This window comes from Electrona antarctica, assembly GCF_951216825.1.
Source record: "Electrona antarctica genome assembly, chromosome: 19".
NCBI classification, from domain to species: Eukaryota; Metazoa; Chordata; class Actinopteri; order Myctophiformes; family Myctophidae; genus Electrona; species Electrona antarctica.
Genome location: NC_136800.1, coordinates 16,049,816 through 16,156,149, shown reverse-complemented (window position 1 = coordinate 16,156,149; position 106,334 = coordinate 16,049,816). Strand labels below are relative to the sequence as shown.

At 41.7% G+C, this 106,334-nt stretch overlaps 5 protein-coding genes and 1 long non-coding RNA gene across 13 annotated transcripts; 2 read left to right on the top strand and 4 right to left on the bottom strand.

Moving 5' to 3' along the window:
- The first annotated feature begins 205 nt into the window (after window positions 1–205).
- mier1b (mesoderm induction early response 1b, transcriptional regulator) lies at window positions 206–13,648 on the top strand. Of its 5 annotated transcripts, none has more exons than XM_079488880.1 (13): window positions 206–270; window positions 1,261–1,285; window positions 2,220–2,368; window positions 4,924–5,118; window positions 5,762–5,891; window positions 6,213–6,280; window positions 7,067–7,139; window positions 7,670–7,821; window positions 9,035–9,116; window positions 10,701–10,795; window positions 11,613–11,659; window positions 12,378–12,505; window positions 12,814–13,648. In XM_079488880.1, exons 1-13 carry the CDS (start codon window positions 262–264, stop codon window positions 13,137–13,139), a joined length of 1,479 nt encoding a protein of 492 aa, XP_079345006.1. In that variant the 5' UTR covers window positions 206–261; the 3' UTR covers window positions 13,140–13,648. The 5 variants fall into 5 exon arrangements, with proteins under 5 accessions (XP_079345006.1, XP_079345002.1, XP_079345003.1 ...); XM_079488876.1 differs by having other exon boundaries at window positions 11,532–11,659; XM_079488877.1 differs by lacking the exon at window positions 206–270 and adding an exon at window positions 293–435 and having other exon boundaries at window positions 11,532–11,659.
- A 3,797-nt stretch (window positions 13,649–17,445) lies between these two features.
- LOC306942969 (nucleotide sugar transporter SLC35D2-like) lies at window positions 17,446–29,283 on the bottom strand. 3 transcript variants are annotated; one of them, XM_079529170.1, is made up of 13 exons: window positions 29,057–29,283; window positions 27,528–27,561; window positions 25,558–25,644; window positions 25,377–25,444; window positions 25,048–25,119; window positions 24,812–24,880; window positions 23,787–23,889; window positions 21,936–22,028; window positions 21,724–21,791; window positions 21,555–21,633; window positions 19,790–19,872; window positions 19,534–19,586; window positions 19,101–19,238 (listed from the first exon to the last, which is right to left on the bottom strand). In XM_079529170.1, the coding sequence occupies exons 1-13, from the start codon at window positions 29,245–29,247 to the stop codon at window positions 19,228–19,230; spliced, it is 1,011 nt and encodes a 336-aa protein (XP_079385296.1). In that variant the 5' UTR covers window positions 29,248–29,283; the 3' UTR covers window positions 19,101–19,227. The 3 variants fall into 3 exon arrangements, with proteins under 3 accessions (XP_079385295.1, XP_079385297.1, XP_079385296.1); XM_079529169.1 differs by lacking the exon at window positions 19,790–19,872 and having other exon boundaries at window positions 17,446–19,238; XM_079529171.1 differs by lacking the exons at window positions 19,790–19,872; window positions 21,936–22,028 and having other exon boundaries at window positions 17,446–19,238.
- On the top strand, window positions 22,582–54,024 carry LOC306942970. Of its 2 annotated transcripts, none has more exons than XR_013792357.1 (3): window positions 22,582–22,656; window positions 26,312–26,718; window positions 53,411–54,024. It is a non-coding gene; the product is annotated as an uncharacterized lncRNA (long non-coding RNA). The 2 variants fall into 2 exon arrangements; XR_013792358.1 differs by having other exon boundaries at window positions 53,408–54,024.
- On the bottom strand, window positions 29,484–47,238 carry serbp1b (SERPINE1 mRNA binding protein 1b). The gene is made up of 9 exons (XM_079529168.1): window positions 46,877–47,238; window positions 45,336–45,513; window positions 40,449–40,592; window positions 39,650–39,718; window positions 37,048–37,122; window positions 35,304–35,481; window positions 34,823–34,885; window positions 34,311–34,550; window positions 29,484–32,321 (listed from the first exon to the last, which is right to left on the bottom strand). Exons 1-9 carry the CDS (start codon window positions 47,130–47,132, stop codon window positions 32,262–32,264), a joined length of 1,263 nt encoding a protein of 420 aa, XP_079385294.1. The 5' UTR covers window positions 47,133–47,238; the 3' UTR covers window positions 29,484–32,261.
- Window positions 54,025–55,449: 1,425 nt separating the features above from the next.
- Window positions 55,450–63,860, bottom strand: LOC306943296 (3-keto-steroid reductase/17-beta-hydroxysteroid dehydrogenase 7-like). The gene is made up of 9 exons (XM_079529533.1): window positions 63,692–63,860; window positions 62,561–62,764; window positions 61,606–61,698; window positions 61,134–61,248; window positions 58,871–59,065; window positions 58,207–58,311; window positions 57,980–58,036; window positions 57,531–57,629; window positions 55,450–57,020 (listed from the first exon to the last, which is right to left on the bottom strand). The coding sequence occupies exons 1-9, from the start codon at window positions 63,724–63,726 to the stop codon at window positions 56,910–56,912; spliced, it is 1,014 nt and encodes a 337-aa protein (XP_079385659.1). The 5' UTR covers window positions 63,727–63,860; the 3' UTR covers window positions 55,450–56,909.
- A 901-nt stretch (window positions 63,861–64,761) lies between these two features.
- Window positions 64,762–84,768, bottom strand: LOC306943557 (discoidin domain-containing receptor 2-like; the record flags this gene model as incomplete). Its single annotated transcript, XM_079529959.1, has 15 exons — window positions 64,762–65,727; window positions 66,159–66,308; window positions 66,830–67,064; window positions 69,412–69,654; window positions 71,911–72,038; window positions 72,274–72,503; window positions 72,943–73,153; window positions 73,837–73,973; window positions 74,735–74,800; window positions 80,142–80,382; window positions 81,463–81,646; window positions 81,911–82,013; window positions 82,856–83,003; window positions 83,628–83,865; window positions 84,668–84,768. The coding sequence occupies 15 exons, from the start codon at window positions 84,766–84,768 to the stop codon at window positions 65,593–65,595; spliced, it is 2,550 nt and encodes an 849-aa protein (XP_079386085.1). The 3' UTR covers window positions 64,762–65,592.
- Window positions 84,769–106,334: the final 21,566 nt, after the last annotated feature.

Genomic DNA, 106,334 nt, shown 5'->3' with positions numbered 1-106,334 from the left:
CAGCAGTCAGAAGTACTGTGTCAAGTAAAAATTGACATTTCTGGCCTGGGTGATAATCTCTTTCTCTTATCACCAGTCAGTCACCTGACCCAGAGCCTTAGACCAGACCTGACCTAGATAGCGTTGACCCGGCCTTCCTCCGGGCTATGGGATCTTTATGTTTCATTTTTATTCCTTCCTGGTGCTGCGGGCGCGGTGGGCGGGGCCAGTCTCAGCCGGGGACTCGCTGACCCGCCGCATGACCCCCGCAGGATTGCAAACATGGCGGAGGTAGGAAAGTGTAATAAATATTCTGGGGGGGAAAAAAATAAATAAAACATATTTCGTACTGTAACGCCGTTCAGCTGAATGTATTAATTCAGGGATTCGGGTTTTTATTTTCTCTCCAGGCGAGCTGGAGAGATTTTTAAGTGTTGTGCGATTGCATTTTCTGACGTGAGACACTTATATAATTTCGTAAGCGCAATTGTTTTGTAAACTTCGGGTTTAGCAAAGCAACGCTAGCCTGCTAGCATGCGCGCGAGTGATTTGTCACGTATTATTATTGGTAGATATTAGTAACAATAATTAATACACGTGTCGTGTGTGTGTGTGGCGTCGATTTGTACGTACGAACATTTTATATATATTTTCCCTCCGCAGTTTGATAAATATTTACAGCTGCGTTTAAGTAGCTAGCCTAGCTTTAACGCATTAGCTCATAATCGATGTTGCTGACCAGAAATAACAGACCTACAAGCTCACAGCGCGTCACGATGTGACGGCGTTGTGAGCTTGTAGATCTGCTCCTTTTTGCCAGCGACACCGTTGTACGAGGGAGTGTAAATGTCCTGGGAAACTAACATCAGCCCTGCGGCCACAAGTTCAGGCGCGCTTTTCTTTTCTGTGAAAATAAATACCCACAAATGTATTTATAAGAATATTATACACCTTCACTTTAACAAACAGGAACGGTGTCAAGTCAACTCAGCAGTCACTATAAAAATGTATTATCTTAGATTTGTTAATATAAATTGTACACTACATATAGCCTATATCAATTGATATTTATATATATAATATACATTATGTGTGAACTCAGTCAGACCAAGTGCAGATGGCTTCAAACTTTATTTATTGAATATAATTATTTATTGGTATCTTTCTTAGTTGTTCCTGCTGTACCTATCCTGGATTTCATGCTTAATGCTGTTGCCGCTACAACACCTGAATTTCCTCATTGGAAACAGTTTATCTAATCTATTTTATCTTTTGTTCCAGCCCTCCTTTGGGAGTTCGAGCCCAGGTAAGTTACACTATATATATATATATATATATATATATATATATATATTTGTTTTTCTATTGAAATGCAATAATGCATCCTTCAGGATTACATAGCCGCAATTTGCAACTCTATATTTTTTTTACAATGGGATGAATCTAGAGTTGCAATACCCTCCATTGACTCCCCACTCATCATATTGCGTTTGCGATCTGCTGGTCTTAAACGACGTTAAACTCACCAACATTGCAGCTGTAGTCCAAGCTTGAATTATCCTCTTTCAATCTGCCGAGCTTGTTTTTCATAAAAATCCACCGTAGACATGTTATGAGCTACTTTCTGTCCAAAATATTCCACAAGTGATATTCCTGCCGTAATATTCAACCTGCCGTAAAACAAGACGTGTGGGAGAGCGCTTGTTTAATAGAAGGCCGTGCGTGACGGGGCGTCGCGCTGCGTCGGCCTCTTCTTTGGGTGTCTTACCTGCGCAGGTAAGATTCTATTAAACAAGCGCTCTCCCACACGTCTTGTTTTACGGCAGGTTGAATATTACGGCAGGAATATCACTTGTGGAATATTTTGGACAGAAAGTAGCTCATAACATGTCTACGGTGGATTTTTATGAAAAACAAGCTCGGCAGATTGAAAGAGGATAATTCAAGCTTGGACTACAGCTGCAATGTTGGTGCAGATCGCAGATCGCAAACGCAATATGATGAGTGGGGAGTCAATGGAGGGTATTGCAACTCTAGATTCATCCCATTGTAAAAAAATGTAGAGTTGCAAATTGCGGCTAAGGATTACAGTGATCGGTGCGAGCCTTGATGCCTAATAATTGTTTTTATTTAACATTTTCTTTGTCAATGATGCTCACGTTCAAAAAATATTTTCTGTTGTAATGCCTTGTAACATTATTCTGTCCTAATGAATGTACTTGTTCTGTTTTATTTTCCAGGGGGTTCAGCAGCTTCCGTTGACCACGAGTTCGACCCGTCGGCAGAGATGCTCGTCCATGACTTCGATGACGAACGCACTCTAGAGGAAGAGGAACAAATGGAGGCGGCTGATGACACCAATGTCAACGAGATCGAAGACCTGGCGAGGGTAAGTTCCAGGACTAATCTGTTGTTGTCTTTAATATAAACTTTAGTTTTTGTTTCTTACATTGTTAACCACATCAGCCCTGCTGTCCCTATTTTGAGCATGTCAAAAAAAAGGTGAATAAAAGAAAGAAAAGGCAAACATTTTGTTTATAAATAGTGAAAATAGCCGATCTATAAGCTTGACTGTTTTCATGCAACACTGTTGGGCTGCAAAGTGTATCTAGTTTTTTATTAATTCTCTCTTTTATAATAACCACCATATTCTTCTCACTAATCCTGAATTCAAGATTCAAAGCATGTGGCCATAGTATTTATTTAGTTTTATATCGAACTTCCAGGTAAAGTGCTCTCCAAATAAAGTAGTATATATACTATATATACATAATATTTGCATAATGTTAAATTGAAAGCACCTTGACCTACATTATGTGATGTAAAAGTACAATGTATTAAATAAAGTAACTATTACTGCTAGTTAGGGATGTAAATACTGACACAAATACAAAATGTGTTTTAACCCAAACCGTAATGAGTCCTGAATTGATCTAAATGTATCATAAAATGTACCAGTTCACTGAAGCTTTGCAGTTAATACATTCTACTTGGGATGCACACGCAGATTAGACACACCAACGGACTGACATGCGGAAACAACGGTCGGACATGCTGTCGGACATGCGCTGCTCCGTGCTTGCGGTTAGGTTAGGGTTTGTGGTAGGTTGTCGGTCTAATGACTGTCGGACCAATATTTAATTTATAATATCTAATGTCTAATTTATATTTGGTTGCGTTCTGGATGTGTCACACACTGAAAATAGCATTTTTTTGGAAGAGGCTTTTTGTGTGTGTTTCTTTTTTTTTACGATAGCACAGTGAAGAGTGGCAGGAAACGGGAGAGAGCTGGGAAGAGATACACAGCCAATTAGTGGTGGATATTGCTTGCAATCTCACGATAGATATGTATCACAATACAGAGGCCACGATACGATATATATATAGATATTTTGATATATATCGATTATACGTTTATTCAAAATAATGACCATGTTGCACAAATACAATATAACACTTTTAGGCCCACAGAGATCATTAAATTAAAATAAAATGTCCAAACATCCTAACAAGGGGTCTGGGAAGGGAGTGCATTGAAACTTGCAGGGGGGCTTTGATAACGTTAAACAGAGGTATGTTTGTCAACACTGCGTCACCCGATAATTCATGACGTTTATTGCTATATCGATACAGCAGCCTCTCGATCGATTCACCTATCGTCCGGATTTTCGATCGTTATATTGCCATATCGATTAATTGAATCGAACCTGGGACACGCTGTCAAGGCATTAGAGCCTATGTGGTGTGCACTTTAACCACTAGGCTATTGGCGCCACCCCAAAAATAGCAGATTTAATGTGTTGTGAGATTGAGCTGCTATTTCTGCCAGATCACATTTCTGATGCTATTTTTGGTGAGTAACGCCTGCAAAGATCAGACCAGAGTTGTATATCATCACTGTCAGGTGGAAACCTCATATGTACAAAATCGTTGACATGACACTGTTTGAGAGGAGGTGTTTGCTGTAAGGTAACCCGTCCCCAGCAAACATTCACTCAACACAACATAAATTATACAGTGCATTGCAGCCTAATATCTATATGCTATACGCTAGGGATGCTCCGATCAGGTTTTATGGGACCGGTCCCGATCACCGATTGTTTTTATCATGATCCGCCAATACCGATCTTGTGCATAAGGGGAAAATTTGAATATTTCCAAAATTATTATATGTCAAAACTGTTCCTGTGTGTGTGGGGAGGAAGGGGAGAATGTTTAGGCCTGTCACAAAGATGCAAAATGATATCATACTTTATATCTGACTTTTATACCACTTAAATGGTATAAAAGATCGGTTTCTCCAGATAGGGTAAATTGCCAATCACTGATCGAGTCAGTTGGAGTGAATATCGGCCGATCGGTGGCAGATTGATCAGAGCATCTCTACTATACGCAGCATTTTGCTACTCGTCATAAGCACCCGCGTAATTAATTTATAGGACGATTATAACTGTGATTAGCACCAAATGTGTTAACTGTTCTACTGCATAACCCGCGTTCCCCGCTATTTAATCCAATATTCTACGCTGCCGAGATTGTTTTATTACCTTTAGAGCATACGCCGAAGTATTTGCAGCTTTCAACCACGAAAAATAGTCCAATGGTTTGTTGTTGATCAGACGAGCCAGCGGCCATGACAATGCACAGCATGTTGTAGTCTAAACAAACGCCCCGTTCACATGCATTGGGCTCAGTTTCCCAGAAGCCCTAGCAGCCCAGAGGATGACTTGATTTCCGGTTTCGTCATCATAACGCGACGGCCTCATCACCAGGTCCGGGACAAATCCGCTGTTTCTTTTTAATTATTTTAAAACGGCGAATTAAACGCATTAAACAAATAGCGGGTTTAGCGTATTACGCGTGGTGGAACCCTGGATTAAACAATTAGCCGCCGTCAAAGTGTTAAACTAATGTTAATAATGTCCATTTGTGTTTGTTGGATAGGAGGGAGAGATGCCCATTCATGAGTTGTTGAGCCTGTACGGCTACGGGGGTGGTTCACCTGCGGAGGAGGACGAAGAGGAAGAGGAGGAGCCTGAGGAGGAGGAAGAGGATGAGGAGGAAGAAGAGGAGGAGGATGACATGGACAATGACATTGACGACAGCAGCAGGAGCACAGGCGAGCTGAAACGAAACAAGGTCTGCATCCCACACAGATTCTAAAAAGAGACTGAATTTGGGCACTTGTGTGACACAAGGGCAAAGTTCCTGCCCACCACTTGAAAAAATCTTTTCAGAATTTCAATTTAAAAAAAGGAAAAAATTATTTAGGATTCCAACAAAAAAGCAAAAGCAAAAATAGCACATCTACAAGCTCAAAACACATCGCACTGCGACACATTTTGAGATTGTAGATCTGTTATTTGTGCTACTTTTTGTTTTGTTGAGGTTTCTTCCCAGCAGAATATGCAGTGTGGCCCTCTGGAGTGAGTGTGGAAATATAGTGGCCCTCTCTATCATCAAAGTTGCCCACTCCTGTGTTACATCCTCCAGGTGAAACTCCTTGCTGGAACTGGAACGTGAAAAGAGGCATCCTTGATGTCATGCATATCAGAGGATATGTTGTTGCCCGTGTTATTTATAGGAGTTGGCAGTGATTGGACTAGAATACCAAGGAAACGGCATAATTACTAAATTGAAGGAAAAGGGGACAGAGTGATGGTTGCTTATCAATGTCATGAGAATAATTTGTGTTAAGTTATTGTTTTTACCACTTGTGAATGACTATACGCCATTAGTTTAAGGAGTTTGGTTAATTGATCATGTGTGTTTGTGTGCTCAGGCTGAAGGAGTGACTATATCTTCGGGACAAGGGGACGAAGCCCAGACAACCAGTGAAGTTCGCACACGCTCAGTCCGGTCCCTTGGAACAGTAGACTTGATTCGTCCTCATAAACTCAGATACTTTGAAAGTATGAACCAGGGTCTTTTTTTTACAATGAATTATTTTTCTTGATGTCTTCACAAGCAGCTAGCCAAGTAAATCATCTGTAGTGATTTGGGAAACTGCACATCACATGTTGACAGTGGAGGACATTTATGGGAATATGCCCCATTTAATGAAATATATGGCCAATGTGTGTAATGGGGGGAGGCTGTGGTTTAAGGATAAGATATTACCCTCGGCTAATAAGGTTAAATACATTTAAGCAGAACATAATTGGGCGCCATTCTTCCTCCCATCCCTTTGATTTAGTGGCATTTTTCTCCATTATAACCGATGCCGTTTTCAGGTAACAATGATGCAGAGGAAGAGTCAGAAGAGGATGAAGACTATGTCCCATCTGAAGACTGGAAAAAGGTATGTGAAACTACCCATAAGCCTCATCTTTTCACGATTGTGAAGTTCACAGGAATGGGTTTTGGGCTCCCTTCTCACTGACACGTACAACAAATCTCGGGTTGCTGGGTTGTTTGTTGTTGATTCTTTATTTCCACTTTGAAAATGCACTGTAAATTAAGTGGCGTGGCCAAAGAATTTCCCCCATAAAATTGGGTTGTGGTGTAAAAAGAGAATCCCTGATCTATACTTTAGAATTCAATGTATGGGAGCAGACTTTGTGTGATCTCACTGGTCCTAATTGCCTGCTTTATGATCTTTGTAGAAAATGTTTAAGACACCCTTCCTCTTCTCATGGTCGAAGTCCAAAGCTGTTTTGTTTTTGTTCCCCTCAGCAATATTGTAAATACTTTCGTTTCTTGGTTGTTGGTTTTTTTTGTCTTTGTCTTTTTCTTTTTCTGCCCACTCGTTCTTCTTTTTCTCCTTCTGAAATGTACACTCTGAAGTGATATTGCCCTTTGCCCCTGTTAAGTGTTGACTTGATGCCATATGTAGTCCTTCTGAAGAAAGCAATGATTTTGCAGAGACATTGGAGATGGAGTCACTTGGAGGGGGAGGGAGGGAAGAGGGGTGAAATAAAATTCCTGGGAATTGCACTTGTGTCCTATGTATACATAGAAATGCTCTCTATACTGTACTGCCTTTTCCAAATAGTATGTATGCCCATTGTGGTGTTTTAGAATATATGTTTCTCATATCATGTCCCAGTTTCTACACAGACTAACCTGTGTGTTCAAATCTCTACAGGAGATCATGGTTGGGTCCATGTATCAGGCAGAAACCCCCGTGGGCTTGAGTAAATATAAGGACAATGAAAAAGGTACGTTGATTCTGATCTCACTGTAATGCTGCTGTACAAAGTAGAGGTGAAATCCAACTGCAATCCATGGTCACTCTAAACTAAGCATAAAGGACAATTTATGCCTTGCGTGACAAGTGTAGTCCGATCACTTAATCACTTAATGTGATTTGTTGGAAAGATGAAGTATGCTAATTTTACAACAGAGATGCATGAGACCATATTCACTTCCTTCTTAAAGTTTTCTGACAATGTTATTTGTTCTGATTGCTCAGAACCAAAACAAAAGTATAAAGTCACCTCAGTAGTCCGTCATATGACTGTGTTGCGTTATTGCCAATGAGTGATACTGTTGTGTGACAGAATATATATCAGGCTTAAATACTTCTTATTCCCTAATCCCTATATACTTACAATGAACTTGTACAATGAACCAAGATAGGGACGCCAGGTGGAAAGTAGTGAATTAAAACCCAGCAACACTGGAATGATGCATAGTTGGTATGATGAGCAAAAGGGCTGAGGTCTGTCCTTTGTATTTCTTCAACTAGTCTATGAAAATGATGACCAGTTGTTATGGGACCCTGAGTGTCTGCCTGAGGGCAAGGTGGTGGAGTTCTTGACGGAGGCATCGAGGCGGACCGGAGAGGAGAAGGGTGTGGATGCGATCCCAGAGGGATCGCACATCAAAGACAATGAACAGGTGAGACGTTCAGACTAGGGTGGCATTTTCGAATAATCCCTACTTGCTTCTAGTCAAGAGATCTACCAAGCATCCATTCCCACTCAAATATTTTTTACGTCGATCAGCTGCTCATAATGCACCACGCGCTACTGAATGTAACCCAACACAGTTGGTGTGCCGGTGTCGTGCGCACTGCTGCGCAGACCGCAAATAGCAGATCTGCAAGCTCACAGTGTGTCACGAATGCTACGCGCTGTGAGCTTGTATATCTGATATTTACTGCACGCAACACCAGTGCGCAACTAAGTCTGTTGTGATGATTAGATTTCCCCCTGCTATTCTGATTTAAAAGTAGCACAGATTTAATTTACCACTGAAGTTATGGAAGTTTCTCTATGGATCATGGCAGCGTCCAAAAGATGAAATCACAGGAATAATGGAAGTCACTGGAGCTCTAAATCGAAAGTTGATTACACCACGCAACAGGTATAGGATGGAATTATTTTTTTGACAGGGAAGGCAGCCTTAATTGACAATAAAAGTGCTTACGTTTGATTCTCTTGCATTAAATTAGACAGTGGAACACCTATGTTTGTCAATCAGAGATTTGAGAGGATTTATTTGTCTCTCACAAAAGTTACCCATACAGGCGTGCCGATGCAAACACTTCGGGGCGGTGTTTCATCTCAACTTTTCTGGACTGTGCTGTCAAAGGAAGTCGCGTCCGAGCCTCCTTTAAGTTTCACTACCAATGATTATTGCTCAATTGGACCGGCTGCTACCACACAGGAATTCACACCACAGCAATTCACACCACAGTGGAAAAACTCACTCGTTTTCAAGGCAGTCAAAGTGAAAGAACAGGCTCAGACGTCAGGTTCTCTACAACACACTACAGTGCTACCGAGTGTTTCAATAACAAGCAAGGATGCACGCGAATCAATGGCCCATCGTGTGTGCAAACTGCAATCATAACTTAAGGGAAATTTTACCAATACCACCACCAAAAACTCACGCACGGATATTTGTGCCATTAATGTATGGAAAAACCGACGTTGGAAAAACATGCCGTGTTGGGGGTTTCACGCATCAGGTCATGGTCTGAAATTCATTTTCCGTCTTGGTTTTTGTTTTTGCTTTAACCCCTGTGAGTGTAAATGTATTGTACAAATGCCGCGTTTGTATTATATTTGGTGCGTCCTAATGTCAGCCGTCATGTCCATCTCTGCAGGCGTTGTACGAGCTGGTGAAATGTGACTTTGATACAGAGGAAGCTTTAAGAAGATTGAAGTTTAATGTAAAAGCAGCGAGAGGTAAGCAGATGTGTGGCACTGGTCACCGTTTTCCTTCTGCTGTCAGGTGTAGAAAGCTTTGAAAAACAAATCCAAAGAATCTTAGTGTCTTGAAAACGTATTACACGTACACCACCATCAGTGGCATATATTCATATTGAACACTGACCAACATATTTAAGCCAGTCAAGGAATTAAGATATGGTTAAAACATCCAAATGGTAAAATATGTGGTACCTGTTTGTCTGAAACTTATTTTTTCACATTTTGCACATCATTTTAACTTTTTCGCTGCTATCTACGTTTATAAACGCGTAGATAGTACCTACTGGTGCTATCTACACATATGTCCGTAGACAACCGTATACTCCATAATATGAAAGCAGTGACCGTCAATTTACCTTTTAGCATTGCTCCGGTTAGTATGGAGCCTCCGTCCCCACCAGCTATGGGATTTTTAAATCCAGCTCCATTGAGCCTCCATTATAAAAGGATTTTCAAAGCGCTGTATCTCGTACACTAGAGTTAGAGCGGACGGGTGGCATTTTCCTTTTCAAATCGTACACATGCCAATTCAAAAAGGAAAATGCAATGTGATTTGCTTTTGCGTCATCTCCAAGTGTGCTCATTCTATGACTGAATGAAAAAGCAAATCGCATTGCATTTTCATTTTCAAGTCGTACACACGCCAATTTGAAAATGCAATGTAAATTGCTTTTGCTTTTTCATTCTGTCATAGAATGAGCACACCTGGAGATGAAATGTAAATGCTATTGCATTATATTTTCACTTAAATGCGTTCAATATCTGAAGGTTAAAAAGCATTTCTCTTATTTCATTTGAATATTCTAAACTGTATTTTCATTGTAATATTGCCCACTAATTTGCGGGGCATTTTTTGAAAATTGAAAATCAAATGATCTTTTATTTTATATTTTAATTGTGTCATAGAATGAGCGCATCTGTAGATTAAATGGAACTGCTATTGCATTTTAGATTATTTTTGTCTCATGAAATGCGTTAATGACCTGAAAATGAAAAAGCATTTCTCCTATTTCAATTGACTTTTCGTATTTGCCTTTTCATTTGAATTTTGGCAGCTTTATGCTTCCATAGTGGATAGCTCTGGGCTTGAAAATCAAAATTTCAAAATATAAGCGCTAGAGTGCCAGCAGATATGGGATATTTTACTCTGAAAAGCCCCGCCTTCCGTTCCCCCCCAAAACCGGGAGACATAATCTTCCATTCTTACCTCGCGCTGGTCACACTAAAGTCTCTCTAGAAGCGTTAATATTCCAAACAAGAGGCATGCTGAAGTCAGAAATGAAGACAGAAGTATGCCCATCTGGTCAAAACCATGGAGTTCCCTAAATTAGGAGATATGAGCCATTCTTTCTGAGCCGTAAACAAGGAAGTGAGCAGTGTATAATGCAGAAGGAGAAAAAAAAACAGATTTTTTTGTTTTATTTCAATATAAAAGCCCTAAAGACGTGTATACAAGTCCAAGGCCACCTGCAGTTTGATTAAAAAAGACGTGTATACACGTCCAAGGCCTTAATTGTGTTAACATTGTGTAAACAATAACACTCATCATTTATGCCACAGAAGAACTGTCTGTATGGACTGAAGAAGAATGTAGAAACTTTGAACAAGGACTGAAAGCTTATGGGAAAGACTTCCATTTAATACAGGCCAACAAGGTAAGAGCACTGCCTGCAATCACCTTATTGTCCATAAATTATTGTCATTATTTGATTTCACGCCATTTACATATTTTATATTATCTCAAGATAATTGATCGTAGTATTCACTATATATTGATGTATTGTAATACATACTGTAAATTACATTGAGATCTATTTGATGTTTTTGTGTGGGAGGAGTCTGTTCCATTTCAACCCCTTGGCTTGGCAAGAGAGATATTTTACTTAAAGGGCTACTTCACCCCTTTTGCAACCAGATCTTATTTGAATGATGTTTGGGAGACAAGAAACACTTTCCTGGGGATTTTATGTGGGTAATTTGTGTTTTTAGATATTTTTGTATTTCAAAGTGTCTGTGATATCATGGACACTGGTCTCACTGCTGGATTACTACAATGACCATAATGCTTTGCAGCACTCACCCCACATTGTGGAGAGGGAGACGGCTGTCTTACTGAGACAACATGTAGTCCAGGAAGGAAGTGAGACCAGTATCCATGACATCACTGGCACTTTGAAATACGAAAATATCTAAAAACACATATTACACACATAAAAACCCCAGGAAAGTGTTTCTTGTCTCCCAAACATCATTAAAATAAGATCTGGATGCAAAAGATTCTCAGTCTGTAATTTGAGTTTGTTTGTCTTCCAAGTTGAAATTGAACAGATTCCCTCCCTGCAGGCGATGGTAATAATGGCTGTCTCGTGTCTGCTGAATTAAATTTTCCAGGTGAGAACTAGGTGTGTAGGAGAATGTGTGGCCTTTTATTACATGTGGAAGAAGTCTGAGCGTTATGATTTCTTTGCACAGCAAACCAGACTTGGGAAAAGGAAATACAACCTTCACCCCGGTGTCACGTAAGTTGTCTCATGTTTAATTGTTTTATCTTTTTATACTCAGTCTCATCAAAGTATAAATCAGGCTTGAGTGATGTCGCATTTAGAGGTCGTATTTGTATGGCAGTGCCATTAGTTTGTTAGATTACTATTTATAGTACATTTCACTCAAAACATTTTCCAATCATAATCGGCCTTCATTGAGACATAATGTTCATAATGTGATAATTTATTGAGAAATCCAAGTATGGTGTATGTTTGGCTATTATAATTGTTTTGGTAACACTTTCTTTGGATAGTCCCCTATAGATGTTCAACAGACTGTCAGTTAATGAGTTGTATTTGATAAAGCTACAATACGTAAGATTCCGGCTGGCCGCCTACTAAAAATCATACTGTGGTGGCTGGTCATGATTGTGTGGTGGCTCGCCACACAATAATGCATATAGGTGAAACACTGATGTTCTATGCAGGATTTAAACCTGTGTCTCCTGCTCGTGTGTAAAACAGAAAGTCTGTTGGAGCACATACTCTATAGATTGGTTAAAATAACGTTTTAGTCACACAATGTGTTTAATTGCAGCTTTAAGTTATATGTCAACAACTAGTCGGTCAAATGTTTTTTATTATATGTCAACATTTGTGTTAGTATTGAACTCCTGGCTCGTGTACAGTATTAGTAAACTATACTTCCAAGTGTCCATGTTGTGACGGGCTGTGGGCCGCTGTGTGTCACCAGAGACTACATGGACAGACTGTTGGACGAGACGGAGAGCGCTGCGTCCAGCCGGGCGGCGTCGCCGCCACCTACCACGTCCAACAGCAGCACCAGTCACTCAGAGAAAGAGGACAGCAGCAGCCAGAATGGTGAGCGCAGCCATGCAGTCCATGCTGCATGCATTGATGTGCCTGATGACGTTTATTGGACTGTTAGTTAGACTGTTGAATAGCAACGCTGAACCTTCATTTCAGAAGATGAAAAAAAAGTAGGCGTTGTCATCTTGTAGATCTTTGTTTTTTTTGGGTAAGCGACGCTTATCCACAGTTCATGTTAGTTCCTTCATCTGTTTACCCATTTATGACACGTCAAAAAGATCCACATAGGGTAAAAGTGACCGAATGTGTTTTTGCTGCGTTTCCGCAGCTGCTCATTTTGTGCCTTGTGTGTTCAACAGGTATAGCGAGCCATAGCTCCAGCTCAGCAGAGGGCTCCCAGTTGCCACTAAACAATGAAGTCAAACCAGAATCACTCCAGTCCAACGGTCCCTCCCATCCCCTGTCAGACGCTCCCCTCCCTCCACTCCAAACCTCAGACAGCGACTCCAACGCCTGCGGTCATCCCAGTGCCACCAGCCACGACCGCAACGGAACTCTGGAACCCCACCATGACCACACAGACAACACTCTGGTGGCGTACGAAAGGTCGGCCAAGAGATGCCGGACAGAAGCCGAGCCACTGGGCCAAGGCGAACTAGAAGTCTCCAGGACGCAGGAGAACTGAACGCTTCAGGGTGGGGCTTTGATTAAGTTGCCTGTTGACGTGCTAGTCACACGCGCCTCAGTTTTGCTTCTTGAGGTAAACGTTTAGGAGAGCAGGGGTGGGTCGAGGACTCGAGGCAGATGATTCCTAGTCGAGCTCTTCGGGGCCGAGTGACCTCGGAGTGACGACTCCCAGAAGAAACCCAACGAAGCAAACCCCCGGCTGGATCACCAGCATCAAAGGGGAGCGGAGGGGGCCAGCATCAGCCTGATTGTATAGGAGCACATCTGACCAAACCCCACCCGCCCCCCACCCAGCAGAACCTCTGCTCCAGCACACATCCAAAGTACCGCAGTGTCCTCCCTGAGCCCCTCAACACTCCGACCCATCATGTACCTCCTTCATTCACACTTTCTTCAACCACATTTATTTTCTTTTGTCGTTTTTGGAGAGTGATCTCGAGAATTTTACAAAGATAATGCTTTTTTCCCTATTTGTATTAGAAGAATAAAAATCGCCTGTGATATTTTTTTACGTGAGAGATATTTATATTTTTTGAAACAAAAACAAACTAAAAAAAGTTCTATGATGATGGGTATTTGCTGTCCAAGCCATCAGAACCTGTTCGGAGACTTGGTGTGTTTGTGTTAAGTATATGAGTATATATACAACACACAAACACTTAGCCTGAGTTAAACTTAATTGTGTGGGTGCATGACATCCGCATATAGGTCAGGCTTACAGTGTCACCCAAGAGGCAAGGTAGGCAAAGCGAGGTAGACAGGTTGGTGGCGCTGCCGCCAGCATACTTTAGTTGCACTTTCATCCTGTTTCTCTTCTCTTCTTTATTAATACAGAGTGGTGAAGCAACCCAGCAGCATTACATTGCAGCTCCTTCAATCCTAACCCCCCCCCCCCCCCTCCCCTTTATTTGGAAAATACCACGGTTGTGTATGTTTGATTTATATTTAAAAACTAAAGAAACGTAAAAAAAACAAAATGAATCAATGGGTGCTTTGCCCCTCCCACAGGTTCGTTTGTGTAAAGCAGCTGACATCAGTGATGTCCTTCCTGTATTATAAACCTGTCTGTTTAGAGGATGGCTGTATTTTTGGATTTTCATAGTTGACGCTTTTTCTTACACCGCTTCTCGTTTGTCTCCTGGTTTTTGCTAGACAGAATATTTGTGAAAATACTTTTTTTTGGTCGGTCTCCATGTAAAGTTTGTATAGATTTCTTAACCTTGTGCAGTTGGTACATTTTTGATATGTCTTTTTTCATCCATCTGTATTTAACTGCCGTCCCTAATCTGGGCATTTTGTTATAGGTGAAAATTCTGAAAAATCACCTCTGCCTGTATGTATGTGCTTAATTTATAGTTTGTTGTACGCTGGTGTCGAGTATCTACAACAGATTGTCTTATTTTCACCTCACGACACCATTGAACGACTGTATAATTCAGGCTTACGTGGTTAACTGTCTTCCTCATATGCTTTCATCAACACATCTCCAGCCTCATCGCCAGGATATAATGAATGTTAGTCATTCCTTTTTATTTCTCTTTTCACCGGCAACCTTTTCCCATTCCTGTGTATCAACTTGCTTGTTCTGAAATGTAGTCGCTGCAAAAAAAGAAAAAGCCCGCCTGACAAACTTGTGTGTAAAAGGCTGACATAGTGTATTGTTATGCGTTGCTTGTCTTCTGTTATCAAAGCACTGTTGAAATGAACAGAGTTCACTGTTTGAACTTCAGGGTGGGAGTCACTCCCATCCATTACAATGGAGACTACTTTAATGTAGGGGTGTGAGTTTGAAAGACCTCATATTTTATTTGTTTGGTACTGTAGCTGTTCTGTTCGATCTTTGTACTCCACAGCTTTGAACCTACATTCACAAATTGTTACAGTTGGTCTTTAACGCCTCAAATGATTGTTAATTCATGTAGTCCCCCCTTTTTTTTGACAAATTATGTGTTGTACATTTTTATTACTTCAAAAATGGCAACATGAATAAACTGAAGTGTATACCAAGAACGGCTGTGAATGTAATCATGTTGGGTTATATTTAATAGATGTATTAGAAATGCTGTCTTTATTAGTGCGTGTCCCTATTTTGGGAATTCTTTAAATTCGCAAAGTTAATATTTTCATCAGCCATTTCATCAGAGTTCCAGACCCCCAGGAACGCGCCCAGGGGGCCGGGCCGGTTCCGGTGTGGCGCCCCGTGTCCGAAACGGTTGAGAAATTACAGAGTTACCGTGTGCCGGTCCCTCTACTGTACTGTACTGGCACACCCAAAATCATCATATATACAGTTATTATGTGCGTGTGTGTTTGTGTGTGTTAGGTTGCGCACAGGTGGTGAAAAATAACCATGCTGTTTTCATGCTCATACCCAGCCAGCCAGGCAGGCAGGCACCCACACACATAAGGGAGTGAAAAAAGTCAAAAAAGAATGGATCAAGTTATTTTAAAAATAGCAGATCTACTGTACAATATGTTCTTGTGATGTGAGCTTGTAGATATAGGCTCTTTTTGAATAGCCAAATTCATTGATTGGTGGTTCAGGCATCTAGTAAGGATGCCTCAGGAGCGTCTCTCTAGAGAGGTCCTTGTTGCACATCCCACTGGAAGGAGACCCCCAGGCAGACCAAGGATCAGATGGGAGGATTTTATCCAAACTGGCCCAGGATGAAGTTACTAATGTTGCTCTGGAGAGGGAAGTATGGAGCACTGCTGGAGCTGTCCCGACTCCAGATAAGCGGTTGAAGATAGATGGATGTTTTGTAGACTAGTAATTAAGAGTTAAAGTACAGTATTTGCCTCCGAGATGTAGTGGAATAGAAATATAAATGATTGAAAAATGCAAATACAGTAAAAGTACCTAAGATTTATATTCAAGTACACTAGTAAATGTACTTAGTTATTTTACAGTACAGTACTTGAGTAACTATGGATTTTGAGATTAGAAAGAGGGAAAGGAAGCAACATGGCTGTGAATTTATTCATCAGTAGTATTCTCAACAAAACATTCATACAGTACATATCTTTCAAGTAGATTTAATACTTTGCCTCTCATACATTCACAATTATCTCAGACAAAATGATTCATACAGTGATAGGGATGAATGAATGTAGAAACTCCACTCTGTACATGTGTTCATTCATACACAGTACATGACAAATTAAATTGTTTAATCATCCATATCAGCGATTCACAACGTGTGGACCACGGCCCATTGCTGGGACATGAGGATATTGCCCCAAATAATTGCCAAAATACTACGATTTTAATTATAACTAGAAAAGGTGCCCTTCTGGGCACAGGTCTCCACCAGGAGGATAGGACTGTGTGAGATGTTTGGCAAAATGTTTAGGAGTAATATAAATAAGTAATATGTTTGCCTTTGATGGCAATTGGATGATTTGAGGCATTTTGTTCCAAAAATGTGTTTTGCAAAAATCAAGCTGTTGGTGGCGCTATAACAGGCCAATGTGAAAAGGGTGGGATATATTCCTCAGCCTAGTAAGAAAATGTGTGAAAGATTTCACGTAAATTGCATGCTGCGTTCATGATTTGAGGCTTTTGTTCAAAACGGGGCAATCTTGCAAACTGTGAAAGCCAATTATAGCCAATTAATTAAATTCGGCCTCCTGGTGGCGCTATAAAAGGCAGATGTGGAAAATGCAGGTCAAAGGTTTGTCCTTGGCCTCTAGGGAGTGTGCATGCAACGTTTCACGCAGATCGGTGCAGTTTTAGGTAAACAATGTGAAAAGCTGCCTCATGGTGGCGCTATAACAGGCCGTTTTGGAAAATGCGGGGCAGAGGTTCATCGTTGGCATCTAGGGAGTGTGTGTGCAAAGTTTGGCATCGACCGGGTTAACCCGGCCTGTTATAGCGCCACCATGATGCAGCTTTTCACATTTGTTACCTAAAACTGCACCGATCTGCGTGAAACGTTGCATGCACACTCCCTAGAGGCCAAGGACAAACCTTTGACCTGCATTTTCCGCATCTGCCTTTTATAGCGCCACCAGGAGGCCGACTTTTGTAAAACACATTTTTGGATATTACTCCTCCAGATTCTGTCCAAAAATCTCACAAATCGTTACACAGTATCTCTATGGTCATGTGCTCAAGTCGGATCTGTCCGATATTTCATATTCCACCCTAATTGGCTATAATTGCCTTTCACAGTTTGCAAGATTGCCCCGTTTTGAACAAAAGCCTCAAATCATGAACACAGCATGCAATTTACGTGAAATCTTTCACACATTTTCTTACTAGGCTGAGGAATATATCCCACCCTTTTCACATTGGCCTGTTATAGCGCCACCAACAGGTTGATTTTTGCAAAACAGGTTGATTGGAACAAAATGCCTCAAATCATCCAATTGCCATACAAGGCAAACATGTTTATATTACTACTAAACATTTTGCCAAACATCTCACACAGTCCTATCCTCCTGGTGGAGACCTGTGCCCAGAAGGGCACTTTTTCTAGTTTTCTTTCTTTCTTTAAAATGAGATTTCATTGTGATACCCACTAAATAGGAACTTCAATTTAATATGTTAGTTCCATTGATCCAAGCCAGAATAAAATTGATTGATCATTTAAGCCAGAGACCCAAAAGATAAATTTGGTTCTTCGCAGGACCCAAACTTACAAAAATAAAATACATTATGAATTTACCACTTAAGCCCTATTTAACCCATTAAAAGCAACTGGGAAAGCAGCTATATATAGCAACACAGGTTTTTCAAGAAACACGAAAAAGTTTGAGAACTATTTAGAAGGCATTCGTAGAAGTTCTCAATGTTTGTAGATTTTCTATTTTCACTATTTCTTAATTTTTCTTTAGATTTATGGAATGTTTTTTCTTTCTTCCAGAAATGATTGTGGTGCAGTAGTAGCTGCCCACCACCATGGAGCAGAGACGAAGAGTTCTTATAATAGTCACACAATTGGCCTATGTTCGAGGGAGGGAAGGTGATAATAGGGACTTTAAGCAACCGGAAATGGATCAGTGCGGTACATAAACCTGCTTGCCGTCGCTACGGCAGAACCTACACTTACATAGTGTCTACAACGCCATGTCATAACCATGTTTATTGAAATTATAGCTGTCATACATTTACACCGATTGCTCCATCACCTCTCTTATGCTGTGTAATGTGTTGGCATGCTCTGAATGAAGAAATAACACTAATACCATATATTAACCATGTTTATATTAAAACGGTTTTAGAATAACACAGATTGCTCCAGCACCTTCCTCTTTCCACTGCTGTCCAGCGCATGTAAGAATTAAGCAATATCGGTAAGTTAGCTGACGCGCGACGGGGTGTTTTAAAAAAAAGATGATGTGGTTATGTTTGACACATGCTGCATAGACGCGTCACCATGGGAACAAAAGATGGATGGGAACCTGACGCCGACGGCTGTTTGCTTAACGATTTTGACAGCTACAGTGATTGCGTCATAGCCGCCCTACTTCCGCGTAGCGGAGCCGTCCTGAAAACCCTCGTTGCTTAAAGTCCCTACTATTGGCACTGCAGTGCACATAATTCTATGGGCTGGGGCAGCAGGGAGTGTTGAGCGGGAGGAGTAGGACGACCGCTCTATGTCCTCCCAGTGGGGTCTCCTCACTGGTAGTTGAGTCAGTAGGACACGACAACCCAGGAATGTGTGTGGGGAGGAATCAATTGGCATAACTAAATTGGGGAGAAAAATGGGTAATAAAAATAAAATAAATGTTTCAATAAAATAATTTTTGAAATGTAGTTTTTGAAAATATTTAGAAATATATATATACACACCGGTGTGTGTCTGTGTCTGTTTGTATTTATGTATGTGTGTGTATATATATATATATATATATATATATATATATATATATATATATATATACACACACAGAAACACACACACACACACACACACACACACACTTTTCTTTTGTTTAAAAAAAAATGAAATACTCGCGACCCATAGCAATGACTCCATGACCCCAAAAGGGGTCCCAACCCATTTTCCTCTGGTCTGATGGGTCGTCATAAGTCTGTGCTCCAGGAAGAATAATGCTGGCCTTGGCAGGAATCCCAGCACTTATGCCTTTTCTGTCAAATGAGATATAAATATTTCAGAACTTGTAGTCTTGTTGTAGTCACTTGTACTAAACACTTTATGCATTCACCACCACTTAATAGTAGTTTAACCACTTAAGACACTTAAACCTCTACAAGCTCATAACACGGCGAGATGCGTTGTGAGCTTGTAGATCATCTATCTTCACTCATTCATTCACAGAAAATCTCTGAAAATGGTGTCCCAGAATAGAGATGCCAGGCTGTGGTTAAGATACCATTATCTGTATGTAACATTGAATATAATTAGCATTTTCGTCATTCTTACTGGTCTGTTCTTCTGTGAATGTAAGATAGGAGTACACCAAACTGCCAGCAATACTGGTGGAAAAATAGAAGAATTATATTAGCAGTGCAGTAAGTGATTCAGTGCAGTCAATTCTGATAGACTCTGATTCTGCTATCTGAGAGTTTGTTCAGTAATAGGAGTCATGCTTGCTTCCCATGGTGCTTCTCTGTCTTCTATGGTGCTTCCCTGTAGTAGGTATGATCTATCTAAAATCAAGTATAAAAATATATATAACCTGATATGTAGGCCGACAAAGTTTGTCCATGTGAATATGTAGTCGCCACCCAGCACCATGCCAAAGTACGTGACGAGAATATTCTTTGTGAGGAAACAGAATTCAGAAAGTCAGCATTTAGCAAACAACTGTTGAAAACATAGATCTGTATTGGTCCCAATTCATGGCACATAGTTGTCTAGCACACTGCAGTAAGAAACAAATGTACAATTAACTTAAGCGTAGAGAACAGGTACAGAAGAAGTACAGTAGTAAAACTAGGGTAAAATATTAAATAAAAGACAGAATAGAGATGACTTAAAGTTAAACATCAGAGCAGTTTTGACAAAGAACCAGTCCATAATAAATATCCATAATGTATAAATTATGGATGAGGGGTCAGGACAGATACGACTTTTCTGGGAGGGGTCAGAATAAATTATGGACTTAGATGGTTCTTCGTTTCAACTGATCAGTGCATAGTATATAAATCATAGACCTAAATACCTAGACAACGCATTGGCCACTGGCGCTGTGTACATCAACATGCCTGCCTCTGTATTAAACAGTGCAGCTTGCCATAATTCCACTGCAAGAAATAGGCCCAAGTCGTATATAAACTAAAACTTTATTATTTAATAATAATTACTGTTATTATCTATGTAAGATAAGGTGTTGGTATGAAGACCCATTTTATTTATTTAACCAAGTATCCTAGTCTCGTGTAGACAGACAACTATTCCACAATCTCCGAATGCTACATAGAGTCTGGAGCTGAGTAACGGAAGCTGTCTCTGCTGTTCAGACCGGAAAGATATTCGACCAAACACAACGAGGTGCTCACGGAACTGTAGTGCCATTGGAAACACAACCAAGAGCATAGAGTCATACGAGTGGGAGATTCATATTATTTGTGTGCGGATAGTTTAACACATAAAGGTATCATGGAATTAACACAGACAACACTAGTGAAAGAAGAAATAACGCTGAAACTAATTATCCATCTTAGCTTCAACAATCGACACACTGTTTTGCTTCGAGTAGCACTTGTTTTTGCCGCTGCACCAAGTGAGGGGATGCGTCACATCCGCTTTATCACTTACTCATGGAAAGAGCTTCCGTTCTCCAGACTGTATGACGGAACCATTTGAAAATTGCGAGAGGCAACAGTATGGCCACGTAAGACACTAGTCAAATCGCTTCGAATCTGTTGAAAATTCGTACCTCCTGCCTCCATAGACATAGTGAATACATGCATTAGGACAGTAGTTACCAAACTTGGACCCCCAAATTGACACTCATTAGCCCGCGGACCCCCTTTTGAAGGGATATTTGAACATGGTGGACCCTATTGGAAACAAGTGTAATGCTTAATTGGGTCGTCCACTCACAGTTAACAGCCTTTGTATTGAGTTTGTGCTTGAAATGTACTGTAATTCTGCAAACTGTTAATAAATTCTTCAATCAATCAATCAATCAATATGTCAGGGGCCCCGATAAGAGAAGATTTTTACGGCTCTAGCAAAAATGTGGCGCAAATCTTTGAATATATATTCTTTCGGAATGTTTTTCACTTTTAACCTTTGCTTTTGGGGGGTCCCTGGAAAAACATATTTTCAGATGGGGGTCTGTGGCCAAATACAGATAATTCTGGGGGTGCTTGACATGAAAAAGGTTGAGCACCACTAGCGTAACGAGCAGCAGCAGCCAATGCGGTAGCTAGGTATATATATCTAAGGGTGGAAATGGAGTTGCCATGCTGACAGACTAACTTGAACTGACTTACTTTAATACAACCCACAATGGTGGTGGTCAGAGCCGAGTTGTGGTGCGTGCAAAGCACGATGGAGTACATTAAGATGAATCTGTCGAAGATGAATATGCAAAATTAATACACTTGAACAATTGCATAATGGATTAGTAACATAGAGACAGCAAGGAGGTGTAGAGCTCACCCCATCACACACGAAAGCACAAACTGTACGGTAAACAGCATGTCAGACCATCCATCAAACTCCAACGCCTTGAACAAAGAATGAGTGGACATACATGCGCGCGCACACACACACACACACACACACACACACACACACACACACACAATGAGGAAACCTGGCCACTTCACAGCTTAAAACTGAAGGATATCAGTTGTCATAAAACCTCTTACCGCATGTAAGTCGCCTGTGAAGTATGCATACGCCATGGTAGGGAAAATCATCATTAACGCGTTATAATAGAGTAGTCCGTATTTCCCCAGCTCCTGTGTGTCCAACAGTAAATAGATGGATTGTAGTATTGTGGTTGAATATAAGAAAGTAGAACAGAATAGAACTTCAGTCAAGTATTAGTTTTTTCTTTGTCTTATGAGGTACTCCCTGATTTATTGTGTGTCAGAAATAGCAGATCTATAAGCTCACAACGCATTGGCATAGGACGGTGGACTATGAGAAAACGGGTCCCTGGGCACCGACGCAAAATCCCCCTGCGTGCCTCAGAAGCGGAGCTGTCCATTGCAGCACATACGCTTAATTATGACATAGGCCTGCCGTGCATTTCAGCAGGATTTACAGCAAGGGCTTCCCGTGACATTTTTAAATAATAAATTATTCATCTCATTATACTTTATCTATTATAAATAGGGCAGGCCTTGGTTTCTTGCAAGAGTTGGGTCCATATAAATTTGTTAAACTAGGGTTTTTTATGTTTATGTAAGGAATCTCACTTGTCCCAGCCAGGTAAGGCCTAACACTAGTGTAGCACTGCCTCTTTAATGGTAGTGCATAAAAGGGGTGACCAGGTTTGAGGCCTGTTTGGCCAGAAGCCTGATTTGAGTGTTTGTTGGGGACCTGGAGGCATGAGGTGTACACTGTACAGCCTACTAGTTCTTGGTAAGGAAACTATAGGTTACGAAACCTCAAACAAAATGTTGATTATTAATTTAGATTATATGAGGATATATTTTAATTAGTGACATTTTATATTCCAATTACAGAGTTACGCTGCCGGAGTCAGTAAAGGATAGGGGAATAGGTTTTAAGAGGGTTTTTGACATGGGGACAATGTTAGTCAACTGTTAATAGCCTGATCTATCGTCTGTACTTCCAGAGCCTCCAGGTCCTTTCCTTGTTTAACCACATCCACAGCCACTCCTGTGACTGTGGGTATTCATTGGGGCATTGAGTTATTTATTTTATACTTTTGCCTAAAAATGAAATTAAAGGCAGTGCAACAGATCATTTTAAATGCTGGATATTTAAATGTTGGAAAACGGTGTTGAACAATTAAATATGGCCCGCCCCAACATTCATTAATTGTTAGATATGGACTGGTATGTAAATATTAAAAGTTGTCCCTTATCTGTTGCCCTACCTTTAAGAACATAACAACTTAAACCCTCTATAGACTTGGAAGAAAACTGGACCTGGGTTGGCTCTGTACTTGGATTGCTATTTTCAGTCTACACCAAATCTCTTCGATCTACAAACACACCACCTGTTGTGAGCTTGTAGATCTGCTATTTTTGGCTATTGTTCCCCCCAGAATATGGTTGCTGTGATTCAAGTCGTTCACTTCACCCTTTTTGTGTGTAATATGTGGTTTTAGATATTTTTGTGTGTGCAGTAAGCCCAGTGTCTCTGATGTCATTGACACTGGGCTCACTTACTTCCTGGACTACATCAAGGACTATCTAAAGAGGACGAGAAGCAAAGACCGTACGGTGGATGCCATGTTGCTCCCTGGAAGGAAAGAAACATGCACAGTTGAGACCTGGAAGTTGTACATGCACAAACTTGGTCCTCTTTAGATAGTCCTTGGATTACATGTTGTCTCAGTAAGACAGCCCTCCCCCTATCCACAAGGAGGAGCAGTGCACCAAAGCATTATGGGAATTGTAGTCCAGGAGGTAAGTGAGCCCAGTGTCGATGACATCAGAGACACTGGGCTCACTGTTAAAATCTAAAATATCTAAAACCACATATTACACACACAAAGAGGGTGAAGTGTCCCTTTAACTTACCTTGGAATCCAGTTTCTGTTTGACGTACACGCCGTTGGCTGCAGTCAGAATATTGTTCAACATGACGAAGACATAGCCTTGAAGGTCAAAGGCTAAGTCGGTACTACAACAGAAAGCATTGAAATAGTGCGAAACATGGACTGTGTAAATAATTTCTCTCAGGCTCCTGAATAGCCAGTAAGAGTGGATTGTTGTGTTGGATTAAATTTTATCATAGCATATTACTCAATGATTAAAATGAATTCCCTAGGGGACACGGGGAGAACATGCAAACTCCACACAGAATGGCCCTTTTGCCAACCCCACCTAGGGTATGGGCACTGATGCAAAGAAGAAAACACGCCCACAGCGTCCCCAGCGGGTATCGAACCGGTGGACAACGCCAAATTGCTGGGCATCGTCCTTGACAGTCAACTATCGTGGACTGAGCATATAAATACAATAGTCAAAAAAATGGGCAGAGGTATTGCAGTCACAAGAATTTGTCTATCTTATGTACATTCTGACATCCTGGGTCATGTTTGTAAATCACTTGGATTATTGTTCAACTGTATGGTCATCTAGTCTAAAACTAATCTAGCTAAATTACAGGTTGTACAGAATAGGGCAGCCAGACTTGTTCTGGGATGTTCTATAAGAACTAGTATTGTAAATACTAAGCACTCCAGCCTCTCATTTGAGCAAAGGATTTCCTCAAGCTTGGCCACATTCTTCTTTTGCGTTATTAACTCAAAGATGCCCTTGTTTTTGTTTGACCTAATAGATTATTGTCAAGATATACATACTCACAAACAATACAAGACTTTCTGTTACTGGTCATATTGTTGTACCTAGTTCAAAGACAGACTCAATAAGAACATTTATAGAGCTATAGATTATTGGAATAATTTAGAACTTGACATCCGTCTAACAAAAAATAAATAAGCCTTTAAGAAAAACCTCAAATATAGGCTACAGCTAGAAATGAATAATTCTATATGTGAGGCTATATAATTAATGCTATTGTGTCCAAATGTATGACTCACCTTGCAGCTACAAAAGCTCCAAAGATCATGGCAAACACTGTTGATTTGATGGAACCTGAGAATGTCTTTCTGGGGTGGGGTGGGGTGGGGTGGGGCAGTACAGTATGAAATAGAATGAGCAAGAGACGATACAAAAGAATACAAATAACACTCAACACACACAACATTGTTGACAGAGCAATCAAAATGCTAGTTTGAGGAATGTTATTCATATACTGTATGAACCACAAACTTACTTCAGTAAGATTCCCTCGAACACCATAGTGAGCAAAATGGAGAACCTCCTTAAAACTGTAAACATGGGCAAGCTGTGGGAAAAAGAACGTTATGAAGAATAGTTCCTAACTACGTACTGCATGTAGTAGGCCCGAAGTGAAACCCTACTCTTTAGTAGATCAACAGTATGCTGAAAATAGCATACGGTGTAGTATGCAGTGCGTTAGTATGTGATTTCAGACAAAACTTATGACTATAGTATCTTAATAACAGAAATATGTGGACAAGTAACCACCATATCTGCATAGTATAACTAGCATCTATCAAAAAGTGAACACGAAGCTCTCACTTGAGTCGTTGTGTCCCAAACAGCCCTGATATCTGATTCCCAACATACAGCAGAGGCAGAGGGAACATCTGGAAGACGGCACACACACAAAAAAGATAATTTACAGTACTTGTCTTTTAATTCAATGTTTTCTTTGAAAGCATATGTAATGGTTTGAAGGCAAACATATATTTTCTCTCACCTTGCTGGGTATACTTGAATCCAAGCCTGGAAATGTGATAACGCCTAATGCCTTTGCAGTCCTTAGAACCACGATAGTAGCAATCATCTGGAAGTTGGAACATGATTGAGCCAGTTATGTTCTACATAATGATGATGTTGTATAGTATGTTCTATAATGTATGTTAGCCTAGGTTGTGTTATCGTTGTGGTGCGACTTGGACAACTTCTGTAACTTGCAATTAAAACATTTGTATTTCCTGAACAATGTTGCCAAGTCAAGGTGAATATTTGTATTTATTTTGAATTGTATTGGAGGATAAGTCGGCACCTTGATGTAAAATTGGATATTTTGATCCCAAATAAAATATTTGGAAAACTGTCTTAAATAATGACAAGTATACGATACTGTAGTGGACTAATTCTCAAACTCAGGTTTCCATTTTCAAGTCCCAGACCTACAGTAGTTGAATGCAAAAGTGCTGTGAATTCTTCAATGTTAACATATAAACAAACTCTTAAAAAGTAGTAGTCATTGGCTGAGTATTGGTGAAGTAAAATAAAAACTCAAAAGCACTACAAGTCAAATCCGGGGAAGAACAGTAATGTTATGAGTATTATATATGTACACCTACATACAGTATACTAGACTGCTGTTGCTAGTGAGTTGGGACAGGGTACAGTGTACAGTATGTTGCTCTTGGTCAGCTCACTTTCTTTCTACTTTACTTACCTATACTCAAAGCTTATGGTGTCTCTTTCAACCTGCTCCACAGGAACACGGACCAGGGTGATGACCCCAGAGTAGACCCACAAGCTCAGCTTCTTCTCAGCCCTGAGTCCATTCTCCTTTGGCATGCTTTGAATGCTGGACCCTAGAGCCAGCCCTAAATCCCTGACCACTGCACTACACCAGAATGCTATGTGCAGTACTAAACATCCAAGGCTGAGTGAGAAGATGGCAGCCAGGAGAATGAGTCTGGTTGGTGCCATTGATACTGGGAGGAAAGTACTGGCCAGCTACAGTATCCAGATGTATGGAGGATGGAGATGACTGGAGTCACCGCTGGAGGGCTCATCATGAACTAGAGAGAGAGCTGGAAGCTCTATCTCTCTATCCATGCGTTCCAAAGTTTGACCCTGGTCACTTACACAACTGAAGTCAAGTAGAAGACGGCTCAAGGTAGGAACTTTGCTTCTTTGCTGCTGCTTGTTGTATGCTGTGTGTATAATGTAATTCAAGCTTGTGTACTGTCTATTACTGTCATTTCTGGACCCAATGACTGGGTCTGGGTGGCAAGGACAAATGTTCAGTAACTGTCTGTGGCTCTGGAATTGAATGCTGATGTGAATCTACAGTTTGTATGTTGTGTTGTATCTGCCGTTGAAGGTATGCGAGTCTGCTATTTCCTTTTGGTTCGAGCTAGAGGTTTGGGCTTTCACATATAACACAACAATTCTAAATTCCAAAGGAAATTGAAGACTGATAAACAGTAGGTTATGTGTGTTGTAGTTGCTGAGGTTTGTTGTGAGTTATTGTGATAGGGTGGCTGGTATTGGTTCATGACTGGCATGGTGGCAAAGAATGTCTCCATGTAGGCCTATTCTTCCTCCTATATTCAGCATATTCCCCACAAAATGTCCGCAACACAAATATTAAATGCCATTCTCAATGCAGCGAAAATGTACGTCATCTTGTCCCCACACGTCTCATATTTGCCATCAACAATGAACTTTAAAGTACTTAAGCCTTTGGTTACAGACTGAGGGCTTGTACAGCAACTATTTTCACTATTTTAAAATGTTTTTTTAAAAATATTTAACATTTTGGACAAAATAGCAAATTTTACATCGAGGTCTTGTATCCCTAGGATGACCCTTTTTTGTCTGAGGATGACACCCCCCCACACACACACACAGTCAAAGTGGCCTAATGCATAGCTTCATGTTGTGTTCTGTATGTACAGATTAAATTGTGAAATTGAGGCTTACTTGGCCAAGTCCAACGCATGTTGACGAAGGAAATCTGCAAAGTACATACACAGTACATTTTAGCAGTTGTACAGTAAGGTTGTACAGTCCAACTATTTCAGTGTTATATTTGAGGTCCCGTTTGTTACAAAGTTTTGCTTAATGCACTCAAACTCAACGAGGTCATTCCCCCGTTTTGATTGATTGATTGAAGAATTTATTAACAGTTTGCAGAATTACAGTACATTTCAAGCACAAACTCAATACAAAGGCTGTTAACTGTGAGTGGACGACCCAATTAAGCATTACACTTGTTTCCAACAGGGTCCACCATGTTCAAATCATCAAAACATTTAGAGACGTACAAATAGACACTTCTATAGACAGAACAGGAATTCATCAAAAAAGAATTCATCAAAAAGGAGGTAAAAAGGGAAAAGAAATATATACAGTGAGGGGAAAAAGGGGGGGGGCGGGGGGGGGGATTCAGATTTTACGGGGGCCAGTTTCGAATTGCAGCCATCCGTAGGTGCCCTTTGAGAGCGGTTTTGAAGGAGTCAAGGGATTCGCATGTCTTAATGACAGTTGGTAGGGCGTTCCACATTTTGGTGGCATAGGAGCGAAAAGAATTTAGTCCCTTGTTTGTGCCGAATCTGGGTTGTACATGGTTCGTTGCACTCCCTCTGGTGTTGTGGGTGTGGACTTCGTTAACATTAAGGAAGTATCTAGACAGGTACATGGGTATCTTGGTGGTGTATCGAATCTTGTGGACCAGACCCATTGCAAGATGCTGTACTCTGTCGTCGACCCTAAGCCATTCCAGCCTGTCGAAGTGGGCAGGGGTGAGGTGGGTTCGGGGGGCTAGATCAAGTAGGAGCCTGACCAGTTTGTTTTGGGAAGTCTGGAGCCTGGTTTTAAGGGCCTTTGAGGTGCTGTGGTACCAGGAGGTGCATGCATAGTCAAAGAAACCCTGTACAAGGGCTCCTGTTAAGGTCTTCAAGGTGTTTTTGTTGACCAGTGAGGAGATCCTGTAGAGGAATCTTGTTCTATGGTTGACTTTTTTGATTACGTTGGTGGCCATTTTATCACCGGAAAGATTAGCCTCCAGGATGGAACCTAGGTAGGTAATTTCATCTTTACGTGTGATAACATTGTCACCCACTCTAACCAAGAAGCCATTTGCCTTGCTGAGATTACTAATAGAGCCAAAGAGAATGGATTCAGTTTTTCCCAGGTGTAAAGATAGTTTGTTATCAGCGAGCCAGGTGCAGATTCTACCGAGTTCAGAGCTGAGGGCATTTTCAACCTGCAGTTTGTCCCTGTCCGAGACCAGCAGTGCTGAGTAATATCCCTTAACAAAATGGTTGTGCAAATATAATACTTTATTTACACTTCATCAAAAGTGCTTTACATGAAACTGAAGACAAACATAAAAACATGACAATAACTGTCACTGACTCTCCCCACCCTTGTATAATCAATAAACAATATTGATCCAGCATAACAGGATGCAGTCCAAAGATCACCCGTGTGTTCCATTCCATCCATACCTGTAGCTGGTCAGGACGCTTTTGTTGACCACAACAATAAGAAAAGAACTCAGCCCATAAAAGCCAGCGGCGAGAAGCTTCACATGAGCTGTGGAACCATCACCCGATGCTCTCTTCTTTTCGGTCGACATACTATCATTAGATGCTTTAAAGTCTGACACTCGTTTACGTTTCTCAAGTTCCGCCATCATTTACTTTTATTGACGTCGACGCCCAGGGGGCGGCGCAACTAGTCAACTTTTGGCGAGAGCTGCATAATGTCGCCATCTTGTGGCCTAAATCGTAACACACATTTCTAAACAAGTCAGTTAAGCAAGTATCATGTGGTTTACTCAACACTAGTTTAAACTAGATTCATTTGGCAAATGTCTGCCACATATATACATAGATTTGTGTAATAATAATAAGACAATAAAGAGGCCACAAGTCATTTGTTTACACCTTTAAAATCACAGTAATGATTTCACACAACCCAACAGCTGTGGGTAGAATACATGTAACACCTCTAAAGCAATTCATCAGAACAGGGATGTTTGCAGATAAGTTCTGCAGTCAAGTGGCTCAAACAGTCTACAAGAAGTCTGCACACAGCCAACTGCCATGGTGCATTACCAGCGAGTCTCTCCAGAGCACAGAATATAAAGCTTTTGATTCACTTACACCTGTCAGTTTTTACATGACCCACACCCTCCCGCCCATCATCACACCCACATAATTTAAAATAAAATGCTCGCTGGAAATGCAGAAGCAGGTGGCTTGAAACCCAGTTTAGCTTACATTACATTCTGTAGCCTTCGAATTCTCCACAATGACATTTATTTCAGACAAATTATGCAGTGGTGCCGCTTTACTGAAAAAAAGAAAAAAAAAAGAAAAACGCATCATAGCAAATATGATTACAAGAGGGAAAAACAATCTTCAGAGTACTGGTGTTGATAGAAACCATGTGCTTCCAAGCTCTATAAAGACATTACTGATACTCTAAGTGCAAGATATGTCCACAGTCCTACCTATCGTTCTCACCTAGATAGAAACGACCACTTCTCAAAAATACAATATCTACTTCAGGCAAAAGCCATGCTGCATATAACCTGCAGCGCCTTATCATTTGAGATAATGGCCAAGTTCATAGCAGAGGAATACTTAAACTCTAAGTAACTTTCTCACACACACACACACACACACACACACACACACACACACACACACACACACACACACACACACACACACACACACACACACACACACACACACACACACACACACACACACACACACACACACACACACACACACACACACAAATATGTCCTTAAAAAATGAAAAAACATTTGTTTAGTGGTCCTAAAACGACTAGCAGTATAGTCTGTATGACCTAAAAGGACCAGCCTAGAGATACACATCATTGGGCCCCGGATGCCCTGAAAACACCGGATAACATGTGCATCGGGGAAGAAATGGCCAACTAAACCACTGGTCCACGGAGAAAGAGCCAAGCTAGCAACAGAAGATGGGGAGAGAGAGAGAGGCATCACTTTCACTGCACAACAAGCAGAAAAATACCAAGCTTTAGAAGGAAGTCACTTTGCCTTTGATCCATCCTGGATGTGTGCTTACTAGCAAAAAGGGATGGACAGTCAAGACAAGAGCAAATACACTTTAGATAAGCACATTTTGAATGGTACGAGTTTCCTAACTGTAGTGTAGTTTCACTTTCACGTCGGCATGTATTACCTGGGGGGGGAAAGTATGTACCCAGTTCAAAAGGCTTGTCTGCTCTTTCTAGCCGACGCCTGAGAATATACATTTTAAAAAAACAACTTTGCTAAGACTGGTAAGACCAGCAGCAGCACTACTGCTGTCAAATAAAAAATAAACCATTTATGTTGTTCTTCAAATGACTGAATTATTAATTAATCATCTGAACAGTTTTACACTTATATTTACATAATGCATGTTACACCATGCCCAATTGCACAGACATGGATAGATGTGTACAAGAATGTAGATGTCATCTACCCATTTTCTCATTAAACCTTTCATTGCATTAAACAATTCCATGCCACACTATTAAACTTGAGGTCCCTCAGCAAGGCAAACTGTCTGCATACAACTCTAGTCTGTAGGGCAATTGCCTCTGTTACTGACCAATGTGGCGGGGCAGATGCTATTAGCCAGGCTAGGGCAGATGGGCTACATCCTGGGAGGCGAGGAGCTGGAGTTCTACATGAGGAAGAATAAACGGATGTGAAAAGGTCTGTTCTCATAGAAAATACAGGCCACGAAGAGGTGAAATAATTGAGTGCAGGTTGTGGACTTATTCCTGTCACTTTCCTCTCTTCGCTGATGCCCGCATTACCTCTAGACCTGGCCTGTGTGGTCACTGGTCAGGCTAATGGATATTTGGGTATTCCATCCATATTTATACACAGATATTGCACCAATGGGCAATTGGGCATGGTATACTATCAATATGTAAATATTATTTGTGGCCCAAGAAAACCGTTCAGGTGATGGACACAACCAAATGGTTTCTTTGACATCAGTAATGTTGTTCCTAAGCTCCGTCGCTCCTTGATTACAAAATATTATTTGAGTTTAAATAACCCAAAATTAAGAAGAAAAGACTCGTCTACGATGGCTCATAATACTGACGTTGAAGCCATGAGAAAAAGTGAGCAGGGAAGTTCCAGGGGGTGATGACAGCACACGTCAACCTAAAGCCTGATCTATACCTCGTCATATGGTGGTGGCGCATGCAGATTTCTCTTTTTTTATGCTGGACACCATCATACAGTACGACGGAGCATAGATTAGGCATTTTGCAGAAATGCATATATTCAAGCAGCACAACAAAAATAAAATGTATGCATAATCTCTGGAAAAACAATATATAACCAAACACTGTATGAAAACATCCCTGCTATCATGTCTCTAAATACAAAACTACCAATAATTTGCTTCAGTGTAACAAGAGAAGTCCTTTTCCTTTTTTTTTGTACTTTTAAAACAGGTAAAATTTCAGTCCTGGCGGTGTGGGTGGGTGGGTAGTATGGGATTGGGATGACAGTCTTTCATTGTTAAAATCTTTTTTTCCTCCTCTGTTTTCTTATATACTTGAAGATGTGGAAAGCATGCAAGCCTCGTAGAGGGAGGGGCCCGGAAGGGCTGATGGGGTGGTGGGCCTGTGGCATCAGTAACCTCAGGCCAGGGCCGGGAAGGCCTCTGGGTCATCCACATTGGGGACAGACACTCCAGTTGGCTGGTGAGAGCACACAAGAGAGAGACACAAAAGGAGACGGACAGAGACAGTACATGAGACAGGTAGATTTCCAAAAGCATATGCCCTTTCCTGTGTGCCAATCCATGCCACCGACATTGTAATCACTAATGCAATTGTTATTTGTGTATGGTTTTCCTTAGGGGTGGGCGATATCGTGATAAATATCGTTGAGACGATACAATGTCTCCACGATATGCTGTTTCAGAGATATCGTACATATTGCAGTTTTGTACATCTGTAAAACGATGGTTTCGTTCGCCAAAAATAAGTATTTTGGTCTAAATGGTCCGTTATTACTTTTAGTTTTTGTTACCTTGTAGGTGGTTGTACTGTTAAGTAACTTGAAAAAATAACCATAAAAATCGCATGAAGAAAATATTGTGATAATATTGTGTATCTTGATACTGCTTGAAAAATATTAATAAATACCCCTAGTTTCTCTCCATAATCACCGCCGGCAATAGCATTTTAACTCCAAAATTAATACAGAAACAGACTTTATTCACTTAATAGTACACAAGGCATTTAGCAGGACTTATCCGGAGCTACTTAGAAAATTATCTACAAGACTAGGAATGCTAATTTAAAAATGTCTTCATGACTGATAACTGACCCTCATTAACAGTTAATTAACCTTTAACCGACAAGATTAAAACAGTTTAGAATGGACAAATGTCTGTGACTCACTCAGGGTCCCAAATTAACACCCGGCCAAGACTGCATCTGAACAGAGCTTACGTTCTTCACCTCATCTGTCATTTTCCAATTATCATGAAACGGTCGTGCATTATAGCTTACAACTCACCTTTGCATTATGGTTCATTCAAAAGGCTCAATAGGTGACAGAGGCCTGACTAAAAATACTGATCAATCAATCACAAATCACAATTCATCAACCAAAACCGAAGCAACTACAAGGAATCATTTAGAAACAGGTAAGCATCAGGCTGCACACAGTTCAGTGTTTTTTTTAATATAGTCCCAAAATGTAGGTATAGGTTTAGGCTACTCTTGCGTACCTTTGACAATCACCCGGTTAGTTTCACAAACTAAAAGCAGTGATGGACAGCACCACACAAAGTGAAACGGATGCTCAGCACAATCACCCGAGAAACATTTCAACTGCATTCTACTATACTCACAATACTAGTAAAAACGTGTGTATAAATCTTGGCCAATATCCGATAACCCACTTATTGCACGGTTAAATCCACCTAACTGACTGATTTATTTTTACTCAACTTGTTTGACAATAATAATTTGGTCTGTATTCCTTTGCAGTAAGAGTCACTGTAAATTTGCATATACAGTGAAAGGTGTCATCTGCATTTAACCCATCCTAAGTATCAGAAGCAGTGGGCAGCTACAGTGCCTCTGGGAGCAGTTAGGGGTTAAAGGAGAATTCCGGACTAACCGTTTTCTTACCGTAATCTGATATTATATCCTAGAACAAGTGGTAAAGGTAAACAATTACTGTACATAACTCCATCCCCAGCCCACTGCAGCTCTGAGCATCTTGGATATAATAATAACATTAGAGTAAGGTAAGAAAACAGTTAATCCGGAATTCTCCTTTCAGTGTCTTTGCTCAGGGACACTTCGACACAGGTGAACCGGGGAATTTCCGTTTCCCAGACGGCCTCTCTATCCACTCGGCTACGGCCGCCCTGGTAAACCCTTTTGAAACTTCCCCAGAAAACACTAATCTTCAACACTACAAAAGGCTTTTTCAGCCCAAGTAAAGGCTTTTTCAGCAAGTAAAATGGGCTAAAACCTGCATAGTATTTTGATACCAATATGACAGATTATTCATGCATCACTATCACAGAACGTCCACAACCTCTCACATCGTCACTAACTAAACACATGAACTCAACTAAGCAGGTGGGTTTTCTTCTAGCCAACATCTTTTGTGATTATTGAAACTACTGTATGTTCATAGATTGCATGCGTGGCTGCCGTCACTACCTTTTCGGAGCGTCGTCCTCCCTCTCCTCCTCCTCCTCCTCCTCTTTCTCCTCTTTCTCCACCTCCTCCTCCCCCACGCGGCGGCCTGTTGCCTCCCCCGCCGCGGCCTCCTCTGCCCCCGCGGGCTCCCCCACGACCACGCCCGGGGCGGCCAAGGTCTCCGAAGTTGATCTCCAGCTGAGATGTGATGTCGTTGGCCGGCTTGCGGAAATGGTGCTCTGCGGCTTCATCGGGGGTACCCTAAAGAGATAAAACGTTGAGAAGTATTAACAAGAATTTGTGACTAAATAACTACATTGGATCGATTGGAACACCCCGAGGTCCCTTTTTAAAATTTCCTGAAAAGTAATAGTTCTAAACATGCAAGGTTGGTTCCTGTACAACAATATGTTAAGTATTTTAGGTTTAAAGGAGTGGCCTCCTTTACCACCACATTATCTAAAGCTTTCAACACAGATCCCAAAAGTGGGGTTTTGTGTGGTTAGAAGATAAACCTGAGAATGTACACACACCTTGTGGTAGAGAGAGTGCGATTCTTCTGTCTCTGACGAGTCAATCAACGCACCAACAGGTCTCTGAAATTTACAAAAGGACAAGACTGAAATGAGGTACCCTCCCTCTTTCAGTTTTGTGATGCACACGCACGCACTCTTCTAGCAGCATGCATCATAGTAGGAGCCATGCAGTGAAAAAAGTACTCAGCCAGACATTCAACCTAGCTTTTTCACAGTCTTGCAAAACACATCCAGTGTTAAAACTACAAATGTGGGGCGCCCGCTGGCAAAGTGGTCCAGGCGCATGCCACATATAGGCTTTGGCTTGACAGTGCGTCGCGTGTTCGAGTCCCATTCATGACGACCTTTGTCTCTCCCCTTCTCTCTCTCTCTCCCTCCCTCTTTCCTGTCTATCTTCACTTGATACTATCAATAAAGGCAGAAAAAACAAAAACAAATCTTTACAAAAATTAAAAATACAAATGTTAAATTTCCTTACATCTTCGCTCTTGGACTTGTGCAACACGTAGCCCTTCTTCCACTGGCTGTCAGCTCCTTCATTAGGCTTGCGAATGTTGAACTCCACCTTGGCACGCTCCTTGTCCTGCACAGCCTTCCACTCATCCAGAGTCATCTCTTTGGGGCCTTCCTCCTTAACTTCTTCAACCTCATTCTCCCTGGAGAAAGGACGTCAGACACATGACTGATGGCCAAATGCTCAACTTCACGTTCAGAGGACTATTGGTTCATCTTGTGAAGATATTGTCGGTTCGGAGAGGAGCCCTTGTCTGTGACTAGGGATGGGTATCATAATAGTTTGGATTTTTGCGAATCCGGTACCGATTCCGGTTCTGCTTATCGATTCCGTTTCTTAATGGTTCCCTATTTTGGTTCCAAAATGGTATAAAATAACTTAAGAGGTCAAATGTTTATTTAACAAAAAAGCTCAATGTCAATTTAAGACATGTATAATGAATAGTATAACATCCTCTCCTTTATTGAGCCATTTGTGGATAATATAGTGATTATTTTAAATATAATATCTATATAATATCTATTCTGTATTTACCCAGGGCAATAGTGTTGTAGGCTACTTATCCTATTACCAATAACAAATAAAAGCATGTCTGAGATCTGAGAGCAACACACACACACGATTGACTGGGCAAATTAGCATCGCTAATGAAAGGGGGGGGGGGGGGCAGCGCATCTCCGGCCGATAGGTGAGAACGGGTTTCCGATCGACATGCTAATGGGGGGATCATTGAAAACAATGCTGTGGTTTGCTACTAACAGAAATGTGCATGCACACGGGCTGCCCAAAGTAGGTTATCTTTTGTTGTTTTTTCGCCACCTCTCTTCGAAGTTAGACTGGCAAGCTCTAAACTGTCTGGGCATCTGGACCCTACGCCGTGATCTCACACACACACACACACGCGAAGTGAGTGCACCAACGCTTTCTCTCTCCTCTCATGTTGATTCAATGCTGCGCAGCCAGCGTGTGTGCTGCGCACGTATGCAGTGAAGACTCAGGCAAGGCGCAACATTCCTGTCCCCTCTCTTAAAAGTTTCCTCCCATAAACTTCACTTGAAAATTACGTTTAAGAAACTTGAATTATTGTAATGGGTACCCGGTACCCAGGCACGTTCGGTTCGGTACATACTTGGTCCCGAGGTTCGGGACCCACCCTTATCTGTGACTAGGTCAGGAAGTGTCCTGATGATGGTTGCCATCCTCTCGATATACACTTTTTTGCGCCTGCAAAGCTTCTTGAAGAGCCAGCAAAGCTACTTGGTAAACTTTTGAAGACAAAACATAAAGAATATATTGACCACTTAAGTGCTTGTTACCATGTTACTCATCATGGGTTTGGATCTGTTAATCTGTAATTTTGATTCTCTCTGATTTTGAGAAATTGAGGCCATATTAATTATTCCTTTTTGCATTTCTCCATGTACTTTTGTTTGTGCATGCTGAGATATCTTTCATATATTTATGTGCAATAGTTTGTTTATTGTCCTTGTGATAGGAAATTTGATACACGTACATGTACGGTACATATACACCCAAGAATACATTCCAAAAACATATACGAGTTGGACAGGCATTCGAACAGTTCAGTATGTATGACACAGGGAGATAAAAGGCTTTCTGAAGTGAGTCCTAAGGTACGGAATTACCATACATTTCAGTTTGACCGATTATCCCAACACACTAATTAGAGGTAACATGGTTTACTTACTTGTTCTCAGAGTCAGCAGGTGGGCGTTCCTCTCCTTCTGGAGTGGCTTCAGGAGCAGCAGTCTGTTCAGCCTCACTGTCAACACAAGAACCCAGCAACACTCAATAAGACTGCATCTTTCAATTAAAACATTGTCATAGCGCGGGAACCTGCCAAGCATCTGGCAATACAGTACAATAAGTAAGTACTCACTACACAATAGTGATGTGCGGGTCAGGTTTTTTTCATAACCCACCTACGCACCCCGCAAAATGAAAACAATATATAAATCAACAACCCGGACTAGAGGTGGGCGATATGGGAAAAAATATCACAATTCTTTCAAGCCGCATCACGATAAACAGTACAACGTAACAAAAAACCAAACCATTTAGTAGACCCTCCAGAAAACGCGGGGCAAAAATCCTTGATTATGCGATGGAATATGCAGGGTTTTATGTGTATTTATGCGGCAAAATTGTGGGAATTTGCTAAGGTTGCGAGAGAATGCAAAATATCATATATAATATAATCACTTTTAAAAAAGTGATTAACCTACACCCTATGTTATTGGTTCTCAAAGTGGGGTCCAGGGACCCCCAGCAGTCCTTGAGGGGGTTCCAGGGGGTCCCCAGCTAAATTTATGAATATCAAATATCTATTTAACCACTTTAATCATACACATTGGCTATTTTTCAGATGGGCAGCATTTCATTCATAATGTTTCATTGTCACCTACTCACGTTTAACAGACTATCTTTTTAAACATTCCGACCATCACACAGCACAGAATTTCTAGTAAAGCAATACAGAGCTCTCCACACCTTTTGAATTCTGCGTTCATGTTTATTCTGTTTTTACAGTGAGATCTATCCAAACTCTTTTGGCATTAGGCCACCATCACGATCATTCGTCTGCCACTGGTGAAACATGTCTCACCAGAGGCATGTGCCATGGTCAATGTCACTGTTGATTTGACTGAACATCTCAACCCCTAGCTACATATGAATGGTCCAATCACAGTATTGGACTCCTGCCCCTTGGGGTCATGATTAAATAGGTTTTTTTTCTTTCCTTTATTTACCCAGGGTAGTAGCTGAGCACAAGTGCTCATTTTCAGCAACACCCTGCACATAGAAACACACACACACATACATTAAAACCTGGGAGCTGACCAGTACAACCTCAGTCTTATACTGTTGGCCACTAATACGTTGGGGGATCAGTGCCTTGCTCGAGGGCACTTCAGCGGTGTTGGGTGAGTGATGACCAATCACTTCCCAACCCAGATTTTTCCTGCCCTTCCGGGGAATCGAACCGGCAACCTTTCGGCAACAAGGGCGCTCCTCTAACCCTTAGGCCACTGCTGCCCCACACACTGTAAAATGGTGGTCAACATGGTCACGCATCTGGATTATGGGATCTAAGCAGCCAAAGCAACGGTCTACTCTCGTTGGGTTATGGGATCTAAACAATGTAAACAATAGTGGGTAGTGCTGCAAATGTACGTGTTTGAGGGCAGCAATGCAAAACACTAAGCTGATGTGGAGTTGTGCTGAATGTTCGACCCAGAATAGGCACGCTGGGGTTCATGTTTTACAGTTTTTTTCTTAGACCCACATTGTATCAATGACAACATTTTTCCCATAGACAATAGATGCTTGGAGGGCTAGGGCTGCAAATGAATATTCCATATTCGAAGGAATATTCAAAAAAATAAAAGAATGATCGACTATAACAAATTAAGGTTCGAATTTAAAAAAGAAAAAAAAAGTGCAAGTTCTCGCAAGACTCTGGGCCATGTAACGTTAAATGGTGGCTGGCCTTGTGAGATCACAGAACCGTCAGTCATAGGCAGAAGGCAGGAGAAGTCTCCCATAGGGTGCAGGAAAAATGTTTTTTTGCCAACGGCAAAAAGTCCACAATGTGTCATTGATGCAACGTGTTGTGAGCTTGTAGATTAGTTATGTTTGCCGCATGACACCGGCATATAACGAAGAATGAATCAGCTGCCTTGCTGCTACGTGTTAACACACAGACTTCACACTGACCACAGACACGGTGCACCAACACACAGTTGCCTTTGAGCATAGTTATAAGCCTCTGAATCGGTAGGCTTTTGACTTTAAGTTGCTCTGCATTAGAAAGCTCACACGTTTAAACACACAATGTTACTTTAATAAATTAAAAAATGATAACAGGTCAAGCTGAAACGGTGATTCATTTGGTAGTGAAAGCAGACAGTTCACAGTCAGATCGAAAACGAGATTCTTGTCTCTCGCGTTAAAGCTCCCTCTGTGACATTTTTCAGCACCAACCGCGAGCGGCGCATATAGATATATGCGCGTATATAGGCGCATATATAAGTTTTACTGCATATTAGACTACAATATTTAAAATTAAAAACATTCGATTCGAATGAGTCGAACCTATTAAAGGGAATATTCGACTGTCATTTTTGGCCAATTCTTGCAGCACTATGGAGGGACTCCATCCTTGGACAACAAGGATAAAAGTGTGTTTTGCTAGACCAGCTGGGGCAGCCACTTAACATCATCTTGGCATACAGTAGTCTCCAAATATCATGTAGATGAGGTCTGTGACTTGCTGTTTGAGGACTCACCTCGTTTCATCCTTTGCGTTGCCCCAATTGTGAGAGCCACTTCCAGCCCGCTTCTCATCATTTTTCTGACTGAGGGGACAAATAGAGAGACTGCTGAGAAACGGGCAAGAGGACCATTAATCCTACACTATGCACAATGATCTTCAAACAAAGACCCTCTGATGTACAGTAAGCCATATCCCACAACATAGCACAATTTAGAACTCAGTCTAAGCTTCTCAGAAAACGTATGACTGGGTGAGGTCATTCAGGGGTCAACTTATAGGGCTGCGCCACAGACTATTAATAACTGTCTTTATAAAACATGGCAGTAGACAGTAACAACTTTATTTGACTGTAGCTCTACTTTCTGGTTCAGAAACATGAGCCAGTGTAAAATACCAAGTTAATTTTGGTTTTAAAACCAACTAAACATCCTATTCATTTTATAGTTTCCAAATGTAGAAACTACATTTTTCTACATTAAATTTCCCCTGACAAGACTTTAAACATTGTGAATTGAACATGGCAGAATGCCTGCCAGACCATGCTCGGGCAGACAATGATACGTTTTGATGGAATCACAAATAAATCTCACTAAGCCCTATACTACTTTGTTGTACAACGAACAGCAAACATAGCCATTCAACAAGCTCAAAAGTAGTACAAATCATAAAATAAAAAAAAACAAGCTCAAAAGTGTTGCTATAATGACATGCCCATCAGTGTGAAAGCTTTGGGAAGTAGGCGGTCACAAGTCAAACATCTGGCAGATTTTCCCATGTATGAATAGTACTCATTTATTTCAGGGAAGACTCACGTTTTGTCATTGCCACTGTGTCTGTCAAAGTCTCGTTTGCCACGGGAGTCGAAGCCGCCCTCTCCTCGGCCCATGCCACGCCCCCTTCCACCGCGCCCACCCCTGCCACCACCACGCCCTCTTGGGGGCCTGTCTCCAGAAGGCCTGAAGGAAACAAAACACATGTAAATATGAGCGGATCAGGGAAGTGATGAGAGGTACAGTTACAGTCAATGTTCCAGCATACTGTGTACAGGGAGTGCAGTGCCCGGCCTTGAGTCGGTGGCATACACCGTTGTCCAGAAACACCACAAAACGCTCTGGTCAGGCACTGCCAGTGGACCTAATGAGCCCAAGTCTCCCCACCTGTGCAATTTCCAGCCTCAGCCAATTGATTGCCATATACAGTATGGGCACAAAAGGGACACAAAGTTAAAACAGATGCTATGACAAGTTGACAACCAGTATTATTAGGTTCCCAAGTTGCATCGTTCTAAAGTAGGCCGGTGGCCAACAGGCACGTACAGGTCTAGTGTATATAATGTGTGCATCTGGTTTATTATTTTGTACACTCTCAGAGTTAATTAACACTGAGGATTTCACCATGTTAACAGTTTAAGGGCCCCAGACGGAGTTCTCCGTCCGGGTACTTACGGTCTGATGCCCGAAACTGAGATTGATTAAAACGACAGAGATTAACGATATCAAAACCGGTCGCATCACTCCACAGCCTAGGAGCGCTTGTTGCGCAATCCTCGATGTTGCGCAACAGTGAGATGTCATCGAAAATGTTCCCCCCCTGTTTAGCCGACGACAACGAAAATCTTAAAACGTTAATAACTTGCGATCTAAATCATCCCAGGACCCTCCAGGGGTCCTGGGATGCAATACTGTACTCTGTACTGTTAGTACTCTAATGTCGTTGAAGTAGGACTTATAAAATGTAATTGGGACCCATCTAAGAGACCACCCCTGGGTCCCTTGACCCATTACATTGAAAACCTATTTAAATCACTGGTATCCCTGTGTTAAACTGTAGAATACTAGAAATTCGCGGGCCTTCGGCCCGCTCATCCTAGCGCCATGCGATACGCAAATGGGAAGAAGGCAATGGCAACCCATGATGTTTTCATTTATGCATTTGCTTGGAAAGCGCAAAGTTGCCAAGCTGGCTGAGTGGCCTTGTTTGTTTTTGTGTATTTGCGTATGAAAGCGAGCATGGCAAGGCGCAGGACAGTGTTGTGTTCTTATTGTTTATTATTATTATTATTACATGGATTAATATTCTGATGTACTGTACTCTGTACTGTTGATATTATAGTTATTAGTGTTGTGTTCTTATTTTTTATTATTATTATTATTACATGGATTCATATTCTGATGTACTGTACTGTACTCTGTACTGTTGATATTATAGTTATTAGTGTTGTTCTTATTAGTGTGGTTGCCTATGGGCCATTTTGAATTTTCTTCAAAACACACTTTTGGATTCTCCAGCTACAGATTTTGGCCAAATCTCACAAGAATCGGTACACATGATCTCCGGACCTATCCGATTATAACAGCAGAGTCAGAATTTTGATAGTCCATATCGTTCGTCCGTAATCAGCTTCCAAAGTTAGTGGGAGGGGCCTATTTTACAAAAAACGGCACAAATCACAAACGGAATGTCCGATCCATCCCAAATTTTAATCAAATGTCGAGGGTGGCTTAATAAACACAGAGCCAAAAGCAATTCTTTTTTCATCTATAGGGGGCGCCACAATTGCAAAAACACTTACCCGTTTGTTGCAAAAACATGATTTCCGGGGGGGGGGGGGGGACACATGATCACAAGGGTGACTTTACATTGTAATTGGCTAGCAAAATTACCGGGAGGGGCCTATATTAGCGAGTGAGGCAACCACACTTTGCAATTTCCCAGAATTGCTTCTTTCTAGTTTATTATTATTATTATTACATGGATTAATATTCTGATGTACTGTACTGTACTGTTGATATTATAGTTGTTATTAATGTTGTGTTCTTATTTTGTATTATTATTATTATCGTTTTGTGGCGTGTGTGTGTGTGCGTGCGTGCGTGCCATTTCAGCTGCATCGCGAGGCGATCCAAAATCCCATAGCGCACGCACACACACCCACACGTGCGTTGTACGCAGCTGTTTTGTGTTGCAGCGCGTTGTTGGCGAGCGTGTGTGTGTGTGTGTGTGTGCGTCCGTGTGTGTGTGTGTGTCTTGGTGTGTGTGTGTGTGGCTGGCAAGCGTTCGTCTTGTTCATATTGTAATGTGTGTGTGTGTAGTGTGTAACGTCCGGTGGTGCAATCGGAAGTGAGAAAGGTATCATAAAAACTGTCGTGGGTCACGTGGTGGGCTTTGAGCAAATGGGAGAGGGAATGTAGTGTTGCCAGGTCCTTTGCCAGGTCCGCGTATTGTAAGCGAGTGGTAGTGTGTGTAAGTAGCGTGTTGAATGGCATTTTTTCTGTGCTTGTTTTCATAGACGTGGCAACAAATTAGCAACAGTAGCCAATGGGAAAAAAGGATGCAGTGTTGCCAGGTCCGCAAGTTATAAGCGTGTTGTAGTGTGTGTGAGGAGCGTGTTGTTTTCTGGGCTTGTTTGCATAGACCTGGCAACAGTGTTCCGTGGCCCGTGTGTGAGTGTGTGCGTGCGGGGGTGTCGGTGCTTGTGGCGTGTTTGTGTTTATTATTGATATTGATATTGTTTGTGAGTCTGGACGGGAGCCGGCTTTAGTGTCAGTGCAATGACAATTTTTACGCGGGTGGTGTTGAGTGTGGGCGTGCGGCGCGACATGAGGAGATAGGCATGGATCGACGCGGAGGGTAAGTCTGTGACGTCTTAGTGTGTTGTTGCAGTGTGTGTTGCAGTGTGTCAGTGACGTAGTAGCTGGTGACTTTGGGTCCCCTTTCCTGGGTTGGGTACAACTTTTTGGGTACACCTTTTCAAATGTATAATAGATACTCAATTAAGACAACTAATATAAAGAATAATACAATTACATGGTGTTAACATTAACTGTGCAAAGTCTATATTTTTAGATAAAATAATATAATTTATAACATCTAAATGTGAACATTGAACTTTAACACTAGAGGAATTGGGAGGGCAGACCATAGACATAAAGGTAGACTCCCTTTCCGGCTCTGGAGCGTATGTGCTCAAGGGAGGACAAAACTTTCCTGAGATTCCTTGCGAAGCACCGCGGAAGCATGAGCGTGCGTCACAGAGCGCATGTTCGGGAAATGATGCGCTGTGATTGGCCAGTAATCACTTGAGTGGCAGCATGACGTAACGTGCCTTCCACACTTCCGACGTACTTCCTCCCCCAGTGTAAATTCTTCCGCCTCTCCTTCAACACACATCGCTCCAACGAACAGCAGCGGCCAATGAGGCATCTATTTTTTTTAATATCTATGGGGCAGACGATGAAGATAGACATGCTTTGGTTACAGTGAACTAAAATATTAATTTAATTTAATGTGTTATTTTTTGTTCCTGCCTGGAGTCTAGTAATTTAAACCGATCTTTCCCAGCTGTGCTCAGGATAGGGTAATCATGTCTTTCATTGTAATGTAAGAAAACTATGTTCCTCCGTCTTTTTCAGTCACTTAGCATTTGCGGCGCAAAGATTGAAGTCAGTGTTTGTTTTCGTACAGCCTCACTGGTGCACGTTGGACAAAACATGGACTAACGTTAAAGTAGAACCGCACTTTCAACCTGCCAGTGCAGTCGCTGATATAGTACATTTTCCAGGTGATGGAAAACATTTGTGATTCTCGTTTTGCAGCGACTGATGGTCGGATACACAGTAGCAGCATGGTCTCTACTGTTTACTATGGATGTGTGTGTAATGCGTAGGAGAATGCAAAGCGGGGGTAGGTTCTGGCGGTGTAGCCACTAGCCAGAGAGTAGCGACTTTAAGCAACGACGGATACGGCGTAGATATTCTGGGCATGTGCGCGTCCAAGCACGCTACAGGGAACATTGGTACAGTATATACAAAAATCTATATTCTGTAATCTGTAGTAGCAGTTTTCTATTATGGTACTGGCTCAACTTGACCTGGTACTTTTTTGCTATCACCTGTCGAGGTTCCAACTTCCAAGCCAACTGAGGTGACACCGAACATTTCTGAAAACGGTCATCAACATAATTGCATCCAACGGACCGACCTATACTGCATGGAAGTTCACAAATAATTTTAAAATATTAAACTAGCCTTTGTATATGTGAAATGAATCAATCATTAAACAACTGCATGACCTATTTCTCACCTAAAATGTTATCAAAAAGCGTTTTTGTTGGACTGTACAGGTGAAATAATTTCAGGGGTAGGTTGCCATTTTTATGCAGAGGTCAATCTAAGCTAAAAAGGTGTGTATGTTATAATATAAAAAAATATATATGTTATTTGGATGACCCTAAGGATCATACAAAACCTTGAACGATTACTATTGCAATTTATTTTGGTTCAAACCTTAGATTGACTGGCCTAAGGCATTGCTTTGTCAACAAGGTACACTGAAGGGATACTATCTGCAGTGGAAAACCAACTAAGTGGTACCAAAAACGAGTAGAGTGGAGCCAGTACCATGCAGTGGAAAAGTGCAATTAATGCAGCTTTCCTTGCGGTCTCTAAATTGGCTGCATTTACACTCTTTATGCCAAGGAGAGCTATTAAGTTTCCAGCAGCTGCAGGTTGCGGTGGCTATGCTAATGTTAAATACTGGGGCAAATAGACAAAGATCATGGAGGTAGGAATCAATACCCCCCAAAAACATTAAGCTCTGCCTGCACCTCTGCATTGATCTTAGGATCACAGCAGACTGCCTGAGGATTTCGATTTCAGGACGCTGAAATCCCCATCTCATCATTAAACACAGCAACTCACTTGTCTGCAGAGAATTCTCCTCCCTCAGGCTTGTCCTCGGAGGGCTTGTCGAATCGCCGCTCGCGAGGGGGTCTCCGATCAGGCCTCCTGTCTCCAGTTCGCCCCTCTCCCTGTCCTCCCTGGTACTGGGAGCCAGGCTGGCCCTGCTGGTCCGGTCTCCGGCCGACTCGCCGGATACCTACCGCAAAAAAGGTCATCATGAATGAACCATTTACACTTACAGTATTCATCATCGGAGGAACAGGAAATGTCAGTCTAGGGGTATTAACCACTTAAGCCCTATATACTTCCGTTGAATGAGAAAAGCGGAAATAGACAGACAACACGCTTACTACACACCACGTTCTGAGCAGCTTGTGTATCAGCTATTTGACAATTTCCTCCTATAATGCAAGTTATAAGTGGTTAGTAGTTAGTGGCTGCACGATTCTGGTTCAAATGTTAATCTCTATTTTTGTTCAGCAACTGTAGTTGCTGAACATTACTACATTAAAAATGTGGCACCTGGAGCCATCTGCTGTGGCTTTAAACAGACAACATCAAAGTGCTTGACTTAAACTTCTCTTAAAGTCTCTCTCTTGTAGCAAAAACATAAGAGTAACTAAAATGAATTGGCTAGCCAACTAGTTCTGCACGATTAAATTTAGAAATGAGATCACATAGGTGTCTGTCTTTTTTCGATTAATTGTGCAGCACTATTGTGAATTTTGCCAAACCTCGGTAGAAATGAATGCATTGACGTGCCATGCCACTCTAGAAAAGGGAAATCCAGTGGACTCAACATAGAGTGCTACCTTTCAGCTACCTTTCAGCAGTTCTAGGCTAGTACAACAATAGCAGCCAAAAAAAACAATACAAAGCATGCACCACTGAGCTACTTTGGAGCTCCGAGCACTAGCAGTGGGCCCCTCATCATTCATAGCCTCGGTCCCAGGCTCACTTAACTGCGAAAAGAAGAACTGCATCATTCAGCTGTTTGTTGACGCTGAGAACTTGAGCTCTGTGCAACATGCATGTATTTCATCCATAGTTCCATACCCAAGTTACCCAACCCAACAGCAACGAGTCAAACGTGAAACCTACCAGGTTTAGTTTTGTATTTTGTGTCCATCCAGCATCACCGGGGATGCTACACCGGGGATGCTCCATGCACCTGCGTGGCAAGTGCATGGATGGAGCAGCAGCAGCATCATCACCACCAATAACATCACACAGGCAGACAAGGCAGTAAACCAACCTAGCTGATGGAAACTTCTTCTGCGACACAGCCTCCCCGCTTTGCACAAGGCTATAGACTGGGCGCTGAGTGTCTATTTACTGGACTGGATATCACATCCTTCATGCATAATTCATGCCAGGAGTTTAGTTTGTCCTCTAATTTATAACAACAGGACAGGTTCCATGTTGACCTCATGCATTGCAGACACCAAACCTGGGGCTAGCAGCTATACTAGCTCAGAGATGAACATGACAGCTCGCAACAAACCAAAATAAACAGGCGTATAGAAGGAAAAGCCGACGAGGCTGAGGCGCAAGGTTACCTTCTTTCTTCAGGGGTACCGGAGGCTGAGACTCTTCCTTCTTGTCCACCGGCTGGCTCTTCCTGTCCTTCTGTGACTCTTTCTTCGGCTGCTTGGCGGCTTGTGCAGCGGTCTTGGCGGACCCAGAGGCGGCCGCCTCCTTCTTCTTGTTTTCGGCCGCCTTTAGGATCTCGAACGGGTCCGATTCGTCGTCCAATAGCTGGTCGAACCGGTTGGTCACGACGCAGCCAAAGCCTTCTTGCAGGTGTCCGGGCATGATGGCGCCCCTTCAACGGGATTCACCTCCGATTCTACGAGGCTTGATGCGAACTGCTCGCTAGACGGTGCCACAAGATGGCTGGGAGAGCTGCCCCTTCTCTTCCGGCGAGAGCAATATCCGGGACTGTGTGTGTGTGTGTGTGTGTGTGTGTGTGTGTGTGTGTGTGTGCCGCTGTGCGTGCGTGCGTGCGCGCGCGCTTGTATAGGGGGACGTGCCATTATTATGCAGCCATACACAAATGCTGTCAGCAATGTTTTTATTTACAATTAGGCTATTACTAGCTCTGGTCCATAGCTCTAATGCAACGGCAGCAAGAGCAGTAAGGCTATGGACCACAGCTAGGCTATTACTGTCTATTACTGTCTCTATTACATGTCCACAGAGGTTCCCAACCACTGGTATACCACTGGTGGTACTTATGGCTGAGCACCTCTCTAGTATAGTGGTAGACATACCACTATAGGCCTACTAGAGAAAAAAGATACATAGAGAAAAAAAGACAAAAGTGAAATGAAATATTTATATTACTACAGGTAGTTCTTCTGACCAAGCAATTTGTGACCCCGCTAATAAATATTTGAGACAGGACCCAAGATTAAATGGTACAAAATTAGCAATTATTTTATTTATAAAACAAGTTACAAAATTACTTTATTTGCATAGCAAAATTGTTAAAAGTGTTTGAGATGACACTGGGAATGGAGAGAATGGATATTAAAACAAAACAAACTAACAAATCAAAAGAGAAAGGAACAGCGGTCCTTTATAGGGGCCGCTTGTTCAACATGGACCTATAAGCAATGACAACCAAAGTTCAGTATGTACAGATGTTATCAGAACAGCATGGACCTATATGCCAACCCTGTCTAACACATTTCAACACTACACAGTTCACAACATAATGTAAGCACAATATACACACACACACACACAATGTAATGTCTATAAACCCAATAGCCTATAATCTACAAACTGTCAATAATATGCAAATCAATAAAAGGATCCCCTTACCAAATATAGCTCTCAAGATAAACACATGAACCCTCTCTCAATGGTGTCATGTCACACAGGAAAACAACCAGGCCACTGTCTCCACCTGTAGCTGTTATGCAATCACATAATCCATGTTAGACCCAAAAGTTACAGAATCACATACAATACCAGAAATATATTAACCCATCTCTTTGTTCAGCTGTGCAGAAACGATAATATAGTACTCACACTTCTCCAGTTTCAATGCCTACACGTTTGGTCAGACCTGGCAATATAAAACAGTCCCATTTTAGAACATACAAAAATATAATAAAAGTGCATATACAAGAGACAAGAAAACAGGCTTACCCCTTGACAGATCGGCTCAAACATCCCCCTCTCAACAACACTCTTGGCAGTGTTGTGAGGCCCCATGGATTTCAGATCTGCTACCTGCCTGTTCAGAAAGGCTTTAAATACCCCTGTCACTTATGACGTCACTCATTTCCCTTGCCTCCCTCTAGGGGCTACAAATTGGTTGAAATAGCTGGGCTATCCAGTGTTGAAATGAGCATGACAGCACACCTAGCCGTTAATAGAAGATTTGAGAACGGATTAATCACATTAGAAATATCATCAGTTGTGCTGATTTGTGATTAGACAGAGTTTTGTCAGAGTAGCAGCATTGGCTTAGGAATGGAATAAAAAGACAGGTATACACTCCTGTATATTATATCAGTTATTATGGTGGTACTTGAGAGCCAAATATTTTCTGAAGTGGTACTTCAGTATAAAAAGGTTGGGAACCAATGCACTAGATAACATGACTTTTAAAACCATGTCATGTCATGATCCCCATAAATGTTTCCCAGTTTCAAGTGACTGCGTCTAGTGAGCGGGACCCTGATATTATTATTCTTTAGTTTTAATTAAATTGTCTACATTTCATAATTGCACATAATATAGATCACTCTGTGAAAACAGCCAATGTAATAATACATTAAAGTGAAAGTAAATGCAGCTAAATCATATAAACAAGTTGAAAGTTTTGATATACAATTCATTCCAAATTGACTAGATTTATATTTTATGTCAAGTTACTGCTCAGGAGACGCACTAGAAGACTAGATAAATATAATTCATTATTAAGATATATTATGAGTGTAATGAGTGCATACTGCATTATGTACTGCATGTGTGCATGCAGTTTGTCCACTAAGCTGATCCTACAGACTTGCATATCAGAAGCTTAAGTAGGATTTGTCCGTTTTATAAAAAGCAACAAATGGAAGCGTGTGGGCAGGGCTGGCAGGGGCACACTGAGGAACAGCTGGTGGTAACAGATCTGACAAGTGTGTCCACTAGAATCAACACACAGCACGGCATAAAGGCATACAGTTGCCAACACTGCAATTTAGACATCACTTCACATTATTTGTGAAGGCTGTGTTTTGCATTTCTTGGTGTCTTTTGCCAATCTGAAGAAGAAAAAAAAAACGTGTGTGGGAGGCTCCATTGTCAACTGTATTCCGGTGGACCTTCCCTTCTAGCTTGCTTCTCTTTAGTTGTGCTATTGTGGGAGTCGAACATCTGTTGGTCACACCATAGCCATACATGGCCATACATTTTCTCGCCCTCCTAGTGGCGAAAAATAAAACTTCTGGAAACTCAGATTAGGCCATACATGACTAATGTGAAAAGTAATTTATCAAGCTTAGGCCTCCCCTGATACTGCCCCGACTGACTCGAGTAACAAAATATGTGACATACTAAAGCTGGAGCATCTTGTTTAAGAGATCTGTTTCAAATGAAGTCGGACTCGGTATTGTGTTCCACTAATGTAATTTTGTACAACTCCCTCCTGGATCATTTGAAACCTATATCATTCATACACACTGCTTTAACATACAGACCATCATAGCCTTCTTTGTTCTCATTTATTGAGGCCACTACAGCCATTCATCTCAGCCCATTGTACATGGTACATATGGTATGAGGTGAGATGACAGTCACAGAGGGATATGTAGGTGGAGGGAAGCTAATCAGTGTAGGTCTCAGCTACCACATCATCAACAAACACTGCTAATTAACGCTGGTAAAATGACACAAGGCAACCTGCTGTGAGTGAAATATGATACAGCTATCTCTCCATGCACACACGCACGCACGCATGCATGCACGCACGCACACAGTCTTGCAGGGCAGACACTCAAACCACAAGGCCCTGGAGCTGGTCCCAAGTACAAGGGGGGCATTGGCAGAGGAAATGACAAAATGACATTTGAGTACAATTTTAAAGAGCTAAGAGAATATATAAAACTAGAAAAAGTGCCCTTCTGGGCACATGTCTCCACCAGGAGGATAGGAGTGTGTGTGTGATGCTTGGCCTGTTGTAGCGCCACCATGAGGCTGATTTGAAAACTGTCAAGTGGCATTTCTTCCAAAGCCTAGTGGGAATATGCATGCACAGTTTCACCACAATCGGACGCTGCGGTGAGTAGTTGTGGCGATTTGTACAAAACGGGTACAAAGCGGGCTACTCCTGAAAAGTTTAGAAGCCAATCGTAGCCAATGAGGGTGGATTATGAGAAATCAAACAAACCAGTCTTGATCACATGACTATGGAGAGCATGTGTACCGATTTGCGTGAAATTTGGATAAAATCTGAAGGAGTAATATTAGAAAATGTGTTTTACATATGTCGGCCTCCTGGTGGCGCTATAAAGAGCAGATGTGAAAAATTCCAGGCAAAGGTTTTTCCTTGGCCTCTAGGGAGTTGGCATACAAAGTTATCCACAGATCGTGCAGTTGGAGGTAAAAACACTTTTCGGCCAGTTATAGCGCCACCATGAGGCTGAGTTGAAAATGTTCATGTGGCATTTCTTCCTCGGCCTAGTGGGAATGTGCGTGCACAATTTCATCACACGATGTGTTCATGATTTGCAGCATTTTGTTTGAAACTGAGCACTCCTGCGAACTTTGGAAGCCAATCTTAGCTTTTGGGGCAGAGGTTCATCGTTGGCATCCAGGGAGTGTGTGTGCAAAATGTGGCATCGACCGGGTTAACGGTGCCGGAGATTAGCTGTTCACAGACGGACGGACGGACGGACGGACGGACACACGGAGTGCAAAACATACTCTCTCCCCATGCCTTCGGCCTGGTGGAGACAATAAGAATAATATGTTGAAATGAAGCAGAAAATCAAGAGAATATACTCACAGTGTGCAGATTACAGAATGGGGCTTGAAGCACAGTGTATTGCTGCAGATTGATTGTAGAGAGAAGAGTGTTATGTGTGCTCCTCTGAGCTATGTGGGAAAACAAGACACAAAACATTATTGGCACAAGAAAACCATTAAGAACATAACTTTCCTCTTGGCTCTTCTAAGCGAGATTTGAACCTGGTTTCCTATGCAAGTGCTGAAATGTTTGCCATTGAGCTAAGAGTCTGCCTGCTTGCTCAGAGGATAAATCGAATGTTGACCATCAGGTCAAAAATTCGTAAGCCACCTTTGCACATGCTTTCTGGTTTTGTCCAATGTAAATACATTTTGGCAATCAATATTTAAAACCACTGCCACTATTGCAGTCTTTGGAGTTGTTTCACAAGATCTCTGTCATAGTCGGCAAGAAAATAATATGATATAGCCTTTGCGTCCCTTTTGGCTATGCGACTGATAGTGAGGGAAAAATTCCCACCAACCTTTAGATCATGGGTTGATGTTTTACATCACTTGTCTTTGGAGAAAATTCGCTATTCCACAAGAGGGTATGATGGTGCTTTGAAATTCTACACCATCTGGCAACCTTTTAACATTTAGTGTACAAATGGAACTAAATGGCATTAATTGGAACCCCCTCAATGAACCATGAGGCATGAGGGTCCCTGGACCACACATTGGCCCCTTTTCCACCGGGGTTGAACCACTTTGGTTATTTTTTCCCTGCCTAATTTTGAACCAGTTCAGAGTGTTTATACTGAAAATGAAGCTGTTCAGAACCCTAAAAGTTGGTTTGGAAGTGGAACAAAAAAAAGGCTGCCTGTTCCGTAAAGGCACCAAAAAGGTTCCAAGAATATAGAACGGAATCAAATCTAGAAACAAAGTTATTTTGATGGAAAAGGGGCCTTTGAGACCCACTGGTGTAGCAGAGTTTTTCCAGTGAGCCCGAATGCACAATATCAGCACTCTGACTGACCAGAATGGAACGCCTTCATTAGTAGTATGCCACCAAAATGTGGAACGCCCTGCAACAGCCATTAAGACATGTAAATCCCTTGACTCCTTCAAAACCGCTCTCAAAGGGCACCTACACCTGCAATTCGAAACTGGCCCCCATAAAATCTGAATCACCCCTGTTCCCTTTCCCCCTTACTCAGTATGTTTTCTTTCCCTTTTTACCTCCTTACATGATTTCCTGTTTTTGAGGGGCGCTAGCCCCTCCTATACACAGGGTTAATGTTTGTCTTTAGTTCAATGTTTGTTTTGTAAACGCCATTGACAATGAAGGGAAAATGTACGTCATAATGTAACTCATTACGTCATATTGTCTCTTTATTGTTAATGGCGTTTAATGTTTGTGTTGGCACCGTTTGTTTTACATCACCATTACATCACCTAATCTCTCTGTGAGTTAGATTTTAATATATTCGCGCCCCTCACTTCACACAGGTGTGATCTTTTTATATAGAAGTTTCAAGTGTATTTGTACGTCTCTAAATGTTCTGATGAATTGAAAATGGTGGACCCTGTAATAAAAAAGTGTAATGCTTGCAGTGTGTCATCCACAGTAACAGTCTTAGTTTGTATTGAGAAATGTACCCATTCTGCAAACTGTTCATAAATACTTCAATCAATCAATCAATCAAACCTGTTGGTAACACCTATGATGAGTAAGGAGGCCCAATTTCTATACAATATATTATATGGTTGCTGCTATGCTGCTGAGCATACCAACCAATAAAACGTTACAGTCTACTGTGCTATATAGGATAATGACGGTTGGGTTCGGCAAATTTGAAAATAAAATGGTCCATCGTCCAACTGTGACAGTAACATTACATGACACCCCAGGTGACCTCACGGAGCAATACCAACAGAAACCGCTAGATGGCAATATTGACAAATTCTGTAACGTTATGACTTGACGTTGGAATGTAAACAAAACGACGTGTCAGTGATAATAAGGCATTGAACCACTACGATGAAATGTTCTATGAGCAGGGCCTGGCTGGAAACAAGTTATTGAGCTTAGCCCAGATACCCTGGGTAAATATAGTAATCATTTCATTTCATTTCAGCAGATTATTTACCTGGCTATTTCTGCTGACGTCAGAGCGCCGCGCTCAACACACATTTTGACGCGTTGCCAACGGCAACGCTTTTTTGTGTATGCCGAGCGCGGATAGCCATTGGTCGACGGCCGGGCCAACAGCTTTAAAACAGCTTGAAGCATGGTTCCAGCTGCTAGAAAGAGAAGAGATCATCATCAGTAGACCTACACTGAGGACAGAGCATACAGAACAGAACAGAACAGAACAGGAACAGGAACAGGAACAGGAACAGAACAGAACCAGAAATCTGTTTACATGTGTCCTCTTTTGAATAAGTAAACTGTCTTTCAATGTCTCAACTCTCAACACCAACAATGATGCATCCAGCAGCAGAAGAAGGGGACAAGGTCTTGGAAAACGACACAAGACATCTAATCAGCAGTTTCCTAACGGACTTTGCAGGTGTGATACATATACCAAGCAGACATCAAAGCAAAGCTCATTCAACAATGAAACGAGTTGTGGAGGACCTCTGTGAAAAACATCATTACCTCTACAATGGCATGATCAATAACAGACTCGGGTTGGATGAACGAGATGACATGGGTTTCGTGGGTCAAGTAGCGAAGGTCCTCTTCAGCGATGGCACCACAAACTGGAGTCGCATTGCCAGCCTTGTGGCCTTCGGAGCAGTTGTGTGTCGACACCTGATCGAGGAGGACAGGGACCCTTCTGTTGTTGGAATGGTGGGCCAGGAAATCTCCACATACCTCCTCAACGACCAACGGGAATGGCTGGTGCAGAACAATGCATGGGATGGTTTTGTGGAGTACTTTCGGGTATCGGACCCAGAGTCCACGACCAGGAGCGAGCTGCTGATGGCAGTAGCTGGTTTTGCTGGGATCGGGCTGACCTTGGGCCTGTTGATCAGGTGTATTGGACGCAATACACTGTTCACTAATTAATATTAATTAAATAATTTCCATGAATAAATACGTTTTAGAGCGGTGCTCTGCTGACGTCAGAGCGCCACACGCTTTGCTCAACACACATTTTGAAAGCGTTGCCAACGGTATCGGACATTATATCGGACCCAGAGTCAACGACGATGGAGGAACGCGCTGCTGGCTGGGTTTGCTGATCCCATCCTGTTGATCAGGTGAATGTGTTGGACTCGAGAGTCTCGATTTATTTTTTTATTTTGGTGATTAGTCTCGAGTCGAGACTGATCACAAAATAAAAAAATAAATTTCCATTAATAAATAAATACAAATGGCAAATTGTGCAATATGGTGGAAATAGCACTTAGGTTTGTGCAGTTTGCATCATCCAACTTAACCTTTATGTATAGGCTACAAAAACACATTTTATTTTTCTAATAATGCACAATTTTGTCTATGCACTGTAATTGTTCTAAAGTTGTAGGCATGCATGTTCTAGGTCTGAATTCCTGCACTGTACATATTTTAGTTTCCTAATAAATCTATGAAAAATGCAAAATGTGTATGTAATTCTTCTAAAGTTGTAGGCCATCTTCTAGGCCTGAATTGCTGTATTTCTATGTGGATAAATGCACCATTTATAATTTTACCATTTAATTCCACACAGGCTTGTTTGTGCCCATTTAAGCCCAAACCAACCACACCAATGTCCAATGCAACTCACCTTGTTGCAACTGGTGTGGTTTACCTTAGTTAGAACGGTTTGTTGCAAGGCGTTGCAACTGGTGTGGTTTGGGCTTAAGACCTGAGGAAGATTCTAATGTTTTGAACTAAATCCTGGTTTTATGAAAAAGATATGTTTCTATGAAAACTAAAAGGTTTCTATGAAAAGGTTTTGAGCACCACTTATCAGTGGTGCATGCTCAAAACCTTTTCATGTCAAGGATCCCTAAAATTATATGCATTTGTCCGCTGACCCCCCATCTCATTTTTTTTGACACCCAGAAGCATGTCTACAGAAGACACAGGCCATTGTTAGTTACACTGATTAATTGCATTTTATTGATAACATTTATACCAGCATATAGATGATAATAAGGCCACTATATGCAAATAATAAATGCTCACGATACTACACAAATTGTGCATGCTCTCTTGTTAATTGTCACTGTCACTTGTATGTCCAAAATGGTTACTTTCATAATAATAACTAAAGTCGCAATTTAGAAAAATTGCAAAGTGTGGTTGCCACAGTCGCTTACATATACACCTCCCTAATTTCAAAATTTATATAATGCTTGAATAGTTTGGTCTTCTGCCCCTGCAAGGGACAGAAGACCAAACTAACCATACGTAACCAACCAGCTACTACAAACGTTATGCAAAGCTCGGCCAATCACAGCGGAAGTTAGGTAGGTTACTCCGGAAAAAGGAAAATAATAAAGTGTGACAATAACTATAGTCTGTTTGCCCTAACCTCCACACTAATAATATCTGGGATTTATATAGTGCGTTTCTAAGTACTCAGACACTTTACATGTGTGGGGGCCAGGGGAGAGAACAGTTATTAGATGGAGAATGAGTGAAAGATGATTAAAAGCAATAAAACACAAAGTAAAAAGTTGAAATCAAGTCAACTCGGAAAGGCTAGTCTAAACAGGTGGGTTTTCAGGGTGTAGGGAGGGAGGGGGAGTCTGTTTTTCCAGTGGAAATCACTTTAGCACTAGTCTTGTGAGCACTTTTAATTGGTTCAATATTTCTAAAACCTGAGGCTTTCAACACTTAACCCCATTCACTTCCACTCATAAATAGCAAAAATAGCAACTCCCAAGCTGTGACAAGATGTGTCACTAAAAAAAGAACATGTCTGCACATTTATTGTGCTGTGACACATTGCAGGACACTTAAATAAAGAAGCATAAATCAAGCTTAGACTAATTAATACTCCACTGCACGATGATTTCACTTGCTGAAAAGTACTGATCTTCAAACAAGACTACAGAGTATAAATTAAGCTTTATCAAGTCTTGTACCACCCCTTCCCTGATGTTCCAACAGTTTGTGGTTTCCAGTTTCCTGAGGGTTGTGCTTTAGAATTATTTTATTCTTGTGTAATGCATTCCAAAACGTCAGAGAAAGCTGGTAGGCATAATTATTAGATACGGAACGGCAGTGGCTCAGGGGTAGAGTGGCCAGTACAACGGCCGCATGGGAACTGCGTGGTCTCCCCCAGAGTTTGTGTTGAAGTGTCCTTGAGCAAGACGCTGAACCCCTAATTGCTCCCGATGTGCAGGTTGGTGCCTTGTATGGTTTAATCTGCCATCGGTGTATGAATGTACGTGTGAATGGGTGAATGTAATGCAAAATCTACGTAAATGGCCTTGGATAAAGGCGCTACATAATGCACCATTTATGACATGATAAAAATTTACCATTCTGTGTATTAAATATGCATGTCCTCGCTACAGTAAAAAAAGAAAAGTGTTGATGGTGCTTAAAAAGAAAAGGTCAAGGCCACTACCACTCTCATTGAGGTTATGTCACTCTGTCTTGTTGCAGTTCTGTCACTCTGTCTCGTTGAGGTTCTGTCAATGGGATTCCATGTCTGAGTTTTCTTGGCTCAGCTTCCTTCTGACTGCTTTCTCAAGGTCGAGAAGTTTCACGTAAAGTCCTTCAGCCATTCCATCGTCGATGTCCATCTAAAAAAGAAACACAAAGCCATAGGTAATCTACATAAACTCTGACTAGGCCTATATGAAACTAGTCTATGCGGTGAAGCAGGTACATTCTTCTGAGGTCTAAGTGTTTGTAAAATACATCACACCACATTAACTCTGGCATCCCTATTTGGCGAAGTTTTCCATAAATGTAAATAGAAGATGTTGTGAGCTTGAAGCTATTTTCAAATATGTTAACACTACAGATCCAGGCCTTTCGAGTCACTACACTTGGAACTGTAGTTGGGTTTGTAATACAGACAAGTTCAATGAAAAGTGGACAGATTGTTTTAAGTGGTTAAACAATCACACCAAATACAATTATAACTGAATTACATGCTGGTGCACAGCCCGTTCAAAATACTGTGTATGTATGCAATGCATGCATGATGCATGCATACGAAAAGGTTCTGTCCATTTTGCCTGACCAGCAGGTTTTGTTATAACAGTGGACATAGTTATGGTGGAAGTTTGTGGAACTATTTGCTGTACCTGTCGAGGCTGTGTGTAGTTAGTACCAAGGCCTGATGTTAAACTGTGATACTTGGCCCTTGGATCCAGGGACTCTGGCTTCCGAAGAAACAGCTCGTGCTGTGAAAGGCAACAGCAGTAATCCGTATTAAATATTGTCACTGTCGGGTGAAAACCTTATATATCCAAAACTGTTACTTTTCAGGAAATGGAAAAAATAACCTGTGTTCCAAGCTTCTATTAATATATTTCATTGGTTCAATATTAGATACTTTTCTGACACTGTAGTATACTATGACAAAGTAGAGTATTAATGTACGAAAAATATATATGAAATATTGAGATACGAGGTTGCTGCCCTACAGCAACAATATAAAACATGTTGGGTGAGGTGACACATTGACATATTTATAGTTCCGTCATTACTATGTGGATCCAAAAAGCTTTTAGAGTGGATAATAAAAGCATACCAAGGCCTCTGCTCCATTGTATGGCGTCAGCGTGAATGTGTTTGTGAAGATCCTAATCTGTCCAGTGCAACAGGAAACCATAACATAACACACAAGAATATGAAATAGTTCATATCACTCCAGTGCAACAGGAAACGATAACACAAGAACATGACTGATTGAAAATGCACATTTGATGTACTTTTTAAAAACACACTGAGGGGGTGGGGGATTAAGGGACAACTTACAAAATACATGATGGGCATAATGAGTGTCCAGAAGAATGGGGGTAGAATGCCGTAGGTCAGATTGGTCATAACCAGGCCTGGGCACATCACGGAGGAGAACATTCCCTGTCAATTACAAACCACACAAAACATGTCATGCTGATGCAATAAAAAAAACACATTAAACCTGGTGTCCCTATTATAAAACAGTATAAAATACTTTTACTGTTCACATTGAGTGCAGAGAGAAAGAAGAGAGAGGGGAGACTTGCGAGACATAACAGGAGTCTGATTCAAACTCGGGTCCTTGCAACTCACAAGGAGTAACTGGTTAAGTTTAATAATATAATAAAATGTATTTATTGGGCACACAAAAAACATAGAAATAATAAAATTGAACCAACAATACAAACATGATGACTTTCTCATCTGCTGTGTATAATCAAATTCCTTCCCAGTCAGGACTTGTTAAGCTATTATTGTAGTGTTTTAGCCACTTTCAAGTGGCTTTGCTATTTTGGACATAAAAAGAAAACTCATGTCACATGTCAAACACAGCGAAAATAGCAGATCTAGAGCTATTCTTCTCACAATGTTTTGTATACTGGCCTCCAATAGACCACTTGAGCAGAAATCCACCACATCAGCACCCATTCATCCTATAGAATAAGTGTGATGTGCTCACCTCACTGTTCTTGCGCCTGTTGAGCGCCAGGCTGAGCAGGTCCGAGGCATACTTGGAGGAGCTGTAGGGTTCTGTCCCTCGACTGTGCTGCATGTCGTCCATGCTGAAGGCAGAACGCCTGGCATTGCTCGAGGATGTCCACACCACCCTGGAGGTGTGACCTTCCTGGCACAGGAGCGCTTCCAACTCCCTGATCTAACACAATGACACAGCAGTGGGTGGGTGAGTAGGAGGCTCAGCATTGTGTTCACCAGGGATGACTATTGGACAGAGTTAATTGTAGATATGGGCTGTGGTAATGGCATGGTAAACTGAAATGAAATATTTAGTCACAACTGTCTTTATCAACAGGATTTTTAAAGAATTACATCACGGTGGCTGTATTGTTACAGTATGAATACATTTTGTTACAAAAACAAGCAACACATTTGTATTCATTCATATACGTATACTGTATATATTAATTGTGACCGAAGGTCGCAGACAGTGGTGTCATGCTCGTAAAACGCAGTACCACACCGTGGTGGCAGTAATTTTTTGACGTGCACACACCAGGGACGGAACGGGACGGTGCAGTGCGTGCGCGCTAGAACGCATCCCCCTAGATTCAAGAGAAGATGCACCAACCTCGCGTCACCAGATTTTCCAAGACGCACCAAGTACCCAGTGGTCTAGGTTTACTGGCTTATTCGCTTCTTTATTACTCCAAAACAGAAGTCCAAACAGACTGGCAACCATATGGACTGTTGGAGAGAATGTGGAGATACAGTGGTTGATCATGCACATGTTTTTTGGTCTTGTCCTGTAATTCAACCATTTTGGAAGGAAGTGACAACACTTATCTCAAACATTATGGGTTTTGGAATAGATGATACATTCACATCTTTGTACCTAGGACAACTCCCAGATGGGCTAAATCAGGATGACTCCTACTTACTTAAGATTTTACTTGTAGCAAGCAAAAAAGCTATTACAAGAAATTGGTTACAAAAGAATTGTCCTACTGCTGACCTATTTATGAACATTGTGAAACAACTACATCTCCTAGAACAGATGACCTATTCTTTAAGACTGCAAAAAGAGCTGGGTGAAAGAAGATGGGAGAAATGGATAGAGTATTTAGCTGGGGGGGCGGATATGGAGTGAATATGGGCTGTGTCTTTCCGGTTGTCAATGAATCCAAAAGTCTGTAATATGTATTGTTGTTGCTTGTTGCTGTACATCCCATGACCTCTTTTGTTTGTTTGTTTGTTTTTTTATTATTATTCTGTTTCTTCTGTTGATGTTTTTGTTTTATTGTATGCCTTGTTTGTCTTTTGTGTCTCTTGCATATTCAAAAATTCAAAAAATAAAGAGTTTAAAAAAAAAAAGAATCCACCACTCCTGAATGAAGTGTCTAGTGCTGGGAGTCTGGTGCAACACACAGGTCCTGGCTGTACTCCTGGTGAGAGCAGGAGTGGACCTGGTGAGACATAGGAGGGGCCCGGACAGGAGTCAACCCACAGAGCCTAGTCCCTCCACATGCCAGAATTGTGCCTCTCAGTCCCGGCAGAGTAGTTCCGGAGTGGTTCCAGTGGATTGTGTGGCCCTGGTCTTTCCCTAGTGGGTCTGATCGAGGGTAGCTACTGGGACGTAAGTCGGGACTTGATCACCCCGGCTGCGTCACCTGAGTGAGGGGTATGATGTTCGCGAGACCCGAAACCCCGATGACCGTGGGATACATCACTGAGGATACGTCCCGGGTGCATCCAAGCGATGTATTTTCGTTCTATGAAAACTTGCAAAACTCTTCAGTCGGTCATTTCGTCGGTCACGCCTCCATATATGGTTGCCAGACCATTACGCATTGTGACGTCACGCTTCGTCACGCCTCAATCCCTGTTGCCCATATATGGAGATCCCTGATCATCAATATTAAGCCCATATATGGGAATGTCGTGAGTCACGCCTTGTGACATCCCGCCTCGTGACACGCTCCATACTGTATATGGCTGTCTCCATATCTCCATATCTCGATCTGACATCATCAAACCCTCTAGACTGTGTGTCTCACACACACACAGTCTCACAGTCTCACACACACACACACACACACACACACACACACACACACACACACACACACACACACACACACACACACACACACACACACACACACACACACACACACACACACACACACACACACACCTTGAACTCTATTCATTTGGAGACACAAGTTTCTGAATTCAGTCATGCATGTATGGGGGCTGTGGCTTACCAGGAGGAAGTGACCAAAGAGATTAGTAGCAAACACTTCCTGTAGACCGTCTGGGTTGAGGCGATCCTGCTGGGTTAGCAGACCCTCTGCTGTTGCAAACATGTTGATGACGTTGCTGCAGAGAAATGATGACCCCATTTTATCACAGCCACAGACACCAGCCCAAGTGCTCAGCTGCATATAGTAATAGGTCAATTGTCTTAACCACTTAAACCCCAACAACTAAGTATATTATTTCCCCCCTCTACAACAAATCTCTTTGCCGTAACACGTGTTGTTGAGAGCTTGTAAATCTGCTATTTTCACAGAATATTCTCCCCATTCTTTAATGACATATCTAAAGTAGGGAGGTCAGGATGAAAGTGGTTAAAGGAGGTGATAGATAAGGGTTTGAGGAGCAGCCTGTGGATGTGCGTTGTATTTGGGGAGGCAGGGTTTGGGTAGATGGGGGCGGTGGGAGACAGCGATTTACCTGGAAAATAGGCCCTTGAATAAGGCTTTCATGTCCACCTGCGGATTGGGCATAATTCCTGCATTCAGATACAGATAGTCAAGTCTGCTGTACCTGTAAAAAAAAAACACAACTACAGGTTACAAATGTAACCGTGGTTCTTTAATAATACGAGCGAGGTGACTTGCTATGGGAGAGTGCCCTCTGGCGTGATCACAGAAGCATTATATGATAACTTTGATAAGCTCCCAGACAATCTCATTGGCTGGGTGTAAACCACATGGTCCATGCATGGCCCACCCTCCCACCTATATGCAGGACCCAGTGGTTTACTCCAGCATTCAATTTGGACTTCTGTTGAAGATGCAGAGCATTATCCCTTATCAAAGCTGTCGAGTTTCAATAGGACGAGAGTATTCCTGGATCGCGAAACGTTTAACTGACTAAACTTGACGGATAAGAACTTTCTATTATAACGTAAATTACTTTTAGGCTGTGATCACACCAAAGGCCGCTCTCCCATTGCGAGTCACTGAAGTGAAGTATTAATTAAAAACACCCAATTTTAAAATGAACTTGATTCTGTATATCTATCTTAGACAATCTTAGACTATCTTAGACAATGTACTTCATGGTAGATATGCCTATAATGATGTACTGGTTCTCAGTGTGAGATAAGGGGACCCCCTGGGCATCCAGGGTGTCCTCAGCTAAATGATATGTAACTCCAAGAGTGTACAAACAGAACCAAATGGACCTGTATGAGTCAGTTTGTACCATAGACTGTAAACACTCTCTGAGTATAACTAACACTAAGGATTGTTTACCGTGTAGATTTGCGTCCCAGAAATAAAAACAAAAATTAAACATATCAAACTGGGGATCCTTGAAATAAAAAAGGTTGACATTCCTGTATTGAAATTAGTGACAGCAAAGCATGAGGCCACTGTCCGGGCCGGGCACCCTACACTCTGACCTGGCCTTCACCTCCTGAGCGGCGCTGAGCACTGATTGGACGGAGCCCACATCCAGGTGCAGCAGGTCGATATGGGCGTCGGGGTGAGAGGTCAGGAGGGCGGAGCGCGCGGCTTCGGCCCGATTGGGGTTTCTGCAAGCAAGACACAGCCTGAGCTGGCTGTCCTCAGCAAGTAGTCGCTGGCACAGGGCCAGACCGATGCCACTGTGGGTGACATACAGAGAGAAATTATATGATTGAATGATGAAGCCGACAGACAACAGGCTGGTATGTGGTGCCGTATGTATGTCTATGTAGTTACAAAGTAGTATATACAAAGTATATAGGGCCAGGCTGTATTTGGGTGAGCATTCAGTGAAAATAGCCGATCTACAAGCTTATAGAATATAGATTGGCTATTTTTGGCAAAAAGACGGAAAAAGGAGCAAAGAAAGTATAAAACCAGGGGGACCATGGCCAACTAAAGCCTAATCCTATGGTGTAATCATCCTTTTACAAAATTGCATTAACACCATCATGCAGGGAATGTAGTCAATACACTAAAAAACAAATTATAGGAAGGCAAGTCATTTTCTTTGGCTAAAAAGTGTTAAATAGTACTATCATATCATTGCTATAAAGTGTTTGTTCAGGTCTTTATTAAACAGAAAAAGCAATTTCAGATTTCACAATACCAATTTTATCCAGTCACAATGGAGAACTCATCAGGATACAGAAAGAAATGGAGTGGAAGTGATGACACAAAGAGATTAGCATAAGATTGGAACTGGAACACTAAAAATGAAGATGATAAATGGGCTGAAAATTTGTCACATGCCTGACAATGCATTTTCTGTTTATCAAAGAGCTCCCCAGAGCTGGAGAGACAAGGGAGACTCGCTGTTACTGATAACGCTCCGATTACCACCAGAAAGCTGTGGCATCTGACTGTGGAGCTGCTTTAAACAAGACAAAACAAATCACTCTGATCCTGTGTTTTGAACTGATCCTTTGACATATCAATTAGTATAGTATAGAATAGATCGATTCAGTGAAACCATGCAGCGAGCTGCGAGTTATTGTTCAGTGATCAATACTGTCAAAACTGTTCTGTCAACACGAACTGAAATAAAAACATACAGTATTACATACCTGTTTGCACCAGTCACAACGACCACTTTCTCCATAGTTCCGTTGTCTGATACGTTAAACGAAACAATTAACCAATATTAGCAACAGCTGGATTACTGTTATTGCCTTTAATGTCTGTACTCACTGCACTACTGTAACAACTATACGGCATGGTACGATGCAGAACATACAGTAGATAGACAGAGCACTAGCCAACCGAAAACGTGGTGTGATTGGATGTCACTGCACCGCTGGCCAATCAGCACATGTCTATGATCAGCGCCCCCTACGACGGAGCAAGAGTAGAGCAAAGTGTTTCTTTTTCATGAATGAAAGAAGCGAAATCCATTTCCTCCACTGAAAAATAAAAGCTCTAAACTGTTTTGTTTGTGTCATTGTTTTTATTTTTTCCCCAACACTCCTGAGTTCACTTGTCAACTATCTCATTCAGATGTTTTTTGTTGCAATTGCGAATTAATACTTAATACTACTAATGTCTGCTATTTGCACTAACTTAAATTTTTTTCATAATTAACTATTTAATTAAATAAATAAATGTAGCTTTTAAATAAAATCTAGCTTTTTGTAGGCTATATCCTGTGACTGTCATACTTTATCATGATTTTATCCATACATTTTAGTTATTTCATTCAAATAAGGAACTGCAAGGGACAAATACTAATAGGCCTATTTCAAAACAAAATATAGCTGCAAGCAGCGATAAGGCGGGACCAAGAAAGAAGACAATACGCAATAAGAACAATATGCACAAATAAGAATCACAGGCTGAGTTGTCAGTACCCGGATTTGAACACACAACTTTGTGGTCTAAAGGTGAGAGCTCAACCAACTGAGCTATCTGGACACAGTCAGTTGTTCAACAGTGTTCGATGTTCATGTTTTCACGTACAAACTTCTCTTCAACCGGGATTTCAGATAATGGTCCATAGATGTGTGTAGAACGTTTCACGCAAATTGCTCAAAAAACCAGTCAAAAAAATCAGATGAGATGGATGAATGGATAGATAAGAGCAAGTACTGTAGGCTTTTTCTCCATTACAATATATTGCATTATTATTTATTTACAGGGTGTGTTTGGCATGGCAAAATGCAAAATACATCTTCTCATTAAATACGAAACATAAAACATTCTTCAATAATTAATCTAAAAAGTATTATTTTTAAGCAAACTGAACTGCAGCAGAATAACTTTCCTGTGTTCTCTTTTTGAAAGTTGTCATGAATGTCCAATTACATTTCACAATAAACAAACAAAATCACTGACAAAGTGACAATTATAACAATCATTTTACAGTTCGGCAACCGTCTGTTCTAATAAATAACAGATTAAATTAGTATATAGTAATATACAAAGTATAATATAACGGGAAACCGCCTCCAAAGCAAATACTGAGATGGAAGCGAGAGAGAGTGTGATCCAAAGAATGATGAACAGGTTGCCATATCAGTCATACATGCTTGCATTACATTGGTATCGTCACTCTGTGTATGATGCTCCAGTTATGCACATTTGATATCAGCCTTTATTACACACTTTATGTATATTTTATTTTCATTTGCTTTAATTGAAAACATTACTGCAATGTGTGGGTAGCTTTCACTAGTATTTCTCCAACTCTTTTGCACCTGTAAACCTGTGATGTGGCAATAATTAATTTGAAGTTGATTTTAAAGCTTTATTTATTTGAGGCTTTCATAGACCACTGTGCCTGGTCCATTTATATTTACAAGAAAAACAAAGAAAAAACAAGAACTTGCATATTCTCCTGAAAACATTATGAGCATCTGCTTCTGAAGTTCTGACAAAATGAAAATTCCAGATGTATCCAGGCAGGCTGAAGTAAATGCAAGTCATGTCAAATTGCAAATTGCATTACTGTATTGTCCATGAACCTGTTCTGCTAGGCCAGGCTGTCAAGCAACTGACTGTGTATGTCTTGGAAGCTGGGTCTTTGCTTGGCGTTCCTTTTCCAGCAGCCCAGCATGAGGTCATTGAAGACAGAATCTGGACAACAGGCAGGCTTTGGCAGATACACCTGAGAGCACAACAGAAATGAGGAAACGGAGTCATGAATTGCAAACATAGTCATCAATACAACATTACGATTTCTTCCTACTATACTGAAATATATACTAGATTGTGGCCTGTTTCCATAGGTAGAACTGACTGTAGCTGAGTGCGCAAAGTCTGGGAATCGGCAGGTCGCTGGGTTTCCCCCCCGGTGTCGTGACTTGAACCCTAGACACTTAACTACTAATATAGGCCCCTGGGGGACCCCGGGCTGCCGGGCAACAAGGGTTTAAGTCGTCAACCCATAACTGCTCCCTGGATGCTGTATTAATTAATGGCAGTCACTGCTCCTAATAGATACGATGGGTAATTGCAGAGGACAAATTCCACCTGTGTAAATGTAATGTAACAATTACAGGGCAGGGGGCACAATATATTATTATTATAATTTGTCACCTGCTTCGCCTGGTCCCTGAAGAACTCTCCCGTGTTTTCGATGACCTGCTCATCAGAGAGATGGGAGTAGGGCTGCTTCTCGCATAGAGTCAGAATCTCCCACAGAGTCACCCCAAATGCCCACACATCACTGGCCATGGTGAACTTCCCCTGGAAGAGTGATAGCAAGGTATGACAAAATTACAACAGAAAAAGAAGAATGAACCCGCACACTCATCTGGTCCAATTATTAATTTATTGACAACGTTTCGAGCCAAGGCTCTTCATCTGGTCAAACTCGTTTTTCTCTCTACACCAAATCTTGTGCGGGTTCATTCTTCTTTTTCTGATGTCACTTTCTAACCCAGCACCTCTACCAAGTATTCTATTCGTTTTTGTATGACACAATGACAACACATACACACGCACACAAACTTCCCCTGGAAGAGTGATATAGCAAGGTATGACAAAATGACAACACACACGTGAACTTCCCCTGTAAAAGTGATATAGCAAGGTATGACAAAATGACATCACACGCACGCAGGCACGCGTGTGCGTACTGTAGTGTGTACATGCATTACAACAAAGAGAAAATGAACATGTCTCAATTTATCAAACAGACCACACAATTCCTCAACATCTTTCTTTAGGCTACTACAGAACAAAACAAACAATGCTGGAAACCTCACCAGTAGGATGCTCTCCCAGGACATCCAGCGAATGGGCAGAACGGCTCTGCCCTGGATTCTGTAGTAGTCCCCACGGTACAGGTTGCGGCTCATTCCAAAGTCGGCGATCTTTATGGTGTAGTTCTTGCCCACAAGGCAGTTGCGTGTGGCCAAGTCACGGTGGACAAAGTTGAGTGAGGACAAGTACTTCATCCCAGATGCAATCTGTGCAGCCATGCCAATCAGCTGGTTGTAGCTAGAGGCATGGAATACAAGGAAGTGAAAGGATGTTTGGTAACCCACTGTAACTAAATGTAATTCTATTCCTTTCACCACTTAAATCCGAGCTTATACTTAGTTCACATGCAAACTCACAATGTGTCACAATGTGATGCATTGTGAGCTTGTAAATTTGTTTAGAAGTTCTTTAAGATTTTTGAAAACATTCAACAACTAGAACTGCACTCTGTCGAGTGCCTACTTGCTTGTTGCACACAAGTAGGCCATAAATGGCCTACTAGTGCGCAAGCAGAGCGCGCAAGTACTGTCGACCGCTACAACTGTCAAATCTCAGCTTCTCTTTGAAAGAACGATTGAAATATTGAATTATTAGGTTTAGCTATTTGCTACGTACCTACTTTTTGCACGTAAAAAAGTAGTATTATGAAATATATCGTAATAAAGATGTGGATTGCAGGGGTTCTCAACGTTTTTGGCCGGGGACCCCCGGAAATGCTTTGGCAATGTCTCGGGACCCCTGCCCCGCCCCCTCCCGACCCCCAATATAAATTGACTGCTACAATAACCTTAAACCATTTTGGGCGGGAACCCCTTTTGGTGTTTTAAGCATTGTTATAATTTAGCTATTGAAAAATAGCAGATCTACAAGCTCATAGCGCGCCACCGAGTGGCGCGCTACGAGCTTGTAGGTCTGCTATTTTTGAAAAATCGTGAAAATAAAAATATTATTATTTTTTTTATTTTTTTTTAATAATTTGGGGACCCCCTAAAATAATTTGGCGACCCCCCGAGGGGTCGCGACCCACGGGTTGAGAACCCCTGGATTAAAGGACCCAATGCCTTCGATGGTGACGTATATCTCGATCAGTGTCGGGTGGATTAAAGGAAATGCCTATATGTAATTTGTAAATTGATTAGCGGTATACTGTGGTTACTTTTGATGAGTATGCACCGTCCTAGCATATGACGTCAGGGTTAGGGTATAACTGGTATAGCTAGCTCTCAATGATGACTAGCTCTCAATGATGACGTAATAAAGATGTGGATTAAAGGACCCAATGCCTTCGATGGTGACGTATATCTCGATCAATGTCGGGTGGATTACAGGAAATGCCTCTATGTATATGTATATGTAATTTGGAAGTTGATTAGTGGTATACTGTGGTTACTTTTGATGCGTATGCACCGTCCCAGCATATGATGTCAGGGTATAACTGGCGTCATATGCTAGCTCTCAATGATGACTAGCTCTCAATGATGACGTAATAAAGATGTGGATTAAAGGTCCCAATGCCAGAGTGTAATTGGTTTTCGTTGGTGACGTAATGACTATATGTTTTAGTGTCGGGAGGATTAGAGGTAATGCTCCTCCTATACATGTATGTAGTCTGGCACCACTGCCGTATCAGGCACAAGTAGTCATTACGTCATTTGCTGGGACGGTGCATACGCATCGTCCTGGGCGAAACTAGTACTTGCGCGCTCTGCTTGCGCAAGTAACTAGAACTGCACTCTGTCGAGTGCCTACTTGCGTGTTGCAAGTAGGCCATAAATGGCCTACTTGCTATGTCCCGTAGCAGCATATAACGTGATGAAGATATGTACCAATGCCAGGATATATGTTTCAGTGTCGGTATATATATGTAATTTGTAAGTTGATTAGCGGTATACTGTGGTTACTTGGGTCGTTTGATGCATATGTCCCGTAGCAGCATATGACGTGATGAACATATGACGTGATTAAAGGACATGCCTCTATATGTACAGTATATGTAATTTGTGAGTTGATTAGTGGTATACTGTGGTTACTCGGGTCGTTTGATGCGTATGTCCCTTTAATCCACCCGACACTGAAACATATCATCATTACGTCACCATCGTAAACCAATTATACCCTGGCATTGGTACATATCTTCATCACGTCATATGCTCATATGCTGCTACGGGACATACGCATCGTAGCACCTGACAAATAACATTACTTGCACGCTCTGCTTGCGCAAGTAATAATGATATGCTCACAATACAATTTTTGTTGTACACAATACAGCACTGCACCGTGTATCCACTAAATGTCGTATTGAGATGACAACAGTGCATCTGGACGCCCAGGATAAGTATGAAAAATCACACTCATGTGAAGTAAGTGGCACCTTTGTTTGCTTTTGTACATCACGAGGGGCATGCTTTAGAGCAAACATATGAAGTCCATAGACTTGGCTGCCACATGACGTCACGGTGGGGCATGCTGATTTTGGAGGCGCATGAATAAGACAAACATAAAAAGTCCATAGACTTGGCTGCCAGACATTGCAGGGGTTAGCACCCCTCAAAAAGACATGATATTGACAAATCCAGCCTACCTGACCGTGGCCATGGTGCCAGATCTCCTCTCCTCTGTGTTGCTTTCTTTCTCCTCCTCTTTCTCATCTTCATCACCGTCCACCTTCAGCCGGAGGCTGGAAAGGAACTGGTTGAGGTCTCCGTTCTCCATGTACTCTGTGATCATACAGAGGGGGTCTGTGTCCACGCACACCGCCAGCAGACGCACAATGTTGGGGTCCCTCAGACGAGACATGATTCGAATCTCCTTCAGGAAATCATTCCTGCAACTCAGCAAGGAATGGTAACAACTGTGATTAATTCACTGACTGACTGAATCGATTATTATTTAAATGATATGGGTATATTCAACTGGGGGCATTTCATGTGTGTTGAAATGTTGAGATCGTTTAGTTCTCTAATCAGAAAAGTATTAAAATCCTGAGATTCGTCCAATTATGTGATTTTGATCTTTGATCGAAACCTTTTCCCCAAACACTTTTAGAAAGCCAATCGACACGTTCACAACACCATGTGAGCTTATAGAGGGTACGCGCATGCGGCATGCATAAAGTGAGTGGAAAATTGAGTGGCAAAGTGAGTTGAATGTTGTTTAATGGATGTATGGATGTATGGGCTCAGGGCTGTGAAGGCCAGACAATAGTTTTTTGCCACTCAGAAGGCATTCTCGCAAGTCGCATAAGTGTGTTAATCATGTCGTTGGAACATTGTCTCCACCAGGCCGAAGGCATGGGGAGAGAGTATGTTTTGCACTCCGTCCGTCCGTGTGTCCGTCCGTCTGTGAACAGCTAATCTCCGGCACCGTTAACCCGGTCGAGAACGGCCTGTTATATCGCCACCAGGAGGCAGACAATTGAAAAACACATTTTTTTATATATATTACTCCTCCAGATTCTGTCCAAAAATCCCGCAAATCGTTACACACTATCTCTATAGTCATGTGTTCAAGATGGATCTGTCCGATATTTCATATTCCATCCTAATTGGCTAACATAGGCTTTCAAAGTTTGCAGGATTGGCCCTTTTGAAACAAAACGCCTCAAATCATGAATGCAGCGTGCAATTTACGTGAAATCTTTCACAGACTTTCCTACTAGGCTGAGGAATATATCCCACCCTTTTCACATTGGCCTGTTATAGCGCCACCAACAAACAGGTGGATTTTTGTTAAAAACATTTTTGGAACAAAATGCCTCAAATCATCCAATTGCCATTAATGTTGTAAAAACAAATGGCACCCTTTTCACATTGGCCTATTATAGCGCCACCAGGAGGCCACAACCTGACCTGGCCTGGTGGAGACCTGTGCCCCGAGGGGCACTTTTTCTAGTTTTCTCTGTTTTAGGCTAGTCATCACCACCATTAATCCAGTCAGTCAATGGTATATAATCACCAGGCATGATTAAGTGGCAACTAGAAAAAGTGCCCTTCCGGGCACAGGTCTCCACCAGGAGGATAGGAGTGTGTGTGATGTTTGGCAAAATGTTTAGGAGGATGTTTTTTTTAATTTGTTTTTGCAACAATTTTCTTCATTTTGTTGAGGAAATGCAGAGCCAGATCACTCATAGCATCTCTAAGGATAGAATTCTGGATGAGCAGGACATGTGCAGCATTTTGTACAAAACGGGCCACTCCTGAAAACTTTGGAAGGCAATCTTAGCCAATCAGTGTACAATCTGAGAAATCCAACAGACTCGTCTTGATCACATGACTACAGAGATCATGTGTACCGTTTGCCATTTCTTCATACGCCTTTGATGGCAATTGCATGATTTGAGGCATTTTGTTCCAAAAATGTGTTTTGCAAAAATCAACCTGTTGGTGGCGCTATAACAGGCCAATGTGAAAAGGGTGGGATATATTCCTCAGCCTAGTAAGAAAATGTGTGAAAGATTTCACGTAAATTGCATGCTGCGTTCATGATTTGAGGCTTTTGTTCAAAACGGGGCAATCTTGCAAACTGTGAAAGCCAATTATAACCAATTAGGATGGAATATGAAATATGGGACAGATCCAACTTGAGCACATGACCATAGAGATACTGTGTAACGATTTGTGAGATTTTTGAACAGAATCTGGAGGAGTAATATCAAAAAATGTGTTTTACAAAAGTCGGCCTCCTGGTGGCGCTATAAAAGGCAGATGCGGAAAATGCAGGTCAAAGGTTTGTCCTCGGCCTCTGGGGAGTGTGCATGCAACGTTTCACGCAGATCGGTGCAGTTTTAGGTAACAAATGTGAAAAGCTGCCTCATGGTGGCGCTATAACAGGCCGTTCTGGAAAATGTGGGGCAGAGGTTCATCGTTGGCATCCAGGGAGTGTGTGTGCAAAGTTTGGCATCGACCGGGTTAACGGTGCCGGAGATTAGCTGTTCACAGACGGACGGAAGGACGGAAGGAAGGACGGACACACGGACGGAGTGCAAAACATACTCTCTCCCCATGCCTTCGGCCTGGTGGAGACAATAATAACTAAAGCAAGGAACTGGAGCTGGGCTGGCTGAATTATGTTCGTAGGCTACCTTGCGTTCTTGTTGGCGTCTTCCCTCAGTGTCTTCACTGCCACCAGCAAAGGAGACTCACTGCTGCCCTCTATGGACAGGTCCTCATCCAGAAAGTCCTGCATCCCCTCCGCCTCACACAGGTGCACCTACGGAAGCAAAGCACTTCAAAGTCACTCAATCAAATGTGTTTTGCCTAGTTTTCCATTTACTGTTGCACCACAAACCAATTCATACTCCCTGCCATTTATCTCTGCCTCTTGTTAAACATTTCACATTTGAGTAATTCCAAGTATAGTAACCTTTCATGGGGAATATGAGCCATAAACGCTATATTTGTGTCAGGGAATGTTTTTTATTTATTTCTTTTTTAAAGAAATGTACCTCTCCGAACTGGCCCTCTCCCAGTTTCTCCTTGAAGGTGAGTTTGTCCCTGGGGAACTCCCTCATGGCCGTGTCTCTGGCGGTGAGGAGGCTCATGTTGACAGCTGTGATGGAATAGGTGTTGGTGCCTGAGGCCTCCTGGAGGCTGATGATGTCGGCCTCCGCATAGTGAGGAGCACCATCTGAACCGGCAGCCTGAGGGGCTCTGGAAGAGCTGCTTGGCCCTGCTGCTGTGAAGCACGCACGCATGCACACACGCACACACGCAAGCAAGCCCACACACACACACACACACACACACACACACACACACACACACACACACACACACACACACACACACACACACACACACACACACACACACACACACACACACACACACACACACACACACACACACACACACACACACACACACACGCAGTACACCTTGGTTAATGGTAAAGGGTGAATTTATATAGTTCCTTTATGCAAAGCGCTGTATTGCATTACATACATGCATTACATTTGCACGCATGTATGCGCACGAACGCACGCACGCACAATCGGTCCGCTCTCTATAGCCACTGCCACCCCCACATAGGCTATAAGTAATTAATCTGAGTAATGACCTTCCATGACCCACCAACTATCCAACGCACACACCCACACACTCTGAGAGCTCACCGAGGTCCTCGGTAGACTGAGCGAACTCGGGCAGCTTTCGTATGAGGCGGGACGGTTCCTGGTAGTCAGAGCAGAGGGGGAAGATCCTCTCATAGGTGGAGTTGGAGTTGGAACCACCCTCGCTGGAGAGAGAGGAGTTCTGGAAGGAGAAGGCCTGCGTTTGGACCGCCAGGCGGGCCGTCAACTCATCGTCCAGCAGGCGCCTGGACGCCTACGATGGAACACAGGGAGGGAGGCGGTAGCTCGACTTATGTCCGTTTATTTTTATCTGAAATCGTTAGGCCCTAACTGACGTAATGGTTCTTGAAGTGGGGTCCGGCGACCCCGGGGGTCCTTGAGGGGTTCCAGGGGGTCCCCAGTAAAATGACAAACAGTGTAAATACTTACCCATTTTCAACCGTATCTTCAAATAATGCTCATTGCTCATTCTTTGAAATGACCAAACTTGCCAACTGATTATGTCACTGGTAGGCATGTTTCTGAACTGTCATAGAACTGAACATGAGTAGACACTGGCGGCATCTTATAATGAGCATCAGTGAGGATCAATTATATGAATATATATTTTTTCAGCAAATAGCCCATCTACAAGCTCACAATGCACTACGATGCGATGCATTATCAGCTTGTAGATCGGCTAAATTTTGACTAATCTTTTATACAAAACTGTTTCAAATGGAGGTCAATGATCAATTTGACAGTCCTTGACATGAGAAGCACTGCCCTAAAATACTATAGTGTGTTACTGTATGTTCAGTAACATGAACAATGCAAGTCAAAATGTAAAAAAAAAAAGTCAAAAAAGTCAAAAAAGTCAAAACAACCAGGAATCTATCGATGACACTGACCAAAACATTTATGAAGCTGTTCAAATGGAAGAAGTGTCCCTCTCACCTTCTCCAGCATCTTCTGCCACACCTGTCGCCACAGGATGATGACTATAACGGCCAATAGGATGGCAATGATGGCAACCAAGCATCCAATCAGGATCCTCGTATTGCTGTCATCCACTTTATGGGTGGGGTCATCTCCTGAGGGACCAGGAGTGAGGAGATGAAATGGATTAGACTTAATGAATAATATTTTCATACATCAAACCACCATTTATAATATTGTATAGCATTACATTCTCAGAAAATTCGAGAAATAAACCAGAATTTCTTTCTTTAATAATCCCTTTCTTGTTTTCCTGTAAGTAGCCTGTAAGGGAACTACCTCGACTAGGACGTTTTTTGAATTCCATAGCCCAGAGAATCTGATTCATGTCAAAGTTCTGTCAAGCGGAGAGCAATTAAAGGTGCTTGAAACCCAGGCTGATATGGTAGTTTGTTGTCCAGTTCAGGTAAAAAGAAATACTGCAGGGTAAAAACAATGCAGGCTTATAATAGAGGGTACTCTGATAGTACAATGTGGGCCTTTTGGATGCTGACTGCACATTTATCCACCAGAGGGTGCTGTGGTACAACTATGCACAACTCAAAGCTGCAATCTGTGTCAAGTCAAGTAGATAGAGTCAAGGTTTTTCTTGGAGGCTGTTATGAATTATGATATATGTTTTACCAAGATTCTGACATATTGTACAAATTCATGAACAACAAACGAAAACAAAATAAAGAAAAACACATTTGTTTAAAGTATGCAAAAAAAAGAAGCAATAAAACAATTGGCCAATTCTTAGATATTTTGAACCACATATGAACCATTCCTTTATTTGTACAGCATATTTTTGTTATAATAGCAATGCTCCAATACATACAACTGAGTGATTGAATCCATGGGGTATGTTGCTGACCTGGGAGTATGTTTGTTGGGTGTCCACGTTTACGAGGACTAAGAGATGTGTTGTACACTGCTGAGCCTGAAAGCAAAACACAAGAAGAGAAATAGGCCTAATCAAATACAGGAAGCATTGGAAAACACTGTCGAGAATCAATAGGGTTTATTTCATTCATATAAGCTAAGCAATGCATTAAGCAATTTATACAACTGCTACTACAATATGTAGAAAGTACAGGCAGAAGTCTAGAAGACAGTCTAAGCTTCTATAAAGAACACCTTCAACAATGGGGATCGATTATCTCTGAACCATATAATGCCCTAATAATGCAATCTTCCAAGCCTCCGGTAGTCACCCCCCCCCCCCCCCCCACACACACACACACGTGTGACACACACGCACGCACACACGGCTCTGACACACGCCTGCTGCAAATAAACAGACAGACACGATCCTTTAGAAAGAGTGTACTGTGTACATGTAACTTTACAGTTTACACCTCATGGAAGTTGAGTGGCGTAGTCTGGGTTGTTAGGAAGTGAAAACCGCTCAGTCACAAGTGTGTGACAGTTTGAAAGAGAAGTTAATTGATCATCATAAACTGCTTAACAAGGTCATTTTGTGCAGGTGAGTTATAGCTACCTAGCTAGCATTAACGTGCGTGTGTAAGCGGCGCGTGTGTGAGTGAGTATGGAGACATTTGTCTGATAGGGAGGGTGAAATGAACAAACACGTTTATGTGCTTGAAGTGCTAAGCATTTATACATATTACAGAAATACAGACACAATGTTTTGTTTGGGTTGTCACAGCACCAAATCCTTAACTGTTGATGGTTTCATTCAAAGTGATATTAAACAAGTGTTAACTTGCAACCTGAATTGAACATAGGCCTCTGGCCTACTATATATTTCTATCTCTCAATTTCAAAGTCATAACTAGCCTCTCCGGACCCCCCGGGTTGAGCTCCTTTGGACCCCTAACCCGTAGGGTCCGGTATCACCGGCTTCAAGCGACATGGGATGCAATCTGATTTACCCTGATTTACCCCCTGTGCTGCGGTGTGGGTGTCACGCTGACATATTCCAAAAGAAGCATATGAACGCTATAGGAGACAACGAACCTTCTGACCCCCCCCGCGAACGGCTCAGAAGCCGTTAAGTATTTTTAATGTTTGTACGACCGTTTTGGCAGCTCTGAAATTCTCTCTTGTTGACATCCCATTGTACCGCCTCCAGCATCTCGGTTGGCTAGCTGCGCCTACGAGGCGCGTAGGGAGGCGCAGCTAGCCAACCGAGATGCTGGAGGCGGTACAATGGCATCCCATGTCGCTTGAAGTCGATGATAAGGAACCCTACGTAAAGTCATCAAAATGTCAGAAACTTTAACGTAGGGTTCCGAAAGGAGCTAAGTCATAACCTAGTCCAGGTATGTCCAAAGTACCCTCAGCTTCCCTCCTAAAATCTATTATTTATCAGATATAAAACTAACATTACGTATACGTACACCAACATGTATATGTTGTATGTTAAGTTGTGACAGGATATAGGGTATGTAATAAAAAAAAGTCAACCAAAAAACAAGATTCCTATATCACTGGTCAACAAAAACACCTTGAAGACCCTAACAGGAGCCCTCGTACAAGGTTTCTTCGACTATCCATGGTGCATGCACTTCTTGGTACCACAGCACCTCAAAGGCCCTTAAAACAAGGCTCCAGACTTCTCAAAACAAACTGGTCAGGCTACTACTTGGCCTCGATCACTCCCTGAACCCACCTCACCCCTGCACACTTTGACAGGCTGGAATGTGTTAGGGTTGACGACAGAGTACAGCATCTTGCAATGGGTCTGGTCCACAAGATTCGATAAACCACCAAGATATACCCATGTACCTGTCTAAATACTTCCTTAATGTCAACGAAGTCCACACCCACAACACCAGAGGGAGTTCAACAAACCATGTGCAACCCAGATTCGGCACAAACAAGGGACTAAATTCTCCAAAACGTAATCAATTCTTCAATCAATCAATAGGCTGTATATGTTGTAACCGGAAGGATGCAGTACATGCTGTGTATGTTTGCTGTTGCTAGTGAGTTGCGACAAGGTACAGTGTACACTGCAGTATGTGGCTCTTGGTCAGCTCACTTTCTTACTTTCTACCTTACTTACCTACTTATACTCAAAGATTATGGTGTCTCTCTCAACCTGCTCCACAGGTACATGAGCCAGGGTGACCCCCAAGCTCAGCTTCTTCTCAGCCCTGAGTCCATTCTCCTGTGACATGCTGTGAATGCTGGACCCTAGAGCCTGCCCTAAATCCCTGACCAGCAGTGACCACTGCACTACACCAGAATGTTATGTGCAGTACTAGCCGCAATTTGCAACTCTAGATCTTTTTATTATGGGATGAATCTATCTAGAGTTAATACCCTCCATTGACTCCCTACTCATCCAAATTGCGTTTGCGATCTGCTTGTATTAAACGTCGTTAAACTCACCAACATTGCAGCTGTAGGCCAAGCTTGAATTATCCTCTTTCAATCTGCCGAGCTTGTTTTTCATAAAATCCACCGTAGACATGTTATGAGCTACTTTCTGTCAAGAAATTCTGTGCATGTGATTCTTTTTCTAAGTGTTGCAGTTTGGAAGCACTCAATTTCTTTAACGGGTCGCGCTGCTGCCTCCTGCATTATGTGCAGATTCAAAACGGGTGGTACGCAGGGCCGTTCAGTGACTTACGACGAGTGCTTCCAAACTCCAGCACTTAGAAAAAGAATCACCTGCACAGATTTTCTTGACAGAAAGTAGCTCATAACATGTCTACGTGGATTTTTATGAAACAAAAGCTTGGCAGATTGAAAGAGGATAATTCAAGCTTGGCCTAGAGCTGCAATGTTGGTGAGTTTAACGTTGTTTAATACAAGCAGATCGCAAACGCAATTTGGATGAGTAGGGAGTCAATGGAGGGTATTGCAACACTAGATTCATCCCATTATAAAAAAATCTAGAGTTGCAAATTGCGGCTAGTGCAGTACTAAACATCCAAGACTGAGTGGCAATATGGCAGCCAGGAGAATGAGTCTGGTTGGTGCCATTGATACTGGGAGGAAAGTACTGGCCAGGAGGATGGAGATGACTGGAGATGCCGCTGGAGGGCTCATCATGAACTAGAGAGAGAGCCTCTCTATCCATGGGTTCCACAGTTTGACCCTAGCTGGCATCACTTACACATACACAACTGATGAAGTCAAGTAGAACACGGCTCAAGGTAGGAACTTTGTTTAGTTTTTTGCTTCTTTGCTGCTGCTGTGTTGTAATATGATGTGTGTATACTAGTGTGATTCAAGCTGTCAGTACTATTACTTTCATTTTGGGACCCAATGACTGGGTGGCAATGAAACATGTTCAGTAACTGTTTCTGGCTCTGGAATTGAATGCTGATGAATCTACAGTTTGTATGTTGTGTTGTATCTGCCGTTGAAGGTGTGAGTTGTAACATGAAACCGTATGTGTGTACACATGTGTATGTGGCTCTTGATCACTCAATTATCCTATGAGTGAATTTGCTATTTCCTTTTGGTTCGAGCTAGAGGTTTTGGGCTTTAGAACAGACTTCAATTTCCAAATGTTAATTTTCAATTGAAGACTGATAAACAGTACTAGGGTATGTGTGTTGTGTTGTGTTGTGGTTTCTGAGGTTTGTTGAATTGTTGTGACAGGGTGGCTGTATTTGGTATGGTGGCAAAGAATGTCGATATGTAGGCCTTGTCTATACTGTATGTAGCTTTTCAAAAAGTCTCTAAAAAGAGAATACCACCCAGCACTCACTGAACTGTCTTTTAAGGAACTTTATTATGTCTTTACATAATTGTCATGGTATGCTGCAGAGCAGAGAGCACAACATTCAGCGTGTAGCCTTTGTCAGCATTGTATGCCTAGGCATTCTTTTCTCTCTCTCTCTCTCTCTCTCTCTCTCTCTCTCTCTCTCTCTCTAAAACAGTGAATATCAACTGATAATTGTGACTTGTCATTGATCTTTCATTGGGCTAGTTTCTGCTCCCCCCTATTTGCAACAGTTAATTTATTTCAACAGACAGTGTGTTGATGTATGTGGGGGAGACCCCAGCACTGACTGCACGGAACATGTTTTTGTTCTATTCCTTTTTTGAGGGGCGCTATCCCCTCCTATGCCCAGCTTGTGTGTCTGTGTGTACCACCAAATGTGATGATTTGATTGACTGAGCATGGAATGTGATGATGTAGGATGAATGTATGATAATTAGAGCGCCCCTCACTTCACACACGTGTGATGTTTTGAGGGGCGCTAGCACCTCCAATGCATGGCTTTTGAAGATGAAGTCATATGGCAGTCAAGTCTATGGGTTTGTTGGTTAGAGATTTCCCGAAACTGTATCGGTATCTGGAAAAGTATCAGATCGGCCCTTATGGGTCATATCGGTATCTGTGAATATGCCAGTCTAACTACCGATCCAACGCAGGGGTAAGGGGTTGACACTATGGCAGGTAAATAAAATGTTGGGACATGTGGAGTTTGCTTTGGAGTTGCCCAAACTGCAAGTGCACATTTGAGTGAGGAGTCTGCTATAAACACAACACGAGATATATAGCTAGATGGCTATAAACACAACATGAGATCACGACACTGGTATCGGTATTCTGTATCGGTATCGGCTAACACAGAAAATGAGGTATCGGGATCTGAAGCGAAAAAAGTATCGGGACATCCCTAGTTTGTTTAGAGCACGTATGACGTAAATCGTTTGCCAGCCAAGTCTATGGACTTTAATGTTTTTTTTAGGGCACTAAATGACAACGTACAACGTCATGTGGCTGATATAAATACAGTGGGCGCCCCTCACACAGTGTGATTTTTAAGAGAGAGGACTTGGGTGTCCTGTTTAGTCCAGGGAAAAATACTTCAATAGTTGAGGCATACAAATGTGCCTGTATCCAACCAAAATGTTGTGCCTTTGAAAACTATAGATTTCTTCTGTCCAGCTCATGAATTTAGCCTGTGATAGTGTGATTAGTGAGTAACAAGGAAGAAAAAACCCTAATCTTGGAAGGGAATGGGAGGATAATGGAAGGGTACATGAACCCTCACCACTATTGTGTCAGGTGAGTCTATGATGGACCCACTCGACACAATAGTTTCAGGTTGCTCTTAGTCACGATGGTGGTCCCCGGGTCAAAATCAGTTGAAAACCCCTGCTATACATCAAAGCATACATCTCTGCACTTATACAGAGTCAGAGAGACAGGTGAGGTGCTGTATTTGTATCTCTTTCTGGGGAACATGTGACAGAAGACTACCTGCAACTTTCACTGAACCTCAAGGTTCAGGGCTAACTGCTACTAAAAGGGACACAATTATTATCGAGTTTCTAGTCCCTCTCACCTGACTGGAAGGCCACTTCGCTGAACAGCATCCACCGGTCATTGAAGTAGAAACGACATCGGATGGTGCTGGCAGTCCGGTCCCCAAGGGGCACCGTAATGAAGCGGGCGCTTTGGCTCACGCGGTCCACTGGGAGCCTGAAGGACATGGGGTTAGCCTCCCAGTCCGCGTCTGACCGGAAGGAACAGGCAGCCTGCCGGAACATTCTCACGCCACGGCTGAACATGTTACTGCAGTGGACCTGCAGGGTATAAAAAATTACACCTGTGTGAAGTGAGGGGCGCTCTTATCATCTTAAGATGATAAGAGCACACACACTCCCTGGATGCCAACAGCGTCCACAGCGGCCTGTTATAGCACCATCATGAGGCCGATTTTGGCAAAACACATTTCTGTACATTACTCGTACACATTTTATCCATACATCACACAATTCGGTATACACTATCTCCATAGTCATGTGATCAACACAGATCTGCACCATTTCCCATCTTCCATCTTGATTGGCTAAGATTGGCTTCCAAAGCTCACATGATTGGTCCATTTCGAACAAAATGCCACAAATCACACAAACACAGTGCACAATTTCTGTGAAATTATACACGCGCATTTCCACTAGGCCGAGGATGACATGCCACTAATTTTTTTCCTAATCAGCCTCACGGTGGCACTATAACAGGGCAATTCCTGTTTTACCTATAACTGCCTCGATCTGTGTACAACTTTGTATGCGCACACCCTAGAGGCCATGGAAAAACATTTTCCCTGCATCCCTCCACATCTGCCGGTTATAGCGCCACCATGAGGCAGAGTTCTGCAAAACACATTGTTTATATTGCTCAGATTTCATCCAAATCTCACGCAAATCGGCCAAATTGCCTTCCAAAGTTTTCAGGAGTGGCCCGTTTCGTACAAAATGCTGCAAATGTCCTGCTCATCCAGAATTCTATCCTCAGAGATCTGGCTCTGCATTTCCTCAACAGAATGAAGAAAATTGTTGCAAAAAACATAACAAACAAAAATGTTTATATTACTCCTAAACATTTTGCACACACAATCCTCCTGGTGGAGACCTGTGCCCAGAAGGCCACTGTATCTAGTTGTATCTAGTTGTAGTTGTAGTCCTGGTGGAGACCTGTGCCCAGAAGGGCACTGTATCTAGTTGTAGTTGCAATGAAAGGGATAGCAGCCAAATTGTCCTGAACTGGAGAAAGAAAAGTCCTTTATTTCCACCCCTAGCTGTACTCGTTATAATAATGTCTACTAGCGTAAACTCTGTTTAGCTGTAATTATGGATGCAATCTTGTTGTAAAATCTGCACCTTCATGGAGGTGAAGTTTCTGACGTGATCAAAGTCGAAGGTCATCTCCACGTAGCCCTTGGGGAAGCTCTTGTTGGTCCAGCCCACATAGTCATATCCAGGCCACATGCTGTAGATGTGACTGTGGAGAAAATCATCCAGACCCCATGTACCATCTGTCAGCTGGCCCAGACCATTGGACAGTCTGGTCGGTTGATGGATGGATGGATGGATGGATGAATGGGAGATTTGTAGGAGGTGGAGAAAAGAAAAGGTCATTCAGAGCCAAAACGGTGCATGGAGTCTCAATATGATCACAAACGTTATACTGAAATTAAATTAATCTTTTAAATGCATTCAGATATATGTATCAAGCACTTGATGGCACTGTAAATGCCAATGTGGTTTAATCCATGCAAACAAAGGGTTTATTTCTAACTTATTTCAGAGAGAGCAATAAACTTCAGACCTTTCACCGGATGCTCCATCATACACAGAGTCATTTAGGTAGACATCCAGGCCTCTGTAGGTCATCTGCTGACCTTCTGGAGAACTATAAGACAACAGACCATCTAACAGGGGTAAAGGAAAACCATCATTTATAATTTGCAATTTAGCAGCTCTTATCCAGTGTGACTTACAATAAGAAAGGTGTATATATAAAAAATCACACCCGTGTGAACTGAGTGGTGTAAGGTTTTATATAGCATGATCAGCTGTGGTCTGACGTAATGTCTGACGTAATGAAATCACACCCGGATGTGATTTCACAACTGGCTTTTTTTGTGCAGAAAAAATGAGCATGGTTGCTACGGTCATCCAGTTCACCCGGGTATGATTTCGTTACGTCAGAAATTATTTTGAACATAGCAACCATGCTCATTTTTTTCTGCACACAAAAGCCAGTTGTAGGAGTGGTTTACACCACTCAAAAACAGAGGGACAGTGAGTGTAGTGCCTCAGTAAACTAAGATCACATATAATCCAGGAACCTATAGTAGCATCAATCTAAACGATGAACAAATCATTATCTAGGATACAATGTAAACGATGAACCTCTATCTGTTTAAACAACATGCTATGTATAAAACATCGTGGTCAAGAAAAACAAGCCTATGCTATGTGACAAAAATGCTCAGTGTCTTTATAACAAGCCTTGGACCTTGAGTGGGTTCTTGAGGGTTCCCAGCTGAACGATTGATAGTTATACAGTAGCAAGCAAAATCTGTGAGTGTACTAATGGAACCAAATGGAACCCATATAGTATTGGTGGTGGTTGGGGCCACAGAGTAAATAAATAATTAATCATATCAAATGGGGTGGGGGTATAAAGCAGATCAAAATGGAGGTCTTTGAAATGAAAAAGGTTCAGTTGATGATATAATATTCAGTATAATGGAGAGAAGTGACTAACCCAGCCATTCACAGCCATAGAGTTCCACTCTCATACACACAATCATGGAGTGATCTGTCACTGGCATGAAGCGAACAAATCTGGCAATGATTGGTGGCTCCAGGTCCTTCAACACCACATCGTACGCGTTCCTGTTTCCCTCTATGATCTGCCACAGGAAGGGAGTGAAACATCATTCAAATGGACTGATACTTAAATAGTAAATTTATGTTGTGGAAACAAAAAGATGGATATATATGCATTGCAGATTATTAATCCACCAATTACTCTTATTTGCAATTTCACAACTGGTGATTGTTGGTGGTGATAAATGCTGTGCAATTATGCCTCCACTGGTAGACAGCTTTACAAGTCAAGAGGCATTGTGTTTGTGGGCTGTCTGTCTGTCCATCAGTGCGTATAGCCAAATCTTGTGAATGCAATATGAGGCGCAAATGTCCACTTGGTCTCAAGGATGAAATGATTATTAGAAGTAAGTGGTCAAAGGTTAAAGTCAATGTGACCTCATAAAACATGTTAATTAATTTAATTCAAAGTCTTCATCTACAGTCTACATACACTATGAGTCTGTACAGACATGGATGTATGGCAATTGGTTGGCAGGGCCCCGGGGGCCTACTGTACTTCCACAATGTAGTATTTCTACTGTATGAAATTGGATTGGAATACACAGATTAATAACTGAATAAGGCTGCCAGCTTAGCTCTAGTTAAATAGTGTAATATGAACATAACAATGCTATGACGTGCAGTGTGATATGGAATTTGCTCACCTGCCTTCCCTTCCTGTCATGCCAGGCCACCCAGCTGCTGCCGTCCCGGCTGTATTTGATCCTGTAACGCTGGGCAAACTCATTACCCATGCCGTCAGCATGGCGGCCCTGAGTGCCCACGAGTGTGATGAAATGTATTGAACGCAGGTCCACTTGGATGTACTCTTTCAGACTGTCTGGTTCTGACATGATGTCTGGACACCATGCTCCGTCCCCGTCACCATTATCAAAGTCTAATCTAGAGGAGAGGAGAGGGTGCTATATGTTATTTTTGAGTGGTGTAAACCACTCCTACAACTGGCTTTTGTGTGCAGAAAAAATGAGCATGGTTGCCATGTTCAAAATAATTTCTGACGTAATTAAATCACACCCGGGTGAACAGGGTGAACATAGCAACCGTGCTCATTTTCTCTGCACACATTACGTCAGACATGATTTCATTACCTTACACCACTCAGTTCACACGGGTGTGATTTTTTGGGTACACCCATGTGTAAAAGTATTTCAATCAATTTGAACTAAACAAATGGGTTCAGATTTGAGCCAAGTCTCCTGAGGAGGTGTGTCTGAAGCCTGTCCTGGATGGGGTATCCGGACGTAAAAACGAATTCACATCCGAACTAAACCAAAACCATACGAATCAAAAATATTTTTTTGCTTTTTAGATTAGCCAATCATTTTTCTCCCTCTCTCTGCCAGTGAGGACCCCCCAACGGGAGGATGTAGCACCTCCGTCCTACTCCTCCCATTCAACATTCCCCAGTGGTAGGCGCTGTATCAGCCTATACTGGCTACCGCCTGGCTTTCCTCCCACGAACACATAATAGTGGATCACTGTTTCCCAAACATTGGGTCGGGACCCATTTGTGGGTCACGTCACGGACCAATTTGTATGGGTCACAACTCGTTTGTTTGTTTGTTATTATTTTTATTTTTATTTATATAAAAAAATGTAAAATGATTTTATACATTTTCAAACAAACAAATGTAAGAAATTCCATAAATAAATAAATAAGAAATCACAATGCTTTGGTACATACCTGCCAAATCTGGCTGCAGTCGACTCGGACCACTGGCTGGAGGCAGAGATGTCCTCATCCTGAATCTGCCCACCGGTCATGCCAAGAGGATAGCGACACATCTCTATCATATAATATAGTCATATTAAAGCAGATCTCATAGAATGTCCTTCATAATATAATATGTATTTAGGGGAATATTTTCTGGTCTCTTTTACAGCTGGCTTTGATAAGCCATGAGGGCTTAACCATGCCATATGTTTCTTAAGTATGGTTCTTCCTTACACACTGGGATCATCACAAACATTTATTTGATGATGTCTCATTCATTGTTGATGTTTTCATTTGTGGTGAAAAATCGACCTTGTTTCGGAAATGTTACGTCGCCATCGTCATGTAATATTCACATTCTGTGTGGATGTACTGTACATAAACAGCAGTTTAAATGAGCACAAATTAATTAGTGTTTATGGACACTGACTTTTCATAAACAGTAGATCGCCAGGTTAACATGGTCAAGTGTCTTGCCAGGGGACATTCATGTTTGTACAGTACACTGACTGGCCGAGCTGGACGTCGAACCGACTAACCTTCCTATTCCCACATGGCCTCTCTCTAGCCACTCAGCCACAGCTGACCTCCCCAGTGTTTGTGTTCCTATAGGCCTGTACCTATGGTTCCATGTGTGTGCACATACAGTCCATGTGGCTGTGTCCTTGTGTCCAGAGCTCGTCCCTTCCCCCAGCCCTTTCCTCTGCGCCCGGCAGGCCTCTGCGTCCAAACAGAGGCATCTCTATGTAGGTGCCAGTCCAAGCAAAATGAGCCGGGAAGGGAGTGGCCTCTGGGGCTGACTTCTCTTTATTTTTTTTATCCCCCTTTTTCCCCCCATCCTTTCATAATTTGTACCACCAGGGCCAAATGAGAGGAAGTCACGTTTCGGGTGCAACTGCTAACCTGCTGAAAGCACCCAAGTTATCAAACACGAAAAATGTAAAGAAATATACTGTATTGTTACACGATGTCGCCTCTGTATAAAAAAGAATGTGAAGAAAAAAGAAAGCAGTTGAGTTTCGTAACGTGATTCAGCGACCAAAGTGCCACTTACTGCGCCTGGTAGAGCAGCAGTGTTTACTCTCACCTATACTACCTGATAATTAACCTCCCCACACTGAAACGCACAAATACACTTTGAGCCCGAGCAACAGAACAAATAACCTTTTCACTCTTAAATATTTTAGGTGAAGGAGTCAAATGCACATGTGTGTGTGCGTGCGTGCGTCTGTGTCTGTGTGTGTGTGTGTGTGTGTGTGTGTGTGTGTGTGTGTGTGTGTGTGTGTGTGTGTGTGCGCGCGCGCGCGTGTGTGTGTGTATAAGCCCAGACCTGAGCTCACTCTGTCTTCTCCACCTACAACTTTTCAGACATCTTTCTTTTTTTTTGTAACTGCCCCCCCGCTTGTGAAAGGCCTGCCTGTTCTGAGGTTATTTGCTGTCTGGCCATTGGATAAACCACACACACACACACACACACACACACACACACACACACACACACACACACACACACACACACACACACACACACACACACACACACATATTCTGACATGTTCAGCCCACCCAGCTAACACTTAATTTATGTGCTGTCATACAACAGTGTCTTGTGACGAGAATGGGAGATCTATAAGCTCACAGCGCGTTGCTAAAGGAACTCGGCATGGGCTTGTAAATCTGCTATTTTTTCCAATGCGACACCGTCATACAACAAAGTATACCGTAAAGACTTGGGCTTAAAGTTGTTGTCCGTCAACATTCTGGTGTTATTTTAAGCTCATCTACCGTGCGCCAACATTCAATGACTTGTACTTAAGCCTCATTTACACTCTGTAGTGTGACAGTATCGCTTGCCAAAAAGAAAGAGATGAAAATCATACAATATTTTAGGTTGTGGTAAGAGATTACCACGAAAAGTATTTCTCTCCATCTCTCTCTCTCTCTCTCTCTCTTTCTCCTCCCATCTCCGATATTGTACACTGAATTTGTAGTACAGAACTGTCTGACTTCATGTTCTTACCGGTATGTCATTATCATACAGTGTGCCAGTTTTTTTTCCCCCATACTTTTTTTATTGAATGTAAAGTGTCACTTCATACCTGGGTTGACCTGTGACCTGGCCATGGCAGCCAGAAGCAGAAGTAGAAGGACCTGGTGTCTCATCATCTGTAAAACCTCCACAAGCTTCATCTCAACTCTGTGAGCTGCAGCACAGTAGAAACAATGTGTAAAAGGACACTTTACATTACATTTATTTACCCACTGACATCACACCGTTGTACATTGGAATAAGGGAAGACAATCAACATCACGTGTGTGTGTTGGAAGTGCAAAACAACGGCACTACTCGCATGGCTCCTTTTTGTGGCTCAAGAGCTTATAAGACAAATATTTGAATATCTCATCTTCATGTTGCAGGTACCTGCACTACAATACGTTAACCATAGCCTTGCACTAGGACAGAACACAACATCTAAATAACACTGTATACATTCCGTCTCGTGATCCCAAAGGTGCAGTTGTGTTTTTTACTCCTACATGACAAGGCAAAGGCGGACTCGGTCAGGCCCCATAATACCTGTATGTGTTTCTCAAACAATATACTTTGTGTGACAAATTGTCAAAATGGCCCATCTACAAGCGCACAACATGTTACATCGCAACACGTTGTTAGCTTGTAGATCTGACCACATAAACCCAAGATCTCCAGCGATTTGATTCCAGATTGAGGCCTGCGTGTCCCATGTCCTTCACCTTCACTTTTCCTGTCTTCTGTACCACATACAGTATGTAAATACATCATGGCAAGCTGTTATAGATAGATAGATAGATCATTGCATAGTGGCATTAGTGGTACACACACACACACACACACACACACACACACACACACACACACACACACACACACACACACACACACACACACACACAGTCCTTCCTTTCCTACCACAGTGGTGGTAGTGTGCGCCAGGGTGAGTTTATTTACCTTGTAAAAGGCCTGTCCGCATCTCAGTGAGACGCTCGGGTATGCTGTACAGAACACGCACTAACATGGATGACTACTGTACTTACTTTACACTCATTCATGTGGTCTGCTCACCCCAAAGAAATTTGACTAAGGGGCAACCGGGGGAGACAAATACTGACTCTGTATTTCTGCGTCGGTGTGGTTTGGTTGCTGTAAAATCACGAGTGTTAAATCCACTCCGAGAGGGTACAAATGGAACCAAATGGACCTGTATACAAATGGTTCTATTTGCATCCTCTCGATGTGGAATTAACACAGAGGGCACCGAGTGTGGTTTACTTTGCATCCACATGGCCGGTCTCTGGAGGATTGGTGTGGTTCCATTTCGGGTTCTTCTTGGAATCGCAAAGCGACTGAATAAATACTGTATACAATTTTACTATTTCGTACATGAATGCATGAATTAGTACGGGAATTTAACAGGAAATATAGCCTAAAAATCTCAAACTCAGTAATGTCTTTTCCTGTGCTGTCACATAACCACCGTACATTTATAGAATGTACTGTTACAATATGTAACCGTATGACAATATGACACGATGGCACATTAAAAACACAGATTATTACTGCAGGAATACAAATAAAACACCACACACACACACACGGTCTGTCAACCTGATCTTTCAAACAGTGTGACGAGCACTTCATTTAGACAGGACATTGGGATTATCATCTACAGATGATAAACAAGACACTGTTAAGACTTACTTTTGCCTGATCGTCTCTCCTTATTCCATTGGAAACCATCTGTCACAAGGAATATTCCACATCTACTCGGAGTTTGTTTGCAGCGCTGAAATTCACTGACCTCGCTCTTCCTGTGAAGGACTTTCTGAGAAACTAAGAGGAGAGAGAGAGAGAGGGAGAGGGAGAGGAAACGAGGGCTGATGTAAGAATCCTTCATGGCTTGAGCTAAGTAGTTATGAAAAAAAAAGAAGAAGAGAAAATAACACACTTTGAGATTTTGAGGTGAGGCCAAAAGTCCCAGAATTCCACCTGATTCACATAAGGTTTCAATTATGGCCCAGAGGGGACATTGAGCCCAGCGGTCTCTGTTGGCCGGCCGAGAACCCTGTAAAATCCTGAGTGATCTTTTCACTCTGATGGTTACAGAATCAATTCAAGGGTCAATTTGTTTCCATTTGAACACTCTTTGAACACAAACCATATATAGGGGACCTTTTGGTTTCATTTGTACACATTACAGAACCAAAAGGGCCCATTTGGCTCTTTTCTTGATTTAATACCGAACCTTACCATAATGGTCCATTTGGTTCCATTTGTTTCATAACCTTAAGGGTTCATTTGGTTCCATGTGTAAACTCTCTGAGTTCAATTATCTTTAAGGATTTTAGTGTGAACTGGAGTTAACATTCCTGCTGAAGAAAACCTGCAAATGACTGGAGGACTAATGGGGTTTTACAGGCCCCATGATGCAGCATAACAATGTTGACAAAACCAACCATGGCACCAAGTTAAAAGTAGAAATGGGGCGCCGGGCAGGCATAAGAAAACAACTTGAAATTGGCCAGTGAGATTTGCTTTGACACGAGGAAATTGATAGTGTGTTTCAAGTAAATCATAATAATGTATAGTACCATACCAATATTCTAGTGTTCCACTGGTTCAGAAACCAGTGATCATTAATGTTAAATACTGTGTCATTAAAAGGATCCCTGGCTAATATCACTTATAGGCCTATGCCTAAAACACCTTAAACATTTAAAATATCGTAGAAATCTTTCACTCAATAGGTAAAAAAAAATCGCAATTTGCCCCTGTCCAGTCCTATGGATTGGGCTAATAACATTTAAAATATTGTTTGATGCTCATATTACCTTAGGAAGACAGTATTAAGTTGTTTTTATTAGCGCATGCATTCCTTAAATTCCATAGTGCAGGACCTCATTTTAGTTATAGAGGGAAAGTATAATGTATTAAGAAGGTACCGAAGTCTTATAGCCAGGGATCATTTTAACAAATATTACATTTTAATTATTATTATTTTTTACTGTGATATCCCTTCTCAGACTAAATAGGAGCATAATATTGTTGTGGGTGGTGTTTGAGGATTGTTCAAAAAATACTAGTGGTCCAATGGTCCAGAGATCAAGATTGAGAACCACTGATCTGTGGAACACATTGTAGTGACTTCATCACAGGATTCTGACTGCATGTTTTCATTATTCCACATCAACCAGCATTTATGTACAGAATACAAGTTATGTTACTGACATACAGTACATGCATAGATTAGATTTAGTTATAATATAATGTCATCCAAAGGCCTCCTCGGTCCCAGCCTTACTCATCTGCGAAGAGAAAAGCCTGGTCACAACCTAAGGCAGAGATGCTATCGGCGGAAGTGTCGGTCTGGAACATCCGACAAATGTAGTTCCCCCGGATACGATATTATTCAGATCAATCACAACACTTGTTTCATTCACGGAGAATGTAAACTGATTTGTAAAGCATCAACGTCATTTCCTTGAGCGGTACTTCCGCCAAAATCCTGCAACTTCCGCCCAAAACAAATGATAGCCTCTACAGCTTACGTAGGTCTTGCCCCAGCATGGTATAATACTGTACATTCAAAAGAGTAAATAATGACACAATGTGGTCAGGGGAAGTAGTCAATACTTAGTATTTCTTAAAGTAAATCTAAATCTCTTAAATGTTTTCACTCTTCGTTCGTTTTCAGCTCTTCTTTCTTTTTGAGCTGTGAACTTGTGAAGTCTGCAATAATGTCAGGTCTAGACAGAAGTCTTGTTTTTGATGTTTACCCCAACCTCCAACCATGTCCTGATGCCTTCTTTGTGGGTATGCTCACTTAGGGCCAATGTTATGGAGCTACTGGATGATGTTTTCGATGGTGACACCGAATACAAGACGGGTGGGCACTAGGGACATCTGGGCACCATTTTCTTCAGATGACTGGTGGGCAACTGGACAACTGAGCCACCAAGGGGTCATGCCTAATTGCCTATGTTCCTGCTATGTTTCCTCAAAAACTAACGTTTTAAAAAAATACAAATTAGTCCCTATTCCCTATATGTTCTCTCAGCCTCATGTTCCCTCAACCCTCCTCCGTTACAATCACCACTTTGGATAAATTGGATTAAACGGGTAACTGTTGCTACGCATTGATTTGGTGAGTGTATGAGACTGTATAGGCAACTTTGAGAAGCCTCTACACTTTAATCATTTGTAGTTGTGCACCTTCTTGTAGGCTATAAGCCTATAAATGCAGTTGGCATGGAGAGGGCAGGGACTCCCGAGGCGCACGCTGGCTGCCGGCTGGTTGGAGCGCAGCAGTGTGTGAGCCGCCGCTGGTTAAATTGAAATAGGCGTACCAGTTTTATTTGTTGACTCCACATTACACTAAAGTTGCCTTTATATGCATAAACACAGGCTTTGTCTTCTGTCAATTTCAGATACCGGTAACTAACTGTGATGGCCAAATCATTATTTTATCGAAAACGTTAATGGTTATGACAAGATATTGAGTTATTATAATTACTTACAACCTCATACAATGATGCAACCAGAACTAGAAACTAGAAAATGTGTTCAGAAGCACAGAGACATCCATAAAGAATGCAGACTGTTCACAAAATGTTGCAGTGCCATGTCTACCACCATATTCCCTATTGTCCCAACTGAATTTGGTCAACTTCTTTTTGGCCATGTTTTTTGTGGTGCTGTGTGAATTTGTTTTGAAGATGCATTTTGTTTTTGCTCTTTTCCGGCACCATTTTTTCACTGTGGACCCTTGCATGCCGTTGACATCAATTATATACTTGTCTGACCGAGGCGGTTCTGGACAACCGTGGGTCCAACTGACGACACCGGGCACTGCACTCCCTGTGGGGGTGTGGAACGCGTGTGTCGAATTTGAAGTTGGTGGGGAGAACAGTTCTTGAGTTACATGGATTACAGATGTATTGTACGTATACATACACACACACAGAGACTTGGGCACTGGCCTACTTGGAACGATGCAAGTTGGAAATGTATGACCCACCCAGATATTATGTCTGTCTCTTTTATGCCCATATATGGAGTTCTTTGTCAGGCATGCCCAAATATGGAGTCTATGCACACGTCAGAATTATGTCAGAACAGGCCAGCTCCATATATGGACACTGGGCACTGGGTGAGGCGAACGGTTCTCGAGTTACATGGATTACAGACGTACGTACACACACAGAGAGACTTGGTGCATTTATAGTTCTAGATATATAATTTTATTCAAAATGTGCCACGGACATAGACATGTCTTGCCACGTGTATGAACATGTTGATGACCACTACAAATAATCTCCCAGCCTTTATTGAAGGAGGCCACACGGAAGAGATTCCAGGGTTGTAGATGTCCCAGCAATGGGTATTTTATAATATTTTATTTTATTGCTTGCTAAAACCGTGTATTATGTGAACATTGTATGTATTTTTGTTTGGGTAACATATTGTATTTGTATGGTGTGTGTGGTGCACTGGTGCCTTGTCTTTTATTGCTCAGTGCATTATGACCTGTTGTAAGGGCATGCAGGTCCTCTGTGATTAGTGTTGAGCAGCATTGAGTGCACCTGGGTGAGCTAAGGTCAGGCAGAACCAACAGAGATTCAGAGGTGAAAGGAGCTCTTCTTACGTTAAACAAGAGTGTCCTTTAAAATAAAAAATATAAGATAAAGATAACCTAAGGCGCGAGAGACCCTCTGGAAGCTTTTCCGCCATTACGGGGTGCCGGCCAAGATCGTTTCCATCATCAGGAACTCATATGAGGGACTGACATGCAAGGTGGTCCACGGAGGGCAGCTCACAGAAGCTTTCCAAATGAGGACTGGGGTCAGACAAGGTTGTCTGCTCTCACCTTTTCTCTTCCTGTTAGCCATTGCCTGGATAATGAAGACCTCCACGGCACAGAGAAGGTACGGAATTCAGTGGACACCTTGGATTCAACTTGACGACTTGGACTATGCAGATGATCTGGCACTACTGTCACCCAACAACAGATGCAGGAGAAGACATTTCGGCGCAACTGGGACTCAACATCCACAAAGGCAAGACCAAGATCCTCAAGACCAACACAGCCAACGGCGAGGCATTGGAAGAAGTCGAAGCCTTCACCTATCTAGGCAGTGTGATTGACACGCAGGGCGGCACAGACGCCGATGTTAGAGCTCGGATCCAAAAAGCCCGCGCGGAATTCATCCAATTACGGAACATCTGGAGTTTCAAAGAACTGACCCCCAACACCAAAGTCAGGTTCTTCAACAGTAACGTCAAGGCGGTCCTCCTATACGGAGCAGAGACATGGAGAACTACAGCGGCCACCATCAAGAAAGTGCAGGTCTTCACTAACAGCTGCCTGCGGAAGATCCTCCACATCCGATGGCCAGACACCATCAGTAACACATAACTCTGGCAGAGAACAAACCAGCTGCCAGCAGAAGAGGAGATAAGAAAACGCTGATGGAGATGGATAGGCCACACCCTACGAAAGCACGCAAGCACCATCATTAGACAATCTCTAACATGGAACCCGCAGGGCAAGCGGAAAAGGGGTCGTCCAAGAAACACCTGGCGCAGAGACCTGGAGGCAGACACCAAGACCATGAAGATGACCTGGAACCAGCTGGAGAGAACAGCCCAAGACAGAGATGCCTGGAGATCGCTTGTTGACGGCCTATGCCCCAGAAGGGGTAGCAGGCGTAAGTAAGGCGCGATTCATACTCCTATTTTAGAGCCGAATAAAAGTCGGTTCGGCTCTGTAGAGCCTACAATGTGACGTCATTTGAGGTTCGGGGGGGCGGGTACCGTCCTAAAGTCGGCTCTTCGGTGCTACTGAAAATTTCTGACAAGCCGAAATCATTTCGGCACTACAGCGCCGAAACAGCGGTAAAACAGGAGTATGAATCGGCCCTAAGGGCCCGAACCGACTTTTATTCGGCTCTAAAATAGGAGTATGAATCGGCCCTTACTCTCCTAAAATAATCTGCAGAAGGCGCACACGGTATGTTACATGTTGTTATTTTCTTTGTCTGTAAACAGTGTTTTGTAATTCTGTCGATCGTTTGTTTGAACATGTGAGTGTGCACATTTCATTGTGTTTGTTTATATAATATGGACATTTCATGATTCATGGACACTTTAAAAGGACAGCATGATTGACTGACAACAAGGACATTCATATTTCATGTTTAATTCATTGTGTTAAAAAGATATTTGTTTTGTGTTGCAGTTTTTCACGTTGTCTTGGGGAAAATAAATACCCTTGAGATATCAGTTGGAGTGTTGTTCATTCTGCTGGTTAAAGAGCTTTGCGAGCGGTTATAAGGTTGGCAAGCCTCCAACTACTGGCATGACGACATACCGTTGGGTACATTTTCAGCAAACCAGTTCCTGTCAGTCTCAGAACAGGTTGAAAGATGAGCTGACTGTCTAGCTCCGCCACACGGAAGAGATTCCAGAGCCTCCAACTACTTTCAGAAAAATTGGTTCCTGTCAAACAGGGTCAACAATGTCTATCTCGCCAAGAAAGCCCTCCTACTCTAGGGAATATAAAAGATCCAGATATTCAGAATAATGAATTACTACTCGTCTGAGTACTAGAGGTGCTTCACAGATACCACTGACACACACCAACAAACCACGAAAAAGAAAATCCCACAGATTAAGGTACTGTATGGAGGATTGTGGTTAACTAAGCGTTTGAAGGAAAATTTTAATATAGATTCACATTTGAGAATGATAAGATGAAGTTTGTATTATGTAACATTGTGAACAATATATCTTTGTACCAATTGTAGGATATATTTGTTGAACTAACCATTATAAAAGTAGACTTTCTATTTGTATTGAGGGCTTTTCGTCACAACACGTGTCGCATTTGCCATTGACAATGAAAGGATAATTTACATCATATGTGGATGAGCAAATCGACTTTTCAAAACATATATATATATATATATATATATACACACACTGTACAGTTCCATCTCAATGAATTAGAATATTGTGTAAAAGTTCATTTTCCTCCTTAATATAATTCAAAAAATGAAACTTACATATATTCTCAATTAATTGTGCAAGTATTTAAAACCTTTTTTGTTCTAATCTTGATGATTATGGCGTACAGCTCATGAAAATCTAAAAATCCTATCAATGAATTAGAATATTTTACGAGACCATTAAAAAATGTTTTTTTTAAACGAGAAGTTTCGACCATCTGAAAAGTATATTAATGTATGCAGTTAATACTTGGTCTGGGCATGGAGGTGATCAGCCTGTGGCACTGTTGAGGTGTTATGGAAGCCCAGGTTTGCTTTGATAACAGCCGTAAAGTAATTTGTCTTATGTCTCACACCTTCCTCTTGACAATACAACCTAGATTCTGTGGGGTTCAGGTCAGGCCAGTTGGCTGGTCAGTTAAGCACAGTAATAACATGGAATGCAAATCGTTTGTGATTAATCCAGCATTTAAAGTGCAATTTGAATATAGTTCCAGACTAACAATCTGAACAGTAGCTATCCTGTTCTCAATTGTAGCTTATCTAATAAAGTTGGACTATTGCTAGTCAATAACCATTATAAAAGTAGAGTATAGGCTTTATTAGGCTATAAATTATTATGCTTGGCTGTCCTGCATGACAAGTGGAACTAAACTTGAAAATAAAAGTACGCTCAGTGGTACTGTGTAGGATCCATTTCCACAAAGCTGATTTAGGTTCATTCTACAATAAATGGAGGTATGGCTGTGCATTACTGTATGTAGGGTTGTTAGCAGAGAAATACAATAATTGCTTATAGTAAAGTGCTAAAAAAAAGTGTAGGAATTGCCAATAGAGGGTATGCGCGTGACAACATCATCAAACCAGGAAGTTATGCGGGAACGCCTACTGAGTGCCAAAAAACTACTTTCTGGCCTTGACAACCCATACATCCAAACAGAAAAGTCCAATATGATTGCATTAAATGACGTTAAACGACGCTAAACTCACTTTGCCACTCGATTTGCCATTCACTTTATGCATGCGCATACCCTCTATAAGGCGAATACTTTAATAAATAGAACAATACAAAATGCGAACAATCTAAAAAGGAATGACGGTTACAATGAAATTGGCAATAATTAAATCGAGCCACTCCTGCAAAGAAAAACACAAGATGAAAAATCGGATCACACGAGACATGACTATTAAAGATAATGTGTACCGATATGCGTGATGTTTGTACAGAATCTGGAGGTCGGAGTAGCCTAATATAAAAAAAATTGTTTAGCAAATATCAGCCTCCTGGTGGTGCTATAAAATGCAGATGTGACAGATTTCACACCAACTGGTCCAGTTATAGATTCAAAGAAAATGTGAATTGGCCTGTTAGCCTATAGCACCACCATGAGGATAAATATTTGTATTTATGTTTTACTTAATTTTTATTAATAGGATCAATATTTTTTAACCAACGCAAGGGTGTTCAATAGCTAAATAATTGAACATAAATAATCTTCAATTTAAGAAAAAGAACAAAAGCCTGAAAAATGGAGTTAGCTGGTTTCTGCCGGACAGCGATGATATTCACTTTTCACCCTTTTTTTTGGATGTTGAAAAAATAGTAAATAAATCACATACTGTAATTTACTTCAGTTGTGATTGAATGTACAGTAGGTACTGTATGTACTGTCATTTTCACTGTACATTGATAATTTCTGTCTATTTCAGGATGGGCTTTGAAATTAATGGAGAAGATGTTGCAAATTCTGTCAAGACTTTGGCTTTACTTACGAATAGACCAGAAACCCTGGTGAAGATTGAGCAAGCCGCAACTTCCTGCATAACATGGGGACATGTTTTAACTGATCTAATGAAACAACCTACAATCAAAACTCTGTATCAGCAGAAATTTCAAGAGTCAATGTCATCAGCGATCTTTCAAGACATTGAACAAGAATTAAGGAAAGGTAAAGCTGTCATATCCTCACTTAAGGCTCCAGCTGGTCTCCAGCATGTCTTCACTATTGATTCCAGTCCAGATGGACTTAATGCACGCATTTTACATGCTTGGCAAGATGTCCACTCTATTCGGGCCGAGAAATTTATGCCTACAGAAAGAATGATACAGCTTCTGAAGGAATTGACCACTTACGACTGGGGTACTCAGAGAAAAGATCTACTAACTGTATTTCGTCAACTTTTTGGATCGGATAATGCGAATAATCTGTCAAGAGCCACAGGGAAGGTAGGGGTAAACAGATTCTCCTTTGAAACGATGATCAGTGGCAGGCCACAACGACCACTATTTCAAAACGTAAAACTAGCAGGTCTCCTCGAGGAGATGTCATACACAGCAAGTCGTTCCTCTAGGTCTTCAAGTTCAAGCATAGCAGATTCAGTCACTCCTTCCAGTAGTAGGAATGTAGGAATGATTAGAATGGGCACTGCCGCCGGGGGCGCTCTGGGGTTTGTGTTCGGGTTAGGTGGCATACTGATATCTGGAGAGCGTGACCCCAAGGAAGTGGGGTTGGCTGTAACTAAGTCAACAATTGGCGGAGCTGCAGGCGGAGGGGCTGGAGCAGCTGCTGCCAAACTGTTGACACCAACCTTCTCTAGGATTGGTACTTCAATAGTTCGTGCCAATATTGTGTCAGGAGTTGCATTTGCTGGTGTTTTCGCAATTTGGGATGTAGTTGAATGGCGAATGCATAAAATCACTGAAGTACAGCTGCGCCAGCGTATGGCAGCAGGTTTAGCGGGAGCAGCAGGTGGTATTGGAGGTGGTGCAGCTGCTGGGGTAGCCTTCGGTCTTTGGTTAGGACCCGTTGGTGCAGCTGTAGGAGCACTCGTAGGAGGTATTGCTGCCGGAATTGGAGGATCATTTGCTGGCCAGGCAATTGATAAGGCAATATGGGATCAAAGTGAAGATTCAATAATGAACGCTTACGAATTCTTTGGATGGCATCATGTCCAGCGCAATACACGGCCAGTGAAAAGTGCAGGGCAGTGGCAGGAAGCATATGACAATAAGCTGAAATGCAAGCCATCCAATATGGAGGTGAGGGACTGGGATACAATCTGCAGGGGACAACTCATGGTGCTATTACCAGCAATGTATCCTGTATTCACCAAGGTCATGCAGCTAGGTGAATTCCTACAGAGGAACAGTAGTAATGGGGTGTCTGCCATTGCAAAAATGATGTATCCACCTGAAGAGTAGGCTTTCCTAAACTGCTCTCAAAGAGCAATTTACAATTTAGCAGACGCTCTTAATCCAGAGCGACTTACATTAAGCAATAACAAAAAGCATGGCATACATCACATATATAAAAAGTAGTTATCATGAAACATGCGTAAGCTAAGAACGTAACAGTGGAGTATCTATATCATGAAACTATATATGTAAACTATACAGTGCTATGACAGTATGACTACATAAAATGCAATTCTAGTGTTGTCTACGTAACATGCTATAAGTCTGTTTAAAATACTATCTAAGTCTACATAAAGTGCTATATAAGGGGCTAGGCTAGGCCATGGTGTAGTCTGAAAAGGTGGGTTTTTTATGGCGGAAGATTGGGAGTGAGGCTGCAGTTCTGATTGTGATGGGAAGTGCATTCCATAGTTTTGGAGCCAGAAGGGAGAAGAGTTTGGGACGTGTGGAGCGTTGTCCCGGCCTTTTTAGTGAAGGTAGGCCTACTTCCAGCTTCCCTGCGTTGGCTGATCTGAGTGTGCATCATAGCAGGTGCGGCTGCAATTAGAAACTGGCCCCTGTAAAAAAGTAAATGCCTATACTGTAAGTTTTCTTTTTTCTCCTAACCGTGTATATGATGATTTCCTTTTTTGTATAGAATTTGTATGTCTTTAAATGTTTTGATGAATTTAATATGGAGGACCCTTATGTAAACAAGTCTCCTACTGCGGCATCCAACCGGCTCCTCCATCTGACAGCTTAAAGCCACCCTGAAGACTTCACTCCTGGCCGCTGTCATTCAGTTCAAACTCTGGCTAGAGTAGAGCCCAACGTACAGGAAAAGAATAGTGCCTTAAACCATTCATTTGATTACAGCTTGTATTTGTAAAGTTGTTACATATCGTTAAAGTGCATATTGTATTGTGATCCAGAGCAGGTAGTAAGTATTCTCTATAGTATATTTCACTGAGTTAAGCAGGTTCCTCACATTGTATTTTTGTTTTGATTTAGGTAAAAGAATAGCATAGCCAGTTAGTTAGGTTTTCTTTTATTGTTAATTTGGTTAGGCAGTCAGATTCGGGAGTGTATTGGTTAGGTTTAAGTATTATACATTTTGATTATTTCATTGCTTTGGGATCCTGCTCAGCCCTGCTCACTTGTAGCACTTTAATACTATTATATTGTCTTCACTAACTTGTATGCCACAAAAACAAAATACTGGAATAAAACTTTTTTTTTTGGGCATTAAACACCCTTGCCTTATTTAACAACATCCCTAGACTCAGTGCGTCGTAATACATACTAACATTTTGTCAAGGTAAATACAAATAGTACTGTAAGGTAAAAAAGGAACTATGGCAATTGGATTAGGTTCATTCAGATGTGATACTGACAGTATTATTGTGATTGATTGCCTGTATAAAATGTGTGGAAGCCATGTATTTGCAGTGGTAACTACTATGGGTGTAACATTATAGCCTGGCTAATAAGCCAGACTAATATAGTAATGTTACAGTAATGCAGCGTGTGTTGCGTTCGACTCCCGATCCGACAACCTTTTCTGCATCTGACTCCCCATCTCTCTCTCCCCATTTCCTGCCCTCTACTGTATCTATCAATGAAGGCAGAACAAATCTAAGAGAATTTTTTTTTACTGACAGACATGAATGCAAATATGATTTTATGTATGTATTTGTTTGTACTGTACGTTCAAAGAGTTTACTCTTTGAATAATGCATGACACAATGTGGGAAGTAGTCAATACTAAATGGTAAATATAAATATAAAACATCTAAACTGTTTTCACTCTCTGAAGCTCATCTTTCTTTTCGAGCTGTGATGTCTGCAATAATGTCAGAGGTCTCTACAACAACTCATTTTAGATACCCTGACCACTAATGTGGTTAATTGGCATCGAAGAGTTTGGGGTATGCTCAATTAGGGTCAATGTCATGGAGGCTGGAGCTACTGTAACTGGGTGATGTTTTCGTAATCAATGCTTACTGATTTGGCTGCTGACTAGTCTTGCTCAGACAGTTCTCAACCGGTGGGCCGGGGCCCTCTGGTGGGGTGTGAAGGTATTGAAAGTTGGCTCCCCAAATTTGTAATTGTATTAATTAGTGATTCTTTGGTATTTTTGTACATTTTAGGCTGAACTGGTGACGGACAGGACTGGTGGTGACTGGTAACTGGTGACGGACAGGACTGTGGTCAGCAGGGCAGCCGCTGTTCTTTTTCCTTCATTTTATTTTAGTAGTTGTTGCCTCGCTTCTTGTATTCAGCTTTTGAGTATTCATTTTACCTCCACGTTGATGACCGTTGCTTACCCCTTCCCCACTTCTAGTGTGTAGTATTTTAAATAGTGTGTACTTTAACCAGAATGTACATTTACATTTTGTGTGCCACGTGTGCAAACTAATGTTGAAGTTTCTTACCAGTTTGCAGTGTTATTTATCCTATTCTCTTAACAGCTTGCATTTATATATAGCCTATAGTCTCTTAGCAGTTTTCAGTGTTATTTTTCCTGAAGTCTCATTATCCCTGCGGTCAATGAATGTTGATACAGATAAGCAGACATCCGGGATTAAGAATTAGGATAGATACACAAGGTGGCATGCCAAACCAAGCGTGACAAACCTGCAGGAAAACGGTGCAAATGTCACGTAGGCTACAATTAACCAGTCACCAGTCCAAGATTATGATGGATGATCATGAAATGACAGAAACTATTGTTTAAGAATTGACATGAAGAATGCCTGTATCGAAAAGATAAGGAGTGGAGAAATAGTAAGTATACTACTGTAAGTAGTACTAATGTCACGAAGAGTTGAGAGAGACCATCTGTATCACTCATGCAACACTTGTTGCATGCTTCTCTAAGGTAACGTGTTGACCGCCGCCGAGCCGGGAACTGATGGACCGCCCGGACAGAACCAGGCGCCTAAAAAGCAGAAGGTATAAACAGTTGTGTTCAAATTGTTGTATCCGGTGATGGTCCGCACAGGGCCACGGCGGGTGGGTCTGCCTCAGTCGGCCTGAAGGACAGGGGCGCAAGGTCAAAAGGACCAGTACAGTGTGGGGAGAGGCATCTCCCAAGTCTGGGTTTTTCAAGAGATGGGAAAAGAGATGTCTATCTTTAAGCAGGCTATGGGATTGGCAGGAAAGCTATAAATATGCAGACTGACAGTAGCTTAAGCAGAATTTGTAAAAAATAAATAAAAAATGGAACAGAATCTAACAGTCTGGTAGATTCAAACTGTTCCCGAATACGATTGCCTGGTCCCCGCTGGCCATGATTCACATTGTAGTAGTAGAGGAGACTGAAAAAACAGCCTATGTACCTATTAGGCAGGGTGCTGGATCAAACAAGGTCACAAGTAAAGAAATCCACACACCATTTTCTGCTCCCAGAACTTTCTTTTACTTAAAGTGATAACGTTTCGGGCCGTAGCCCTTCCTCAGACCTTCACATGATTCATGATTGACATTGGCCTTGATTCTTCCGCATTCGAGTACATAACAACCACACTTCATGTGGTTGTTATGTACAATAATGTCTTCCCTTTGTATTTATATTTTCTTCCTGGAGTGGAGGCTGAAACCTTGACAGTCAAACGTGCCAATGAAAAAAACTGTGATATAGTGACATCACAATATCATCCTCACCCCCTTTTATCATACAACAGCTGTGGGTGCGGTTAAGGTCAGTTAAGGTGGATCACCAGTTCACCACCCACCAGGCAAACCAGGCATACCCATAGAGTATTAAAAGGATAGAGACCGCCCCCCCCGCTATTCATGTCAGTGGAAGTTGCTCAGTGGCGTTTTGAAGCACCCGGAAGAGCCTTCTACTTCCGCCTTTTTTTCGATATAAATATATTCATATATTTTTTTGCAAAAAAAAAGTGTCCCTTTAATGAACTGGTGGGCGTGTCCACATAAAAACGACATTTTAACAAATACTGTACACTTTTTTTGAAGAAAAAAAAATCTAAATTCAATTCAATACAATATCCTCCTTAATAATAATACCTGATGATCATGTTTTAGTGTGGGAGAAGTCTTCCGGAAATCACACAAAAGTACCTACATTTGGGCAGTCAAGATAATTTCACAAGCACATAGGGCCAATAGAAGACATTGAGAGGGTGGGTGTAAAAATCAGGGTACTTTATTAACCTTTAATAAAGTACCCTGACTTTACACCCATCACCTCCTTTTATAATCTTTTTGAATGCTCGGATCGCCACTCTTTCATGTTGTATAGTCCCGTTGATCTGGAAGCACCAATCGTACCTTTTTACCTGTACCTCCACTGAGCGCTCCACTGAGCATCTTTTCGCAGATTATCAGGTCGCAGACACACAGACAGAGGATGGTGTTGTGTCCGGGGAAATGACAGAAAATGTACGGTTGAAATGAACTGGGAGACTCAGACAGTCCAGCAAGGTTTAGGTGTGCATAGGTACATTTATTGTATAGGTGAATAAGTTGAGGGAAAGGAAGGGAGAAAGGGTGGATGGGTGTCAGGGGTTCAGGGTCGGGATGTTACAGAAGAAAAGGGTCTGGGGAAAAGGGTTCTTCCCATTATCTGTCAATACTGGGGCAATACGTTGCTGTAAATGTATGTGCACGTACTGCTCCAGCACCATTAGTGTGTGTGTGGACTCCACCGGTGTGTGTGTGCGTCCAAGCATGTTACCGTCCATCTGCGTTAACCCGAATTTGTACATATATGGAATCTTATCTAGTTGCCTATATTCTTGTGACGTGCGTGTGATATGTGCGTGGGGGAGTGCATGTACGTACGTGGGAGTGCATGAGAGTCTGGGAGAATGTATAGAGTTGCATTAGAAGGCCTAATGAAAGATGCTTCCCTTCAGATTATGTGTATGTGCTTAACTGTGCTGTCTGTGTGTGTTTATGAGTGTGTGGGTGCCATGCAGGTGCATGCAAGTGACCCTATGGGTCTGTAAATTGATGCAGTCCAGCTGTGTGTAGATCCGCAGACTTGACTTTAGATCAATTAACTTAGTATTCCAAACTCATTTAGTTCAGTTTGAGACATGACTATAGGTGTTAGATCCTTTCTGATATACCGTTTCATTGTATGGCCCTTGACCTCATAGTCTCCTCATATTCTCTCACTGTCTTCTGTGAACTCTGTTCACGTTTGGTCAGGCTGGCCTCATTGAAGGCCAAAACTACACCAGGACAATTAACATTTGTTTGCCAGACTGTCCGTCTGTTTGGGTTTATGATATCCCAAAACCATATCTTGGGATAAGGTTCCGAGCTCTCTTGACGTCATGAACAACGAACAGACGATAAGATTCTAGAACTCTGACTTGCCTTCTATGCCATCCATCCAATGACAGATTGACACCACCATTGCTATCCATCATTGTTCCTACGTCATATGTGGTATAAAAACCTACTCATAACAAATGTACAATAGGACCTCCATCATTGATCATTGACAAAGTGTTGTATATGAGGCTGTGACCTGAGACTTGTGAAAGAGAAATACTTTGAGAATTAAGATCAAACTAAATTACTTTGCCTTAATTCCTCCATTCTTTGTGTCTGCTTCATCATTATTTCAGGTAATAACCTTTTTCATGCATTTTTAACTATTCTATGTGGGAAAAACTGTCTATCCTTTTTTTATGATGTTTCAGAAACTTTTATAGAGTTGATTGGTACATAATGAAGAATTGCTCACTTGTTCTATACCCTCATACTTACTAATTATATACCGATTACAGATAAATCTATTATTAATGATTATCCTTCTAAATTATTAACATTTACCTCACATTGGCCTAATGTACTTTCCTGTACTCTGACTATTTATCTAAAAGTAGTTAACTTAAAGTATTCCTGTTAAGGCTAATTCTTAAACTTAACAATCTAAAAGGTTTTATAACCATTTTGGTAAATTGCATTCTAAATGCTCCCTGCCTGGGTTTGAACACCAATTGTAATCTAATTACTTTAAAAGTATTTTTACATTTCCAGAGTTTCACTCTGCTATCAAAGAATTATACAACCTTTTCTCATTGTCATCATTATTAATTAGCCACTTCCTATCAAAATCGAGGAAGTATTACTCAATATAAGGATAAATTCCACCTTTTTGGAACAAGTGACCACTATATCCTGTGTGACCCCATTAAGATGGTCCAAGTTAATATACAACTGAACTAGCCTAGGACCTATACTAGTCTATTTGTCTTAGAGGAGATTATTTGAAGGGCATCTCCATTCCATGTATATACAAAATAAGCAAAGCAAATCTTTATGGAGAGACCAGAGTGGATTTTGGTTTGTTTAGTGAAACGGCAGAAGATATTTATAATGATTTCTGCCCAAATATTCCTCAACGGCCTGTTATAGCGCCACCATGAGGCCGATTTAGGCAAAACACATTTCTGTAGATAACTCGTACACATTGTATCCATACATCACACAATTCGGTATACACTATCTCCATAGTCATGTGATCAACACAGATCTGCACAATTTCCCATCTTCCATCCTGATTGGCTAAGATTGGCTTCCAAAGCTCACATGATTGGTCCGTTTCGAACAAAATTCCACAAATCACAAACACAGTGTCCAATTTCCATGAAATTATACACGCACATTTCCACAAGGCCGAGGACGACATGCCACTATTTTTTTCAGCTTTTCTATTTTATCAGCCTCACGGTGGCGCTATAACAGGCCAATTCCTGTTTTTACCTATAACTGCATGGACAACTTATGTATGTGCACTCCCTAGAGGCCATGGAAAAACATTTTCCCTGCATCCCTCCACATCTGCCGGTTATAGCGCCACCATGAGGCCGATTTCTGCAAAACACATTGTTTATGTGCACAGATTTCATCCAAATCTCACGCAAATCGGTACACATGATCTCTGTAGTCATGTGATCAAGACGAGTCTGTTGGATTTCTCAGATTCTACACTGATTAGCTAAGATTGCCTTCCAAAGTTTTCAGGAGTAGCCCGTTTTGTACAAAATGCTGCACATGTCCTGCTCATCCAGAATTCTATCCTCAGAGATGCTATGAGTGATCTGGCTCTGCATTTCCTCAACAAAATGAAGAAAATTGTTGCAAGAAACAAAAAAACATTTTTTGTTTATATTACTCCTAAACATTTTGCCAAACATCACACACACTCCTATCCTCCTGGTGGAGACCTGTGCCCAGAAGGGCACTTTTTCTAGTTTTTTATATTTTTGTCTAGTAGTAGAGGTTCTTCATAGATACCACCCAGACACAGACCACATCAAACCAGGGAAAAGAAAATCCCACAGATTAACAAGGTATGGAGGACTGTGGTTAACCAAGTGTTTGAAGGGCAATTTGAATGTAGATTCAGATTTGAGAATGATAAAATGAAGTTTGTATATGTAACATTCTGAACAATATCTTGTTCTCAATTGTAGACGGTACTAAAACCATTATAAAAGAAGACGTATCTTTATTTTGTATTGCTGTTAGTTTGCCTAAATCCAGAGCAGAAACAGAGAAGAGACTGAACAGAGGTGAAATATTACAACTAGATTATTTCAGTTGTATTCCAAGAAATACAACTGACACAGGTCTTCACAGATACTAGACAGACATAGACCAAACCAACAAAGCACAATTAAGTGAGTGAAGAAAAAACACCCACAGATTTGTGATTAATCCAGCATTTCAAGTGCAATTTAAATATAGTTCCAGATTTGAGAATCATGAGATGAGGTTTATGTAAAAGTACAGAGATGTTTTCATAATTTTAAAAAGTTTCTTTGATCAATTTAAAAATAATTGAAACAAATTTGCATATTGATTTTAGATCATTTAACTTGTATTGGTATTCCAATCTCATGTCGTTCCATTTGAGACATGCTGTACAAAGTGACAGCAATGTTTTTATCATTTTAAAAGTTTGTTTATCGATAAATAAACAATTGAAACAAACTGAATTTGCATAATGACTTTAGATCAATTAACTTAGTATTCCAAATTCATTTAGTTCAGTTTGAGACATGACTATAGGCCTATGTACACTAGAAGTTGTACATTACTTAACATTTATGGAGAGACCAGAGTGGATGTTGCTTTGCTTGGCTTAGACTTAGAGAAACGGCAACAGTTATTCAGAATTAGTTATTTTGAAATGTGCTCTATTAATAAATTGGATTGTAGAGCTGGAATTCTCTTTAATTTGACAAAGCTATAATAACTGGACTGGATCTTCCTCAGAAAATACCAAAAAGGAAAGTTTAATACCTCACAGTATTGCCATATGGTACCAGTCAGTGTGACAATGTGACAGTCTTGCCACAAAAGGGACATGAAATACCGTAATAACATGCAAATGTATTCAATATTCAGCAAGTAATTACTAATACTATT

What these genes read in the sequence shown, in the direction of transcription:
- mier1b (XM_079488876.1), top strand. An exon ending in CATCTGAAGACTGGAAAAAG is followed by an intron (nt 6,281 to 7,066) that starts GTATGTGAAACT and finishes AAATCTCTACAG; the next exon opens with GAGATCATGGTTGGGTCCAT. An exon ending in GGACAGCAGCAGCCAGAATG is followed by an intron (nt 12,506 to 12,813) that starts GTGAGCGCAGCC and finishes TGTGTTCAACAG; the next exon opens with GTATAGCGAGCCATAGCTCC.
- LOC306942969 (XM_079529169.1), bottom strand. Translation starts at nt 29,247, where the DNA reads ATGATGGCGGAACTTGAGAAACGTAAACGAGTGTCAGACTTTAAAGCA. An exon ending in TTCGAGGGAATCTTACTGAA is followed by an intron (nt 24,881 to 25,047) that starts GTAAGTTTGTGG and finishes ACCCCACCCCAG; the next exon opens with AAAGACATTCTCAGGTTCCA. An exon ending in AACAGAAACTGGATTCCAAG is followed by an intron (nt 22,029 to 23,786) that starts GTAAGTTAAAGG and finishes TTGGACACACAG; the next exon opens with GAGCTGGGGAAATACGGACT.
- serbp1b (XM_079529168.1), bottom strand. Translation starts at nt 47,132, where the DNA reads ATGCCCGGACACCTGCAAGAAGGCTTTGGCTGCGTCGTGACCAACCGG. An exon ending in AACGCAAAGGATGAAACGAG is followed by an intron (nt 37,123 to 39,649) that starts GTGAGTCCTCAA and finishes TTGTGTTGACAG; the next exon opens with TGAGGCTGAACAGACTGCTG. An exon ending in CGCACTCTCTCTACCACAAG is followed by an intron (nt 34,551 to 34,822) that starts GTGTGTGTACAT and finishes TTATCTCTTTAG; the next exon opens with GGTACCCCCGATGAAGCCGC.
- LOC306943296 (XM_079529533.1), bottom strand. Translation starts at nt 63,726, where the DNA reads ATGGAGAAAGTGGTCGTTGTGACTGGTGCAAACAG. An exon ending in TTCAAGGGCCTATTTTCCAG is followed by an intron (nt 61,249 to 61,605) that starts GTAAATCGCTGT and finishes ATTTCTCTGCAG; the next exon opens with CAACGTCATCAACATGTTTG. An exon ending in TTATGCCCATCATGTATTTT is followed by an intron (nt 58,037 to 58,206) that starts GTAAGTTGTCCC and finishes TGCACTGGACAG; the next exon opens with ATTAGGATCTTCACAAACAC.